The 144,179-nt window shown below is 40.8% G+C and overlaps 2 protein-coding genes across 3 annotated transcripts; one reads left to right on the forward strand and one right to left on the reverse strand.

Moving 5' to 3' along the window:
• Positions 1-425: 425 nt before the first annotated feature.
• Positions 426-36,312, forward strand: ITPKA (inositol-trisphosphate 3-kinase A). 2 transcript variants are annotated; one of them, XM_015864257.2, is made up of 7 exons: positions 426-1,089; positions 22,119-22,215; positions 24,050-24,263; positions 25,876-26,080; positions 29,683-29,784; positions 30,901-30,979; positions 31,836-36,312. In XM_015864257.2, exons 1-7 carry the CDS (start codon positions 586-588, stop codon positions 31,865-31,867), a joined length of 1,233 nt encoding a protein of 410 aa, XP_015719743.1. In that variant the 5' UTR covers positions 426-585; the 3' UTR covers positions 31,868-36,312. The 2 variants fall into 2 exon arrangements, with proteins under 2 accessions (XP_015719743.1, XP_015719742.1); XM_015864256.2 differs by having other exon boundaries at positions 430-1,089; positions 30,901-30,972.
• A 3,378-nt stretch (positions 36,313-39,690) lies between these two features.
• LTK (leukocyte receptor tyrosine kinase) lies at positions 39,691-83,027 on the reverse strand. The gene is made up of 27 exons (XM_015864253.2): positions 82,915-83,027; positions 82,018-82,241; positions 75,759-75,898; positions 73,947-74,084; positions 72,973-73,125; positions 71,778-71,878; positions 69,864-70,030; positions 66,507-66,601; positions 61,616-61,717; positions 60,333-60,510; positions 59,664-59,814; positions 58,635-58,766; positions 57,949-58,105; positions 56,976-57,158; positions 56,355-56,453; positions 55,724-55,876; positions 54,942-55,052; positions 54,134-54,320; positions 53,371-53,461; positions 51,736-51,800; positions 49,988-50,117; positions 48,303-48,400; positions 45,563-45,655; positions 44,863-44,964; positions 42,896-43,030; positions 42,480-42,570; positions 39,691-41,772 (listed from the first exon to the last, which is right to left on the reverse strand). Exons 3-27 carry the CDS (start codon positions 75,880-75,882, stop codon positions 40,999-41,001), a joined length of 3,810 nt encoding a protein of 1,269 aa, XP_015719739.1. The 5' UTR covers positions 75,883-75,898; positions 82,018-82,241; positions 82,915-83,027; the 3' UTR covers positions 39,691-40,998.
• Positions 83,028-144,179: the final 61,152 nt, after the last annotated feature.

The raw sequence follows: 144,179 nt of genomic DNA on the forward strand, positions 1-144,179 counted from the left end.
GCGGGACGTGCCACGCGGCCTCGGAGCTGTCCAGGTGCGCTGCGCCACGTGCCGCGTGGGGCTCACACCGCCCGTGTCGGCTCAGAGCTCGGCAGGGCGATCACAGCCGCCCGCCCCCGGTAGGGGGCTCGGGCCGGGGATCGTCCGCGCTGCGCAGCCGCCGTGCCCGGGGAGCAGGAGGCCGCTGGGGGCGGCTGGAGCGAGCGGCGGCTCGTGCCGAGGTAAGTGCGGGAAGGCGGCCCCAGAGAAGCGGAGGCCGCCCGAGGGGAAAAGCGAAACCAAAAGGGCGGAGGAGGCGGTGGCAGGGAAGGGGCGGGCGGGCCGGGGCTCCCCGTGGCGGGGCTCGGCTCGCTCCTCCCCTCGGCGCCGAGGCGGAGCGGGGCGGCGGCGGCGGCTGGCGGGCGGGTTCGGCGAGCCCCCATGGCCCCGGAGCCGGAGCGGCGGGCGCGGTAGCCGGCTGCGGGTGAGTCAGAGCCGCCCGGGGAGGCCGGGCCGGACATGAGCCGCGCCGCCGGGCTGCGAGCGGCGGCCGGAGGCTGAGCCACAAAAGAAGTTTCCCCGTTGGCGCGGCGCAGGAGCTCCCTGATGCACGCTCCCGGCCGCCGGCCGTGGGGCTCTGCCCGGCAGCCGCCCGCCGCCGAGCCCGGCGCGGAGCCCCGAGCGGCGCTGCACAGCAGCCCGGACCTCAGCCGGGCCACGCGGCTCAGCGTGGGCGAGCTGCGCTCCCTGTTCGAGGCGCGCTGTGCCGCGGTCGCCGCCGCCGCCGCCCGGCAGCTGCCCGACCCGGCGAAGCGGGGCTGCCGGCCCCCCAACGGCGTGATGCCGCCCGTCATCCCGCGCCTCACCGTCACCGCCGAGGAGAGCGAGGAGTCGCAGGGCGGCCCCAAGGCGCCGCCGGCGCACCCGGAGGGCGGCTGGCTGAGGACGGACAGCTCGCTGCACCTGCAGTCCCGTAGGCTGTCCACCTCCTCGCTCTCCTCCACGGGCTCCTCGTCCCTCCTGGAGGACTCGGAGGACGATGTGCTGAGCGACACGGAGGGCAGGAGCCAGGGCATCGTGCACCTGGAGCGCGGAGAGGAATCCAGCCAGGTAGGGGGCGGCCGGTGAGCTGGGAGCTCCGTAACTGGGACCGGCGGGGAAACAATAACGGCAGCGAGAAAGAGAAAGGGGGGAGGGGGGGAAGTAGACTTGTGCTGAGCGGGGCTCAGCGTGCGGGGCTCGCCCACGAGTGCCGAGAGCCTGCTTGGGTTTCGTCGAGCGCCCTCGTTTGAAAAGGCTGGTCGCCCGGCTGGGAGGGGGAACTGTGCCAGCCTCCTTCCATGCAAACTCCGGGAAAGTCCTGCCGTGGGTCGGTGGCGGAGCTGTTTTCAAAAGCACTTCTTGCTGTTGGCCCTTGTTAAACCCCATCAGGTGTTCTTGATTTCCTGTGGAACTGGGTTTGCTGTCCCAATAATTTTGAGGGGTGTTAGTTTTTTTCTGCTCGTTGCTCCGGTCTTTTTGGTTGTTTTGTTTCCCAGCCTCTTTTGTTAGATCTTCAAAATAACATTTTTCCTGTCATTAACCAGCGGGGTTATTATTTTTCTTTTTGTCTCCTCCAGTCCCGGAGTTCTGAGGCTGTCAGTTTTTGAGCTGCTTCTTGCTGTGAGCATGACAGGAGATGGGGAGGAGCTTGGAGTGGGTAGAAAGCGTGCTTTTGTCCATCCTGGCAGTAGCACATTCTTCTCAGTAAATCCTCTCTGTAATTTGGCAGCTTTCATCCATGAAGTGCACTTTTAAAAGCACTTAGTTAGGGTTTGGTTGTGTTTTTTCTTCCGTGGCCATTAACATATGCCTGACTGTCTGTAATGGGCTTCTTGGGGGATTATAAGTGTAATACGTTGCTGTAGCGAATTCTTCCTCCTACCTTTAGTGAGACCATAACTTAAATTGTTTTTCTGCTGCCAGCCCACTGGCACTCTATTGTTCTCAAGCAGAACATATGTTTTGAAAGAAATACATATGCAAGAAGTAATGCTGGTTGTTCTGATACCTCCAGCTGGACCTTTCTCATGCTAATTGCGGGTTTACTACTTTAGAGGACACATAGTACAGGAACTAAAATGTTGTGCGCAATATTGGCTTTGTTTGCATCAACTTGGGGGGGAAAGAGAAAAGTTCTGTACTTTGTCATGTTGTTTTCCAAGAAACCAGTAATGACGCTACTTAATTTGTACCTTCTATCCTGAGATATAAACTGGTGTGTGGAGGGAAACAATTACTGCTCTATCACCATATGCCTTTCTTTTCTGAGCTATGTGCTGTGCTAGCAGGGATTCTGTGCAAGTAGCATAAGAACAGAAATTAAAGATGGAAAAGAGCTGTTGGATCCTTTGACTCAACAACGCTGCTATTACAGTGGGCGAGTGGGTGTGATAATGAGCTGCGTGGAGGTAATCCTGAGCTGTACGTGTGGCAAACATAGAGTGAGAGTTTACTGGGATTGCTTAAGTTATACAGAGAGCTCTGGGATGGCATCATAGCATCTGTTAACTTGTCTATGCACATAAATTAAAGCAGAAACTGGTATTCAGGTGAGAAACTGAGCTGCTTTGAGGTTGCTTTTGCAAGTTGGAAGTACTGATGTGGCATATAATACCGAGTCCTGAATCATTCTGTATCTTTCTCTGTAGTTATACATGTGTGCATCTAAAGCATGCAATTTGAGTGCATGTGAATGGCATTAATTTAACCTGAATCATAGGGGGCTTCTGGGCACTGTGTGAAATTGAAAAAGGCTCTTTTCATCTTTAAATGGCAAGAAAAGGAAACTCTAAAAGTGACAAAGGCTTTATGGATGATAGGAGGATAAAAATTGCCATATGACAAATATTTTAAGCTGGAAGAATGTCCTGTTCATCTCGGTGTATGAGAAATCAAGACCTCCAATGGTATTGTGAGAATTCAGTCTCATGAAAAAGCTTTTTGCAAGTTTCTGAAGTTCAGTGCAGCTTCAGTGTTCTTTAAAGTCTCAGTGCTGAAGTATTCACACCTGGTCAAATGCCCTCAAGGGTCAGATTACTTTTCCCCACCTGTAGGGTTGATGGGATAAACTGCCCACCATCAGCCTGGGTTCTGATGGACACCTGTGTCCGTTACCATTTGTGCAGCAGGTTGGCAAGCTGGGTCTTGTACCTCAGACTCTAGAACTGCAGCACTATCAAAAACTTTATGATGCTGCGTAATAAATTAAGTGAGCTGAATCTTTGATCTGCTCTGTATGTGCTGGTGTAGTTCATCCCTCCCTTCCTTGCCACAGTACCCTCTTGGATCCCAAGAATCTGCCCTTTTTCTTTTGGTAACACACATTGCTGTTAGTTTCAAGTGGCTGCCCTGTAGGCTGAACATCCCAGCAGGTGACCAGAACACACTGGTTTGTGTGGCTGTTGTCTTTTGCTATTGGGCAATATTCTAAAACTTCCAGCCCTGTGCTCAGTTGTCCGGTCTCTAGAGGTACCGTTTCAGTAAAGAAACAGTAATTAACAAGGCAAGTGGAGTAGTACCTGCTTAGAACCTCTGTGGCTTTGGCTTCACAGGATGCATCTTTTCTACTGTTAGTATCGAGGAAGGATGAGTAGATCTGGTTTGTTGTTTGCTTTTTTAAAATGAAAGGCTTTGGACTCACAGCAGTCGTATCCATATGAGAATAACTAGAAATTCTGGGATAGCAAGGGATGTTTTTGTATTTTAAAGGTAAGCTTGTGTGTTTTATTTATGTCTGTTGATTTAGTATCATGTATTTTAACAGCTGAAGGTTCATTTTCAGGGAGGACACAGATCAGAGACGTTCTGCAGGGAATTGCAGTGGAAATGAGCCATACTTGGTGTTCTCTGATCCATGGAAAACTGTGACGTTTTGAATTTTTCCTTCTATTAGAATTTCCTCCGATGTTTCTTTGGAAATGACGCAGAGCCTGACGCCCTTTGATGCAGCTCAGACCAGGGCTCCCAGGACTGCTGCTGGGCTATTGAGCCTACCAGAGTCCTCAGTGCTTCATAGGAACCTTGGAAACTTGCCCAGGTCTTTCAGCTGCAGGAGCAGAAGTTCTGATAGCGTTCTAGTTATCAGGGCTTCAAGGCTTCCATCTGCAGATGCAGAAACTTGAGACCTGAAGAAAGCCCTCCCAGGAAGGCCTCTCTACTGTTGACCTGGAAGTTAATACTCAGGTGTGTCAAAATGTAGTGGGCCCTTGAGCTACCTGTACAGACCCATGGGAAACACAGAAAACTCTGCAGGCTCTTGGTGTGCGTGTAGGGCTTGCTGCCCGCAAGTTGCCAGGCCTTGAATCTTGGGACAGTAAGCTTGGCAGTGCTATGCCTGACTATGCCTTGGAAGAATCTCTTCCTGAAAGCTTGCTGGGTAGACAAGGAGCTTTCTGAGAGCATCAGTGACTCAGTTAAGCATTTCACAGAGTGTTCTGGCATGGACCAATTGACACTTTGTGACAGCATTACATCTTGCATATTACTGAGAGCCATATGAGGGTATATCCCTGGAATGCTATGGCCCTTGATGGAACAGTGAGTTCCTTGGGAATGATAGCTGACCGTTACAGTGCAGTTCCATCTTGGTTCTGAAGGGTCTAAACATTGTTTTGTATATAGAAGGCTGATGTTTGAGGTTAAGTCAGCAGATTAGGTAGATGTTTTGCCTCCTCCTCACCAATTCCACACTTCATTTTGCAGTAGTAGTGGCTTTGGGAAGTAAACTGCTCTGGCTTTCCTGGAGGACGGCTTCTCTGGCAGCAAATGGTTAGAACAGTGGGAGAAGCTGGTACTGCTGCTATTGCGTGAGCTGAAGTTGCTATTGCATGAGCTGAAGTTAGTATTCCTGCCTTCCTTTAAATTTAAATGGAAAGCATGCTTTTTCTACTCCTGCTGCCCACAATCTGGAAAGTTTGTGTATGTAGTTGAATTTTTCAGAGAAAGCTCCATTGGTCCATTTATAGTAATGAAGACAATACAAGAGATGTATTTCTGTCTTTATTGTGTGAACAAGCAATTTTAAGAACTGGGTTAAGTCTGTTTAGCACCTTCTTTGTTGGGACAAAGGCTTTAAAGTGGCTTCCTCAGAGACTGAGTAGCGTGATGATGTGCAGCAGTCTCTTCTCCTTTTCATTAGGGTAGTGTTATTTCCTAGATAGAAGCATGCCAAACAAATCTGCTCGTTCTCATAACTGTGACCTGTCATTGCAAATTCCTGCATCAGTAACCATGAGAACGGCTGACAGCTCACTAGAGAAAAAGCAATGCGGTTCTTGCCTGCAGTGATGCCGGTCCAGAAACTTTGGGCAGTAGCTGTTACGTGGTTTCATCCATCTCCCTACTATTACTTTTGATAATGGTGAGCACCTTAAAATGAACAAACAGAGACACATATGCTTAATAAATACAGCCTGGAAGTTTCAAGTGTTTCAGCTCAGGGGTGGGTTATGTAAGCTAATGCAGAAGAACAGTATTGTTATTTTTAAATGAAGAATGAGAATGAAGGGATGACATAAGTAAGGCTGTTAATGGGTTTTTAGCCTGCTTTCAAAGGAAAGAAAGATTGTGTAATCACTGTATCAATTTAATTTTAACAACTTCAGTAGAACTCAGCTGACTTTGACAGTGGGGTGAGCATCCCAAAGTTTGCTTCATAAGTTCTGTGAAGTTCCATGAACATCAGCCTCTGGGTGGAGTAGGCAAGCACCAGATGAGAGATGTGCAGCTGTGAGGTGGGATGGAAGGTTTACCATGCTTATGGAGCACAGTGACAAGCTGTTGTTAATTGAGGAAGGGTGCAGGGCAGTAGGCTAATAGTTCAGTAGAAACCAGCCTCCATTAGTTTGCTAGTTGTGGAGCAACTAATTTTAACAGAATTTCAAGATACTTAAAAAAAATGATAAAAAAATAATGATATATAATGACTTGCTACTGACATCTTCCTGTTACATACTAAACAAATACCAGTGAATAGTTCTGTATTGCTCTGTTATTGGGCTGCAGCTCTGAACTGGGAGACCTCTTGATTTCAGGACAGCTTGTTCTCCACTGTACTCTGAAATGGTGGAATATATCCAAACATCAGCAGTATCAGTTTTAGCAGCAACTGTTCATTAGTAATGTAGTGATGTAGGAAGTGACTGGGATCTTAGTCAAATCAGTTGGAAGGCAACTAAATGTCTTATGAGTTAAAGCTTTCTCACCCTACATACATCTGATACACTGGCTTAGAGGTTATAAAATTCTTTTCTTTTGAATGAAATCCAGTGTTTTCATTTTTTAAGTTACATTTTAAATGACCTGGCTTGAGTATGCAGTTTAAAATTGGAAGAGCCGTGTTGTAATTTTTTTCTCAATGGACCTGTTGGATTAATTATGCTATAGAAGGTTCTCTGCATGTACTCTTCTCAAGTTCGGACCTCCTTGTAATGCTTATTGCTCCCAGGAAGAGGGAGCGGAAGTAGTGTTGGCTCCTCATCATCAGGCGATGTGTTTATAGTTAAAGAAGTCATTTTTCAATTAGAATTTTCTCAGCTTACCATCAACTCAGCAGAGTTGAAGCCCGTGCTGGTTGGACAAGGGATAAAAGCAGCAGCTGGCAGTGGTTTAGGAATTTAGCATGCCTGTGTGTATTGTTGCTGTTAGCCCATTAAAATGGTTTGAGGCTGAATTGTTTCTGTTGAACAGGCGGTAGGCAAAACAGGTATCGCAGACATAAAATAACCTCTCCACTCAGGTCTAAGATTTATTATCAATAGAACGTGTTAAAGTGAAACAATTTGACTAAATTGACTGTGGTGTTTGTTTTAGGATTGAGAGAAGAGCTGAGGCTTACCAGCTATGCTTCACTTCGTGATTATCTGTAAGTGTGATGGCAGAAAAGGCAATGTTGTCCTTTTACATTTACAAGCAAAGAATAATCTTGTCCCGTGTATATCCCCAGTATAATCCTAGTTATTAATTCTTTCTGTCAGTGTAGTTTCTGCAGTGGCAGAAAGAACTAACTTGTCAGTTCTTGTTAATTTGAATCTTGCATAGTGTGAGTTTAGATTTCATTTTTAAGCTGCTTTTCTCAGCCTTCTCTATTAGCAGAGCTTCCTCTTAAAGAGGTGCTCTCTCTCCCTCTCCTTCCAGCGTCAGAGTAGCATTCAGCTGGAATGTTATTATTTCCAGTGCTTGACTGATTTATACTTGATAGTAATGAAGAATGCTTTAGGGAATAGCACATGGCAGCGTTTGCTCTGTGTTTTTATATCTGTAAACTCTGAACTTCCCATGAGGAATGGAATTTTCCTTTCCTTTATAAAACACGGGCTGGTGAGACTGACAGAAAACTACGCTGAACCCATCATGCCTGGCTACTGTTGTCTGTTGCCAAACTTTCCATTCCTTGGCAAGCTTGGGAAAACATTAACCAAGGTCTGCTTAGCAGCTCTTTTGAAGCAATATCATAGACCTGGCACAATCCAAATTCAGAGCCTGGGACAGAATCTCCAAGCCAGTTGGTGACTGTAGGAAGCATAACACAGACGCTGCTTTGTGGGAGCTTGGCTTATTCCCAGAATCCAGGAACGCTCCTTATCTATGGGCTGAAATAAAAAGTGAGGTGGCACAGTGAACACAAACTCTTTAAGCTGTTTACCCAAGCTCGCTGATGCTGCCTCTATTTCACTCATATTCAGTTTTAGTCTACTTCATCAGCCTTCATCATCCATGTTTGAGCCACCTTGATAAGAAAGGTGTGGTCACAGGTGATAAGAGCAGGTATAGATACATGGATGTCTCTGTGTAATTGGTACTGATATCCACATGATTCATCATCAGTCCACTGAATGAGTTACCTGTTTAATCGGAACCTGGGATATTGCAGAACTGTGTGAGTAGGAAAGTTGGTGGTGATGGCATAACTCAGGCTGTGAGGCATCGAAGGTAAATACAAGCAATATAGTCTCAGTACCGGTTTCATATGCTAAATGATATTTCCTGTTAAATTATACTGAGCATTTGTACAGAATGCTTTTGTTTACTAGTTGATAGGAAATCATGTAGTTGATAGGAAATCATGAGGGGTCTGGAGCACAGGTCTTATGAGGAGTGGCTGAGGGAGCTGGGATTGTTCAGCCTGGAGAAGAGGAGGCTCAGGGAAGACCTTATAGCTCTCTATAACTTCCTGAAGGGGGGTTGTAGTGAGCTGGGGGTTGGCCTCTTCTCTCATGTAATCAGCAATAGAACTAGAGGGAATGGTTTTAAGCTGCACCAGGGGAGGTTACTTCTCAGAAAGGGTAGTCAGGCAATGGAATGCACTGCCCAGGGAGGTGGTGGAGTCACCGACCATGGGAGTGTTCAAGAAACATTTGGATGTTGTGTTGAGGGATATGATTTAGCTGGGAAGTATTGGTAATGGTTGGACTAGATGATCTAGGTCTTTTCCAACCTTGATAATTCTGTGATTCTGTGAAATCAACTTTTGTCAGTAAAGCTGATTCTGTCCTCTGCTTTCTTCCACATCCTAACATGCAGTGTCCCAGCCTTAGCTATAGCTGCCCTTATTACTCTGAGCTTCAACAGAGAACACAGATTTTTGTTGTGTTTTTTCAAGGAGCTCTGTGTAGTAGTGAACACTGCAGTGGCTCTTCAGTGATGCTCACAGTGGACAGTATATCTGTGCTGTACTTGGTGCTCATTTCCTGCAGTGGAGTGCTGAACTGAATATAGGTGTCTAATTCTCCCCTTTGATCATAGAATCACTCAGGTTGGAGAAGACCCCAACGATCATCAAGTCCAACCACAACTGGTGCTCCTCCAAGTCTGGAGCTCAGCTGTGAGCTGTGGTTGGCCACCCCAGTCTTTGGAGGAGCTTGAAGAGGCTCAGCCGTGCGTGAGGCAGCTTTGTCCTAGCTTTGCCCAGACCAGGAGGGCCATCTCCCACAGGTCCTTTCCAAGCATAGCACTCCTACAGGCATTCTCTTCAGCACAAGCATGTTAAACGCAGCAGTCATCTCTAGTGCGCTGTGTGGAAAGGCAGTGAGGATGAAAACTAGTCATGTGTCAGCGCCTTCCATTTCTCAAACATGTTCAGATGCAGAATTACATTTGCACTAGAACATCGATGGCTTTTCAAATCAAAACTGAGCACTCCAAATAGCTGCATGTATATATATGGAATGTATCTTGATGTTAACTTTCATCCTTCAATGCACCGCTTACAATACAGTCTCTAATTATATAATAATGTACTGTAATTGCAATACCTTCAGTGTAAATGCATGATGCCTGGTTCTATAACAAGTAGGTTTTGCTAACTCTGACCTCATTGGCATTACCATTTTTACTTAATATACTGAAAATCTACTGTAAAAGCAGTTAATGTGTTTTATGTGGTACTTCTATTGTGTAACTTCATCGCTGCGGTAACAGCACTTTTGAAATTTTAATGAATTTATTTTCACAATCTGTTGCGCAAACTACTTTAGTCATCTCTTTTAGGGAGAATACTGAAGGAAGGCTGGGCTAATGCAAAGAAATCTGCTAAATGTGAAGTGTCAGAATTTAGCTTTCCACATTGTTATTGAATGCTGTTAAAAGATGTTCAAGCTGTGGAAGGTGCTGACACGTGACTGGTGTTTCATCCTTGCTTCCTTTCCACAGTATGTGCTGCTCAGTGCACTAGAGATGACTGCTGCTTGATGCCCTCAGGAGCACTGTACTTGGAGAGGACCTTCAGCCTCTGGGGAGATGGCCCTCTTGTCCTGGGCAGAGCTAGGACACAGCTACCTGGTGCATAGTTGAGCTTCACTGTTTCTGAGCAGTCTTCACAGTTGAGCTCCATCAGTCCCTTCTGTGTGCTGTACCCACAGCTTTCACAGATATAATTTCCCAAGTCTAACAGGTAACTAGTGCAAATAAAGCTGAGGTTTTACACTTTGTTAGATTTAGGCAAGTTGGCATTTGCTTTTCCAGTGGCTTGCTCTTGCTTGGAATGCTCTCCTCTTGCTGGACTTTAAGTCTCTTCCTCAAGATTCAAGGTTAACAAACTTCTCACAGGGTTCATCAATAGTGTGATCTGAAAGTATCTTCGTTTTGGCGTTGGAAACAACTGAACTTTTTTTTGGTGGGAAATGTTCATGCTGAAGCAAACTGGTGATGTGTTACTTTTCTTTTTTCCTTTGATGCATATAAATTAGAGCAATTCTCAGGAGAATAAGGCACACTGAAGCAGAGTCTTGTGCTTTAGATACACAGGAAATCTGGGTTTTGAGACCCTTCTGAAAGAGGCAGAGTTAGAGCAAAAGTTAAAAGGTGGTCTTTGTGTGTTTCGCTATCGCTGTATGCTCACATGGTGCAGTGGTAGGATAAAATCTGTGTGAACGGTGTTGGTGTATGCGGATTGGCTGTTTGTTATCTTTTTGTGGGGGTTTGAGTGGGTTGTTGGCTAAGTGCACTTGACCTGAATGTTCTAATCATGATAAGCTCTGCTTGCTGTGAGCTCCTTCCTCAGCCCTTCCCACCCATGCATGTTCTGTAGGAACAGCAATGCTGGCTCCACAAAGGGTCAGCGTTGCACAGAGGAGAATGTAATCTGAAGAAACTAGGAAACCTTCCTACGCTCCAGCTTTCACTTCTTGTAGCACAGAATGCTGAGTGTCACAATTTTGGACTGATAACTGAATATGGTCTGTAAAGTCTTGTTCCATGGAATTCAGATAAGCAGTGTTTTTTGCCTTCCTTGTACTGATCTAGATAGACAAAACAATTAAATCACAAGGCCCTTGTGGCCAGATCCTGCCAATTTTGAAGTCCTATGAGGGATTTTTAAGGTGAGACTTCTGACTTCTAGGGGCTTATGTCTGTCATGTGCTTTTCATACCACCACGACTACCAAAAGCACTCAGCAGAAACCGTTAGGAAGCTGTGTTTTAAATATGTTATGGGGAGCTGGCACTCTGGAGACTTTTGCCCTGATGATCTGTGTGAATTTCAGCAATAATCTCAGGCTCGTGTAACAGCTTCATGTCTTATTTTCCCTGAAGTCTATAGTAAGACCAAAGAGAATATGCATCTGACTTCCTCCAGCAGTAGGATCAGGGAGAGAGGACGTCCCGTGCTAATAGCATTGTGCTGTTTGTGCTGATGTTGGTTATTCTCAGGTTCTGCACACACCTGTGTTCAGTCTGGCACAGAAGCTGCTGCTGCTTCCAGACTTCCCGAGGCCATTGCAGGTGGCTGTGCATTATAGAGGACCATAGCTCGCAGTTCTGTTTCTAGGGACCAACTGTATGGAATTCTTAAGGTTTATGGCTTGGATTTTTGTGCCTCTTAAATTCTCAGTAGATAAATGGTCTATATATAAACTAGGCTGTTTATTTTATTGTTAGCTCCTCAATAATTGGCAGTTCATGTCTGTGCTTCTAAAGTAGGTGGGCTCTCCGGGATCTTCATTGTGAATGCGTTTGTTTACCTTCAGGGCAGAGGAAACGTACTGTGTACAACACTATTGTTCAGACACCCACAGGTCTTCAGTACTCAGATGCCTTGTTTCAGTCCTGAGTCACTGCTGCTTATGTAAGGTCTGAATTCAACTTCTTTTCTTAAGGCTACGCTATGGAAATTAAAATTTTAAATAATCCCTTGTCTGCTGGGACTTCCCGCTACTGCTACGGAGGAGGAATTCAACTTGCCTTGTGCTCTTTTGTTAACAGAAGTTCTTTTGATCCTGTAGTTTTTCTCAAGGTAAAGTTATCCTCTTCACCAGATTCTTTACATATTTCCAGTGCTGACTGGGGGCAATAAGAGTTTTGCTAGTCTTATGTTTGCTTCAAAAACAAGTAATATCTTGTGACCCAGAAGGCCTTCTTGCTCCCCACCTTCACCAAATTCCATGTTCTCGTGTGGACTCCTATCTTTTCTAAAACACTGGACTCGTGTTTTCATGCAAACCCAAATAGGAATGTGGCTTTTTTTTGTTTGTTTGTTTATTCAAAAACTTATTTCAACTCAGTGGTTTGGAATAATCTCACAGTTACTGTGATTAAGCTCAGTTACTGAAGTAGTCACTGAAAGATGTAGTTTTCTCCTAGGTAAACACCGCACCCAGCTGAGTAACAGTGTCCTATCGCATGTTGACAGTTGCATTCCATTCCAAAGGGTGGGCCTGTTTGAACAGTGGAGTATATGATAGGAGAAGCAGCGACTGTTTATGACTCTTTAGAGGAAAATGGAAGTGTGAGTTTGAAGGCAGCAAAGGAGGAGAGGAAGGAGTACTGGACTTTGTCTTGTGATTAGAAGAGCAGATGGTAAACTGTTACCAGTGCGTCTGATCTGTTTTAACATGACGTATTTTTAGGCTCTGATAATACTTTTCACTTAACACTGTGCAGCTTCTTACTTGAGTCTCGCATGCCTTATTTGAGTGCCTATAATACAGTTTACAAGCATTAATTACATCATTCAGCAGTGTTCTGAAATACAGCTATTGTAGTTGTTGGGGCTGCAGCAGAGGGAGGGCATGTCTCTGCACTAAGATGCTGTAGTGAAATGGCAGTTTTATCTCATGCAAATGAGTGTTTGACACTTCAGGATACTGTAAGCTGAATTACTGTGGTAGGAAAGCAAGAAGTTGGATTTAAAACACTTGAAAAAATAAATCTCTCTCAGAAATGCCTTTCTGTTTAGGGTAAAGAAGGGAGTAGTCTTTGACCAGTTGTTAGAAGGCAAATCGTTACTATCAGACCAACTGCAGAATTGTGGCCAGTGTGTTTAGTGATGAATGAGAAGTTGTAATAAAGGATTCCTATCTTTTCTGTTTATTCAAACTAGATTTTCTTCTGTGGATAGTGAATTTCTGAGGTGATAAACTGATGGTGAGCCTAGGCTGGATGTGCAGGCTAGAGCTGTGTGTCTAAGTTAGCCTACATCACCATAGCAGATGGGATGAAATGTGTGCTCAGTTTCCTTCCCAAGTGCCTGGAGCTCAGCTGGGGGAGATTAGCTTCTTGAAGTTATTTCCCGGCTTCTTGCTTGAATGCAGTCTGTCTTGATGTTATACAGAAACCATACCTGATTGGTACTTGTAGTACCTTGGGATTTGAGGTTGTACGCAGTTCACAAATGACAGTTTTCTATGCCTTGACAAATTGTGCTTATGTTTTAAGCTGGATGTCTTGGTCTGTGTATAAAGATGTGTGGATGTATTTGGGTTTAAAGAATTCCAAACAGATGAATATTTAGGAACTGATAATTAAGTGTCCTCTATAATAGGATGTTAAGCTCCTTCTTTTTTTCTTTTAATCTAAAGAGTGTGGTTTTTCAAATGTCCTTGTCTCATGACTGATGTCAGTAAGTGGCCCATAACTAGAAGAGGATTAATGGAGGATGGTCAAAGAATTCTCAAGTTGCCTAACAGGCGTAGAAAGCTTCCGAGGAATCAAACCTACAGTTGTTTTGGAGGTTAAGAAAGATTTCTTTCCTTCTGCCACACCATCTGTCAAAGTGATATTTGATTTACCACAAAATTATTCTGGGTGATGGACAGCTTAGATAAATTGCAAATGTCTGCTCTGAAAGCAAATGAACTTTCCTATAGCAAGGAAATTTCCATGTACTTCTTGAATAATAACATTTCGGTTTCCAGGAAAACTGATGTTCTAACAGAATGTCTCTCATTCGGTTTTGCCCAGCAGGGAGAGGTGGCAGAGCTCTGTCCTGTTGGAGGGAGAACCAATGTCTTTCAGAGCAAAGCACAGACTGTGGAGGTGGAGATAATGGCCGTGGTAATCTCATCCCTCAGAACAGCAAATGTTTACGTTTTATTATTTCAGCTAATGATATTGCCCCTTAAGAATAGGCTTCTACAAAGTGCCTGTGATAAAGTAAACAAAACCCATCTAATTCCTTTGGCTTTTGGCCTGGGAGTGGCACACAGACAGTAGATAACTTAGTTAATGAAGAGAAACAAAATACAATTGCTGTGGAATAATCAGCTGACTGTGGCTCCTGGTGCTGTTTGCAGAATGACAAGCAATGCTTTCACTGTGTTGCACTGCTTTCTGATTTGGAGGGGGCCTCTCCTGGATTTAGAAGCAGAATCCAGCTGTGAAGTGGGTTGTATGTAATTTTGCACTCCAGGTAATTCAGTGATATGGTACTGTCCAATAAGTTCTCTTGCTTTCACTTTTTCCTTTAGTCCAGAGATAACAAATATCAAACAAGCTTACCAAGTATCCTGCAGGGTAGCAAGCCAGAGAACATACGCACCTCACTGCATAATACATGGTAAGGCATGACAGAGGAGAAAATGCAGGAACCTGAGGCTTCTGTCTTGCAGCTTTGTTTCTGCTTATTGCGTTAACTGTTTCTCATGACTCTGAAGAATTAGCTCAGCCCATCTTGCCTGTGGTACAAACAGGAAACGAAAACCTTGCAGTTGGAGGATACACCTGCCAAGTGCTGCTTTGAGCAGCTGTGGCCATTACCCATGGTTGAGTGCAAAACCAGAAGTGTCAAGGGCTGCATACAGGCTGAGCGTTGCTTTTCAGAGCTTTGGAGGCTGGGTGGTGAAAGAGGCAGAGATGAAGGTGTAGTCACACTTTGCCTGGCAGCCTGTCTAGAAGTGGTAATCAGGAAGCTGCTCATGTAGCGTGCAGACTGCCGTTCTTCTTCAGGATTGTGTGTTCTCCCTTGCTGTTGATCATCGGTCTCCCAGCTCCAGTTGGCACTCAGATGCTGCGGGAAGCTCCGCTGTGTGAGAAGGAGCACGTGTTAGTTTCTTGTGGGCTGTGCTGACTAAAAGGGATACGAGGGTGGTCAAGGCTCCCGAGGAGTTTGGTGTGTGGAGATTGTTCTGTAATTTCCTTAAGAAGAGTAACAGCATCCTAGATGATGTTCCTTAAGTGTATGTTGGCAGCATTTGAAGTAACACGGCTGCTGTGACAGAAGGCCAACTGCAGTGATTTGGACAAATTATCGGTTGATGTTGGTTTGCATCATGCATCTGACAGTCTGAAGAACAGATGACGCTGTTGCTTATCAGCTCAGGGCATGGACTTTTCCAAGTCTGTACTTAGAGCTCTGGACTCTGAGCCGGGCAAGCTGTGGTATGTGTTACCACTGAGCAACTTTTTGTATTCAGACCTAAATACCCATCAGCCTGGTGAAGAACGTTTGCATCTGGGGGTACTGTGCAGAGTAGTGTTTACTGTGTGCATCAGAAACCTGATCATAGCGCAGTGACAAGAAAAAGTGAACCATGGTAAATGCAGGGCTAAGTCATCTGCTGTAAAAGCCTAATGCCATCCTGGGAGCTAAATCAAGTGCTGCACTCAAACTTAGTTTTAATGGTTTGTGTGAGTGTTTACTTATACCTTCCTGTCTGGACTTGCTTGGGAAGCATTCTTCTTGTTGGCTTGCTCTTTCACCTCCCACCCATTGAGATCTTTGTCTTGATTCGTGATTCATGTCTGATTCAGACAAGTGGGTAGTAGACTTGGCAGCAAGAATCTCCTTAGTTTGAGGACTCCAGAAACCTTTAATAGGGGGCCAAAGCATAGAAACTAGCTGCTGAACATAGAAACCAAGTGTCGCATATGGTTGAGCCAGCTTTATTGATTGGTGACATTGTTTTGTTTAAGTTATGGGCAAATCTTGCACCTGAATTCCCTGCACAGAGTTTGGATATTGAATTGGTGTTCTTCCAGCAAATAAGGAAAAATTACAGATATTTCTCAATCTGTCTGTTGCAGTGTGATGCCTTGTTAGGTCTTCTAATTTTTTTCTTCAAGTGCTGCCTGATCCCAAGCCTGGGAGTTTCTATGGACTAGATGATAACAGCAAGTAGTAATGAAATTCTGATTGACTGCAGTGAAATGCTTTCGCTAAATGCTTTAGGTATTTTCAAGTGTGAATACCTGTACATAGTATTAAAAAACAAACAAACAAACAAAAAAAAAAAGCCAGGATAGTTATTAGTTGCTTCTGTTAGGCATGAAAGCATTCATTGCTTCAGGATCTGAATCTGACTGAGTCAGCTGCCTACCTCTTCAGGTTTGCAAATACAATTATACCAAGCCTTGAACTGGAAGAAATCAAAACCAGGATCCCTCAGGAGACAAGTTCTGCAGTTGTAATGGTCTCCTGTTGCTCAGTTGCTTTCATTACTTACTTTTTTTTAGATAACTTATCATTCAAACCCACCGATCTCCATGAAATGAAACCACACAGTTGGCTGCCCCAGAGCCTCACACTTGTAGCAGTGGAGTCCCTCAACCTTTGATGTTGGCAGCTGTGAAGCTGCACCTGGGGCAGTCTCATTGGTTTGTGGGGGATTATGCTGCCGATGACTTGTCTTGGTAGAATATTGTGATTCGTTGTTAAAGTGTAATCCTTTTTAGGTTGTTATTATGGAACTGTAGTTATTGATTACATTCTCACAGGAAGCATGTCTAAGGAAAGGGTAATTAATTAGACTAGTAACTATCTTGATTGTTGTCCACTGAGAATGATTTCATAAGGAAGTGTTTTATGGCAATAGCTGGTAGTGCTGCAGTGAGTCAGGTAATAACTGCATTTGTCAGGCTAGCTTTAGTTTATTGAAATAATATGTCTAGTAGCATTGGACCTATTTCAAGCTCTTTGTATACAAGCTACTCCAATGTATCAGGTGGAAGCCACTGCAGATAGTGGCAAACCATACGGGAAACAAAGCGGAATGCATTAATTTCATTTTCCAAATTGAATGAAATAGTTGGGGGAAGCAGCATGAAAAATTAAGCAAACAAAACAAACTACATTTGAGCAAACTTCAGTTTTAATAAACTAAGGGGAGCAGAACAGTAAAGGATTTTGTAGATCATTAACTCCAGTTTTAAAAGCTTTAAACCCCTAAGTTTTTAAGTAAATATGTATAGTTACGTAAGTGAAACCATTTCTGAAACACACTGAGCTCAGAGGGAACAGATCTTTAACAGGAGATTTTTGCGGGACTAGTCTATCAGTTGTTCACATGGGTACTTCTGAGAGCTCTGTGTAGTCATATTGACTTTGTGATGATTTGTTATGTGACTCAGAGTAATAGGGTCCTAACATGTGACTCGGGAAGGAAGAAGTATTGGAAAAGAAAGTCATGGAGGAAAGGTGAGCCACTGGGAATGAATAACACGGTACACGGGGAACTCAGGGCTGACACCCTGCTTAGCAGCACTTCCTTTCGGCATAGGGCCCACTGTCTAGAAGGTGGTTTCGGCTGATGCATTCTCAGGTGTTGCTTTTTCCAGTCTATTTTGGTTACTCTTTCCTTTAAGAGACCAGCGCCCATCAGTTACCTCACACGCTTGTCAAGCTTGCTGGTTTGCACTGAGTTGTCTGGGACTGCCAGGCAACATCTTGCTTAGTGGTTTTGTGATTTCAATGCATGGAGCTTAGAGGATTACTTGGAAATATGTGGCAGCCTTCTGAAGATTATAGTTTTTTTTATATTCCTTCGAAGTCCCTGTGGATGATCCTTTTTCCATCTAGGTGTTGGTGAGACACTGTGTAGGCAGTGGCACCCACAATACAGATCACATTTCAGCCCCCATGTCCCAGAGCTGCAGAATTTAAGTTAAATGATGTGACGACTTTAAGGGAATGGTAGAGGATGATAAGTGACGATTAAGTACTCTGTCTTTATAGCCTTTTAAGAAAAATTATAAGGAAATTTCTCACTATCCTTTTGTTTCTTGCTGTCATAATAGCTCTTTGTAGGCTTGCGTAGGCTTTGTACTAGAGCAGACAAAAAAGGCAGCAGGATCTTAGGTAAAGAAACTACTGAAATTGTCCTAGAAAAAGGTTGCAGAGGTTGTTGTTAACTACTGTTAAGCAGAATTTCCATGAAAATCTACCAGCTCAGGCAAGAAACTACTACTCTGCCTTGCTGATGATAGAAAAATGAACTTAGGGACCCTGTTAATGCTGTGTTTTAGTTTACTTCTGTTCTTTAACTCACTGTAGCTTCAAATAATGTGCTAAGATTATTACAGCTGATGGATTTTATTTCTTAAATCTCCCCCCCTACCCTCCCATCCCCATTATTTTAGATGTAATTGGTATTTATACATTTTATTTGTTTCAATTAGGACTCTGTTGACTGCAAATTCCTGTTTACCTGCCTGTCAGTGCCTCAGGGTAGTTACATGTGTGGTAGCTGTTGGCAGAACCGAGGCATTTATTTTTGTTTTCCCTTTAAGTAAGGGAGATTTGAACGTGTTTGATGGAAAAGTCTCTGTCACCCTTGGATCAGAACACATCTGTCCCTGGGATATTTGGTATATACTCAGTGAGAGATTTGAGTTGTTCTATACAGCCCCTGAAACAGCATCAAAAAAAGAACAAGACACTCCCTATACAGTTAAAGGAATACCCTCAGCAGACTCCACTTCCCTGTTCAATGAGCTTAGCTATTAGGATGTTATAGCCCTTCTCCTGAAATAGTGGGAGGATTTCAGGGAAGCAGATTAACTTTTGTGGGTGCTCAGACCTGATCCAGAATCCCTCAGAATGAAATGAGCCTGCTCCCAGGAAGCGTAGTGGGTTTTGCTCAGCCATGTCCTACTGGTGTACTGAGGCAGAATCGCGATGGCTGTGCTTCTGCATAGCAGTAATGTATGAAGCTATGCTCTCATCGTAACAAGAATCAGTGGCTCAGAGTTGCTGTTCATCTTTGATTCTTAATGGGATGGGTGAGATGGCAACAGTGAACTCTAGTTTTGAATGGTCTGGAAAACTTCATCAGCCCAGTGTATACATATACACTTCAGTGCTGTGCTTCAGATTCAGTGATTCAAAAGAGCAGTCTGCATAATAGCACAAATCACTGTCAGGCACAAAGCCACAGTCCTTTGAATGCCTTGTGGTTTTGTTACAGGGATTGGTTCTTCCATTCTCTTCCACAGCATTTTTTCTCTTTTGCTACTTAGCTACTGTTCTAGTGGCACAGCCTGTCACATGCTCCTTAGCAGAATACTAGATGTTGTCCTCTTCAGCATCCCACATCTTTCATTGTAGCATCTTTTATTGTGTGTGTACATGTAACTAACACTTTCATATACAGTTCACACTGAGTAACTTAAGTGCTCAATCTAAGAATGTTAACGTTTTGCACCTTTGCCTTTTGGAATGCTTTTTTTTCTTATTGGAAAAATCTTAATTACATTGATCTTGAGGCATTCAGATTATCCTCATATATAGATCTAAATTTTCCCTGTACATGTGTATGTGCCATAGAACACTGTCTGGGAATCTAGAAAAAATAAGGCCTAGAGAAATCCAGCCAAAGTAGAAGATCAAGGAAAACTGAGCAGAAATGTAGAAGAAAGGGGGCTGAGGGAGATAAGGACTGCAAATACACCACATGGGCAATGGCATCGGTCCTTGCTGCTATTGCAGCATGAGGCAGTGATTCGAAAAACACATATCATCACTAACAAAGAGGATGATCTTGCTTTAGAAATAGATGTGAGAAAGATTCCTCCTACAGCAGGCACACAAAGTTTTCATCTTCCCACTCACGCCACTGCTCCAACAGCCTGCAGCCCTGTTTGCATCCTTCAGTTTGCATCTTCACTTGAGTGGGGTTGGAGACTGAAAGTTGCAGTGGGGGAAAAGTACATTTGCTGAAACACTGCCTGGGACAGTGTGCCCCACTGATATGGAGCTGAAAGGGATCTTTTCCCACTTATCTCCAGTCTCCTGCTTTCCTTGTTTTAGGGGAAAAGGGGTTATCAGTAGATATGAAATAAATAATAAAAAATTGTCAGCACTTTGTATTGCATGAGTACCTTAAACATATTCATCCCAGGCAGCTATAACCTAAGCAGTCAAATTTCACTTGAGCTGAAGTTGGATTTGGCCCATTGTCTCTCCTTCACACCCACAGCACAAATAAAAGCTGCAGCTTTTGAGGGCTGGGTGGGAGGGAGGAGGTGGGAAAACCACTAGAGTGTGGTGTTGCATTGACAGCTGACATGCATTCCTTGGAAACCTGTGCTTCTCATCACTTCTGGATATAGCAGTATGACACATCATTGGGAGACATGATACAGTGTGTTAGGAGTGGGACATCATGATGAGCATAGGATCCTTATAGAAGGGATAGAGAACGCTACTGACTTGTGGTTGTGGGATGGGGAGCCAGCAGTACAAACCTGAAAACTAGCTTGGAATCTTCAAAGACTTCAGTTTAGGCAGAAGTTGCATTCAGAGGGATTATTTCAACTCAGAATGGTGTTTACTTCTGGTTGTTCAGTGAATGGCTTTGGATCCTGTTTGTCTGCAGCAGAAACTGGGGAAGACAGAAGGGCTTCTCCTATCTGCTAAACAGGCTACACAGAAATCATTTTTAATCTCTTCTGCTTGAATAACAATATTTACATTACTCTTTCCCCCAGAAGGAGGCTTGGGCCACTTACAGGTGCTGTGCAAGTATCTTTCATTGTCACTACACTGCAGTTAGCCCTGTGCTACAGCAGTGCTGCTGCCTAGCAGTGCACAGTAGTGATCTGGAATGATCTAAGGCAAATAATACAGAGTATGATACTGCAGGGGCGTATAAACCTGCTGTAGGGGTTTATTAAGCTGTATCTTAGCTGGAACTAGTGACATCTGTGGAGTTTCAGCATGTACATCCGAGTCTTCATAATTCTCTAACATCCACAACTTTCTTTGAACGTTTCCTCTTGCTAGCACAGTATGTTTATGAAAGTATTGCTGCTGCATGGGAAGCTTGGCTCAAACCAAGAGTGACTTCAGCTCGAGCTGCTCTCAAATCCAAGATAAGCTAAATAGGAAAGCAATCATATTTCAGAACAAGTGCTCCTGTATGGAGATTATATTTTGTTAGTTCAAGTTGCAGCATAACTTAAAACTTCCCTGAGGAAAAATAAATCCCAAGAAGTGATACTACTTGTATCTGTGAGTTCACACATCCTCCTAGTACGTGGTAAGGCAGCCACCCAATTTTGCGCCCACACAATGACCAATAGTGCTATCACTGAACAAATCTGGGAAGGGCGGCCAGGTCAGAGTGTGATCTGGAGAGCTACACTTTGCCTGTGTTTCTTTACTTGCAGTTTTACTTTATGCTTTGCACTTCTGTTGTGCATAGCCAGTACATGCTGTTACAAGCTTCGTTTTTTTCCTCCAGCATGGTGTCACATCCTAGTGATGGAAGAAATGAGCCTGCCTTCCTTGTTTGTGGTGCACTTTAGGATTCCTCAGCATGTAATGTGCTAGCTAGAGGGTTGTGGTTCTGACTTGCCAGGGTTTTAGTCCCAAAGCATGAAACTCTATTCCACTCTGTGTTGGTTTTTTTTATTCCTCCACCTTTCCACCTTTGTGATGGAGCACTCAGCTGCTGTTTGTGACCAGCTGCTCTGTTTCCCTGCCTGCCTGGCGCAGGATCCAGACAGCGGCCCTGGGGCACAGCCAAGGTGGCCTGAGCAGTGACCAGCTTTGTTAAAAAGTAACGAGATAGGGAAAGAGAGGAGCCAGTGGGAAAATCCGTGACCTGGAATAAGTTGTACAGCACCCTGCCAATGTGTGCTACGGGGGCACTGAGTGAACTGTGAACCTGATTAGTGATGCGTGTTCTGTGCACCTAATACGATGAGACTCACTTGTTGACTTGGTGAAAGCTGTTAATCGTGACGTGATGTTGAAAGCCTCTGGGAAAGGAAATATTGCTGACAGTGGCAAACAGCTCGTATTCGCGTCTCATGGAAACTTAAACATGCGTAAGTGTAGTTTCAGCGTCTGCTCTCTGCATGACTCAGATACAGAGAGAGAGGGCCAGGTGTGGCTCAGAACAGGCCTGTGGTGCGGCTTGACTCTTATTTTTTACAGACAGCTTTCTTGTGGATGATGGAGCATTATATTTGACTATGTATGTCTGCTATTTTACAAGTGTATTTTTCCAGAGATGGCTGCAGTGTTTGTTTTATGTTCCTACCTTTGAGTGCTTACAAATCAGGGAGGATCAATTCAGTGTGCTTGAAGCTGTATGGTAGGTTTATGATATGTCAGGATATCGTATTTTGCCTGATTTAATATTTCTTTTCTTTGCATTTCAGAAAAAGGCATGGCACACAATTAAAACCATGGTTAACTTACCAGTGATTAGCCCCTTCAAGAAACGCTACTCATGGGTGCAGCTGGCTGGGCATACAGGTGAGATGAGTATCTTCAATGGTTTTGTCTCTGGAATGTGGTGTGGGATCATTTTTACTGACTGAGTAGCCAATATGTTACTTCCCCTAGCTGGAAGCATTACTGTCCTTGCCCTTGTGCACCCCAGCCTTGACAAGGGCAGGTTTTCTGGTGCCAACCCCAGACTCTTGGCATGAAGTAAGCCCTTGAGAGGAAAGCAAATATGGTGACAGTTGATTTGGTGGCCAGGTGTTTGCATAGTGGGGATTGTCGTTATTCATTATATGCATACAATGCATATAGCAGCTCAATCAGCTAATTCTAATTTTGTGTCAGTAGAAGTTAGTTGGTGTGCCCCCAATATAGGATTACTTTCATTTATAAGCTTAAAACAAACAAACAAACAGAAAAAAAAGCACCATTAAGGAGAAGTCAACAGGTTTGCTTCTCTTACGCTTCATTTAATTTTTATGCAGCCCTTGTTCCCTATGTGCTAGTGTGGGGTTTATTAGTATACACGTGGGCAGGCGCCTACACTGCATCGTGCTTTAATGCAGTTCTCAAACCAGTGCTTTGTATGTTAATGCATTAGTGTAGTGCACTTCAAGGCTGTGCAGAGAGATTTATTTAGTCCTCGAAATGGAGTAGCTGCATTTGCGTAGTGGAGTACTGACGTATATCACACAGTGCCAAGATGACCCTGTCTTACTGTGGTTTCTGTCACAGTGTGTCTGGGGTTGGCTTGATCTCTGTGAAGTGCTGCACTGAACTTTGTGTAATCATAACCCTTCTGAGTGCTTTTGTAGGGTAGAAGAAGAAGGTTGAGAGTTTACCAAAGTTAACTGGGAGAGATACCGTTTCTGTTTGCTTTTGATAGTTTTCTGTGATTGCATTTAGTCCATCATTTTTTGCAGCTGTTCTGTAACAGGACAAGTTTTTTCTAAACTAAAACTTGTGCCATCGTCGCTCTAGCCCTTGTAATGAGCCAGTGCTGGTGTCAGAATTTGTCAGCAAGAAACCAGGTTGCAATGGATGAAAGATCCATCTGCAATAAAAATATAGTGCACAGGTTTAATGAGGCTCCTACTTTGGGGCCTGTTTTCTGTTGTGAAGATTAAATAAAGAGTACTTGTGAATGAAACATGTACTTTTCTCAGATGTTATTGACAGGCTGCAAATTCCACAGCTGGAGTGTAATAACTGCTTATCTTGGCCTATGCACACTCTTTCATTTGTACTGGATACCGTTCAGACCCGTGGCTGTGAAAACAATTGTGCTGCAGGTTGTACCTGCAGATTAGAAGGGCTCCCCAGGGCAGGCACAGTACTTGGGTGTATGTGCATGTGCAGTCACAGGCTGCGCGTGTAGAAAGGGCCGTGCTCAGCTTCCTGATCACTGATGGACTGTGCTGCTTTGGAATGTACACACTCAGCAGGTATACCTTATGTGGGGATTAAGGACAAAGCCAATGCTGACAGTGTTATGCAGCTTTAAAAGAGGCCGTCAGAGAATTGAGGCAGTATGGCTTGTGGTTTCTTGTACATTTTAGTAAGTATAGTAATGTTTAATATCCTAACAAAGAGTTTAGTATGGATAAAACAAAAATGGTTTGGAGCAGCTGCATTCCTTAAAGCTATAAATTCTGATGTGGGAATGCATCCAAATGGATTTTCACCGCCAACAACCATGTTTGCTCTGGGCGTTTAACTTTTATGAGTGGCATGTTATCTTTTCTCATTTGGGAACAGTCTTTTGGTGTCATGCTGATGAGGTAGATGAGGCTGGAGTAGTGGGGGAAGGTGGTTTTCCCTTTTGCAGGTCAGGCAAACAACATGTGTTTGATTTTCTTTTTAGGGAGTTTCAAGGCAGCTGATAGTGGTAAGATTCTCAAACGCTTCTCAGAGAATGAAAAGGAATGTTTTGAGCGATTAATGAAAGACCCTCTACGATCCTGCGTCCCTTGCTTCCATGGTGTAGTGGAGAGAGATGGAGAGACCTACATTCAGCTGGATGACTTGCTTACTGATTTTGAAGGGCCGTGTGTAATGGACTGTAAGATGGGAATCAGGTGAGACACTATAGAGAATGTGTTTTCTAACCTAAATGCATTTGCGGGAGGCAAGAGGAGGGATAATGTACTGGTGCTTTGTGTTGGAGGTGCTTGGTAACAGTTCTGAAGTCTTGGGATTCGGTCCAGACAACCTGTTGTTGGTTTGACAGTTGCCTTGGGCAGCCTAAGGAGTCCATGTCCCATTGGTGCCTGATTGCACATGGGTTCTGGAAACTGAATGATCTGTAGACTAAGCGTGACCCACACCAAGATCTTTTTCAGTGGTGATATGGAGCAAAATTTCTCTGCGATGGCCTGACATCATTCACTCTCTTCCAGTTCATTTAATCTTCGCCTATGCACTGATTAAAAAAAAAACCCTATGAAGTGTAAAATTCCCATCTCCAGGCGTGAATGACTGAGTACCAATTCAAAAGTCCATTTCTAAAGCTTGAATGAGTCTTCAGTGATATAGATCTTCTCTGTGGAGAAGTGTTGACTTTCTGCCCAGGACTGACTTTTCCCCACTCTGACATCTGTGTGATGTTATCACCTTGTTCTTCAGATTCTCACTTTCTTTTCTTTTTCTGTTTTCCTTGACTTGTGTATGATTTAGGAGAAAACCTCAAATAAGTTATCTAAGTGTAACAAATAGATACAGAACCTGTTGAAGGCCTCAAGTAACAATACAGAGAGGCAGAAACTGTTATAGTAATCTTTTTGGTGCCAACTCAGATGCTTGGTTATGTGACCAATGAAATATGCAGATAGAGAATCTTAAGTGAACTATCTGCTAAATCAGAGTAGAAATTTGTTGCTCTGATATGCTCAGAACAAAGCAAAGAAGGATTGGCAGCAATACGTGTGTTCATAGTAGTTGACACTCAGGTAATGAGTGACAGCATCTCTTAAACAACAGTCTAGCTTATTTTACAGTGTGATTAAGAATGTACACTCCAGGCTCCTGACACAGTGCAAGCTTGTGGAGAGGGACAAGTTTTAGGGTCCAGTGGAATGCAGAGAACATGGGATAGCACCTTTTTAGTGGCTCCCAAGAGTGAGTGATAAAAGCGTAGAAGTGTTGTCTTGCCTTTCTTAGTTACTTCTTCTGGCTTGGAGCGACAGTTCCTCAGATAATGTGCTCTAGCTCATTACTATTTGAAGAACGTGTATATCTTTTACTCTAGAAAACATTACGTAAAACCTTATTTGCTTTTTGAGGCCTGTAAAAATGCATAAGTGAAGTTTTTCTCAAGAGAGAGTAGCCAGTAAGACTTTAGCAGGCCCTTTTGCTTTTGATTTCATTACAAGTGATCTCTCTTAACTGTCCTCTGAAAATACAGTTGTATGTCATGGCAGAACAGGAATTCAGCTTTCTCGTATTCTTGTAAGCAAGACATAAGAATAACATGTAATTGTAAGGTAAAGATATGGTCAGAACAAGAAGTGAACAAGATAAATCTTGATTCATGCTGTAGTTCACTAAATAAGCATGTGTGGTCATTAGTTTATGCTTTGCTTTTGCCACATGCAAAACTGAGGTAATGATAATGCTTTCCAGGCCAACTAAAACTGTAAAAATAAAGTTGGGAAGTCCTTGCAGCTTTGTTGGGATGTGATGTCTTTGCAGGACGTACCTGGAAGAAGAGCTGACGAAAGCCCGTGAGAAACCAAAGCTGCGTAAAGACATGTACAAGAAAATGATTGAAGTGGATCCTCTTGCTCCCACAGCTGAAGAGAATGCTCAGCATGCTGTCACCAAGCCCCGATACATGCAGTGGAGGGAAACAATCAGCTCTAGTGCCAACCTGGGCTTTAGGATCGAAGGGATTAAGGTAATAGCTCTGCTACTGACTGTTCAATTTAGACTGAACTTTGATTTGTTAATTAATCAAATTAACCAGGTTTTCTAATGGATTATGTGAAAATGCATTAATTATATCCATGGAGTTCAATGTATTGTTGCTTTAAAGCATAAGTTGCAATTATAACAGTTGGGTCAAGTAAGTTAAGCACCAGATGTATAGCAGCCATGCTTGTTTCAACCACAGGGGTGTTGCAAGAGGGAGCCAAGCAGGTACACAGCAGAGATACAATGAAAATGTAAGGAGGAATTAAGAACTGATGAAATAGCTGCCTCTCCCCAACACTTTCATTTATTTATTTATTTATTTATACACAATTATATTCTATTTAAATCACAGAAAAGAGTTTTTGTTCCATTTATGCTTATTTGCAAAACAAGTTAAAAGCATTAGAATCATAGAGTCACCAAGGCTGGAAAAGACTTCTAAGATCATCCAGTCCAACCATGTACCTATCACCAGTATTTCCCACTAAACTGTGTCCCTCAGTACAACATCTACATGTTACTTGAACATCTCCAGAGTCAGTGACTCCAGCACCTCCCTGGGCAGCCCATTCCATTGCCTGGCCGCTCTTTTGGAAAAGTAGTATTTCCAGATGTCCAACCTGAATCTCCCCTGATGCAACTTGAGGCCCAGGGAGACCTTATAATGACATTCCAGTACCTAAAGGGGGACACAGGAAAGTTGGGGAGGGACCTTTTATAAGGGCATGTAGTGACAGAATGAGGGGAAATGGCTTTAAACTGGAAAAGGGTAGATTTACACTAGGTAGGAAGACATTAGGAAGAAATTCTTTATTGTGAATATGGTGAGACACTGGAACAGGTTGTCCAGTGAGGCTGTGGATGTCTCCTCCCTGGAAGCACTCAAAGCCAGGCTGGATGGGGCTTTGAGCAACTGGGAGGTGTCCCTGCCTACAGCAGGGGGTTTGGAATGAGATGGTCTTGAAAGTCCCTTCTAACCCAAACCGTTCTATAATTCTAACACTGGCTCTGTCACAGGTAGCTTTAAATTAGTTTGCTTGGGTGTTGATAATTGTGTACCTGTAGCAACATAGCGCTTGGTGAGGGCAGCTCAAACGCCCTGCACCCTGCATGTGTACTTGCTAGCTGAAGCCTGTGATGAGGGGCATGAAGAGATTAGCAGGCTTAGTTACCCTCTGTGATTTCAGGATGTTCATCAGAGCACGGTTGTGCCTTTTGTCAGCATATACATTTAACTTAACTATATTTTAATGCTTTCAGTTATTACTCGGATTTTGCATCTGTTTCATAGTTCTAGCACATAGGGAAAAGAAAGGAATGAAAGAGTGTGACTCACATGAACAGAGGCTCTTTAACCATTCCAGTCTTCTCCACTTCTACGTGTTGTCTTTTCCCTTCCTTATTCACAGATCCTCCTGCTGTGCCACAGGAACTAGTCCTTCCAGCTCATGCTGTGCTTGGCCCCCTGTATGCTCTGCCACCCACTCCTGGCTGTTAGACACAGGCACTCTCATGCAGGAACTGTCTGGGTGGTAGATGGTCTGGCTCTAATCCTGCCAGCATACTTTCTGTCTTACCTTTCAGCTGTATAATGATGTTATCCAAGTTACCTGTTTCATTCCTATGCCGCCTTAAGTCCATGAATGCTCTCTCTAATGGAATCAGAAACCCAGATGATTTCAAGACTTTTTGTGTATGTTCTTAGGAATATCTTTGGTCAGTGTAGAAGACTTACAGATGTGTGTTGAGTCCTGAAGAGTGACTGAGCTAGGGGAGTACAGGGGAGCTCCAGTAACCTCCTGGCTTGTTGTTTGTGATTTGGCTGGTTGTCAGAAGTGGGAAGGAGCAGTATGGCACACAGACTGTGTGATATTTCCCTCTGTTGAGACAGTGCTGTAGCTGTGCAAAAAAGGACACAAATCATCCTTTTTTTAAGCACAAGAAATGCCATGTAGTACTCCAGTGCATTTCCTATTCTTTGGTCTTTCTGTGCTGTTATCGGGGATGTAGATAGGCATTATTCTTCTGTTTTTTATGCGGAAAAGGGGTGGCAGAAGTTTTTCAAGCCATGCAGCTAGTCAGTATTCCCCAATCTGCTTCACTGTAGCTGAACTGTAAGTCCCATTTTGTATATTTTTAGGGGAGCAATGCCATGCTTCACAAATCCTCATTTTGAGAGGAAAGCCCATGAAGATCGATCATCAGTGATGTCAGCATGTTATTGATGGGGGAAAAAGAGTTGGTTTTTTTTCCCCTGAGTATCCTGATAACTCCAGGAATTAGGTTAGCAGATGTGTTAGGCTTGGGCATTCAAAAACATTCCTGCTTTTTGGCTGCCCGAGTAAGGAGCAGAAATAAAGAAAATGAATTAATAGAAGCTCTTTTGCTAAGGGGCTCACTACAAATGGGATTCAGTCCCTCTCCCAGAAGGACTATATGAAGTCTTGGCTTGCAAATGTCATCTCTTCAAGCTAAGCTAATCGTTCTGCAGAGTTATGTATGGGGCTGAGAATCAGGGCTTCTTATTTCCTGTTCTGTCAGTGAATCTCTCTGTGGTTTCAGAAGTTACTTTCCTTTGGTACCATTCTTTTAGCAGTCCTTTGGGATAGCTTACAGCAGAAAAAGACAGGCAGCAGTTATGCTTCCCATCAAACACTGCAAAGGAATAAAATCATTAGAGTATTTCTATATAACAAGGATGCAAGCCACTAGTACGTCCAGATTTAAAGTAAAGAAAAAAGAGAAAACAGCAGCTCTTGCAGACTTTGTTGTGGGATTTAGGGCATGGGGAGAGATTATTTCTAAATTAACTGTACTCCAGAGAAGAGAGAGAAATTTGGAGTTCATTCTGATGTCTTCCACCTGCCATTGTGTTTTATCATACCTCAGATCAGATGGCTCCTCACTGTCACTGCCTACCTGCTGCCTCTTTTACATAACTTACACATCTCCGCAGGCTGATGTACTACACTGGTATCTGGCCTGTGGCCTTGAAATAAAGTTCTGTTTCTTCTCCTAAAATGTCTGGTTGGTGAGAGGTTCTTCAGCATGGCTTTGCTGTTCAGTTACTTTGCTACACTTGTTTTGTTTCCTCAATGAAAAACAAAGCCAACAAAAAACTAAACAGGAAAAAAAAAAAAAAAAAAAGAAGAAGAAAAACTGGTAGAATTGGGTTTGAAACCATCCCCTACCATCCCCTTCTGCCCCTCCCTGTCACGGTTTGGCTGTGTCAGGCTTGTTAAGAAGACAACCAAAGAGGTCACTGTGGTTTGCCCCATTGAACCTTTGTGCTGCTACTACTGAGATGTGAGGAAAACCCTTCTGCAGGCTGGTAGTACCACAAGGTTTGGGGTTGTTTGTTTTGTTTTGCTTTTTAACTACACTCGACAGGATATGAAGTGCCATTTCAAGTTATCCTATCAGCTTTTGTTTATTTTCCACCTCTTGCTTAAAAAGAGGTTTATCTCCTCTCTTCCTGTTTGACTACTTACTTTCATCTGGTTAGTGAGAGCTGAGCTGATGGTGGTTCAAGGGCATTGGCTGATGAGAAGCGTGATGTGTGGCATAAATTGTGTTTTTGTGCAGAAAGCAGATGGAACGTGCAACACAAACTTCAAAACTACGAAGACACAGGAGCAAGTGCTCCAGGTTTTTGTGGAATTCATCGAGGGCAACACAATTATTTTGGTAAGTCTGATCTCTTAATGTTCACTGATCTTTGACCCGTTCAACTGACTCGAGGGCCACACTTCTTCTGGAAGAAGAATCACAGAATCACAGATTCTGGTACAAGAAAGATGGATTAAACTGCTGAGGAAGAACAGGATTGGGCTTCCAGTCCCACTGAGTAGATGGACTGGACATGAAGACTCATTGGGCAGTGAGTAGTGGTTGGCTGAGACCTCTTGTGGCAGCTCTTGCCATGAGTTCCTCAGGTTTCTCATGCTGGCCAAAAATCAAACTTGTGACTTGCCACCAGTCTCCGCCGTACATGTAAGATGTATCAGAAGGATGGTGATTTATAAGCAAGGGTTGTGTTGGCAGAAAGCTTGTGATGTGAGAATTTCTTCTAGAGAGAAGAAAAATGGAGCATGTGAACAGGAAGTGAGATTGGTGGCTGACTGCCTGTGTGTGACTTGCCTCAGAGAGCAATTCCTGTATGCCACTTCATGGGTTTCAGAGGAAACGCAGCAGGCATGTGGTAGATGTCATAACGTGTCTCTCTTGTCTTCAGAACTTCAAAAGCTGCCACAGCGTATTGCTGCAATGTAGAAGCCATTATGAGGAAAGAGTAGCCACCCAGGAGCAGTGTGCTTGGTAAAACGGAGCAGCATTAAAATGCATACTAGAGCTTTATGTGTGGATGTTCCTCCCCTTATATATTTTCTGCCCCTATATGTTTGGATATATATTCTTTGACTCTCTAATACCAGCTCATTCTCACACTGTGGTGAACAGAGACTCTTCATTGCTTGAAACTTCTATCTTCATTGGAAAAAAATATTTTAAAGATGGAAAAATAAAAGAAGCATTTAGTATTTGGCTGCAGAGAAGACTATGTTGCTGCATCCAAAGCAAGGCAGATAAGCATGCTTGGCTTAATGCATGTAGGAGAGGAAATCTGTTCTATTCTTTTGCAGCTGAAGCCTGTTGAAGTGTATTTTCAGATTGACTTTCAAATGACAGCTCTGTTTTGAAGGACTCATAGTCTAAAATTAACTCTTTGTTATATTGGTTCCTGTAAGCAAAATATCTTCGTTCATTCTCTGCCTGTTTCTGTTTTTTTCTGTTGTCACCTTCCAGAAAAAATACCTCAAGCGTCTGCAGGAAATTCATATCATTCTTGAATCCTCAGACTTCTTCAAGCGACATGAGGTGAGCGGTGAGTGTAATGCTGTGTGAAGGGGTAGTGCTGCTGCTTTTGGTCATTTGCATGTTCTTCAGAATTGCCTACTCTATTATTAGAAGGGAGTTTATGGTAGAAGGAATCTAACATGGTTACAGTACAGGTAACTCAAAGCCTTCATCATGAAGATACAGGGATAATAGATCTTTAAGAATAATGAATCCTCTCATCTTTTTAACATACCAGCACTTGGAGCTCTGGGCCACTGTTGAGAATAGTTTAGTAGTACCAGTTTTGTGTCATTTTCTCTAATCTCGGCGTATTGCAGAGGTAAATGTGGCTTGCATTTGGTGCGGTAGAATTGAGTTGTGTTTGGACGATCGAGTCTTTATCAGAATACTGGGTTTGCATTGCATCTGTATTACTCTGCTCTATACTTTCTCCTTTTGTGCTTTGCTGTAGAGTGGGCATCATTGGCATTTTATGTTCTGCTTATTACAGCTCAAGATTTTGAGGTCAGACATTTTATTTCGCCTTGCTGATTTCCACTTGTCACTGGAGGCAGTTTTGTTGATCATAGGTTATGTTCTTTATTTGAATATAGTTACTGGCATTTGCTCAATTGCTCGAATTGAGACCAGCTGCCAAGTGGGCTGGTGAACTGCTTTTCTTCCCTCTGTCTGCTGGGTCCCTGTTCTCCGCTCCCTGCCCATTTATGTGTTACTGATTGATTTTGTTACATAAACGATGCATCCAAATTGTAAATATGCAAGCAGGGTGGCCCTATAGACTGTTGGGTCTCAGGTGAGAAGGCAGTTGTCTTAGTGGGAGGCATAAGTGATAGAGGAAACCTAAAGATACATTTCTAACATCATCTCCATCTGCTTTCCAGGTCGTAGGAAGTTCACTACTTTTTGTACATGATGGCAATGGGAATGCCAACGTGTGGCTGATTGATTTTGGGAAGACCACCCTTCTCCCTGATGGGCAGACACTGGATCATAGGATCCCCTGGCAAGAAGGCAACAGGGAGGATGGGTACTTGTTGGGACTGGACAATTTGATTCGCATCTTGGAAAGCATCACGGAAAGATGAGTTGAAAGTGGCACAAAACTTACAGGGCTGCTTTGTAACAAACTTTCTTCTCTGCTGAGATCACTCAGAAGGAAACCGCTTTAACTAGCTCCCTTCAAACTCCTGAGGTCATCACAGTGCAGAGGGAAATGCATCCAGAACCCAGCAGCTAGTTTTTGAAATGACTTTGCATCAGCCCTCTGTGAACTAAACAGCTAACTCCAGATTGGTCTGTATTGCACCAACCTAATGTAAGACTGGTCCTCAGAGAATCAAGATCTCCATACTCAGGAATCACACCAGCATGAGTCAAGAGGTCTGTATGGTAAACCAGAAAGACTGTGATTTCTGGTAAACTGATGGGTTTATCTCTCAGTGATCCAGAGCAAGTGCTTGGGAATTCAAGGGGGGAGTAACAACGTTTCAGGGAACTGGATAGTTTTGAAACCAGCAGGAGTGTTTTTTTCCTTTCGCCCTTATTCCAAGTCTTCTTGCTCCTGTGTATATTATAGGTTGGACTAACAACAGCTGCTGCCTTATGTTATAGGTGTACTCAAGGTGGAAGTTGGTGATAATCAGAAGAATCCTGGAGCAAAGTGAGACAGCAGTTTGTAGTGGCTGTATGTGGTAACTGTTGTTGATTAGTCCTCCTCATCCCCACCCTAGCCTCAATTCACTTCTGTCCAAGAGCAGCCTCTGCTTTTTTATGTAGCCTCTCAGGAGATTACAGATAGCCCAGGGAGCGAGTAGCAGCCTGTTGTATCCAGAAACATTTGACTTTCAGACTAGGTGGGCTGTTGGAAAAGTGCCTGGCTTGGCAGGTTTGGCCTCTTGCAGCTCAACTACAGCTGTGAAAATCAGTGATAACACTCTAGCACTCAGACTGGGGAACTAAGGGGTTTTTCAAGGCATGCTCATTTTTAACATAAAACCGCTGTACACATGCACATAGATGCACACACTAGCAGCCAGTAACCAATGTGATCTTTTAAAGATCATAGTTTGACTATCTTCTGATGCACGTGAAAGAGGTGATTTCTTGGCCATGCTCCTGTTTCCTAGTACAATGCTGCCACTTAAGTGTGTAGACTTCTTATATAAGTACTTTTATATACGAGTGTATAGAGCAGAAATCAGGAGGGAAAAGTTTTTGCATTCACAGCATTACACTAATGATAATTCCTAGATGTTCCTCCTCCAGTATATCAGCTGTTAACTCAGGGCAGTTTGGGGGGAGGGAATGTCAATATATCACATCCCTTAGTCCCTGTCTGGAATCACAGGACCACTTGTGGTTGACTCTCTTCTGCTGTGGCCGAGGGACAGCCACAAAAAAACTCACAGTGATTCACAGTGTTTAGGTTAAAATGAGGAAGACTGAAGTGATAGTTCTTGTAATGGCTTCACGTACCATTTCTGTTGGTTGCCTCTTGTCACTTTATCAGTTCTATAAATATAACAGGATGTAATGACTTATCAGTATTCACCTGTTCACTTACATTCCAGGCTTTAATATAAATATATGTTGATGCAGTTTCCAAAATAAGGACAAGGCTTAGATTAGTGTTTGATTAATTCACTCCTAACATCATGAGCTGGTAATGCACATCAATCAGCGATGGCTGTCTCTTGCGAGTGTCCTCTGCTCAGAAGAGATTCCAAGAATTCTGGGATGGATAAAGGTAACTTGGTGCTTGGGGGAGCAGCTTTTTCAAGAGTAACTAACTGTGACCATGAGCAAAAGTCCCATAGAGTGTAGCCCTGGAATGAAATGCATCTGTAACATTTGTAATTTGAATCAAAGGGAAATCAGAGAGTTACTTTTGATTACAGACTCTTGTTCTACGAGATCAGATTCAAGAACTTATTCTTCACCTCTAAACAAAACAGCAGTATTAAAAATGCAATTATGCCCTAAAGGTTAGAGGACATAGAATGGGTATCCTGTGGGATATAATGAAGTGCGGAGACATTTCCTTGTCAAACAGGTTGTTTGAAGCTTTGTTAATTATTTTTGCAGTTCATTGCAAATTCAGACTTCTTCTGTGGCCTTCTTGAGTCCTTCTTAATTCATTTCCATGATAGTGTGCAAATGAATTCTCCACTGTTTTTTTTTCTTTTCCAGAGTTTTTTTTAGCTATTTCAAAGAGTTTACACTTAGTTTGTTTTTTAAGTTGAGGTGAGCTTCAGTATTGAGCATGCATGTTGTATTTTAGATGTCTCCTAACTTTGGGATTGCTGTGAGATAACAAATTAATCTGCGTTGATTTTCATACTATTAATTAAGAAAAAAGTCCTCCTTTTTTGCAGCCAACAGGTAAACTACGTGCTAGCAGTGCTTAAGGAGGAAAAAGGAGTAAATAAATCTCACAGGAGGGACCTTTAATAACGCGGCCTTTTCTGTAAGACTGCAGTTTCAGGGGTTTGGAAAAAAAAAAACAAAAAAACAGAACTGGAAAAGGTTAAATAAAGGATAAAGTATAATGAGACAGTGAGGGTGATACAATTAATGAGTGGTTTGCCTAATTAACTTTCATTAATTCTTTATTCTGTTAACACATGAGAACCTTTTGCACCAGTGCAAGTTATTTTCTGGATGGGGGGTGGGATTTAGAGGGTAAAAGTTAGCTGATACTCCAGTGTCACTTGAGAATGTGTCATGGACTTTTAGAATTGATGTCTTGTTTTAAAGTAGAAGCAACTTGGTAGTGGTAGCTTCAAAAACCTGACTGCTGCTGGCACCTCTGAGGGTGGTTTGTAGAACCTGGTCTTGGAGACAACAAGAGAACCTCTTCAGAACTGTGCAGTAGGTGAGAAGATGGAAAAGGGGAGGGGAGAAAGAGAACCTCAGCTATAGCAGTCCTTGTTCTGGAAATTCATTCTAGATGTTAAATAGATACTAAATAGTTCTAGCAAGTTTGTTTTGAAATGAAGTTTTGGCTTATCGAAGGGCTAGAAAGGAAGAAACCACAATCTAATATTCTGCTGCTGTTACAGGAAAGGTGCAAAGGAAAGGAGCTTTTCTTTAGCAAATGGCAAGTGTAGGACTACAGATGTGAGGACTGGAGCTCTCAGGGGATGGAGGCTGTGAGATCATGAGCAAATGATTGCAGGGTAAGTTAAGTTAGATAACCTTGATTCACATCAGAAGTCCCTGAGTGCCTCTTTGTGTACATTCACGTGCTGCTGTGAGGAAGCTGTATAGTTTTGTTTTGCTATGGAGTAACTTGCCTTGAACAAGCTTACATTTGTTTGAGATCAACATGCACAGGCATTTGCCATCTAAGAGCTGATGCATGGCAACCTAGGCACATGTAAGTTCAGAACACAGTTCTTTAAATGCTTCCACTGGGATAGTGCCTCACTCTGGAGACACTGAAATCACGTGTTTCCACATGGGAACATACACTTGTCCATGCTCAGAGCAGCAAACCTTTGGTTTATGCACTAAGGTCACTGAGCTCTCTAGTTAGATGCAGCAGAGTTCAGTTCTGTAGCTGCATGCATCTAGCAGAAGGACTTCTCTTCCCCAGCTTTGATAGCAACTTGCGTTTTGGCCTTGGGCAGCTCTCCTTGGCCTGTTCTGTTCCTCTTTCACCGATGGTAATAGTACCTCCTTATCTCATAGAATGGTATGAGGCTGTACTTCATTTTTGCCTGCAAGATGCCATGAGGTTCTTTGGTGGAAGGTGCAATATAAAAAGAAGTACACAAAGAAGTACATTGGATAAGTTTAAAAATGATAGGTGTTAAGATTCCCCATGGATATACATTGGGATTAAGTTTAACCAAAGTGGTGCAAATTAAATGCCTCTGTATTTTGCACGTGGAGTATTCACTGACCATCTGATTCTGATTCTGTTCGGATGATTGGGAAAGATTTCAGTGGGATTTGGACTAAACCCTGGAGTATCTCACAGGGCTCTTGCTTCCTTTTTTTTTGTTTGTTTGTTTTTGTTTTTAATTGGTGTCATTATTTTTTATTATTCTGACAGTACTGAGATCAAATGGCCTGTATCATCAACAGTGCTTCTGTTCTGAACACTACAATGCAATGCTGACTGTGGTCACTTTTGACTGTATTGGCTGAGTGTTTGTTACTCTTAAGTGTGTATGCTAATAAATACATGAGACTGAAGGAAAAAAGGGCATCCATGGTGATTTGGTCACACAAGAATAATATTTTCTTAAAGAACTTCGCTATGCAAGGAACAAAACCTTGTTATTTTAGTGTTTCTTGTGGCTTTAGGCTCTAATATCCACTATTTCCTGAAATAAAACTGGTTCTAAGACACCTGGAAGCTGACATTGCAACTTCGTTCCCAACACCATGCAAAGTCTGATGGCTTTCTTAGAGGTAGGTTCTGTCTCAAAAATCCAGTTCTTACAGCATATTACAAAAACATTAAGGCACAGAACAGTTAACTGTTTGCACAGGGCTGTCTTTCGTGGCAGCAGGGGATAAACAGTGCTCTGTTCCTGGAGTCAGTCCTCCACAACTGGCAATGTTTCTCAGCGAGGCAGTGTCCTCTTAACCTGTGTGCAAACTGTATTTAACACAGAGGGAAACAAGCAGCCAGCATTAGTGTCTTTATTTTGTGTTGCAAATATAAAGTATACATTTGTCCAATTTGAAATTGCATAGAAGCAGGCTTGTCATCTACTTATGCACAGTAGTCACCCAATAAGGTAAGTTGACAAGAAGTGCTGCCTTGTTCAGAGGTAACAAATCAAAACTGGTTCAATTAAATGAAGGTGTCATGTGATGAGACTAGCAGATGTTAAGTGATGTCATGCCTAAGGTCTCTGCATCAGATTGGAAAGGGCAGGCAGCTAGGAGCAGGAAGAGCAAGGCCACAGCTGCAGGAAAAAACTTCTCTGGCATAGCGCTGCTGCTCAACGGTTTGAAGAAGAGTCCATGGCTCACACTGCTGCAGGGATGCACGTACTTCAGGGAAAGCCATATTCCCAGCAGTAGAGTTCTGTTTCAGGTAAGGAGTGGGAGGGTATTGGAGGTGGAATAAGTTATACTTGCAAAAGCCCGTATCTGTGTAATTATATCTGTGAAGCTGTCTTGGTGTACACCAGCCCACTGAGAAGTAAGTGGAGAACTTACCTGGGGGGAAAGGGTTGATGTAAGTGGAAACCTTAAATCTGTGCAGTTAAAAATCGTCTGTTTAAAGGGAGAACAAAGATGCAAAACACTTGAAGTAGAGGAGAGAAAAGATAACAGGAATATAAGGGGAAATGGTTTTAAGTTAAAAGAGGGAAGATTTAGGTTGGATGTTAGGGGGAAGTTCTTTACTAGGAGAGTGGTTCGGCCCTGGAACAGGCTGCCCAGGGAGGTTGTGGATGCCCCGTCCTTGGAGGTGTTCAATACCAGGTTGGACGGGGCCCTGGGCAACCTGATCTAGTAAATGTGTATGTTTGATGGCCCTGCCAGGCAGGGGGGTTGGAACTACATGATCCTTAAGGTCCCTTCCAACCCGTGTCATTCTGTGATCAACGAATGTGAAAAGAAAAAAGAGAAAGACAGATTGAAACATACATTATTTCATCTTTTGTTATTACTGTCCTCTCTTTTAAAATGTAGGTGTGAGGCTGCATGAAGGAGCATAAAGTACTAATGCCAAATCCAGAGGAAACAAACCCATCTCTATATACACACAACTAAATGGAGGTGGTAGCCTTTGTTAAAATGTAGGCACCCAATGGGAAGAACAATTTATAGTATCCCTATACAGGGCTGATTCTTCACTGGGGAACTGTTGGAAGACATTCCAGATGGATTAAGTGACTAAATAATGCCAGTCTCCAGCTCAAGTCATTGATCTCATAGAGCAAAATAATTTCTTTGGGTTTTAGTTGCCCAAGTAATCCAATTTTGACAATATGAGTTCAACTCATTCATTATGCACTACATGCATCACCTTAAAAGATGATTTCAAGTAAATGCTATTTTGAAATGGTATAATTTGGATACTCTGAAATCTGTGGTTGTATTAACAGGCTAAGGATTGTAGGAATTGGTGGTTGGTTGTAGCACTCATCATTTAGAGCTATTTTTCTTTTTCAGTAACCTGGTTTGGGCAGCATATTGCACCACAGCAGGAGCAGTATTAGCATTATTTCCTCCTGTGTCGTCATTTAAAGAAATCATTACTGTGAGGTTTTTGAAAAGCATCTAAGAGATCAGATACACACAGAAAAGCTATTACAGGCCAAAGATTGATGGCATCTGCGCTGACAAAAGTTTGCTTACCTTTATTTCCACTTGAGGGAGGTAAGAGCACATATAAAAAGCATGTTGCTAATGCAGATGCTTAAAGTTCTCAGCCAGTTCTTTTAGTGCCCACTTGGTCTGTACAGATCCACGTCCTGACTTGTTAGGAGACACTGCACTGCATCTGACTGCGTACACCCTGAGCTATGTGCTGTTGTAAACTAGAAAAGAGACAATCACTACATGCTTATTCGACTCTTACTGTTGCCCTTGAATACCCTGCTGTTGGTCACTCGTAGAGATAAGACAGCGGTTTGGATAGAGGTTTACTGTAGTTCAGTGGAGCTTCTTCCCTGTCCTTCCTGTATATATAAGTACATTCACTTAACTGTTGAAAACATCTGTGTCGTGCAAAGTGCTGGACTGATTATGTTATTTGCATTGTGTGAATAAATTAAGAGAGAGCTGCATGCAAGACCAACTGTAGCACTGGTGAGTAATGGAACTTTGCTCTCACTTTATTTTTCAATGCCTTACATATGTAGTTTTATCAGTATTTGCTTCTCTAAACTTATGAATCAAGCTGAAGCAAATGCTGCGTATGTGGAAAAACAACAGAAGCTCAAAGGGAGCTCAGCAGGGATCCTTCTCACTGGAATGCTAGCATTATTGTATATAGGTGAGCTGCTGTTAATCCAGCTAGCCAAGATTAGATCTGTTTATTTTTGACAAGCAGGTTGCAGAGATGGGCTGCCTGCAACATAACCAGACATGTCAGCCTCTGCAAGGGAAAAGGATGAGTACCCTAATTTCCTGCTAACTGTACCTCATCTAACCTGGCTGTAGCAGTTCCTGGACATGAGGTAGGACAGGCAATGGGCTGAAAGCACGAATAATTCTGTGCTGACCACCTGTAACTTCACAACATGGATTTGGAATTTTTTCTATGCTGTATAGCTTACTGCTGGAAGGATCATCATCACCAGTCAGATCTGGCAGTAACAGTATATAAAACTACTCATTCTGAAGCTTAAGGTCTAAGACTATAGAAAGCTGAGAATAAGTATGAAGCCAGATAAGCAAATAATTAAACCTGAACTGAAAAAACACTTCACTGACCAACGATGGATTCAGACTCTTCACTCGGTGCTATTCTGTACCACATATCAGCAGTATCCAGTCCTCAATGACACAGAGGACATGAAGTTTGTCTTCAAAGCAACCTCTGTCCTGCTAACCCACATCTTTAGACTGTGTGTGTACAGCTAATCCCTACATGCATAGCTTGTACCAGGTCACCTCATCCCATGGAAGAGAACAAGATGGAGTTTACAGCCAACATCTTGGCATACAACTTGATTACATGTAAAGGCAGCATGAAGTTTGCTGTTGCAGGTTGGTTGTGCACAGAACAGGAGTGGGACAGGGACAAAATGCTTCTGAGACTGCTCAGGCTTAAACCAAAACATTTACTTTTCCAGGCTCCAGTCTTTAACCAGTAAACATCTGTTTAGACCCTAAATAACAGAAAAAAGCCTTAGAAATAATCTTTCTTCAAAAAACCAACTACCTTAACCAGCAACTCTGTATGCTTGAAAGGTTAAAGAGAATGACAATCTGCTCAGGTGTGGGAAGCCAAGTCATAGTTTTAGCTCTCCAGTGGCTGAGCTATTCTGCCTTGCTGTAGAAGGGGTGCTGTAAGGTGATGTCTGTACTGAGCAAATGGTCTTCACTCTGCTCCTTGCAATACTCAGTTTCTACTTCAAAGGAGTATATATGAAAATTTGAACCAGCTACAGCCTACCCAGTGCTACCGTTACCTTAGAACATCAGTAATGCTTATCAACATAGCATAGGAAATCACTGCTGCGTATCAAAGTACTTACAAAAATGAAGTCCATCCCAAATAAAGTCCATTAAAAGATGACAGCAGTCCATTTCCCATCACACCATAGCAGCTCACTCCTTGGAAAGCCACCTGCCCCTTCCACACCAGGAGCTGTGAAGAACACAACACTATGAGGCAAGCAGCACATTTTCCTTGTTATTCAAAGAGATCCCATCAGCTCCACCAGCTATTTTTCTCAAAACACAAATCTGTTTTCCTCTTCATTGCTTGTTTTCAAAATGCTCAGAGGATCCTGGAATTTTTGTCATCCTTCTTGTTGTTTCCAATTTAAGCAGCAAATTCATGTTTTCCAAGGGATCTGCTATTAAACAGATGAAAAGATGGCTGCTGTTAATTTATTTTCCCATCACTATGTGAGCATCATTAGGCAAGTCATCAGGACAGTAAAAATCTCAAGGGAACACAGCAGGTCTTCACAAGTTCTTCACTGCTGGCACAGCATGCATTTTTGGTTTCTTAGGTCAGAAAGAAGAGCAACCTGTGTTGGTCATTATTTCCATCCAAGCGCTGTGGTTGGATAATAGGTCTGTTTCTTTTCACCTGAGCAGATTGGAAAGGAGGTCTTTTGTTAGGTATTGTATGCTGACTAGGAGCAGCAGTGCTGTTCTCTACAACTAAGTTGGTCCATTGGAACACATTTGGTGAACAGAAGTAGAAATGCAACTGTCTGTAATGACTGGGGGATCTGGCAGGTAGAAGGAGGAAGCAGATCATTGCTGATGTTGAAACAAACATCACCCCTCTAAAGGAACTTACTTACATGGAGGAAGTAAGTGAAATAGGAAGCAGGTCAAGTCTGCCTTTCCAGAAACACTCACGTTCTCTGATCTTTGGATGAATCTTCTCTGTTACACTGGTGTAACACTCAGGTCATCTGACAAAGACAGACCAGAGTCCCTCTCTCTTGCTGCTTTCTCTGTTTTATAAAAAGGTTTCTCCTCTGTATGCAGACTGGAGCTCCTTAGCACAGCTGCTCTGACCCCTGTCAAAACTGATGGTGAGCGATCAGTGCCATAGCACAGATCATCATATGCATAATTTACATTACCACAGGGGAAGGTCTGAAGTTTCACCAGTTCGATCCCACCAATATCTAAGTGAGGGCAGTTGCTTCGACTTGGAGATGCTGGAGATGCCCGAGAACTGGGAGGAGAACTGCAATTTCCATCAAAGCCTGAGTCTTCTCGCTCCGGAGTTGCTTTCAGTTTGGAGGTGGGGCTTAAGTGACAGATGTTCTCTAGCACCCATGATCCATAGGTTGGATTCCAAAGGTTTTTAGTTTTATTCTTCAGTCTGTGGGTTGGTGGATTGCTGAATTCTAATTTCTGGTTCGGACTCTGGATCCAGGACGTGCTGTTGAAATCGCTGAGGCAGGGCAGGCTGGGCCCTCGAGCAGTCCGGTTGCTGAGGTTCTCCACCAGTAGCTCTTGTGGACATTGTACAAGTTTGTGCCCAGTATGGTGGGAATCCAGGGTTTTAGGTGTCATCTGAGGTGTAAGAGAAGGGCTCACCAACAGGGGCACTACCCCACTGGGAACACTTGGGCGCACAACCGTGTTTCCTTCATCCTCTGGTGTTGGGCTACACTCCACAGGCAGCTGCGTGTTGATCACATCAGGGTCCTAGAAGAAAGGATTGCACAGAAATGACACAGCCTGAGTGCCGCCAGGGTGACTGTCACACCTGCATTTTCAGAGGAAAAGCTATGAGAGCAAGAAAAGCTTTTGGCAGAGGCTGTCATTAGGTTTGGGCACCATTGCTGCACCTCGTACAAGGTGCCATAAGCCAGCTAGGTACTGCATACTGTTAGAACTTGTAAAAGTCCTCTCTCATTTATGCGCTTCCTTTGAACAGTTGCTGTGCTTTAATGAAATCAGCATCTGAGCTGGGGGTTGCCAGTATATAATTTGCCTCTCAGGCAGGTTGGTTCCATGCCTCTGACTGTATAATTCTACCAGATGGTGAACTTGCTGCGCCATCTTCCCCCACAACCAATTCAGCCATGACTTTCAACCAGCACTAGGCAAGTGTGGACCTTGACAGACACTAAATACCTTTCTATCACAAAAAGAAGTACACTTTTCTACTGAACAAGCAGTGAACTGGAAGCAGCCACTTGCACAGGAACAGCATCATCTGACTGGCTGGGCTGAAGACAGGAGAGCTAAGGTAGGCAGATGAAAGCACAAATGAAAAGAACAGTTGAGCCATACCACCACTGGGAAGTACATCAGCCTGTGAGGAGCCTTAATCTTGTTTGCACTAATAGCGCATTTGGATGGCTGGCATTCTGGGGATTACTGTCCACATAGTTCCTGTGGGCCAATACCTGCGTGCAGTACTTGATCCTTTCCAGGATGGTAGAGAAGTTTGGCCGGTATTCTGGGCTGTGCTGCCAGCACTGCGTCATGATGCGGTACCTTAAAATGAAAGAGAATCCATTAAGAAAGATACTTGTGAAAGATGTGTTTCAATGTGATGTGAGCTTGTGTCCAGAAGAACTGTACTTGGTGAATGGCTCAAAGGGGTGGAGCAAATGTAGACGTTGTTTCTGCATCCTTGGATCCCAATAGAAAGCAAATCCTGCAGTGGTCTGACTTAGGTGTGAGAGGCAGTGGCTCCACAGATGTTCAATAATTCTGGAATAATATTTAGGACAATCACCTTTCCCCAGTGGAAGGTGTCTAGATGCTTTTGCCCAACCATTCTGATAACCACAGCTTGAGAGTGTGAGGAAATACTTACACAGGCCCTGGGCAGTTCTTTGGTGGGTCCATTCTTCCTCCACTGGTGACAAATTCCAGCACTTCCTGATTAGTTTTGCAGGGATAAGGCATGTAGCCTAGAGAGAAAATCTCCCAGAGAAGAACACCAAAGGACCTGTGTCAGAAACCAGATGACAGTGCTGATTAGGTTTCATCTGTGCTCCGCAAACCTGGAACAAAGTTGGGTAGGGGAAAAAACAGCAGCGACCTTTTGAACCAACTACAGAAGTGTGTCATTAGCACGGCTGTGAGCTAACTTTGATTTAGAAAACAACAGCAACAAAACAATCAATGAAAACCCTTGTTCAAGCTCCCAAAGTAGCTTTGCAGATGCTTCAAAATATCTGAATAACTGAAATTGTTCTTTCTGCTGCATTTGTTATTTCTAGAACAGAAAATGCCAAAGCACCCTGTGCTATGCATGGTCTAACAGAAAACAAGAATTGTTACATTTGACTTGGAGATTCCTAACTTGAGATGTTTGAGTCAGTGTTTGGTGAAAGGATGCTCAGGAATGAGCGTGTTCAAAGAAGGGCAACAAAGCTGGTGAGGGGTCTGGAGCACAGGCCTTATGAGGAGCAGCTGAGGGAGCTGGGATTGTTCAGTCTGGAGAAGAGGAGGCTCAGGGGAGACCTTATTGCTCTCTATAGCTACCTGAAGGGGGGTTGTTGTGAGCTGGGGGTTGGCCTCTTCTCTCATGTAACTGGTGATAGGACTAGAGAGAATGGCTTCAAGCTGCACCAGGGGAGGTTCAGACTGGACATTAGGAAATACTACTTCTTGTCAGGCAGTGGAATGGGCTGCCCAGGGAGGTGGTGGAGTCAACGACCCTGGAGGTGTTCAAGGAACGATTAGATGTTGTGTTGAGGGACATGGTTTAGTGAGAACTGTTGGTGATGGGTGGATGGTTGGACTGGGTGGTCTTGTAGGTCTTTTCCAACCTTGATGATTCTGTGAACATAACAAGTTAGAGACCTTCAGGGAAAGTGAAAAAGAAAACTTTGTTGCCTTAGTCATTATATGGTTGATCTTTTCTCTTTACATCTACAGGTCAGTTAGGCAGTGACACCAAGAACTAATTACAATATAGACCCAGGGAAATCAAGAGGGATCTGCAAAGTCTTCAGTAGGGTCAGAATTTTAAGAGTCACTATTTTATGCACAGGTGGATGAGATTTCCAGTACATACACATTATGTACAATAGCCTGTTACAGGAACTGTAGCACTTCCCTTCAAAATATTTACTACTGGCTGCTTACAGTTATGCTTTGATACACAATCCCCTGTCTTCTAGCATTAACAACTTCAGGAAACTGGGTCAGTGTAATATTTCAGTTTGCTTATTGAAGAGTACTGCATAGGAAGAGAGGAGTTCTTAAGCAACTGGAAGGCTTCCATTCCCCAGCACCTTTGCATGAATGTGTCATTGTTGAAAGGGTGCTTATTTTAAGGAAAAATCAGGCTACACGAAGAATCAGTATATAAATATTGTTTCCTCAGCAACAAGGAAGGGCTTCTTCTTAAATCTGCTGTCATTTTATATACAAAAGAAAGGGGGAAAAAGGGTAGAATAGTAAATCCTGAGCTGTACAGAGACAGTCATTTACAACATATGTGAGCAGGCCTTGTCACCAGTAAGTACTGTGGTAGATACTAAGAGCTGAAGGAAGGGTCTGCATTTTTGACTGAGATTTAGGATTCTAAATGGTCTTCTCTCTGCATTTCTTGATTACCCTTGTATGAGACTCTGCATTTATCTATGGCTATTTGTTCTGCCCTCCCCTCCATTTGCACTACATTTTTAAGTTTTCACTCAGTTTCTTACTCACACTTTGGACAGGGAAGTTTGATACCTTTAGGGCTTCCTGCTGAGTAGACTTTTTTCCCTGGAGCAGTAAATGAGGTTTATTAGTGAGTAGCAGAGGTTATTAATAGACATTTATTACCAGGTATCAGTTTTGGAGGTAAAGATGCCTTCTAGAAAAGCTTCTGGCGGCATCCACTTGACAGGAAGCATGGCTCTTCCTCCCTTGCGATAGTAACTTGCTCTGGGAAAGATTAAATATATGCAGAATGTCACACAGCCTCAAAGGGCTAAGATGCATAAAAGATCCAATCACCACAGCAACGGGAACTGGAGAGAGTGCATGCAGTATTGGGGGCCAAATAAGAGAAAATCATCAATGTGAGTTGTACCATCTGAGCAGTATCTTATACCATGTTTGCAACTGAGATGGAAAATGGCGATGTTGGAGGTGCATAGCTAAAGAGATCAAATGTGCTAAGTTGTGCATGAGGCACTGATACAGAAAGTCATCTTGACCTCGTACATTTACAATTACAAATATTTTTTACATTTGATTTTATTTGTGGTCAACTAGCTAATAAATTTGCCTGAGTTTGGTTTACCATCCATATGTGTTGTAGTGTCCTCTAGGGCCCAGTCCAGAATGACACAAGTGTATTTGCTGCTAGGCATAGTTGTGTTAACTTACAGTCTGTTTACCCCAGTTAGTTAACTGGAAATCAGATTCAGAACTGTAAATATACAGTTCAGTTGCCTCAAATTAGATGAGGCTGTTCAAACCATTTAAATGGGTACAGGTTACTGAGTAATTCATAGGACTGAAATGGCCTTTCACTTACCTGTAGATATCTCTGGCCATCCCAAAGTCACCAATTTTGGCTACTCGACCTGCTCCAGTGCAGGTCAAAAGGCAATTCCTTGCAGCTATATCTCTTTAAATAAAGATAAAAAGGAAGAAAGGAAAAAAAAAAAAAAAAAAAGAAAGCACATGAGAGAAAACTTCTTCATTATGAACAGAACACTGGATCAGCTGCCCAGAGAGGCTGTGGAGTCTCCTCTGGATGCATTCAGAACCTGCCTGGATGATCCTGGGCAATGTGCTGTAGGTGACCCTGTTTGAAGCAGGAGGATTGGACTACATGATCCCTTGTGGTCCCTTCCAACCTCAGCCACTTTGTGAATGTGTAATTCTGTCTAATTCTGAGCTCTTAACTAACTAAAGGAATAAAGAAAGAATGTTACATCTGTCCCTGCAAGACTTAGCTGAGTCATCTTAACACAAATGAGGATAACTTTAGTGAACGCAAGAACTGTGCTAATTACACAGTCATTTTCATTAGCTGTAATTATTACACTGCATTTACATTTTCTACCATTTCTACTCAGTGTACTCTGAGCATGACCTGCTAACAGCTTTTACTAAAGCAGAAAACAGGGTCAGTCTCAGACAAGGTACAGATCCAACCTCTTCTGCTTCAGCCACATTAAGACACTATGTTTCTTTCTAAAAAACAAAAATAAGCAAACAAACAACAACAACAACAACAACAAAGGTGTTTTTTCAAAGGTATCAGCATCTCTATCAGCAACACAGATGTGATGCTATTGCAAAGTCTTAGTAAAATGCTTGAAAAGTCAGCATAGAACCAGATATGGTAAATGGTTCCTTTGTGGCTTCTGGCAACCTCTATGGAACCATGCAAAGCTACATGTGGGAGCAGCCATTTGCTGGATGCAGGTTTATATTGTGATAAAATAGGGGTGACTGTGTGGCCAGTTCTGAGGGGTTTGTAATCATTCTAAATATGTGTTCTGAAAAAGGACTCGTTAAAAATCACAGCTGTGTGGGGGTCCTGTTGACTGCCAAGAAAAAACAGAATCACAAGGCTGGAAATGACCTACAAGATCATCTAGTCCAACCATCCACCCATTACTGTAGCTACAGCAAGCCACTAAGGCATATTTCATAGCTCCTCATCCAGACACCTCTTGAACACTGCCAGGGATGGCGACTCCAGCACCTCCCTGGGCAGCCACTCTAGCGCCCGACCACTCTCTCAGAGGAAAAGTTCCTTCTTATGTCCAGTCTAAACCTCCTCTGATACAACTTGTGGCCATTTTCTCAGGTCCTGTTTGTTACCTGGGAGCAGAGGCCAAACCCCTCCTCATTATAACCTCCCTGTAGGAAGTTGTTGAGTGCAATGAGGTCTCCCCTGAGCCTCCTGATCTCCAAATGAGCTCCTTGAACAACTCAGGTGTTCCCACTGCCAGCCCTGAAAAATTCTCACAGATTTGGAATCCTGCCATCACCTCTTCAGTTCCCCATCCAGACACAGCCCTTACACAATGCATTTTTCTTCACTTACAAGAATTACTAATTAGCACTTGTTCTTCAGGGGTTCTAAATCTTTGTCTGCTAAGCCTCAAATTTACCATATTCTTAGGGCCACTTAAATTGAAATTTACCATATGCTTTTAGTCTATGTGGAAAAAGAACTGAGGCACGTGGAGAGGAAGAGACTTCACTTGAGGCCACATCCCAAGCCTGTGGCTGACATGGCAAAAGATTTTACATGCTGCTGTCACAGATGCTCTAATCATAGAGCCATAACATGTCCCCTATCTCAACCTCATGGCTTTTTGCCACTTGTTTCCCTCAGTCTCCCCAGTTTGTACACACCCTTGCCTAGCTCTGCTCCTCTGCCCAGTACAACATCACATTTAAGTACGTGTGTTTGTTGGGGGTGGGGGTAAATTGGCTGACAACTTGCATAACTTCATGCTGCACACAGGCTTGGAGCCTGTGTCACCCCCTGGAGCAAAGGACTCTCCTTTCCTCTACAGACACCCACTGAACTCAGCATGGAGTTCATACTTAGGAACAAATTCAGTTCATGCTGTGCCTGGGAACTTTATGAGAAGAAAAAATTCTTAACCAGAAATAAAGGAGTCCAGCATTCAACTGGCAATCTCAGAAGGCTCCCTTTAATAACCTGTACCTCCTTCTACAGTATTTCATTCACATTTGAAGCCTACCAACATTTTCTTGCTGAACAAAGGAGAAGAAAGAGGATTGAACAGACCGATGATGTTCTCCTCTGGATCACGCAGCAGCTCAGCTACTCGGGAGAAAGCCCTGAGTTCTGGTATTTTGCTTCCTATTAACCCTGCTCTGCCCCACTGGAGACAGTGGCTGAAATACGGGCTGTCCTGTGCGATGGGACGCGGGGATCGGAAAAGAGCGCGGACTGTTTACTAGCAAACACAGCGTGACACTACCATCTAGTGGACTACAGGGCTAACTTCAAATGTATCTGTCTACATTGTAATCACCTGGTGATTGAAAACGCTTGAAACCATTCACTGCAAACAGGCAGATTCCTTTCTCTTCAGCAAAGCCCACCTCCTGCCAGTGAGCAGAGGGATTAGCCTGGACCCCTGACCACCCGCCTGTGTCGGTAGAGGAAATCTCTGGCTGCCCTCTGGAGGCAGCTCCGTTTAATGCGCTGCAAATAGAGTCCGGGTGAGCTTAGCACGCTTTCAAGGAAACCCACGTCAGAAGGGACTGTTTCTCCTCACCTGTGTATGAAATGATTCTCCTCCAGATATTTACAGCCACAGGCGATATCCCTCGCTATGTTCAGCAGGTCCTGCATTGTGAGCGTGGATGGCTGGTTCTGGAAAAGGATGCACAGAAAGTGCTGAGGGCAGAACAATGGACAGAAGAGGCAGAGGGTAATTAGCAGCAGAAGGGAAAGGGTGAGGCATGCACCAGGTGGGGGAAAGGTTGTAACAGTCAGGAGCAGAGAGGGACACAAGCAGCTCAAGAAAAATTTAGAAAAGGAGATAAATTTTATTTAAGCTATTTTCTTTTTTTTTTTTTTTTTCCCCTGGAGATTTTAGTACTCCTGAGCACAGTGCTTGAGTGTCAGTTGCTTAGTTGTGTCCTGACCTGAATAGCCTAGAAAAGGGGTGGGAGAAAACTGCTCCCTACCAGTACTGGACAAAGAACAGCAAAAACAAAAAAACAAACCATCCAAACCTTGCTTTTATAGAGTCGATCTATTAACAAAAGAGATTAGCAAATTAATTAGAGAGAAGGGAAGAGGAGCAAGGATGCATGAGTGCGCCTCTCTGCTCCAGTGCTCAGCATTCATCAACTCCTCTGTTCTTGTGGGAGGGCAGAGAATACCCTGAGTGTGCAGAAGAGGGACACTGTATTGCAGGGCTCTGGGACCAGCACTCGCCCAACACAGTCTGCATTTCCCTAAGAACAATAAGGAAATCTCTCTCCAAGAGCCCTGATTATTTTCATACAGTCATTTATTTCTCTGTAGGGAAATCTCCTTGGTGTTTCTCCAAGAACTTCGGTTTTGCTCTTGGGAAGGGTGGGGAGAAATTACTACATTGCTCATCAAAAGCTCAAGAGATATCAAATAAATTGTTCTTTTCAATCTGCTTTTGTTCCTGGATGCTGTTATCTCTGTGGTTTCTCCCGTTCAAACCACACAGCGTACATTGCAGCCATTCAGCACTATTTTTATTGGCTAGGCAAGTTATTGTACAAAGCCCTTGGACACCTGCCAGGGAGAATTATTGAAGTTATAAAACAGGCATTTCTGGTGAAGAAATGAAGAGGGAATGAAGAAGATGACAGAGAATCACACTTGGAGACCTTATCTCTTTCACTGGGATCCCTCTGTCTGAGATGGGCGGGCATGTCCCTGCAGCCACAGAAGATGGGGCCAGTTGTTTTCAGCGAGGTGAGCAGGGACGTTTCTTTGAGTACACTAAGGGGAAATCAGCTCTTGTATTTGCTGTCTACTGCCATTCCAGCTAACAGAGTGGCAGATTTGCTTACACATGATATTTTCAAAATAACTGTTCCTCACATTACAACTAACTTGATTCACAAGGATTATATTTTTATTCTCTGTTTTCCACAGGATTTTTCTACTTGCAGAATTTGTAGCACTTCCACTCAAAACGGCACAAACAAAATTACAGACTCCTCCACGCGGGTGCTGTTATACCACTCTAAGTGCCCCTAATTAGTATATTTACTGCTCTGTGAAGAAGGAATTAAGCTAGATCTTCTAAGAACACCTTAGTACTGGCATAGGATTATGCACATGTAAAACTACAGTATGTGTGTTGAGAGGAGAAGCTGTGAACTGCACCAAGTCATGTAGGAGTGCATAAGGCCCCAGCCAACCTCATTCATGCTCAAACCAACCACAAGCTGAGCAGGGAAGGTTTCTCACCACTCTGGGTCGATTCTGTCGAAGAAAACTCTTCATATCTCCTCCAGCCATGAGCTCAAGCAGAATGAAGCGAGGCAGCGTCTGCAAGCTAACACCAATGCACTGCACGATATTTTGATGATTGAACTTACTGAAAGACAAGGTCACAGCAACACAAAGAGAAACAACGTTAGTACTTGGCCGACATCTGCCACTTTCCCTGCCTTGAGCTTTGATGACCTGAATCAAAACAAGTTACTGAACAAATTCTAACTTCACACACATCCAAATGCCTTTCTAGTTATGAAGACTCCCAGGATCAGGGTTCCCCAAACATCCAAGCAGTACTGGCATGTGTAAAACAAAATCTTGTTATGTGGTGATTTTATTTCAGCATTGATTATTTCAGATATACTGCTACCCAGTCTGGTGGATTCAGTTCCGTATCTAGTGTGCAAAAGGGAGGCCAATTTAATACCCACAACAGCAGCTGATCTGGGGGTGGCTTTCTACCCCACTACAGCAGAAAAAAAGGCAGTCAGGACGCAAGACTCAATTTCAGAAAGCAGGGTCTGTCTTTGGACAGCAATGACCTGGAAAATACAGGAACTAATGACGTGAAGGAGGTTGGGGAAGATCATGTGCTACGAAGTGAATCAAAGCATTCTATAATTGGCTGAAATTGCCCTTTAAAAACCCCATCAGTGTTACCCTCGGTTCATCTGCCACTCAGACTTCTTGCAGACTTTATGAAGCAGTAATACACCATGAAATTTATGCTTGAATCGTGCTTCAGCAGCAAAAAAAGAGCATCTAGGCATAAACTGGGCCAGGTAGTGAGAGGTGGAGGAACTTGCCCAAAATTATAAAAGATAAATTCCATCTGTGCAAGGTACTGGCACAGTGCAGAGCCGTGTTCACTACCTTATCCACACTGAAGCTTTGAAGCATCTCACTCAGCTTTTTTTTTTTTAATTTTTTTTTTTTTGGGGGGGGGGGGGGAGGGGGGGAAGGCAAAACAAGGATTTTTCCCAGAGAAAGCACTTACAGCAAGTAGTTCTACAGATAAGAAAAGCAAAAAGGCTGCACATAATAGCGTACCGCCTGAAAAAGCCTCCATTTGAAATGCTTTTCTTACCTTCTTCAGCTGCCCAAACTACTCTTCTAGAAATCCTTACTTCTATTTGCAAGAGATAATACTGTTGCAGCCCAAGCACCCAAGACCAAAAACTCACCTCCCCTCACACAGCCTGTGTTGTACCCTCCCTGGTAGTCATCTTGCAGAGGCTGAACTTCTGATTCTCTGCACAAGTGGCTCTAATATTTAGCTTTCCTGTTGCACAGTCTGCTTCCATTTCACCACTGATAATTTATTTTTGCAAGAACTTCAACGTGTGATTACTTGATACATGAATACTTGGTTAAAAAAAAAAAAAAGCAATTTTTCTTTGCAAAGGAAGCCATTTCAAATGCAGAACAAGCTTGTACAAAAATGTTGTGCCTGAACATGACCAGCAGAACCAATCAGGAGAAATTTGTGTTCAGATGTGCAACAAAAAAAGCCCCGCAGATACAGTGTTCAGGATAAACACAAACACAAGTGGCCAAAACCAGTATCTCGTACACTACCAGAACACTATCTGGTGAAAAAAAGAGACTGTATATTATTTTTTTTTCCTCCAAATCCAAGCAACAGAGCTAATATTTCTCATACCTGCATTACTCCTTTTCCCCCCACTCACCATCAGTTTTAAACACTTGAGCTATACCTGATAATCAGTGCTTCCATCAGGAAATCCATTTCATCTTGCTCGGAGCAGACTTCTGGCAGTGTCTGTTGAGAGTTTAAGAAAGCGAGGGCCGTCCCAACAAATAATTGAGAATGTTTAGGAGTGCACCAAAGAATAAAGAAACAAAAAGAAGCACATAACAGGAATGTGAGTGACTTCAGGATGCTATGAGGAGGGTCTCACCTCTTCAGTGCCAGTCAGTTGAACTGCCTGCATCCCACTCAGCAGTTAGAGGTACAGGAATATGGTGATCTACTTGGAGGCTCTGTTTTGTGTGCATTTAACTATGTGCAGTGTTCTAAAACAGCATTATTTCAGATTCACATTAAGAAATGCACTGACTCAGGAAATGGAGATGTAGTTTGCACTTTAAAACCACAGGTGTGAACTTATTCTCCCTTTGCTATTAAGTCCACACTGCAGCACCTGCTTCCATGTCATGTAGCACACACAGCCACTTGATTCATACCATTACATGATACAGCCTTACAGCTTTCTCTTCTGCCAGCAGATCTGGGCAGTATCTGTCACTGCTAGATGTGAACTGAAAGCGCAGGCAGCAGGAGCTGCAGTGCCTGCTCCTGTGTCAGTTGGAGGATTATAGATGAATTAGCCACAGCTGGGTGTAGCCCTTGCTGCAGTTTCAAAGTGCACACAGAAATGGGTGGTGGTCATTGCTCAGTGTGGCAAGGGCTGGCATGGAAACCCAGTTCTGGTTATTGGCAGTGTGGGATACAGGAGACATTTTGCTATCTGAAATAAGTGACTGCTTCACACAGGACAGTGCAAAGTCTTCACACTGAAAAACCACAACACACTGATCTGCTTCTGTTTGGCACTGTGCTACTGTGCTTCCTATGAGATGTAATTTTTTAAGGAGAATTTTGAAAGACAGAGCAAATAACAACAAAAGACAACAGGATTTATTTCTATTAATGAAATCTATGTTTTGAGCTGAACCCATAGGAGTAGACTTAATCCTGTGAGTCACAAGCTTGTAAAAGAACAGAAGGAGGCAATGAGCATCTTGTACTTCAGGGCTGAGTAACTGACAACTCCTGAGGCAACAGCAGTAATTTTACCAAGAATCAGCCTGCTCTCTCTTGTCATTAATGACATGGCAAATTATGATATTACAACATAAGTTCACAGCAGCGTATTTAATGCCACACAGCACTATGAAATATAGTAAAGTCACATGAAAAACTTACAAGAGAGTACTTAAAAATTGAAATGTAGAAGTAAAAATAGACAAGCATTCCTCTAAATATTTGCTGTTTCCTGTCACATAAATACTTCATACTAACATTAGCCAGGATTTTTTGTATTATGCACAGGATAAAGAAATCTCTTATCCTAGGTTATATCACAACTCATGGGCATGCAGCAAACAAGGCAGATGATACTTTACTTTCAGCCCTCTGCTGGTGCCACATAACTTAAAAACCAAAGTTTATAACTCCCAGATGCAGCAGCATGAGGAAACATGAATCATACACACACCTCTGTCATTATGCATGTGATCTGTATCAATCTGCTGGAATGACAGTAAGATAATAGAACTCTTACTGATAATTATTGTTGTATATGAAAAAAACAACTGTGGGTACTGACCTTAATAGCCACTTGGAGAGGACTGGGATCCCCTGCAATGCCTACCACTGTTCCTTCATAAACCTCACCAAATGCACCATGTCCTAATGCCCTGGGAGAAAGAGAAAGAGGGCAGCTGTTACTGTGCCTCTGAACCAAGCACTGGCTAAGTGCTTCTTATCATCCAGCCCAAGAACAGGCAGAAAACCTGTTGTAAAAGGTGAACTGATAGCAGAGTTTTGCTTTCATCTCAAAGCCTCTGAAAATAACTTCTCAGTATCTTCTAATGCCATCACTGAACTAGGGAGGTTGGATCATTAATGGTTCTGAATGTATCCCTTCCAACTCAAACCATTCTATGAAACCAAACAGCCTGCTCAGTCCTATGGCACTGTCAGAATGTGTGGCTGTAGCAAGGCGAGAAAGAACTGGGGAGGGGGTGGAGGAATAAACAAGCGACACATATAAAGGCAGCTGCAAGATGATCCCTTCAGGAGATGGTGTAACACAACACAAAGATGATAAAGTTTTAAGAGCAATTTAGCGTGTATTTCCTTGTGTCAGGAAATGCAAAAAATGTATTTAATGAGTTTTATGGCATCCAAGTATTTTAGAAAACATATAAAGCGTCATAGTTTTCCTTGCCTGTAGTTGGTGCTTTCCAGTTAGTCAGACAGGGAGCCCTCAGTTTCCTGTCCTGAATGCTTGTTGAATAAAACTAGCATGTAAGCCCCACCTCTGCCTTTGCTTCAGGCTGCCTTTCCCCTCCCGCGCCAAGCCTTACCGAAGCAGAGAGATGTTCTTCCGTGGGATCTCCTTCAGCTCGCTCAGAGTGGCGGCCTTCCCAGCGAAGCAGTAGTTGGGGTTGTAATCTGTCATGATGGCTGATGTGCGGATTTTACTCAGTTTATATTCTGGGCTCTGCAGTTGTGCTCTGGCTCCTTCCAGTTGCTGCTTCTTAAGGTGATAAACTGGGCATGGGGAAAATAAAAATGCACAGTGTAAGAAAGAAAACAAAATACTGGGCATACAGAACAGAAAGGAGAAACCAAGATGGGAATTACAAATTCACAAGAAGTGTCACTAGCTTTCCTGCATCTCTCTTCTGTAGTGATTTAATGCTGAATATGCAAATGGTTTTGTCCCTACAGAGTCCTGGTTACCTGGAAGAAACTTAAGTTGCCTCTGCTTCTTTATAAATCGGCAGAGGAAACACTGTCTCACAAGACACCTTGCTGGCATTGAGGCAGCAAAAAGGCACACTGTCTCTCTGAAGGAATTATGTGTTCAATTACAGAGACAGCGACTTCATATAGCAATGGCTGCAAAAGAAGTGTCAGCCTACAGGGTTGTCCAAGGTTTTTTCTGCAGTAAACACAAGGGCTTAGCAGGCGTTGGCTTTGGGGAATTATGCTTGTGCTTATCTGTGGGATGGTGATGTTTTCTATCATTTCTTTCTCCCTGTTGCCTCTCTGATCCACTTGGGAGACCAAAACACTCTGGCTTCAGGTAGTAAAAGTAGCTGAATGTGGTTGGGTGGTCCCTTTTTGTCTAATCTAACTGAGAAGAAGACAAGACAGAGTGTTTCTTACTGATAGATAGGCTGCCACCAGTGAGGATCATCCCAAGCATCACAATCACAGCCACCACAGCTAGGAGGAGTGGGAGAGGCAGATGTCCCTCTGGGATATGACCCTGTGGCACTGGAAAATGAACAACAGAGGTGCATTAATTGGGAAACAAGCCAAACAGTGAGAAAGAACCCCTGTCACAGTTGCTGTTTCAGAAAACAGTACAAAGATCACGGCTAAGCCATCCTATGGAAAATACAGAAAATCCCTTTACAGCCTTGGAATTTGGAAAAAAAAACAATAAAAATCATTTTAAAAATATTGTTAAGACAGAAATCTAATGAGTAAAATACAGATTGCTTATGCATTGCTCAGTCTTTTCTTAATGGGTAGCATTACTGCTAACAAGTTGAAACTACAGTCTTGATGCTTTGGGATTCTAAGAGACCAGGTCAGTAAATAGAGAATACTAGGCATCAGCTGAACAGACACAGTAGGAAACTTCTGTGGAAGGAAGTAATCTGTGGCTTAAATTAGGTGGTACAATATATAGGTAAGGTATTTATGCTTAACTATGTGATACACTGCATCCATTCAATAAATTTACAGCAGCTCTTCACATTTAATTTATCTCCCACCTAGTCCAAACCTGGATTTTTTATATGGTGGCAGACATGCAGCTTAGCATACAATGACATTGGGAATTTTCAGTACTGAGTAATTGTCTATAAATACAAAAGCCAGGGAAAAAGACACTACAAAGGATATATTCATTATCCAGTTAGGATAAAACCATATCTTACCAGTGCAGGTGACATTGTCATTGGCTAACACAGCCCCCATCTCACATTGGCAGACTGGCAGATTGGTGTCAGGGTCTCTCTTACAGTTGTCTGAGTGGCAGTGGCTACAGTTAAGATAGATCTGAACCTCCACCTCACCATCATTCTCCACGGCTGAATGAGGAATCAGACAGAACAAGCAGGTTTAGTTTAGTTTGACTTTTCCCATCTTCTCCCAGTACGAGGAAAAAAATAAATAAAAATAAATAAAAATAAATAAAAATAAGGACAGTAGAAGGAGTAGGCAGGTACAACTTCCTTCTCTGCATGGTCCAAAGGGGAAGAAGGAATTGAATTCTAAGCAAACAGAGAAGTCCTAAGTTAACTGATTTGAATGAGTCTGGGACTGATGATGTGCAGTTTAACTGGATGACCGATGCCTCTCCTGGCTTAACTGTTTGAGAGGAAGAAGGTCCCAGAGCATTACAGATGATTTTAAAGCAGTAATCCCAGCTGAGGAACTGGTCTGCAGAGTGAAATATCCCTGAATCAAAGCTAGAAAAAAAAAAAGGCAAGAGGAAAGGCAGCAGGAAAAAAGAAAGAGAGAGAAGGAAGAGGAGAATGAAGAGGAAGAAGAAAAAGTGCCTTGTACCTGCGAGGGGATGCAAGAAGATCTCTCCAATGGGATTCACAAATGAGATGCCATACTGCCCACCAGCTGTGATATCATCATTGTTAGAGGCGTGCCCCCCTGGAGAAAGAAGAGTATGGCCAGTTGTCAGCACCGCGTGCTGCAAAAGCGTGATGCCTCTGAAGTGCCACATTTTGTTCCTGGCTCTAAACACCTGCAGTCACTCTCCAGTCTCTAAGTGATATTACTGTGTATAACATCCTTAATGAATGAGGCTCACTCATCCCAGCCAGTACCAAGGCTGGTGAAGCGGCTTATTCAAGTGTAAGTTTCTCAGTTCATCTCGGTAAAAATACATTTGCTTTAAACAGAAAAAATAAACTAAACAGTTCCTTGAGCAATTTGAGGACAAATAAAGGGATTGTTCAGCACATCTGAAATATACTAACTTAGAAAAGCTTCTATAACCTTGATTTTCCCAATTAAATAGAGATGGAGGGGAGTGCTCATGCCATTCATGTTGAAGTGTCTGTGAATCACTTTCTGCAGCAGGGTACTTCTGCACTGAGCTCTAGTTCATAGTTGCATTAGCTCTGAATTGCATAAAATGAGACAGTACAACTATTTCTTCAGTAGACCTACCTCTGTAACCACCACCTCCTCCACCAGAAGTACAAGCTCCTCCTCCACCACCAAAACCACCAGATGTAGCCCACTGGAGCTTGGCTAATGCTTGATGACAAGCTTGACCCCCTTCTCCACCTTCCAAGAGGGACTTGCCAGCTTGAGGAAGCAATGTCACATCTTGCCAGCCACCACCTCCACCTTCACAATCACAACAAAATGAGAGCAGGTGAATAAAGCACAATTAATGAAAATTCAATTAATTTCTTAATAAGTGCCTGCATTCAAGTTAACTCTTTGTTAAAGGGTAAGAGAATATACAGACAAGCTTCTTGTTGCTACAGTTAACAACAAAGTGGAAAGCTAGTGTATGACCTGTAGTACCTGCTGCATAGCCAATAATTCAGCACTGATTTGTATTGGTACAGAGGAAATAAGGAGCCCACCAGTCTCCTTTAGGATAACTGCTTAGGGCTTTCAGCCCTGTTAGATGCCGAATTCATTGGGGAAATAAAAACTAAACTGGATTTCTTTATCTCACTAGAGCGGCCCCTTCTATAAGGATATTACACAGCAGGATCTGCAGAGCCGCTGGCACACACTTGTTACAAGACTCTAAGTAAGCTTCCATTTCTAGGATACTTCCAGAAGTGCACTTTTTGTTAGAGTTTCAGAGCAGTAATAGGGAAAAAGTCTTCTCTTCTAAAGCCACTGTTACAGTTTAGAGGAGCGTGCTCCAAATCCCAAATATCATTTTCACTCAGTGTCTTTTCAGAGAAGGGCACTCCAATGGAACAGACACTCATCATCTGTCCTGTGCATTCTCTTTATCTAGTGATAGACCATATGAAAAGACATCCTTTATAAAACAGAAGCATATTTCTAACTACTACTACCATAGAATTCTGAAAGATCAAGAAGCCCCTCACTGACAGGACAGCTTGTGCATTCAGCCATTTGATTCAGACTTTGTGTAGTTTTAGGATCTCACCTGCTGCCCCTGTTCTTCCACTGACTCCTGGTACTGCAGTGCTGTTCTCAAATTGCTCCAGGGGTACGCTGTCCAGGGAGTTGTCCTGAGCCTTCAGATAGGCTTTTCCTCCTCCTCCTGCTGCGATGAGCAAAGGTTCGAAAATCCCATCCTTCTGCTGGAAAACCCCCCATCAAACATCAGAAAAACTTCACATCCCTTCAATATGTGAACTCGCAACAAACTCATCAAAAAGCACAAAAGCAATCCAAAGAAGAGAGGCCCAGCACCAGGGCAATGGTATTGATTGTTTCCTGGCTACATTATAAAACTGTTTTACGCTGTGTTTCTGGGTACAAAAGTAACTATTCAAATGAATATCAGTGGTTTGTTTTTGTTTTGTTACGACTGCTGCTAGTATTAAAACAAGACCCAGGTGTGGAGTATCAAGAACTGATGAAGCAGTTCAGCTAGCTTAGCGACAGTGATGAACATGATTGAGAATATGAAAAGACATAAAGAACTCAATAAAACATACAAAAAGACAGAGCAACACAATGAGAGGCAGAGGGGGGAGGTGGAGGAGAGAGACAATCCTTTCTCATCATTTTCATTTAAGAACTAAGCTTCATATGCCGTGACAGATGGTGAAAGATAGCCGCTTTGCAGGACACTACTCAGGTTGGAGGGAAAGAGGCAATACTTACTCTAAAGATGTAGGTTGCTCCTCCTCCACCCCCACCTCCTCCAGCCCATTCCTTCAGGTCCTTTTTTCTTTTGTAATCTTCTTCAATGACAGATGACTCCCCTAAGCAGATCTTCTGGGTCTGAGGATTGGCCTGAAAGGAGACAAGAGGCAGACTCAAATTACTGGAGATGTATCTATCTCAGTATGATAATATCATTTGTGATACATATCAGGCATACATAATATGCATGTGTATATACATACTTGGAGGGGGAGCTCCTCCACAAGGGATAGAACTGCCTGCTCCCCTGATTTGCACGCAAGTGAAAATACAAATGGTCTGCATGGGCTGGCAGATCACATTTCTTAAAAAGATGTAGGAACAAAGAATTTTTGCTGATAAGGTAACTTTTGAGCCTAAGTGACAAAGACTTTCACATCGCTGGGTCTAGTATTAGAGGACATCTGTATAATCACTCACATTAGCAGTTTCTGCTCATCACAAGTGTTTTTTTAATTGTCATTACACATGGCAATTCAGGGGCCACTGTAGTTAGTGGGAAGATTCCCACCATTTGGCTTCGGATTTAGACATTAGTCTCTAAGCTTAGAGAGTACCTAGGAACGTACAGCCACAGTGCAGCTTTGGATTTGTAGATGCTTCTATAAGTTACAGAAAATAATCCAAAATCCTTGCAGGCAGAAAGAAATCCAGGCTGTGGAAAAATAAGAGTGGGAATACACAACCCCTGCCTAGTAGCTTCTTCTTAAAATAAGCAGAAGAAAGGCAATGATGAATTCAAACACCAGGAGCTCAAAGCAAAGTTCCTGTGGGTTTTGTACTTGTTTGCACATTTTGGGGTCAATTTTCTTTTCAGAGCTCTTCATATTTGTTTTGAGATTCTTTCTAACTTGGTTTATTCGTTCTTACCATACTGACTGGATCTTGGGATTTCTACCTTTCATCACCAGTCCAGGCAAACCCCAAGCCACCCACTGAATCTCAGTGAATTGTATCTGCAAAGTCTCTGCCCGTTTGTACCCTCACCCCAGGGCAGGCATCCTCCCCCTGCTGCCCCACTAAGATGTACAGCAGCTCATCTTTCTCCAGCTGGAAGGTGGCCGAGATGAAGACCCCGTGGGACCTCTCATTGTGGTTTTTGGCTCCCTTCCCTCCAGCTGCTCCATAGGCAGAAATTCTGGAAGAAAAAGGTGTAATTAAAGAGACAAATCTTGCACTTTTCATCCTCAAAAGCGGCTCCATCTGTGAGTTCTCCCCAGCCTGCACTCCTAATCAGACACTGCTCCAGAGCAGGCTCTTGCTGCAGCATCTCATGGCCATTCTTTTTCTGAGACATACACAGCAGAAGCTGCTCAAGAGGATCAATCAGCTACATTGGAGCACTAGAGATAGATTTCAGAGGCAAACAGAGTGAACTGGTACGGGCAAATCTAAATTACCAAGGCTCTGGGTCCAAAACGATGGCAGCACTCATATTTGATTACATGTCTGCAGTCACTCCTGTTCTAATCTCCTCTAAGTCACTGCTCCACCTTCCCATGCTTCAACAGTAGCTCAGACACAGAACCTAAGAGCTAGCTCTCCTATTTCTTTCCTACTTTTCTATCTCTTCACCTGCTCAGCTAAGATGGTCCCACACTTATATTTACAGAAAGTAGTTTAACGGTTGCCTCACTGACATGCTCTGATACATACCTGTATCGGTTTGTGGCTGGCACTCTCCAGACTTGGACTCCTCGGAGCCTGCCTTCCTTCTCCACAGTCACTGACACATTGCTGCCCCTGTAGGCATTGTCACACTGAGCTTGAGTTGGCCCGTGTGGACCACTGGCACCACATGTTGAGAACCACCAGAGAACAACAGAGGTGTCCCCTGTGACCAGAACAGACACAGGGTAGATATGAGCTTCCCTTTACTTCTCAGGTATGTACAGTTAACTCACAGACCTCTTTAACTACAGGACACGTGTCATCAGAATGAACAACTGCTCCTGGTGCTACGTGTTCTTTGTGACTCTTTGATGACAAAACGATTGCTGTTCACAAAACACTAATGATATTTTTTTAGTTAGATTATTATGAGAAAGATCACAGTGCACTAGTGTTTGCTATGTACAGATCTTTTCAACTGAATATGTCAATTTATCATATGCTCATCATTATAATTAAAAAAAAATAAGTTTAAACTTGCATGACAGTTCTCTCCAGGAGCTCTCCCAGTCTGTACACATATCTGGGGCTGACCCATGCATACACACAGAAATAAAAGTTGAAAATGTTTAACATTGCAACTAGTGATCATTGATGAGAGGTGATTACAGTTTTAAAGACCATGTGATACAATGCACACACAGAGGCAGAGTTAAGCGATATAGGAATTCAACCTTCTTGAAAGGAGAAGACAAGCAAAACTATCCTCTACAGATGTTATCCTGCCAGCACGCAGAGTGGTAGCTCCACTACAGAAGTCTCTGCCATTTAAGCTAATGGAGGAACTGACAGCAATATGGATTGTCAGATCTCAGGTGAACAGAGTTCAGGAGGTTTGTGCACACAGCTCTTTATTAGCAGCAAAGCAACCTCAAGACACAGGGATCTTGCATTTTACCAAAGGCTCTTGGGTGTATCTATCCCCAGCTTTCTGTACTAATCTATACCTTTCTTTCCTGCACCGGCCTTAGTGCACTTTCCATTTCAGTCAGGCAGCCTCTGCCTTTACTTAAAGCTTCTTTACTTATGGGCTCCACTTTTCTTTACAAACATCCTGCTCTTAAGAGACTGGTGATTCGGACCTCAGGAAACTGCAGCTCCACAGCCAAGCAGGCTTGACATGGTCTCCACAACTTTGGGAAAGATTATACTTCATTGCTCTGTTGCTATAGGTTGTGCAGACCACACTCAGGCAGATCACACACAGAGATAAAAAGGAAGCCACGTCCTACAGGCAAGAGACACGTTTTTGGTATAAAATCATGTACCTGGGAGGGAAGGCTCTTCCAGGGGATTCAGAAGACGCTCATCAGGACTACTAATCTCACGTGGGTACTGATGCTTTCCCCTAAAATGAATTGGTTGTCTTCCTGTAATAGTTTGTAGAATGGATACGAAAATGATAGAGAAAAAGAGATGCAAAATTTAAAAGTCAGCATGAATCAATGCAGCATTAAACCATTTGTTTAAGGTAAGTATATAATACCTTTGACAGAAAAAGCATTTTAAACAATCAGCATTTTTTTTAACTGATTTTCATATGCCTGTATCTTGGCTTATCTACCTGTACCTGTGCTGAAATCAGTGTTATCCCATGGAGGCTTCTGCAAGATAAGCTCCTTGGCAGCAAACCGTACTGGCTATGGTTACAAGAATCTTTGAGAAAAACATGGTATGGGAAAAGAGACACCAGTACTGATGCTCTGCTGGTCAAAGGCATAAAGGACATGATAAATGTTATCTCTGGGTTTTAACAGTGTCATGGTAGGTAAACCAGCTTCAGATCACTCTTCTCTCACCAATGAACATCATAGCCCTCCACCCCCACCCTTGTTGAAGGAATAATATGCTAAATAAAATAACATCATGCTGACAGACACAGTAGAGAAGCAGCAGCATACTCTTGGCAATTTCTGTAAATTTTTGGACAAATCTTTCTGATAAACATGGAACAAAAGGCAACATTTATGCACAGTGAAATAAGCTTTTAAAAATCAGCCCTTTCTCAGGGAAGAGGGACTTCAAAGCAGGGGCTGAGCCAAAGCATCTAAACACACCGAAAGCACCATGTGTAACCAAAGCTGCCTTAGAACAGGAAAAAGTAATAACTCTTGATTTATAATCTGCAGGCATCCTGTTTCCATAGTTAAATTACCCATTTGTATGCAGATCTTTGTAACAAAATCTCCGTAAGAAAAAGGAGACACTTCATGAGCCCTCAGTTAATTTAATACTGAACATTTTTCATTAGTTGAAAAACATTACAAATATTTCCATTTGTTCCAGTTGTGAGAATCTAACAGCTGTTTGATGCACTATTCAAAAGAGACTCACTCAGTTCCAGCTGGACAATTATCTCTGCTGCAAAGCCACTGCTCTAAATAGTGATAATTAACACACTTGTTAGCTGTGTCAGAAAGGCCAAATAACTAATTGAAGCATGGAGACCTTGCTGTGCTTTTACTCCTGAGAATATTCCCTCCAGGTCTGTGTGAAAGCTCATTGATGGATGGAAGTAAAAGGAAGCTTTGTACTGACACACTCTGTTCATACTGAGATAGAGAACTTCAATGGATGGAGTTGTCAAGCAAGTGAAAAATGAAATTAACCCGAAACAAATGATCTGGATCAAAGGCAAAAAGGAAAAACAAATGAAAAAGGCAACTCATAGCCAGAAAATATGCTTGGTCTCCTTAGGCCTGCAGTGAATTATGAATCCCAAAGGTCAAAACAGTTTCAGATAGTTAGAGATGTACAAGAAGTCTGGTTATGTTTGCCAGATTGATGGAATGTAAATCAATCCCTGAAATATAGACTTGGTCTGTGTGTCTGCATGGATTTTTTTATTTTATCTTCTTTTCAGCATCCCAACTGGCTATCCTAAGGCAATGCTCTGTTTCCAAACAAACAACCTCTCCTCCTTCTCCAAACAGTCTCAAACTTTCACACACTAGAAGAAAGCTTCTGTCTCCTCTGTTTTCAGTATGAGAGCTGCACGACAGGCTAAGCATCAGCCTGTCCACATGAGCCATTAAGTCTTAGGAAGCTGATTCTTTATGTGCCACAAGAAACAAATTTGGAAGGTAGCAATTATTACAAATATGGTGTAGCCCTGGCATGCAGAGGCTGCTACTCTAGTCTTTTTTGGCTTCTTTTTTGGCTCTTCTGATAGCCAAAACATTGGCTGCAAGTGAACAGAAGGGAAGAAGAATTATTCATGTTTAGGTGTACTTATATCAGAAAAACATGAAGAACAACTACATCGCTCCAGGACTCATGCTGTTGATTTTCACACTGAAGATGGACAGCAGAAATCATAAAAGGAAAAGGAATCTTCTGCAGAGACAGAGCTACAGTAAATAGTTCCTATTTCCCTGTTTCTGGGACTGTGATGAAGAAGGATTTAGTAATTTTGGGTCAGGGATTAACCAGAATAAAGCCCTTTGGCTTCATTTCCCAGCCCTTTGGCTGATACAGTTGCATTTCTAGTCAGAACCTTCCTAACTCAACCAAACGGGGCTGTGCTGAGCAGCTTGAACCTCCCCACACCACTGGCCTCAAGCACTGACACTGGCAGGCCAAGCTTTGATAACCTGGGGATTCCAAAGTAAAAAACAAGCGATATGACATACAAAGGCTCTCTTCAGACAGTCTTGTCATTTAACAACCAGTCTTTTTAGAAAGTATAAATGATATACAGATTGAAAAGTAATCCCTTGGCCAGGACAGTAGAGCACACTTTGATGGACCACAAACCTGTTCTCTTAACTGGAACAACACCATCCTCAGAGCACTAAAAGCTAATGGTAAAAGCAGTGGCCATGAAAGCCTTGAGGAAGACAGCCAATCATGACAGCCCACATTTTCCTATTTAGACACTCAAAACTCTGATCTCTTTCTACAGAAGCACTAGTTAACTAAGAGGATAAAATACTTGTATCTTTATGGCTGTCCCTTAAAAGTTCCCACAATTAATCAGATCCCCATGCCATCTGATCTGTGACACTGCCTTAACACAAGGTGATTTTATTAACCAGAAGATGGTTTTGCTTAGCCTTTCTCACAGGGAAATCATCTGTCCCTGCCCAGGAGCTGCCACCCAAAGAATGCGCTGCTTGTTCTTTGTCCTTACTGATGTCTCTTGAGCTGCCCTCACTACCCTTCCCCTCCTCTCCCCTACCTCCTCCCCCACCCCCTGCCTTCCAAACGTTACAAATTCTTTCTTCTCAGTGCTGAGAGATACAGAAAATTCCATCTAGTTTCCCAGCTTGCACACATACAAGCAGTGCTTTCAAGGTCTGCACTAGATTTTGAAGAAAATTGAAATAAAGGATTGAAATAGATGGAGAGATTAATATTTACATCATAGCAAACAGTGAATTTTTCCTTCCTGCTGTATGTCCTTCCTGTTGCCCTCATGCAAATAATTCACTGTTTGGATCTTAATTGGCTCTCTCTCTGACATCTGAAACCTCTCCTTGCTTGGGAGAAATAATTTCATTACTGAAAACACAGCAGAGCTGCTGGGCTTCTCTGCAACCTAACTGAATTAAAATCATGAGAAGATAAATGCAAGGGAGTTACTTTCAGAGGCGAGAAAACGTCAATTTGCAAAGAAGATTCAAGGAACAATGGCAAGCGCAGGGCTTCCGAGAAACATTTCCTTCGTGATATCTGTCTTCTGCATGAGTCATGCAACTCTGGGTCACACTTTCTGATGGGGTAAGTGGCTGCTTCTCCTGAACATCAGTGAGATTTATAGTAATTGAAAGTGAGGAGAAACCTGGGTGGAGTCTACTAGACAAGCCCTGAAAACATTCTTGCAGTGTCTTTTATGCCCCACCCATTTATCAAAAAATATATCTCTACTAGAGCCAACAAAATTCCCACAGGTATCTGGAGTCTGCATTTGCTCTCAGGAGAGCAGTAAAGTCCAGAAGTTGGGTGCACAGCAGTTGGCACAAAGAGCACCTGGAACCACTCTCTTCAGTTTCCTTAAAAACTTAACTCACATTTCAAAACAAAAACGTTTGTAAGCACAACACAGTGTATTTGGGAGCCAGGGGTGTTAAGGAGCTGGAAGAAATGGCTTTGTCCTAAAGAACACCTCTTCCTTTTAATTTCAAATGAATATAAGCATTCTCAACATATTATTGAAGGGTTTACTCAGTGCCCATGTAACTAAGAGGCAAAGAATGTGAGACCTAATTGGACAAAGGTGGGAGAACAAAAGGGCAGTAGATGGTGGGAAGTTCTTAATACATACCAGTTTTAACATAGGCCTTCTCGCATTAGGCTAACAGCTAGTCTCTGCAAGGACCTGCCACTACACTCAAGTGCTGACATACTGGAGTGGGTACTTTTAAGGGTAGCACAGAACATTCACTTTGCAACAGAAGCCATGACTGAAGTGCCTAATGTTCTCTTCCTGTTTAAACAACAGAAAATATCAGTCTTTTCTGCAGAGACTAAGAGATGGTCGTTTCTAATATTCCCAAGTATGCATCCTTTTTCCATTTGAAGAAACTCAACTCTTTTGCTAGCATGTTTTGGAGATCAGCTCTGGCTTCATCTTCAATGGAGTACATTGTCATCAGTAGCGTTAGCAGTAATGAAGCCAAGAGAAGTAGGTATGTACCTGCCAGTGACATCTGATGCACCTCCTACAGGGCAAAACAAACTTGTTGTAATAACCTAAACTTTACTGCCAGAGAGACATTTTATTCTTCTGTTTTCCTCCTTCCAACCCCTAAAATATAGTCGTTTTTCCCTTTGTTTTCAACAAGTTTCTTTCAGCTATCAATTGCCAGGGTGCACAGGTCAGAGAGGACTGCTAAAAAGCAATGTGATGTAATCCTTCCACTTAAAGCTCAGGAATAAGTCAAGAGTTTCTTGCCAAGACACACAGGCAGCTTTCAACTATGTGATAGAGATTGGGCAAAAGAAAGAGCAGTACTAAACTGACATGCTGCAAAATTTCCTCTATTTGCAATCTTCAGGAGATGTGACAAAATTGGCATTGTGATGTAAAAGCTAACATAACTGATTCATGTGAACCCTTGGTGAAGGGGAGAAACACAGCAAGTATGTTCCTGGTCAGCTGGATCCTGATTACACTACCCAAATTCTTTAAGGGATTCTGTAACATGCAGGGCTCACCATCAGCAAAGCACTCCGTTCCAAAAGTAATATTGTCGATAGCGATGTCGGCTTGGGAATTCCAGCCCCAGTTTGCAAGGAGTTGCAGTTGAAACCTTTGCATAAAAACAGAAGATTTTGAGAAGATGGACAAAGAGTCAAAGGGGAAAAAAAAATAGCAACAACAACAACAAAAAAACAAGTAAAAATATAATGTTCTCTTACCAACCAACAGTGATAATCATAATTTAGAATCTTTCCTTTGCACAAGCTGCTGAACAGCCATAAGAGCTTGCTAGAAATCTGATTCACACACCAACAGTTAGTAGGACCAACCAGTACTCATATAATGTCACACTTCATGCGGAACAAAGATGAGAACCCTGTTCCCCCTGCTATCTGAACACACACAGATGCTCTCCCTCACAAATATTTATACACACACAACCATCCTTATCAATCACCACTGGTGGTGGTGGCAATTTGGCACATGCAAAAGGAAAGGGAAAATTAATCTTTTTTTCTATCCCCAGGTGACACAAATTTATTTCAGCTGATATCAGGCCATTTTAAATTTCAGCCACAAATCATCAAAGTGCTTGCACTCTGCACTACCTCACTTTTCCCACTATGATCAGATGTTAACTACTCATCTAGGAAGCCTGCCATGCCCCATGAGCATTGCTGCATTCTGAATTCAGAAGGAAGGAAAATGAACTGAAGGACCTTCTTCTAATAGATAGGACTAAATTGTTTTTCACTGAACTTCAGAAATGAACAGATGCCTGATGTCCAGTCTATTTACAGCTTATTAAAGACACATGGAGAAGACCTCTACTGCTGTTACTGACAACGCTTAATCATGATTTATGATGAAGTGCTGACCTGCCTATCAGTACCTTCTTGACCCAAATTACTGGCAGTAAGGTATATGTGCATATTCCGTCCACCTACCGAATGTTGATCCTTATCACAAAATGGTTGAGATTGGAAGGGGCTTCTGTGTCTGTATGGCCCAAACCCTGTCAAGCAGAGACACTCTGAGCACAGTGCCCAGGAGGTTTCTGGGTATCACTAAGGAGGAGACCCACAGCCTCTGCGGGCAGACTGGCACCTGCATAACCCACAAACTGACATCCACAGTTAATATAATGTTGCAAAGTTGAGTAAGAATCTTTAAGATTCTAATTCTCAAGAACAGTCCTTTATGCTTCAAATAAAAGCTTTCATACCTACAGGATCTGAGCCCTCTGGGAATGTGTTGGCACAGCAAATTCAAATAACGCGTTCCTTGGATGATCACTCTCTTAGCTATGGGGCTAGCAGGCAAGTTTACCATCGAATCACCTTCCTATAGAAGCCTTTCTATTTAGCAGCACCTCTGCATTTTCAGACCTTGCACATCAGTTCAAAGCAGCAACTTTCCAGAGCATTTGATGGATGACAAAACTCACAGTAACCTGAGGCCAAGATTAGGAACTTCTAGGATCCACGGCCAAAGATACAGCATCACAGCCTAATCCATACTGAAAGCATTTATGTCAGCATACCCTTGGTCAGGATAAGATATTGCATCTGGTCCATAGAGTCAGAACAGAAGGGCCATGATGTGCTACAAGATAGATTTCTGTTCTAGCTGACTACAAGTGTGTGCCTGGAGAATGACTCTTATCTCCCAGTACATAAGAACAGACATCTCACAAATGCTGGGCTCTGTATGCCTTCCATTCCAACTTCAGAAAAAGAGGAGGTATTTGTCTTTTGAACTCTGTGCTTGTTAGCTAGAGGGGTTTCCAGTGTCCCTTCTCATTGAATTCATTTTATTGGCTCTAAAATACAGCCCTCTCAATTTCTCTGCTGTCTGGTCTCCTGTCTGCCTGATTTTCTTCTGATAGCAGCATTTTTTCCTTCTGTATGTGAACCAAGTGAGAGAAACTGCCAGCTGATCACCAAACTGTGTAGCTTTTCCTCTCCTAGCAAGTGAGTTCATTTATAGAAGACAGTGCTAAAAACCGCACATTTCCCCTTCTTTTGTACCCACTTCTTGTTTTACTGAATCTGGATAAACAGGAGAAAAGTTAGCTAAACTGATTTCCAGAGCTTGGACATAAACATACAGGGTTTGGGCCTGAGATTTAAAGAAAGGAGCAAGTAGATAATGGAGTAGAAAAACTGAGAATAAACTTTGACGATAGGCCTGGGGCCATCTAAATAAAATAGCATGAGATATGACTAGGAGAAGTAGGGAACAGCAGGGCAGTCACAGAATTGTTTGAGCTAGAAGGGAACTCCCCTCATTCCGTTTGAAACATGCACACATCAGCAACCTTTTTGTTTTGCCTGGGTGCTCAGCTATCTCAAGTTTAACTGTACTGGAATTTCTCTCCCCCCCCCCACCCCCTCCTCAGAGAGTGCTGGTTAGTGCTCCCTAAAGCCATTTGGTATCCTTTCCATTCTGCCACATCCATTTCCTCTCAGATCAATTTCCCTTCAGAACTGAGGTCTGACACAAAAATGGGAAGCTTTGCAGACAAAAAATAGGGGACCATTTATTAGAAGCAGAAGCCCTTTAACAACTTTGAAAAGCCCAAAAGACTCTGCTCTGGCTAGGTGCGGATGAAAATGCCCAAGGGAAAGAGCTATTCTGGACAAATTCACTGGTCATAGTTTAAATACACAGGTCTAAACATTTGCTTATCCACAGGGCTCCAGACTGCCAGACAAGAATACATACTACACTGCCAGTTTGCACACCTATCATATTCTGAAGGAGCACACAATAATGCTGTAACCAAAGGTTATCATGAAATTAAAGTAGGAAAAAGGATGGGATAACATTCTCCCTCCCGCTTTCCTGTTTTGCTGCTGCTTGGATCTGAATTGCTACCACTTCCGAACCCAAAGCCCTTAACTTTTTACAAAAAGATGCCGAGAATATTTGAAGTTAAAAGCAATAGCCTTAAACCTTCTAACCCATGAAGTTTTAAGACAATACTTATTGCTGACAGTAGTAGATCTTCTTACATTTATAATATTACATAGATTTTGAGATTGATTTTCTTTTTGTTTAAAGAGTGATGTGAGACAGGCCTTCTTGAGGAAAATGCAAGAAACAGATTGGAGCAATTTAAAAATGATTTGTATTGTGCAGAATAACTTGCTGTCAACACCATTTCATAGCTTGAAACTGACTGACACAGAATGGAGGAGGAAGACAGAAGACTACCTCAGCAAGCAGAATTGATATACTCCTCTAATTTTGTCAGTAGAAATGGGCCTGGAAGAAGGCAGAAATGAATGTGATACTTCTCAGTGAAGACACTAATAATTTACAAAATCCATAGGGATATCTCTGGGTGCTGCTGATAGTGTTCTTACCTGTTCTGAAGCACTGGCATTGGTAAAGTGATGAGAAACCAACGGTCGCTCCAGCTTCCTGCTCTTTCCCATATTGGCAAGGTAATTGGAACTCCATTTCTCTCTTCCCTGACAGAGAAGGAGATGGTACCATTGTAGTTGCCAAAAACATGCACTGAGAATTGGATCTGTAACAGAGTGAGAGCAATAAAAGAACGGTATTCTCTGGTAAATAGGAGATAGTACTTACTACCTCCTCCTTCAGGATATGAGACTGTGGGTCAAACTTTAATCACACACATCACTAATAGCCCCAGTGCTTTAGTGTGATTCATCGTTTTTCCTAGCACAAAATTTTCTTGTTGGAGACCTTGACTGACACTCATGTTCTCAGATACTAACAACTATATCAGTGGCCTCAGATATCATCTGGGTGATTGTTACCTCCTTCAGGAGCAACAAGTAATAAAGCAAAGGAACAAAAGCTTAAACTCAAGATAAACTTTATCATTAAATGTTTCTACTAGAGTTGGAATACTGCAGAAAAGAGGTGCTAAATACGTTATTTCCCAGAGTTCTCATCAGCCAAAAGATTATTGTCAAAAGGTTTGAAAGAGTTTAAATCTTCTAAGGTTTCTCATTGTAATCGCTTATATTAATTGCGTTGCTGTGGCTCAATCCATACAAAGGCACTATATAGCCCAAAACTGCTACAAGGAGAGGACTGCTCTGCCACTAATACCAGGAAATGAACAAACAGGCTGCCTCCACAGCCAGAATCTCCAGTCTATATACTTGCTCCAAGTCACAGATACCACCTGAATCATAGCACTGATGTGGCAGGTAAGCAATCTGATCACCAGATCAAATATTTTGAAGCAGGACTCCTTCCTCTCCCTGTGGGTATCATTGACAGTTTACCACAGATCAAGAGAAAACTGCCATTTCTACTGATGCCTGGAGCACTCAGCTGCTCTTTGTATTACAGGGTGCTCAAGCAGGAGATGGAATACATGCACAAATATATGCAACAACAGGAAGTTCCTTGTTTTTGAAATGGATATTCAAATCTGTGTCAGTGAAGGAGAGTCTGGGTCTGGATCTCCTGTATGATGCCCAACAGTTACTTCTCCTGGTTTTGCAAACCTAGCTTCGGGCACATTTTATTTTGTTGGAACTATTCAGCAAACTTGACCTGAATTTATAAATAAACAGTGAAGATATATTTTTGGCACCTGCACTGTATTTCTTTTGCCAGCTCTAATTAGGAGGCATCAAAGCTTTCTGTTTTCCCCTGGCAGAGCTGGACTTCAGCTCAAGCTTGCAACTTAATTTTCCTAAGTGATATGAGTGCAATATTATTTAAATATTTTTTGGTTCAGCATCTTGAAGCTCCCCATACATTTAGTATCTAGGCTGAAGGCAGGATATGTGATTTTATCCACGCCATGTTCTGAAGAAAAAGGACAGCCTATTATCCTCACCTATTCCTTGAAGGTCTAACGCCCCACAGATTTCATGCTCCTGTTGTCAGTGAAGCTGCCAAGTTTGTTAATTCATAACAGCATAATGCAGAATTTAAGAAGAAAAGTCTCTGCAGCATGCATACTCAGACAGCCAACTCTCTCCTGCAGTCTAATACTACCCAATACAATTCAGGTGCTGGGTACTCTTCAGAGGAATGGTCTATGCACCCAAGCTGGGGAGTTTTTCTGTATCCAAGAGCTGATTCATCACTCCTGCTCTTATTTACTGGGAATGACCCTTGTCTCTCCTTTCTGGTGTTCAGCCATCTGCTAGCTAGGCAGTACACTTATAGTACTGTAAAGCGCTTTGTAGTGTTTCATACACTGCACAGAGAAAATGGGCACATTGCAAAATGAGTGCACAGACTGGGACTTAGCTCCACAAATGTGCTTAGGCAGAGGGAGATACCTGGTAATCTTCAGTGGCAATGCTAGCTGGCAAGCTGGCACTGACAGCCTTGGCCATACCACTTGTGTGATTGCTATCTGCTCGCAGATAGAGGAAGTGTCCTGTGAACAGAAAAGTTAATTAGAAAAAAGATTTTTTTTTTTTTTTGTTAAATATCATTGTTCTGAAGCACAGTGTAAGTAGGAGGACATGGTAGAAACATGGCTTGAGAGTACATTTATTACTGAATTACAGTGAACACCCTAGTAGATTTCAGCAGCACTGAAGTCAATATCCTAAATCTTTCCCTGCAACACAAGTAGAGTGTACGAACACCAGAAGCCACTCAAGTACATTTTCATACAGCAGTTCACAGCAGTTTGCTCTGAGTTCTTTGATCAGCCCTAATACTTACACCATGCACATCAACAATTGCTAAGACAAATACAGTGCTAGAAGCGCTTATTTGTAGTCTTTGTTCCTAGTAAGAGTTTGTATGAGCTCTCAAGAGACAAACAGGACTTCACATGAGCACTCTCTACTTTGATAGGGAACCATGAATCAAAACTCAGCTTCTGACTTCAAACATGATCACACCAATATTTGGCTTCCCTCCTTATTTAAAAAGCAGACAGTTCTGAGAATTATCTGACCTTTTATTATTTTCTTTTTTTCCTGTGGTATTGTACAGCACAAAACATTTATTATCACCACATCTTGGGATGGACTTAGATATGACTCTCTTTATAACCCACTGTCAGAGTCTGACAAGAGTCTCCAAAAGATTTGTGTTTTACAGTATGCTTAGTTCTGTAGGGCAATTTTAACTTTGTGATGCTGCTGAAGTTCTCTGCAATTGCCTATCTCATAAGAGCAAGGAGGGCAGAGGTATATAGAGAAAGGAAAGAACTCATATATTTCTTTTTAAAGGTGAAGACATCCTGGACTCCTAGAGTTTCAAGTAGAATTTCCCACAGAACACTTCATATCAAGTTTTGTTTTGTGATCAATAGTTACTTTTTGCTACATTTAAAATTATTCTAGATAATACTGATGCTAAATTTGTTTTGGAAAGAAGAATGCCAAACATTTTAAAGTAATTTAAAAAAAAACACATCCCTAAATTCAAGGCTTCTTCACATGCATGCTGACACACACATACATGCACACATAAAATATGCACTCACAGACAAAGAAATAACATTGAAGAACCTACCTCCAGTGGCTTGCAAGGTAGATCCTACAAATGAGCCATTGTGAATCATTTCATGGAAGCCCCTGATAGTCCAAGGAGAAACTGCAGTTTCATTCAGTGTCCAGCCACATGGACCCTCTTCAAAAGAGCAGTGTGAACCCTCTGGGAGAGTACCTACAAAGGACCATAAGAAAATGCAGGAAAATAGAAGAAAGCTGAATATGGAAGAAGGCAAGCAGCAGAAAAAGTAAAGATTACTGTAGTTCTTGAAACTACCCCACTTATACTGTCTTTCAATGTCAGAATATTCATAGGTCTCATTTGTTTATTTCCACAGTCATTAGAAAAGTCAACACATTTTGCTATTGGAACTGTTAGACACTTTGCAGACACTGAAAACAGCAGCTCCTAAAGTCTAGAGTGATAAATCATTCCATACATTGTACGAAATTGCAGACGTCCTAAGGATTTTTGTGAAAGGCAGTGAACAGATTATTCTAGACCTCTGTCACCATAACTGCAAAAAGAAAAAACCACAAACAAATAATGTTTCTCAGCACTGTGTGTATTTGTTTAGAGTCTTTCTTTGTTAGGAAAGAGGAGAACTCGTACATCTTGGAGGGACAGATTTGTGACTGATCACGTTGATAGTTGGCACAAAAACAGCGAGCAGCATTTTCCACTGAAGGGAGGTTCAGACATTGAGTCCATAGGAAACTTCTCACCCACCAACCATAGATGCATAAATAAGATTTTGCTTTCCTCTGAAGCAGTACTGACTATGAAACACAGGTCACTGAATGCGTTATTGCAGTATTAAAAATAATAATAAATCAATTTTATCCTATATGGAGTGAATTTTCAAGAAGAATCCTGATAATAAAATAATAAAAATAGGCTAAATTATTATGGGAGGCTTAATAATGAATTAATCTAGAAACAGAATCAATTTAACCTGTACTTTATTCTAAACTGATTATTCTAATGGGACTCACCACATCTTACTCCTTCCACTTCTTTGGTAGGGCAATCACTGATGAATTCACAGATTTGTAAGTGGCTAACACAGCCCCCGTGAAGGCAGGGGGAGGAAGAGCCTTTGTTATACATAGAAAGATCTGGATTTTCTTTATCTAAAGGGGGTGGAAAGAAAAAAAAAAAAAGAGAGAGAGAGAGAAAGAAGTTCAGAGATGAATCAACAGAATTTATATATCCCTGCATGTGCATCAGCCTTCACACATATGACATCAGAAAGCGTCGTCTGGGTGATAAATGATACTTAGCTGTCCTCTTCGTCATGCAGGCTTTTATCCAGCATGAGATTCCAAGATTGTCACAGCCCTCACACAGACCAAATTCATTGCTCCTTTCCCCTTCCTGCACACAGTATCTTCTGCTGTGTTTTGCGTTATCTTCAGGCAATCAGATTTTTAGTTTGTTTTTATTGAGGATCCTACAGTTTTCTACCATGTTGAGTTCTTTGGTTCTGCACATGTGATCACGTATCTGTCACACAGCAGCAGCATGCTGCACGACACTGCTGCTGGAGGCAGCAATATGCACTTATGTCCGGGCCTGATGGACACATTCTTATGTCCAGTTGAGAATCAGCCTTAACTAATACTTGTGCTGTTGACATATTGTTATGCCATCTTTGTGGCACCTAGACCACGAAGAAAGATGTTTCCTCTGCAGGCTGGCTCACTCACACACCCCAACTAGCCAACCCAGCTACACTCCAGGAATACTGAACTAACCACACAAGTACTCAGCAACAGGCTGCATACGATTTTAAAGTGTGATATTTTCTGAAATTATGACTACGTGTAAAAAATATTGCATTAAAAGTATATTATTTGTTAAACAGAAAAATTGACCGCAATAAAATTAAATATCTAGTATGATTAAAAACAGTCTCATGAGATATGACAAAACAGCTCCATGAAATAAGGATTCTTACATTTGAAACTTTTTAGATCTTACATTTCTATTCAAAGCTAATTCTACAGTGCCTGCAAAACAGAAGCAATAGCATTATATTAATGGATGAAAACCAGGAAGTGAAGTTGATTATGTCTCCAACTTACAGGCTGCCTGCACCAGCAGACTCATACGCTTCCCAGAAGCCTGAATGACATTAGCAGGGTTCTGCACACGTACTGAGGATCACTTGCATGACACTGGCAACAGGACTGAAAATGCTAGGTAAAACTGATCATCTCTGAGCTGGGCACTCAGTACTTTGGATAAATTACATTCAAATCATTTTCATTTTGGACACAAGTTCTCAGCCTGGCAGTAGAAAATAGACACCACGAAGTTGTTTTTCTTCACAAATTTGCAAGATAGAGCCCCTGCGTGGAAAAGGCTTTGGTGACACAGGGCAGCCTTCTGCTACTATTTGAGAAAGAAAAACACTAAATGCTAAAATAACCTAGACAGAGACTTCTTTCCATCCTGCTGCTGGATCCAGCCTCATGCTCTGTTACTTTTTCATACATTTGTATGAGCGTCAGTGCAAAGCAAATGCAATGAAAAGTACAGAACAGTACTGAAATTTTGTGCTCCAACTCTGCTTTCTGAGAACATGTGCGCACAACATACATACAAATATGAACCTTGACAGGTAAGCACTGCCAAAAATCATAGAGGACACTCAGCTTTCATGTCCTTTCTGACCTTTCATGTCCTTTCTTCCATATCCTATCTGACCAAATCTTTATTTACATTCACCAGTTTTTGTGAGGATGCTGCTCTCTTTCATTACAGCATTTGATTATTCCAAACCTGACTATATTAGAACATACCATGAAAGCAGCTTCTGAGCTGCAAGGAGCCCACTGCCAGTAGTCCAGACTCTTGTGCTCCACAGTTTGAGTACAGCAAGGTGATTTTAAAAGGTCTTTCCATTCGGCCAATCTGAGCCATCATGGATTTCCATTTCACCCTAGAATACAACAAGGAGCCATCAGATATACAAAGAGCATGCTGGAGTCCACAGAATATCTAGCACAGATTCTGTACTGCACTAAATAGAAATGATGGTATTTACATGGGGAAGGAATTAATGAATACATAGTACAACATAGCAGGTATTCATTTAAAACAAATGACATTCTACCTAAAAAGTACGTATTCAGTTATCCTTGCTTCAGCTCTTATTGTTGTAACTTACGTGTCCTCACACATAAACAGTGCAACTCCAAGACATCAAGGTTATCTCAACTGTAGAGCCCTTGTGGCAGTTCAGAGAAAGATGGATGATGGCATGTGCTCTAATTTTAAGGATAGTTGCTGGGCACTGAAAGCTAAACTGTGACAACCGATGGGAATTTTCAAAGTACCTCACTCAAATCAGTCTACCTGGAGTCAGGGTAAACAGGTGTAGATAAAAAACATAATAAAATCCTGCAAGATTCCTAACAATCTTTTTAAAAACAAATAAACAAAAAAAACCCTCTGCCCTTCCACCTCATGATGAGAAAACGAGAAAGTACATTTAAAACTACATGTTACAGTTATCTAAAGAGGTTATAGAAAGGATAGGTACCGAGGAATTCCTGCTATTCTTGAAAAAAGTACCAGAGATACATTTATCTGTAATCCACCCACTCGCTGATGTTGTTTTGGCACCCTCAGTGAGTAACTCTAAGCCAGTGGGGGAAGAAGAAAACACTAGTAGCTGGAAGGAGGCCTCACCACAGTGTCAAGATGTGTTGATAAGGCTCTGTTCCTATTTCTTGTTCAAGCAGGAAATGCTTCAGCTGCCATGGAGTGATCACCTGCCCCCAGCCTGCATCAGAAACTGTTTCGAAGGCAACTCTTAGATGACAAACACATGCTTACTGGACACAATGTGAAAATTACACACTACCTAACTGGCAACTTGAAAATGTCAAAGTTATTTTAATTGTTTTTAATCTTCTCCACTTTTGCTTGCTGTTGTTTAGTTTTTCATTTTGCATTAAAGTGCAGCTTCAGGTATATCCAGTACTAAGATATGCAGATGTATTCCCTCAGCCAAGCTGCGAGACAACATCCAAGAGCATTCATCTCTGACCCAGAACTGTATCACTTCTGCTACATGACAAAGTTTTGTTCATCATTCCATTGTATCCACTTGGCCTCAAAAGAAAATAATCAGTGGGCCTTAAACTAATTGGTTCAGCAAGCCATTGCAGATAAGGACAGTCCCTACATATTTTCCATTTACCTATTAAGAACACAAGACCATCTAACTACAGAGTTCCACTACCTCCACCAAGCTACAATACAGCCCCCAAGCATCACCACTGTTAAAATCCTTAGCAGAGGAACCCACAGCAGCCAGCCCATGATTCACAGCTGGTGTTACGTTTATTTTAGCAACTAAAGAGATTGCTGCCCACAGCTGAAAACAATGACTTGTTTCACTTCTGCAGCTTAACTGTATATGGTTTACAAGCCACACACTCTGAATCTTGCGGTTTACAGCCCAGTGTTTCAAAATGAAGTACAACCACTGCCCAAGTCAATAAACCAATTTGTGAACATCACATCTGAGAAAGACACACCATCTTCTCTGCCATCTCAGCTGGGAGAACAGTGGCCTCTGATAGAAGAGGAAGACTAGCATCTTAGACCACTGTTTGTGTGAAGTGGCAGCAGTTTTGAGTCAGAGCCCTAAGACTCCATAAAACATTCCAGTTCTGCAATGAAAGATCCCTAACACTGAATTTTAGTCCATTTACATAACACCACTGGAAAAGCTTACAAGCATCCAGAGACAGCAACAACAGGAAGCAACTTTCCATCACCCAGAATACTTAGACATACAGAGTCTCACTATCATCAAGGCATTCAAACTCAGACAAACCCTCCACCTCAACATACAAAAGCAACAAGGTTTCTAATACTATAAATATTTGCTTGGTCCCAGCATCCAAGCAAGAGATACCAGAACCAACTTAATTTTCTTAATGGAATCAGGAACAAAGCCCATTGTTGAGCAACTAAGAAGATGGATCATTATAGCAGGCTTTCAGATAAGCCAAGCTTGGCAATATCTTTACTATCGATTTTATGTCAAGCCAGAACTCAACTAATGAGGTAATATTCTTATTCCAAATACAGATGTTAAAACTGCTCTGTACGTATAGAAGGGCTGTCAGAATCTGACATCATTTTAAGAAATTTGCATAGATATAAAGTTTGGAGTTGCAAGCAATCTGATGCTTCCAGCAATAGAATTCAAGACTTGTCCTGCTAACCTCTAAATTCCGTTTTTGATTTTCACCAGCCTTGGCCAAACAAAACCTTTTTCCTTTCCTTACCAATCTTTGCTGTGCCATGCCTTTCCATCTCCAACACAAGCAAGAGACCGTGCATTTTAAGAAAGATCGTTTTATTATTAAGAACAATTTCGTCATTAAGAGTGATAAATTAAAAAAAAAAAAAAAAAAAAGCCCTAACATGAAAGCTAAAACCTTTTCTGAACTGGGAGATACTACAGGTGTTACCGCAGAAAATTATGCTAGCTGCCTCAAGTAAACATACAAATCAGAAGCCTCAGTGAACATACAAATCAGAAGCTTTACATTTCCTCATATAGGAAGCTAGTCATTGGATGCAAGAAGAAATAGATGACAGAACAGAACATACACCTGCAGCTCCTGCCCTTACTAACAAGCTACTTTCTTTCTTGGCCCAGAATATTTTTGGGTGCAATTTCAACAGAAGCATGAGAGGCAGTAAACCATACTCCTAGGTAAGTGTTCAAAATCAGTCTTACATAACAGCAGTGCAGTCTCTCCTTTCATAGCTTTATTTTTTAATTTAAATAGCTGTGCTCATTGCTGTCAGTATGTATTAGGCATTTTCTAAGGACACTTACCAGACAATTCCCTTTCAAAGGCTTATGGAGTTGGACACCTAATCTATTAATTCCAAATGACTTTAGGTGTTTCCAGACATTAAGATCAGCTATATGGCAATACCTCTACATACCAGAGCAGAAGTTAAAGAACTTCTGTTGACAATAAAACCCAGACTGTGTGAACAAGATTCTCAAAGATGGTAAGTTTCTATAGGTGCCTCAGAAGATGGTAGGGCATTTTAGCAACTCTGCTCCACAAAAGGAAAGAAAAAGAAAAGGAAAAACACAGTAAAGGTAGGGAAAAATAAGCAATAATTCTTTTGCAAGGCTGGCTAACTGATGACCATTTGTGCACGTGGCCTTGAACTCATTCTTTCTTGGACTACCAAGAGTACCATGGCCAGTGCTTCATGTTTTAGAAAGAAAACAGAAAACAATAAGCCCAGCTTACTGAGCACACTCTACCACAGAAAGGGAAAAGATTGTCACAAGTTCTGTCACTGAGAATTTTGTCACACAACACTGAAACAATTGTGGTTAACAGCAAACATAAGCAAATGAAATCATTCAAAACAGAACAACATAGGACTTTTCACAGAATTTTCAGGCATGATTCGTTTTTTGCTCTATATGATAAGGAGGAAAAAGGTGCGGTAAGCAAAGTTGACAGAAAGACACTATCAGTGATCTGAACAAGCAGCAGGACTGCAACCACAAGAAAGCAAAGTCAACTTTGAGCCAAGGGCCAGATGAAGAAATCTTGGACCTGCAAGCAAAAATGCAGGCTCTTAATGTTAGAATTTCAAACACCTCACTCCCATAGCAGCTCTTCCCCTAACTGAGAAGCTCAGAATACTCATTTATTCTAGGTGTGTCATAAAATAACAACAAAAAATCTGAGTTTGCCCTACTTATCTGAGAACTCAGTGCCTGAAAGTTTGTTTCTTTTCTCTTTTGCTACAGTGCATTTGCAAAAAAATGGGTGGCAGCTTCAATACTACAGATAAAACCTAACAGTGAGGTGGTTGGGGCAGCTTTTTCTTATGAGTGACATACCTCTAAGCCTCAGTGAACTGTGTAGCTGATGGACCTTGAAGGAAGAAACAGCAATCAGCAGATGACTGCCAGGACCAGAAAGAGGGCAGTTCACAGAAGTGATTTAGAATTGCTGGAATTCATGATGAAGCACAGCTTGATTTTGGAATTAAAGGATGACAGAGACAACCGAAGCAGGATTTTCTGGACAATTTATCTGAAAAAGTGATACCTACCCTTCTTTCTATTTCTTGTTTCACTATGACTTCAAGATAATCTCTCAGTCGCAACTGGAGATTAAAATATGTATTACACACAGGCATTTATCTCTAGGTCACTTTCTCATTATCTTCCTTTTATTCTACAAATTGTGCAGCTGTGATTGGGGAGCTCATGAACGTGTGTATAACTTCTACTCCCTCTGGTAAGTGGGAATGTGTCAAGATGGTCTCTGTTCTTAGCAACCAATACTGTTTAAAACTTAATTACCAAAAGACTGCTTATTTCAGTGTATCTGCCTAATAAGAAGCAGCTAAAATACTGTAGAAATAAATTTTGTTCTGCCTGCACACACAGATTTTTCTGGAACTGTGCAGAGATTTTAAAGACTTGCTCCATAGTAATGGGGTAAATTTAGGATATTTGACTTAAAATAGTTCCTAACTATTTTGTATTTCTTCCTTCTCCTCCTTTCTATTTTGATTTAGAAGTCAATCACTTGCCACCTTTAAATTCTTAAAACTAAAGCCTCAGTGCTTACCAGTGTTTAATTTCAGTAAGTAATATCAACAGTCATACCAATTTTCAGTGACGCTAATTCCATTTCAAGGTATGTAAATAACATCACTTTCAGACAATAATTTTATGTAAAATTGTTTTGTAGTGCTCAAATAAGCTCTTAAACAATGACTATGGTTCATTTAAGAAATGCTGCACTGTGTGATCAAAGTCTGATCTGGGCAGGTAGGTATCTCAAAGGGTATTTTACGAGTTAATTCTGGGGAACTGTGGCTGCAGTTGCTTAGGCAAGTAGAAACTTGTCAAGTACTTAAAGAAGATGGAAAAGGAGGTTAGAAATTTATCCCACAAAATGTTACAGATTCCTGGTGAAACTGGCAAAAATAAGAGGAAGGAGTAGCCAGAAAGGAAGTGAGCAACAGCTAAAAGTAGGAGTGAGAGATGGATCTGAAGTAAAGTAAGTTTTCTTAGTCAAACTCTGCTGTCTTTGGCTGACCAAAAGTCTTGGCTGAAGATCTCCATGGCAGCCTGAGAAGTGCCAAAGAATTCAAAGAAAACAAGCACTGGGATCTATTGCTTAAGTTCTCCGTGGGAGTCAGTCAGGTGATGGAAATAAAAAACTCTGTTGTGTGCCTGACCCAGGTTCTTACAAGGCAGAGTGCAGTGAAAGAAAAAGCACAGACATGGAAAATGGCAAAATCAGATGACATGCGGACCTTTCTCCTTCTTTTCCTGTTGTGATTCATTCCCTTTACCCATTTCTTCTCCTCACTGCATTCTACTTTATGCAGGAATGAAAAAATAAATGTGAGAAAGATCAAAGAGTAGAAAATGCAGGACAAGATCCAGGGTTGCTGCAATTCCTTTTTTTTTTTTTTTTTGTTTTTGTCTTTGTTTCTTTTTTCCCTTCATCTCTTCGCACCTCCTGCCTTTGCTTTTCCACTGTCTGAACTCTACAGATAAAACAAAAGAGGATGCTCCTGAACTTAGCAGACAGAAGGAAGAAATTACAAAAGGACTAGCCGTATCTCAAAATCTGACTATAAAAGGACCCCTTGAATACTTAGAGATATCAGACATTTCATCAACACAGCCTTTGAATTGAGTGCATTTTAAATTCTGTACTCCTAGAATCACTGAGGGAGTCAGCCACTCTTGACTCTCCTGAATTGGAGGGAGAAAGAATGACTCCTAATTAGACGTGTTCTCTGCAAAGGGGGCAAACGTAAGCTGTGTCTATTACAGACATCCTGTCAGGAAGCTGCACAACTCAGTCCCGACAGTTCTACTTTTATTTTCTGCTCTGACAGAAGCAATAACCTCAAGAAGAGAGAAGACACTGGAAAACACCTACATGCTCTTGCCCCGAGGCTCACCCTACCCTGCCAACATATCACGTTCTGATAAGCATGAGCTAGCGCTAAAATTGATCGTCTTACCCAGCATCCTCTTCTTGGCCAACTTTCAGAGAAATTATTATATTTCTGTTTGTGTCCACATATCTGATTTCAACTGTGAACCTCTGTAGAAGAGGAACAGCATCCTGTGAATATACGGCTAGTTCCAGCAAACAAAGAGTCCATGCTCCCAGGCAGGATTGGGCTGTGCAGGCTGAACTTGCATCTATCTGGCCACCGACTCGTGTTCAGAAGGAAAATGTCTCCTGTGAGAAGGAAAAAAAAAAAACAAAAGAAAGAAAGAAAGAAAAAAAAGGACACGTTGTGGATGGAAGAGCTATAATAATACGAGAATAGATAAAGAGTTTGGAGAAAGATCTCATAAAGAAAGCAGAGGACTATGCACAAAGTACAAATAACAGAAAGAAAAGAAAGAAGAATAAAGTAAAGGAGGGGGGAAAAAAATTACGCAAAAAAACGAAGCAAAACAGAAGGATGAGAAGAAACTAAACAAAGCAGAGTGAATATGTCAGCAAAACAAAAGCCAAAGATTTCTCATCAGCCAGCAGACATTGAGGAGCAGACCTGGCTTGTAAAGGATTGAGTTTTGTAACAAAAATCCATGTGTAAGCAGAAGCAGCTAATGCTAAAACATGGAAAAACAAAAGGAGTATATAAATGAGCTGGCTAGATACAGGGTACATGCATACACAAAAGCAGGCAGTACATATAGAGGATGATATAAATTATAAAGGCTCTCAGTGACAGATTATCTTAGGCAATGATAACGTACCTAATAGTTGCACACCAGAACCAGCATATGGCAGTAGTTTTAAAGATACGTGACTGAGGTCTGTCAACTCCTGCTGCTGCCCACAGCTATTACCAGAGCTGGGGTAAAGCAAAAGTCCACTGGGGGGAAACTGTAACTCTGCCTACCTTCAACACCTCCTTGGAAGGAGCTGTTTTCCAGAAGCAGCTGCTGACTCTCCTGAGACACCAGGACACTGACTGAAGATAATACCCAGTCTGGTTTTCCAAAACTGTCTGTAGACACGTCCATCCAATGAGCAGGCTGGTGGAGGCGCGAGTATACAAGAGGAGTTGTCTGTGCGAGGGTGGAGGAAGCAAAAGTCTCATCAGTTGAGGCGTTCTGCTCCCCGGGAGGTTTCAAGTGAGCAGGGCGCGGAGGGGTATAGGGACATAAATGAGCAGATCTATAGCATATGGGGGTATCTCTCAAGAAATGAAAGACTGGAGGGGAAAAGAGAAAGCTGTCCTGTGCAATAACAACAAAGAATCTCTTCCAGAGCAGGTGAAGGGAACATACCTGAGAGAAAAACAACTCTGCAAATTCTTGGCAGATGTAAATCAGCATCTTCCCACCAGTATCAACAATTGAATTTATATTATCTCAATTATTTACAAGTGCTGCTAATAGCAGGACACGGTGGAAATGTTAAGTTGAAGGAGAAGATTTTAGGTGGATGTATAGGGGAAAGTTCTTTACTAGAATGTTAGGTCCTGGAACAGGCTGCCCAGTGAGGTTGTGGATGCCCCGTCCTTGGAAGGTGTTCATAGACCAGGTGACGGGGCCCTGGGCAACCTGATCTAGTAAAGGTGTATGTTTGGTGGCCCTGCTAGGCAGGGGGGTTGGAACTACATGATCCTTGAGGTCCCTTCCAACCCGGGTCATTCTGTGATTCTGTGATTATTGGGTGGTCAACCCATAAAGAAAAAATCGCACCCGCTGACATTCACTGATACTTGCTGAACCGTTATGCAGGCCAAACAATGGATGTGAGCACAGTGAGTCAGTGGGTAATGTGCTTCAGCAGTGGCAACAGCAACTGTACATCAGCTCCATTGGTACAGACTGTTACAAGTGCAGCATGCCAGCTCTGGCAACAGAGCATAGTTAGTGGTGTTGAATAAGTTGAAAAATAGCATTTTGTAGCTAAGAATTTGCTCTATCAAACAGCATTACTGTGCTCTTTGTATATGTTGTAGTTTCCATGGAAATAAACTGGGGGCACTATTTTGGAGCAACCTAAGTACATAACATTCTGAATAATACCTACTGCAGCAGGTATACTGGAACTGTAAGGATTTAACATTTTAACAGAGAGGAACAAAGGAAGCCCTAAGGTCTTAAGCAGAATAGCTGAGCAAAGCAAGCTTTATATATATTTTTTTCTTTTTTTTTCTTTTCTTTATTTTCCCCCAGCATTTTTGCTTTTCTCCGGCAACACAGACAAGAATGCCCTCCTAACAACTCCAGAGTCCATTCGCAGCACTAAGAACACTAGATCATCCTGGCCAGAATTTTTCATAATAAACATATTATAAACCAGACAAGTAATTCACTGTTCTCTCATCAATCTAATACAAACTCCCTGAAGAGACGTTAGCTGTACAAAGCTCTCCCACACAGAATGGAACTGAATAGATACAGTAAGCTGATATTAACTTGCACAATATTTATTTTCAGTAATAATAATAATATTACAGTAATAACTTGAGAACACCCAGACCATAAGAAACTGCAAGAGTGAACATTCATATTTGGGATCCTATCATTCAGAGGGCATTCAGACCTTGTACTCATAAATGACACAATTTTATCTCTGTGGTAGTCCTCCTACTTGGAAGAAGAGAAGGCAGGAATTAAGAACAGAATTAAGGTCAAGAATGTAACAATGATAGTCTGCTGCACAGGCAACACAAATGGGACAGAAGAAAATATAAAGAGCCTCCCGAGGATTTGTAATACTTTAACTTTTAGAAAAAACAAACAAACAAACAAAAAATGTAAGGAAAACTGACATGGGAAAAAAAGCACCTTCTGAGTACAGCAGATAAAGTAGGCAAGTTTGTCTAATCTTTACATTTAACTGTAACTATGCTTACACACACCACCGAGCATGCAGGACTGAGAGAAATATGAATGTTATGTCACTGAAGTTTGGAATAGACTGTGATCTCCCACCTCCACTGTATCAAGAAAGATAAAGACTTGCTGTAATGAGTCCAACACAGGCCCACAAATATTGCTGCGGGACTGGACCATATGTGGAGAGGGACTGAGTGGAACTGTTCAACATGGAGAAGGCTCATGGGAGCTTTTTGTCAATGTATATAAACACCTAATGTGAGTGAACGAAGAGGAAGCCAGACAACTGTCACTATTGCCCAGTGCAGAAAAAAAAAAAAGGCAATTGGCTCAAAGTAAAAAAAAACAACAGGAAATTCAATCTGAACATAAGAAAACACTTGAGAGTAGTAAAACACTGGAAATGTGCTGCACATTTTAGTTATGGGGTCATGGGCAACTTGCTTTCAGTGACCCTTCCCCCTGAGCAAGTGGATTGGACTAGGTGATCTGAAGAGACCTCTTCCAACCTAAGTGATTACATGATTATTTCACTAAGTGGAAAGGCATCCCTTCAATCCTCACATTTACATCCCACCGATGACAACTGGCTCCTTTCTCTTGAGGGCTTATGAAACGTGACATTTACCCTGGCAACGCAGTAAGACCAAATACATCCTATCTATCTCACAAGCATTTTTTTCAGCTCACTGTTCTTTAAAAATTCCTAGAAAACTGAAAACTCCAATTGGAAAAAAACCTTCATTTGGTATAAAGAAAGCTACTTTATTTTATGGCTGCTATAGTTCCACTGAATAGTTTTTGTTTAAAAAACTCCCTAAACTAAATCTGGTGTATTTTCACTGTGTTGATGGAGAATTTTTTTATTTTATTTTAATAATGATATGAAGAATTCCCTTAAGGTTACACTGGTCTTTCTGAGTCATTGTGCTACTTCCAGCCAGTAACTTAGTGGCACAACATCTCACTTGCACCTAGATTTTGAAGTAGAAATAAGGTGAATTTAAAGAAAGGGACTCATGGTACCTGGTTCAGAAGGCTGAAGAAATGACACCATCCTATTTCTTATCAGGGAGAACTTCTCAGGTGGACTTGGTGTAGGAGAGTTTACTTCATGTGATCCAGAACAGGAAACAACTATAACAAAACAAAAACAACAGGAGAATTTGATGTTTCTACACAAAACTATATTCCCATATTGTTAAACATGAACAGAGATTTAACAGAACCTCACAGTATCAATCCACCCTCATTACAGTGTACAGAAGTAATACTGTCCTGATAATGCTTCAAAATAGTCTGCCACTTCTACAACAAAATATTTTATTTACTATCATGTTCTTTGCTATTCTTTATCTATCCTTATTTTTATCAGTATAAAACTCCTAAACAGACACTGTGTTCCAATAGTGCCTGCGTTGTAACAACCGTACAGCTGAACAGCAGGCCAATGGCTGCCCTGCCTGCCAGCAACTACAACTTTTATTCTGGAAACACATTAACTAACATTAACAAAACCTTTGCATTAGTCATACATCCAGAAAAAAAATCTTCCTTAGTTCCTTGTATGAAGGCTGGGACTTGCAAAGGAATCAGGTAACTTCCCTGAATCTGATATCTAGTAACATGTAGCCTCTTCAATACAGTTCTTATTTATTTACTTCCATTGCACTATCTCACAAATCCCTTTGTCATATAAATAAAAAAAACCCTTCACTGATAATTGTGACATTTGATCATGTTATGGCATTGATACCTATGTATTTGTGCATTCTTATTCCTACAACAGCTAAGCTATTCAAAACAGGATTAAGTGGTACAGTGGTTTTATGAAAACACACAGTGGTATCTGGAAAAATACGTTAAATTTTCATTAACTTATCACTGCTTTTAGGGTTGTTGGGTTGTCTTTCTTTCCCCCAGCAATATCTGATCTGATTTCAAACTGCTACAACTATTTTCATTTTAGTATGTATGACAACATGCATCCCACGGTGAGTAAAGTCCTACAAAATGTTTCATATTATGAGAATTACATCTTTTATTATAGTACTAAAGACAGCTGCTTGTCAGTCTTCTCATGCTACTGAGGAAAGGAAATTAGAACAGCTATCAAGCAACAGCAAATCAGTAGAAGGACAGAACATCCTAAGCTGGAAGAGACACACGAAGACCATCTAGTCTGATTTCTGACTCTACACAGGATCAACCAAATTCAAATTTTATGTCCGAGAGTGATGTCCAAACACTCCTTGAACTCTAGCAGCTCAGTGCCATGATCATTGCCCCAGGGAGCCTATGTCAGCACCTCACCATCCTCTGGTGAGAAGTCTTTTCCAGTCCCATTACCCAGCTCTCCCTGATGTAGCTCCACGCTGTTCTCCCAGGTCTTATTGCTATTACTGGAGAGCAGGGATCAGTGCCTGCCCTTCCACTCCTCTCACAAGGAAGCTGCTCACAGAAATATGTACCCATCCATTTATTTTCTCATAGCAAAAGATTTCTGGCTTCTAGGAAGAAGAGGGCTCAGTGATGAACACATGCATAAATGAGATCTTGAAAGCAGTTTTGTAATATTCTAGGCTATTTACATTTCAATTACTTCTGTGCCCATCCAGCCTCACTATACTGAAGATCTAGCAGATACAGTCACTAATAGAAACTTTACTTCACTTTTCTGTGAAATTAAGAGTTTCAGAGGTGCTTCCGATCGTATCCTCTCATACATGCTTGTCTGAAATTCTTGTATGGCATGAATGTCAACATTAAACAAACAATAAGGACTTTTGTATAACTAGCTGATTTCTCTGTCTTCATCAGCAAAATGATTTAAGTGATAGGAAGTAAAAGATGGAGAGGGAATTTGTGATTATAGGTTAACCCTGGAATTAAGGAACATAAAACAATCAGGAGGAAACAGTAAATGTAACAATACTCAACTGTCACCACAAAAATATGGGATCTCTTAACAGCGTAGCACAAAGCCATTGCTTTTTCCGTAATAGAACACCAGAAAACCAGAAGCCTGCAGCACTCAGAAAGTAATTCCATTTCTTTAAGTATCTTACAGAAAACGCATTCAGTCACCTGCTGGGCTGAAATTTTTCCTGAATCCTGATACTACTTTGCAGAATGAAAGAAAACCACAGAAAATTCTTCTGGAACTCATGATGGGAAGCCAACTCCAGTTCAGCCATGCCATCTTCCCAACAAAACAGGAACTTCATTTAGAGCATTTTGTTGCATTTTGTCCCTTGCAGTATCAAAATAGCAACTCAATATTTCTCACTACTTCTCTTAGGAAACAAGTTAATGTAGAGACTAATAGATCTGACTGTCAGGAAGCCAGTCTAGACAATGAGAAGACTCACGTCTACTACCTATACTTGTGTTTTTCAATTACTCCTAAACCTTCCACTTTCTGTTCAATAAATATTCATCCTCCTTTATGAGTATTTATAACTTTAAGCTGTTAACCTTTCACCTTGAAAACGTCACTGTGGTCTCCTGCTGCCTGCTGTTAAACTCCTTATTCTTTGCTCATCAGTTGGTCCATGTGCCTTGCTCACCTCATCACTCTCTATATTCTGCTCAGATACACTGTGGTAGTAACCAAGAAGAGGAGCAATATGACAAAACACAGTTTCACCAAAGCTGATTATAAGAAGCAATATCTTGGGATCTTCTTACAGCCCTCTCAGTTTTTCAAGGTTTTTGCTCAAAGGCAAACATCAGCGTGCACTAATCTCATGTGATACCGGATGGCCATTCTGCTCTCTCCTGAGATCTCCTTACTTATCTGTGATATAATCTGATCAGTCATTTTGGTCAAAAAAATTCTTCTTAGCTGATTATCCAATGTCACATCAAATCTCTCCTTGGCATATTTCATTTCAGAAAAGGCATTTTCACCCTTTCTATCTTCATTCTTTGCCTGTCAGATACACAGTTTACTGTATTGGCAAGTTGCACTCTGATTTACCACTTCATATCTTAGTCTTTATGTTATCAGCAGATTATCAATACAGTTTTCAATATCAAGTGTTATCAGTAATAGTAATAGTAATAGTCTCATGCGGGTTGTATGTAAGTGACTGAAAATAGAATGTCTTACATTCACACCATGACTTCTCTCAAACTTGAACTCATTTAAAAATGATGTTGCAACAAAACATCCTTTTTAATAAGCTGTTATAAACTTTTTTCTAGTTCTTTGTCTCATATCAAATGTTCTCATTTGGATTATAAAAGATCATCTTCAGTTTCCATAACATACAGAATAATTAGGCATTTACAAAGTGTAAAATTCCTGTAGTCCGCCTTCCTACTGTTCACAGTATGCCCGCTTCCTGCCTGCCCCTCGTTACACAGAATATTGCTTTGTGTCTCATTTCCTTGCTTTCTCTATCCAGTCACTCATGTGGCCATTTCCGATGTATTCTGAATTATGTCCTCCAGTTCTCTCCAGTGCTTTGCAGAGCATGGACTCATCCTTCCAAACCCCAGAATTTTGTTTCTAATAAAACCACTAAGCTGCACTAAAAAATAAAGTAATAAATGTTACAATAATTAAAGAAGAATCATTTAAGCTCAAGCACACAGTAGCACACTGCAGGTTGCCACCATTGCACAACAGCCACCAGACAGAACACAGAAAATTTTTGCCCATATCACCTGCATTTTTAATGTAAGATCTACCTGTTAGATGCACTCAAGATAGATGCCTTGGTCCTCCTCTCAATACTGCTGCCCTTACTTGGCACATTGCTCTTGAATAGTGACTTGCCAGTTATGATTTATTATGCCATTTTCAGCATACATATACATCTACTGAAATAGATCTCAATGACTGTTTTAATTACAGTTGAGAAATAGCATGCCAAAAATGTTTCCTGAAATCCAAAAATAGGCCATCTACCGAGTCCTTCTAATCTACTAATTGTGCACTGTATATATGTGCATACTCATGCCTGCATATATTGTCACATTAACTTAGAAAGATTTCTCTTTTTATAGCATAGCTGTTCATTACGCGTATGTCTATATTTATAATAGTATCTCCTTATTACTCACAGACAATAAGGGTGAGGTTTTGCACTGAGTTTCACCTCTGTTAACACTGCCAGGAAGCACATATGTACTACCTAAAGCATCCAAAAGTTTTTCAAGGACCTATATGATATCTGTATAGAGCAGCTCCATTTTGCTTTACCATTTCTATTACTTATTTTTTCTTCTCTCTTCAGAGTGGGGTGATTGCTAGTAGAAAAGGCATCCATTCCATTTCTGCTTGTGAACAGACATGATACTGAGAGTTAACAGATTGTACCAACAGTTGTAATAAGAGATCTGTCTGTATAATCTAAAGCTTCTGTTGTTCTTGGTAGAATTAAATTGGTCTGAGCTATAGCCTTACATTTGAACATTGACCATTCCTGGGGCAATGGCTCATTTTCTTCTCTTGCTTCTCCATATACATTAATGGGAAAAAAAGACATTTAAAATAAATTAAGAGAGCCATATGTTTTTCTCATTGGGAATAGAGATCTCCTCAGGTTTAGAAAAACTGTCCAAAATAAAGGAAAAAAAAATAAAAAATCACAGAATCCTTTGAGTTAGAAGGGACCTTTAAAGGCCATCTAGTCCATCTGCCCTGCAATGAACAGGAACATCCACAGCTAGATCAGGTTGCCCAGGGCCTGATCCAGCCTCACCTTAAAAGTTTCCAGGGATGGGGCATTCACATCCTACGTTTTCAATGAATCAGAAAGTAAAACAAAACAAAACAAAACAAAACAAACATTTCTGATCCTCTTAAACATTTCATTTCCTTTTCAAACCTTTAAAATGTTGTGGGTTTTTTTTTTTTTTTTTCATTCCAGCTTTAAAACTACTGTATATAAATTCTTAACGAAAATTTTCTCATTGAAAATGCTGAAAGACTAACCTAGAAAATGTCACCAATCAAGTTTATAGCTTGGCCACATACACATTTTCATTATCAAAACCAGAGCTATGACAAGCTGTGGGAAAAGGATGCAAACTTTTCAGGATGATTTTGTCATTATAGGAAAGAAGCATGAAAATGAACCTAAAGATCCTTATTTTAAAACAAACTGCTGAAGAAGCAGTCTCCATCACAAAAGTAGCTTAGTTTGGATGATTGGTTTATATTAGATACACATCTGAGGAGGATAAAGTTGAAGTGTCCAACTCTAATAATTTTCTGCAGTCCAGAAAATAACCTGGAAGGAATACCCAACATATTTGCTTTCCAAGGGAACAGCACTTTGAAATTGTTGTGCCTTGGGCATAAATTTAGAGGAAGAAATATTATTGTCATATTCCTTCAGAACAGCACTTGTAGATATTTTCAGTTGCAGCTTAAAAGGAGATATACATATGAATTCACATGTACATATGTGACACACATAGTCACAAGAGAAGGTGAAGGAAGATGTAAAGTCTATTGATACAGAGTGAGGTAGAAAGAGGAAGCAAGGAATACCTTAAAAGACTAACAGTAGCCTCACTCTCTCATGATGACCATAAAATCCTAAGCAGTAACTACTTTCTTATGCTTCAGTTTCATGTGAGAATGCCAGTTCCACTCATTAAGAGAAAATACTAATATATTCCGGGTATTTACATGGAAACAGTTAGAGTAACATTAAGTTAGATTTAAGGTTAGAATGTGCCTTATTTACTCAATAATCTGCACCAAGCTCTAAGTTTTTAACCTTAACAGTAAAATGGTTTAATACTTAGCTGAAGGAAAGTATTTCAGTGCTATCAAAACAGACTTGCTATTCCAAATGACTCATTTGGATTAAGTCAAAGCATAAACTTGGAGGAATTCAGTTTGTGAAAAATGTTAAGGTTTTGTGTCTTCAACATGATTATAAGCAAAACAAAATTTCTAAAGTCACTATTTCCTATGAGACAGAATACTTAGTTTTCAATGAACTCACACTAAAAGACCAAAAAAAGATCCCCCTGTGAACTGCCCAGAGGTACCAATTAAACTACACAAAAGAGAAATGGGAGACATAATTGCTGGAGTTGCCCCCTAGCAGATGCTCAGAATGCCTCTGCCTTTTGCTGGCTGTGGCAGGTCTGTAGCCCTACCCTTCAGCTTCCTTGGCATGGCACTGCAGCAATTGACAGGAAATGAGAAACTGCGTGCAAGCAAGAAAGTAATGGAAATATAATTTTTAGATCCAGATTTTGATTGAATTATTACAATGAATGTGGAATTGATCTCATTGAATTCAATTTCATAAAATTATTTTCAATTGCTTGATTTTACAAAACACAGCTAAAGCAGCAAGGACAAAAATTACTCTGAGCTGCCCCTGAAGTCCCTTGATCTTAGAGGCTACTAACATTCCTTTCCTTCCTTGTTTTACTAGGAAGAGCCTTAGGAATGCTCTAAATGTATATGCACTGCTCCAAGAATCCCTCGGGGGTTGCTCTGCTCAAGGAGGCTTTTCAGGCACAAAGGCACATTTCCGGCACCTCTTTCTCTTTGATCTACTTTTGACACAAGGATGACTGCCAACAGCTCCTTATTATCTAAGGATTCCCCTTTGAGAATTTAACCCCTACAGAACAGTGTAATTCACCCAGCTCTAAATATACTCCATACAGCATTTGAGGCAGTTTTGTGAGACACACTCCTTCCTCTGTTAACTTTTCCCAGAGTGAGCTGCGCAAGAGGCATCAGAACAGAGGAGTAACACGTCTGTTGTGCATCCAGCAGACACACTGCTCAGGAGCTGGACCCTCATGCCCACTCTGCCATTAGCCAGCTGACTCACATGAATAAAAACACACGTGATGGGATCAACTTCCTGTGGAAACTGCTTTAAGCAAAATGAAAGGAAAGCGTGATGCAAAGGCAAGCCTAGTTACTGTTGTTCTTGCCCCTCCTGGCTCACATGCAGGAGTAGCAGGAGCTCTCAGAGCCAACACTGACTTCCTTCTCCAAGACTCTTGGCTGTAGAATCCTACAGGCTTTTCTCCAATATTCAGTTTCTGAATGAATCTCCTGAGAGATTTATTGAGGGATTGAAAACTAATCCATGTGTGGCAGGTAATTCCACGCTTTTGTGGTTTCACGTCATAAACAATGTCACCTCCTACCTTCACTACAAGCTGCCCAAATCCACTTTGCTGAAGAGCTCAACTACCATGGATTCTGCAACACTGAGGGGATACTTAGAAGCAAAATTCCTAAAATCTTATATGCTCTCAAGACTGTTGCCATCTCAGTTACCAAAGCTCAACTGCATGCAAAATGCTTCTCAACACAGTTTTGCCCAGGAGAGAGTTGTGCACTGCGTTCTCAAGCAAACAAAATCATTTGCACAACAGTCTGCCCAGACATCAAATAAATGTATGTATTTTCCACATATAGTACTGAGAAAATGCTCATATATTAAATTAAATACAGGACATATAAAACAACCAGCTCAATACATACAATTGTCACAATTTCATCATTTAATGAAAAGAAGTCCAGAAGAAACTACACCCACCCCCAAAAAAAACTTTTAAAAACAACAACAGCAAAACAAACAAATAAATAAAACCACCCTCAACTCAAGCAGAGGAGGATAGGGAAGATGGAGACGTATCGAATACTTCATTTTTTCCTAAGAGACTTAATGGAAAATGCTGTTACACTACTACTTGCGTAAGAACATACAGAGCTAATTAGTCATTCATAATGTTGTGCTGCTACATGAGAAGTCCCTGTCAAGAAGTCAAAAATTCTTGCAACATGAAAAGTTTACTGCCATTGTACTCCTGTTGAATGTTGCACTAATTGTACTAATAGTTGAAATAGGCTGGCATCAGAAGTGCCAGGTGTGATTTAAGTACTCATCTGAGCATGGAAGTGTAAGAATGTGGCCAAGTCTCTTACTCTAACACAGTACGAATACTTTCACAATAGGAAAAAGCATCCAGAGAAAAAGTAGGTAACAAGTTTGTAGTGTCAGCTACTCAGTAAAACCGTGATGCTCCTGATGTTCTTGCTCTGATGCTAATATATAGATGGAACCTATTATAAGCAAGCTACTACTATTACTACTGTTTCAGTACTATACCGTAGCAAAACATTGTAAACTACATTTATGGCTATACCTTTCATTGCAAAACATCCAAAAATATCCAAATGATAATTTCAAATGTACTGTGTTTAGCAAATACATTTGGAAAAATAGCAAGTAGTCTGATGGGACAGTTGTTGCAACATACCATTCACCACTTACCAGTTCAGTCTAACAGAGAAGAATACAATCATTTCTGCCTGTGCTTAATGTCTTTACATCTATGGATAAATGAACTGGGGAGGAGTTAAAATATTAACTCGCTGGCAAACCACAACAGCAAAATTTTACCAAGAATATCAGCCAATTACTCAGCTGGAAGAAGCAAACATCCAAAATTCATGGATATGGTCAACAGCAACCTTTAGCAGGTAGAAACTGCACAATATGCATGAAAAGCAGGTGTCTGGAATCCCTTAAAAGAAAACACAGAGCCAAGAAATCCCAAGTAAGGTCAAGAAGGAAGCAGATTTTTGTTTTTGATGTAGCATCTAGAATGCAAAATACATTGTGATATGTGGTGAGAGAGGCAGCCAGTCAGCAACTGCCAAAGAAAATCCCTGTCAGCAGGGGATAAAACCCCCAGCTGAGCTGGAAGGGGTTAGGACACAAGGATCTGTGTGAACACAAAATCCGCAGATAGTTGTTGGCACAAACTTTGACTAAGGCAGACTGCTGCATGCTGCTTTGTCAGGTCCCTTTCCTGATGTCCTATCTTGATGACCCCATTCTGCATTCTACAAAAGTGACTGTTGTAGTCTGAGTGATAACATATTTGCATTGTTTTAAAGAGAAAGAAATAAAAACACAAATCAGTAGGACTAGTTGTTGGACTCTTTCATCTCAGAGGCTTTCTATCTAGGACTGGGACAAACTTTGGCCTTTTCTCAGCTCTTTCATGAAATTTTCTCCTTCATCTCAGCTAGATTCGCTGGCAAGCTTCCTGCTCTTTCTTATAACAGCACCATCAGGAACTTGAGTACAACACCTGACTTAAAAATGTTTCACAAAGGTACAGCAGCAATATTAGCCCTTTTTGTCAATATGGAGAGACAGATGGAAAGATAAAATACACTGAGAATATATTAAAGCTCAGGGAAAGAAAGAAGTGGCTAAGGAGATACTTGTTATCCAAATGTTTGTTTTCATAACTAGGAGAGGAATGTGAAAAACAACCAGTGTTTCTGTTTTATTTATTTTTTCCCTTTCTCCTCCTCGGTCAACCTCATGTGAAAATCAATCTGGATTTTATGATTTCAAAGAATAATATCTGGTACAAAAGGAAAGACGCCTTCCCCACTTGAGTTGTAATTTAATATTATGATAATGTTTTCTTTTAATGAAAGAGACGAAAGTGTTTATTTGAAAGTTGGCTGTGGGCCACCTCTTTTAAAGCTATATGAGGCTGTGATTTCTTCAAGTCATGTCAAACATCTTCTATGAAATTCAAGCAGGGAAGACAACGTGCCCAACAGGCAGGCCTTTGAACGTACAAGAGAAAAAGCTTTTTCCTCTGAAGAATATACACAGGATACATCCTTCCTATATCATATGAGAGCATCTTTCAATTTTACATCTGATTGTGAAAGTTTGGTTTTGGCCATAAGTAGATAAGACACTAAAGCTACTTGACTTGAAGAATGCAGTTATTTTTGATAAAGGATATACAATTTACCACATTCTTCAATAGATGAGTTCATTCTTTCTTTGGGGCACTGCCTGTAATTTTTGCTGCTAATATCCATCACATGTCAACAAGCCAAAAACATATTTACCCCTCCCAATAAAGACAGCACTTGTTCTGCTTACATTCCCTGAAGGCATAATACTTTTGACTGATTGCTCTTCCTTTATTTCTGCATGTATTTAAAGTGACTCTGCAATCTTTGTATGCACCAAGCAACCACTTTAGTTACATTTCCCAACACATGTGCATGAAAAGCCAATGCTTTATGCATTAGGCTGAGAAAACCCTTAATCAAGCTGGCAAAACCTTATAAGGTTTACTTCTTAATTAGTTGTTTGTTTTTCGCAAAAGACAGGGGAAAGATAGCAGTTAGCTATTTTGTCCAGATGACAGGGAAAGGAAGAAGATGTGGCCAAAGAAAGGAAGAGACTCAACTCCTTATCCTGTATCTTCTCAAAAAGATATCCTCTCCCACCTACCTGGCAAGCTCTGTTCTTGTGAATCAGCAGAGAGACAACACAGTGACCATAAAAATGACCTGGAGCTTGTGATGAAGCACTTCCTGCACATCTATTTAATGCATGAATTATGTGAGAACATTAGACAGACTAGAAACAAAGGAGACCCTTGCCTTGACACAAAACATGGAAAGTCACAACCTGTAAGTATCAGTAAGAATTCACTGACAATAACAATGAGTTGCCTTGTTGGTATTTGTAGTTCAACACAAAGGCTGAGACTGAGCAGATTGTATTCTGCCCAGAGCTCTTCTGTCATTCCCAGTGGTATGGTTACTTGTGTGTGAGGAGGAAAAAGGCAGATAACTGAATGGACAATTGAACTTACAGCTTATGATAAGGGAATCAGCAAATACCATAATAAATAAATAAATAAATAAATTTAAAAGCACATCTCATCTTTTCACTGTTATGCCATTAGATGAAACATCTATGGAAAATATCATTTATTAGAATCTAACTCATCTCTTTGTTTAGAAGTCTTTTTAATACTTGAACTACACGCTACTTTGACTTACTTCACTTCCTCACCAGCAACACAGACACCAGGACAATTTGCTTGGAAAATTCATAAACAGCATTTTCAAAACCAAGCTAAATGATTTCTTTTCAGTATAGTCCATTAAAGAGGAAAAAGCTTAGCACAGAGGATACTGTTTTTTGAGCCATTCAAAAAAGATTTCAGGGATTTAAAAAGACCAAGCTAGTGAGAGGGACAGTGGTTATTAAATTTTGCTGCTCCCGTAAGCATTTGAGCATGTGTTAAGTTATCCATTTTGGTTTGATGCTCATGCAACACTGCAGCAGTATTCATGATGCAGCTCAAATTGAGTCATCATTCAATGATGCAACCACATATTTAGGCAGAATGATGTAACTGGCACAGATAAAAGAGACCAAACAATCCTTGGCTCCTACACTTGATTTCAGTCAGAAAAACCCATAAGATAGTTCAATTGCCACAGATTTGAAAGTTTCTTGTCACAGACAGCTCTTGCATTTTTTTTTTTGCCTTTCCAACACTGGAAGCACAGGGTGAATGTTCTATGGTGACTTCCCATTGAAACGCTCATGGCAGAAATGTCTGGGACTGTCAGCCTGTGCTCAAAAACACAAAGGATCCGATTGGTCCTGTAGCCCTATTTCTTGCAGCATTCTGAGATGCTCAAGTGAATATGCTGTCATCTGTAAGTCATACATTGGATTACTCCAGGCCTTAGCAGGCTACAGCATCATTACTCAAGTTCAAGTAGTCTTGCATGAACACCAAATCATCTGAAAAGCCCTGAGGAAATGAGGCTGCAAGCATGCTTCACCATCAGTGACACAGCAACATTTTTCAACAGTGTTCTGGATATTCTCAGTGAGATATATTGTGTCAATGAGTGATACACTGTGAGTCAAACATTAAGATGCATTGAGACACAAGTGTCAAGGTAGCCTCCCTTGACTCCCCTCCTCCTCCCCCAGTTGTGTTTAGATACTTCATACACTTCCTGAAGAATTTTCATGTATATAATCCTTCCAACCCTCTACTGAAGTATAGGCAACACTCTGGTGTTGTTTCCCCGTCTGCAGTCTGACTCTACTGCAACATTCTCTCTGTTCTAGCTCCAAGGTACTCTCTACTGACTCACAATCATTTTAGGAGTAACCAACTTTCACTGAATAAGCTTGTTAAATATAAAAGCATTTGAGCTCCAGGCAGGTCTCTGAATACTTGAATTTGATGCATCATTTCAAACTCTCTCGTCATGTTTCAGTGGATCTGGGTGCTGGTTCTTTAGATGTTTCTGCTTTTTGTATCTCTATGGACATTTCTGTTAACTCAGCTCATAGAATAGTAAGGACCTGGTTTTGTGGGAATGACCTGATGTATAAAGAGACTTGCTGAAATAAACCAATAGCAGTTTGTGGATTATTACCTGTTATTAGTTCATTTTGGATCCCATGATGAGCAAATTGTGTTTTACAGGTTGATATTTCACTGCTGCTTGAAGTGTTGAGCAACATGTGATAACAAATGTTGTAGTTAAAAGAGAGTGAAATATCTTTCAAATACAAAAGCTAAGGGTTTCTGGATTTGAAAGAACCAGGCATATGTATATGTATGTGGCATATGAACCATGAAATGAATACATCAGCTCATCACATCAAATCATGAGTTTAATGCAGAGGGAATTACTTTTCATCAATCCTCTACCAAAAGATTTAAAGTGATGGCTATTTGTCTTTGATCTGAAGCTGCACTTCAGTTTATTGCATGCCTGCCAGTCATGGATTAACAACAGAACTGCATCCTCTTTGGCCAACCTAGCTGAGATGAAACCACACAGTAAGTTCTATATGAACATGGTTGTGGACACTCCTTTTTTTGGAGATATTCAAACCTGCCTGAACTCCTTCCTATGTACTCTACTCTTGGGAACCTGCTGGAGCAGGAATGTTGGTCTAGATGATTTCCAACTCCTATGATTCTGTGTTGCATGTGTTGCAGAACTGAACTATTATACTGTCTATTATTAGTGCCTTCAATTCCCAGCCACTCCAAAGTGAACTGGAGATACTTTCCTGTTCAACAGGACTGACAAACCATGAGAATGAGTCTCTTAAAAATGGACTCAGTAGGCCTGAACAGCAGATAAGCTTTGAGGATGCTCTTTTCTCCTTTCTTTCGTTAATAGTTAGACATTATTGGCAGCATTAACTTCATTCTAAATGATCCCCAAATCTTTGAAGCTGTAAGTCACAGATGACCCACTGTTTTCCATTCTCAACACAAACAGCACCATAGCAACTCTTAAAAAAAGTGAGAAACAACAACAACAAATACTAATTTTCACAAATCGCTTAACTACTGTCTGATCACTGCACCCTAAGAAGATTTGTGAGGTACATCTGAACTACCTGAGAAGGAAGCCTTGTCTTCTAGACTGCCTTAGAATAGATGTTGCCCTCAATTTTTTCAGTAAGTGTAATTTAATTTATGAAAATGTAAGTTTATCCAGATGCATTTGGATAGGAATTATTTTGATTCAACTGCACATAAACTGGAATAACACCTAATAAAAGGAAATCTTTCCTGCCTATTTCAAGTAAACGAACACTCACTGGCTAACACAAATAGGAATTTAATGTAGTTTCCTGAATTGGCTACATATTTCTTAACTTCAATATTTGCCTACAATAGCAACAGCTATAGTGACAAAAGTTAGAAGCTTTGGCTTTTAATGTTGTTGTTTTTTGTTTTTTTCAGTAATAAGCTGCACAACGAAGCAGAGATGTGAGATTTCTAACTGCATACTATTATGTCTTCATATCAGTTGGCAAGTTACATCGAATATCCTCCTAAACCTCTACATCAGATCATGATGCCATTTTAGTACAGAGTTTAGTACTGCTGGAAACAACTTTATTTCCAAGTCTTCTATATAGACTCTTTGTTTCCATCATTCAGACATTTTTTTTCTGGGAGAGAGGTAGGCTTATGGCGGGAGAAGGGTATGAAAGGGTACTCCCCATACATGATGCTACTGGAGCTAGAGGGCAGCGCAATCCCTTTCAACCACTACAATTCAAACTCGTGTTAACCCCTTCATTATTTAATAGTGTATTCATCTTCAAGCACCCCTACTGAGAAAATGTATCATCTCTGTTCTTAGCAAGTACTTTCACAACACATACAGAGCCTTTCTGCGCTGTCTAAGGCCCTTATTTTATAGAACTTCATATTGTGCCCATCTAAGAATGAATTTACTTACATACCTTAACATTCACTGCATTTGTCTCCTCATTTTATGGTTTCTTTTTCTTGCTAATATAACTGCTTTCTAAAACACTGCTTCCATGTCAATCCAGTTTTTGTGACAATGCTAGCACAAAGAATAGCAGGTGTTGTTTAGCTACTCCAAGTCAATTAATTTTTGCTGGCATGCTGCAGAACATCATTCCATATTTGTCTACTTCACATCAGACAAGAATCAACATCAATGTTCACACTTTGCAGTGATCTGGCTCTCAGCATTTTGGTGCACCTTAATGGCTGACACAATTCCAATATGAACTACAGAATATACCTACAGAATAGTTGTAAGCACAGAAACACTAACTGTTAAATCTACCAACATTTTGGATTAATCCCTCAGTCCTTTACCTGGCCAACACATGCACAAAACTTCAACCAATTCTAAGGAGTCACAGTTGATATTTTTATTCTCAAATGACAGTGATATATATCAGATAACCACAAGGGTATAGATGAGCAATAAAATAACCACAATGCAGAAATAAAAGAAGTGAATGGCTGTTCTCTAACACAGAGAAGAAAGAGAATCTGAGGTCATTCAGCTAGGTTAGAAGTATCAAATTATTAACAGATATCCAGTGAACCAGTGACTGGTGTACCTGTCTCTGTAATTAGCTCCTGGGGTACCCACTTCCCAGAGCACTCCAGGTCTGAGATAATCCACTGTGAGATTGTAAATCTGCTTGGGAAGGGTAGGATGTGTAAGAGAAAAGGGGGTGAATGAGTGGCATGCTATGTTACACCATTCCTACCTCAGTCCTGCAGGATTCGAAGGCACACAGATTAGAATATTAAACAGCATATAACAAGGGAATCAACACACAGCCATTTACTAGACAGAGATCGTAAGGTTCTCAATAATTATAGTGAAAAGTTAAATTGTTCCATTAACAGTAAATTCTGTATTGAGGAGGAAAAAAAAGACTACAGTACTCGTATGCCATATAAAAATTAAAGAGCATTACCTTCTCAGGCATAATAAGAAATTTAAAATCAGGAGCACTGGACAAATGGAGCCCAAAAATCCTTTATAAACTGGGTGGTGGCACCTCTGCCCTAACATCCATTTTAGAAAGCACTGAAACACAAAAAGCCTCTGAGGATGAAAAGACAGTGAGCATTCTATGGATGTCACACTGAATCCTGATTGCAATCTTGAGCAAATAATGCAAAACTGCACTTAATTTAACTAAGTACAGAAATACAGTTTAAAAGACTACTTTTCATGGTGTAAAACTATGAACCCACCTAATTCTTTGGAGACAATAATGGTTTTATCTATGTAAAAATCCCCTACAATTGTTGACCTCTTTAAAAACCAACTGTAAAACACACCTGCAGCAGGTGATTTTCCAATGACAAGGGCATACTCTATCAGCTTTCCAAAACATAGTAGAAAGTTTATTTAAAGGTCTTTCTTTTTGCTAAGCCTTGCTAAATGCATCCTTCCCATAGACTTTTCTTTTTAATCATTTATTAGTTTATTTGTTGGTACTGCATACTCCACTGCATGACATAGATATTAAAGAACACAGGAGGTCTCCAGGGAACAGACCAGGAAATGTTAGTTCAGCAAGCTCCTGGTTTTTTCAGGGACATTCAGCTGATGCTGAATAAAAAAGAACAATAAACTTCAATTTTGTCAGGGATCTTGTAAGTCTGTCTATGGATTACTAAACACAATCTTTGCACTTTCTGTTTCTTCTCTGAAAGAACTGTTTCCACATTTACATTTACAACAAACTGTCCCTATGACTGATGTTTACATATTATTGTTTACAGCCTGTATATATATATAGGTATAACTTCTTAATAGATGTGCCACTGACTTTGTTGTTAGTGAAACACAACCCATACCTACCCCACAGACTCCCTTCTGGCACCACCACAAAGATGTGCTTCATTCTACTTTTCACATAAACCGTCACTATTTCAATTTTTATTCAGCTTTTCAGCTAATGGATCAGATTTACATAGTGGAATTAGGGCTTGTAATCTTGACGCTTTCTCTTGTCAGAGAAACCATCTCTCTCAAATTATATTTTCATATGAGACCATGAATACGGGAATTTTTTGCTCAACTTCATCTAGCAGTATGCCTACCACCAAGTGCCTTGGCAGCAGCAATGTGCAGCAGCACAGAAGATTCCATCTCCTATAATTTCTCTTCAATACCGCCAGGAAAATATGGAAGTACAGCCACAAGTCTCCTCTCAATAGCTGCCAAATTACTTTCCAGAAGGAGAGATTCCAATTTTTTCATGCCAAAACTTAATTTTCATAGGCAGAAGTTGTGAAAAAGTAGAGTGCACAAGAGTACTGTTAGAAGATTAAACTATTCCTTGCCATAAAGTGTCTGGTAAATAAAGTGGGATTTATGATTTCAGCCACCTAAGACTTGGGTGTTAGAGAGAGAAAAGCATGATAGGAGGAGCCTAGAAGACAAACTTAAGGTGCTCCCCTACTAAATGATGCAAATTGGCCAAGAGGAATCCAATCACAAGTGCCACTATTTGAATTATTTTGCCACTAGCTTATTTCATACCTTGGAACACTTGCCAAAAAAACTCTGACACTGTAGTAATAGAGTGCTGCATGCATCGACACTTTTGACTAAAACAGAATGGAGCAAAATGTAAGATAAACCTTCTGGCATTATTCCTTTCATTCTTGATGACCAAGAACTTCAGCTAAATTCCACACTGTATTATAAACACACACTTTGATACCGAGGGTTTACAATGCCAGTGCCCAAGCTGCTCTCTCAAAAAAGAGTGCATTGGAAGTGACAGCAAAGGGGAAATTAACAAATCTGGGGGAGTTCCCATAGCATCCACTGAACTATGATAGGGTTGATCAACAGGTTAACTGCAGCAAAAAGTGTTTCCAGGTAATCTGCTTTGTCCCCTAACTACTGCCCACAACACTCCCACTTACTGCATGAAGAAAAGGAGGTGGAAATGATGTCAAGGAAGAGACAAGCCCAAATCACAAAAACCAGTTATAATAATCAACTGAGAAGTCAAAATGCAAATGCTAACCACATAAGCATAAGCTCAAAATCAGTAGAATATGGATTCTTCAGATCAGATATATATGATGATTAAGTGCACATACTTGCAAGTTTGCAGACGACACTAAGATGCGTGGTGTGGTTGACACGTCCAAGGGTCTGAATGCCAACTAGAGAGACCTAGACAGGCTCTAGCAGTGGGCCCAGAAGAACTTCATGAGGTCAAACTAATCCAAGCACAAAGTTTTGCACCTGGGTCAAGCCAACCCCCACTAACAATACAAGTTGAGAGATGAAAGAACAGAGCATTGTCCTGCCAAAAAGGACTTGGGGGTACTGCTGGGAGGTAAGTTGAACATGAGCCTGCAATGTGCCCTTGAAGCCCAGAAAGCCAATCATATCCCTGGCTGTATCAAAATAAGCATTGCAAGCAGGTCAAGGAAGGTGATCCTGCCTCTCTACTCTGCTCTGATGAGACCTCACCTGGAGTACCTACATCCAGATAAGGAGTCCTTGGCACATGAGAGATGCAGACCTGTGAGAGCATGTCCAGAGGAGGACTGCAAAAATTATCCAAGGGATGGAACACCCCATCCATGAGGACAGGCTGGGAAAGCTGGTGCTGTTCAGCCTGGAAAAGAGAAGGTTTCAGAGAGACCTGAGAGCATCCTTTAAATATATAAAGTGGGGCTATAAGAAAGAACTGGACAGATTCTTTAGCAGGCCTGTGATGACAGGACATAGGGAAATGTTTTCAAACTAAAAGAAGGGAGATTTAGATTAAATATAAGGAAGAAGGGTATAAAGTAAGGATAGTGAAGCAAAGGAACAGGTGGCCTGGAGAGGTAATGGATGCATCACTACAGGAGACACTCAAGGACCGGCTGGATGGGGCTCTGAGCAATTTGATCTAGCTGTACATGTCCCTGTTCATTGCAATGAGATAGACTAGATGACCTTTAAAGGTCCCTTACAACTAAATAATTCTATGAGTCTGTAAGATGACAAGAACTGTTAGAAAAAAAAAAAAAAGTGAAATAGTGGGGACTTTGAGAAGAAAAAGAAAAGAAGACTGGAGTATTTATCAGGAAATCAAACCATGCAGTGTTAGGATGCTAACTCCAATCACTGCATCAATATAAACAGTCTTCTTAATAACAAGACAGTAAGTAGAGACCTCCAATGATATGCTGAACAGGAAAGAGTGATATTTTCATTGCTTACTACTTCAGATGATCATGAGAGCCAAGCATTTGGCAGGAGACAAATCCGGGCAGCCTCCTAAGATCTGCAGGTTCTCTTATGGAAAGGATTATGACTACACTTATTGACACTGTACTGAATAGTTGCCACCTGCAAGATGACTCTCCAGAATGAATACTTTCACTTGCAGCCAGCACAGTGTAAGAGGTGCAAACTACAGTTGCAAGGAATGAAATTGGTGTAAGAGATTCTCAGTGGGTGGGAGAGCCCTGGTATTGAGCACTTCCTGAATGGACTAACTGCCAGGGATAAGTTAGGCATCCTTATGGCTATTTGGCAAATTGTTTCCTTCTTCTCAAATACACTTCTGTCATTTGTGCCAACATTTGAACTTTACTTTTGAATCCAAAAACATCATCTCTGGGTTGAAAAAAACATGACATAGATTTTGCTCATGGCCTGGAACAGCATAAGCATGATTTAAGAAAAGTTCCAATCCACTTTTGGTAGGAAATAGACCTTGTGAACAGAAGAATGGTCACTTCAATATTTATTTTTTATTTGCTTCCTTACCGGTAAGGAAACATAAAAGAAAGTGGGAATGATATCTGGATAATCCCATTGCTATCTGAAAACACAAGACAGAAGACAGTCAGTTATGTTGTAATTAATGATTATATTTAGAAGGATAGTTCCTGATCTTGACTTTTATTTTACAATTGTTTTGGGCCTTCCAAAGAGCAAGTGCAGTTGAGAGACAAGGTCCACATTTCCCAGCTAGAAAGCAGATAAAAGGACACATACTTCCACAGGAAGAACTTAAATATAACAATCCTTTTCTTTCCCTTGAAGGACCACTTCAGGCTCAATGCCAAATTGGTAAGGATGACATTAGAATTTGTTTCCCACCAGGGAAGAAAGTCTCTCATTACAGTAAGGGTAAGCTTCAAGGTTTAACAACTCTGAATACCCAAAAAACTGTACTTTCAAAATACTCCTCAACTCTCATAACCAAAAACATTATAGACAGAAATAAGTAGCACAAAACTTAAATATCTGATTGCTAGATTATACGAGCACTGATCTGATCATGGATAAATTGATTTAACATAATGAACAAAATGGTGCCTGAAAGAAAATGACTGAGAACAGTTTCTCTCACCAGTTCTGAGTTCCTGAAAAACAGTGGTTGCTGGAGTCCAGACCTGCTCCACCACCTAAGTGATTGTGGTGATACCTTCTTAAGTACTACAGTCTTTTGGAATCATGAGAAGAACACCTCCTTTCTGGAAGTGATTGGTGGGAAACTTATGGGAGACCTTTCAACAATAACTCACTTCAACTAGGCCTTTATCAGACAGCTATGAATGATGCTATGTATGTCCCAGGAGTTTCTTCAGTGGCAATGAGATACTCCAGATCAGTCTGCACACAGGAGAAAAATGAGGTTTCTCCTCCTCAACCCCCAAATGAGCTAGCCAAGATGAACAGCAGACAGAGACCTAGCTCTCTTCTCCCAGGACAGCAGCCAGCAAATATAAGCCAACACAATGAGGAAAACAAACACCACGATGTCAAAAGCTCATGCCTTTTTCTTTTCTGTTGGCCCCCAGTAACTGCCTGAATCACAGCAAGTCCTAAATGAAGCCTGGCTTTATGTGCAATATATCATTGTGGAGTCCCTTACATAAGGCAGCTTGCAAAGTGATTAAATACATAAAATGCCTCACAGTGGCACATACCTTTCAACAGTTAATGTGATTCTACATAATCCCTACACTTTTAGCATGTACTTTTTCAAGATAGAAGTGTGTTACCAGGCCATACATTGGTTACTTGATTCATGATTCTCGCTAAATATGGAACCATCTGCCAGACTATCATCCATACAATGCAGAGCCCTGGTCTGTGGCTCTGAAGAAGGGCTGCAGATGCCATGCCAGTGAAAGTGGACAAACACCTACACCTACCAGGATCTCCCCAGCATTGTCCTATCAACTCTAGGCAAGAGTCAAACAACTTTCAGACATATTCTTCATAGCCTCAGCTAGAAATTATTGTCAGCAACATCAGCTTTGCCAGTAAGCATGGGGAACCTGCCAGTGCCAGCTGCGCTTCCCATATAGGATTCCTCACAGCTGAGCCTCTCAGCACCAGCTGGACTCCAGGAGAGAAAAGTGGTCAAACAAGTACAGTGAGGAGGCTAAGAAGGTGGAATGTGACACCAAGCACAATTTTCAGTAGGATATTTAGTTTGGTAGTCAAGATTTCAAATGTCTTATTTGTATCATAGCTACCAATCTCAGCTGCTGTAAGCAGTGCTCACCTCCAAATTGCATTCACTGAGTAATGGTTGCTCTATTCTTTGCTAACACTTGTTCCCTCTTCTTTATGCATATGAAAATCTGTGCTTTGGATCTAAAGGCATAAAGATATCATGCCACATGTAAGAGAAGGAGAAAGACAAGAGCTATACACTTCCTAGAAGACTTCAAGATCACAGCGCATCCTTTCACTGACTTCAGCCCGCCAGGTGCCCCTGCTGTCTGTGTGGCAGAGATACCAAGCCACAGGAGGAAGAGCCATGTGTAGCAGTAGGGCCAGCAATGTGCAGGGCATTCATGGCAGGCAAAGGAGTCAGAAAGGTTCTAGGACTCACAAAAAGCAAATTTAACTCAAAAGAATTGACGATCTTCAATATACAGATCTGTCAAAAAAAATGGAGATGGAGAAAGAGAACCTGATTACTGTACTTCAGTTAGCATTCACAAAATGTGTCACTTTTTAACAGTATCAGTGTTTAATTGTATCTAGAAACACAACAGGAGCTATAGCTCTTTTCTCACCCTTCCCCAAGTGAAAATATAGTCATATACTCTTACCCAAATGAAAAAGTTGACACCATATCACAAATGACCAAGCTGTCATGCAGAATATCAATCAACTCGCAAGAAAAACAAGATATTTCACATCTATTCATCAGTGCTGTGCCTTCTCAGGAACAGATAAGGATACATTATAGAAAAGCAATAAAAATGTACACCTTCAAGGAGAAAGCTTTTATTTCCTCCACCAATACTGTCCAAAAGCTCTTATCAGTAACTAACATTCACCGTGAAAGAATAAATATGATTTTTTTTTTCCAAAACAACACATTTAAATTTCCACTGAAAGTGAGTTATAGATTCTCTTTTGTTACACTTCATTAAAAAAGGTCTAATAAATAAAAATAATTCTGTACACTTAAATGAATCTCAAGGAACTAGAACATACTGTTGTATGTCTCATCACATCTGAATAAGGGAGATAAAACAGGCAAAGCAAGACAAGGATTAAGGCACCAAGACTACGTCATCTTCCCTAGACCATACAGAAAGCTGCTGGCAGAACCAAAAATTAACCCTAGGAAAGCTGAGTCCCTTGCCACCCTGAATAATGACTTAGATAGCAGAAGCTCCCAGCCCACTCTGTCTAACATAAAGTCACAATTTAAAATAAATAATTAAAAAATAAATATATATTTTTAATTAAAGAAAAAGATTTATTCTGTACATTTGCTTTTAGTAGTACATTAGGACAATTGAAAGAATGACAAATGTATCCAGCACTGCCAGTGCTTAAAATTCTATTCTGAATTATTTTCTTTACAGTGTTTTTCTTAAACATGTAGTTTCTGGAGCCATATAATGACATGAAAATTACAGCAACAAAAATTGCTTAATAGTTACCCAGGATAGGAAACACGAACTGGAAAGACTCAGAAACCAGATGGCTCATAAATATGTTTGTTTTAATTTGATGATTTTTAACCCTGTCTTGTGATGTGAGACATGAGTTTGTAGACTTTAGGTACCAGAAAACCTGCTCATGCTATACATTTACCCTTTGCCAAACTCAAAAAGGCTAAAGGCAAAGCAGTTTCAGCTGTTGCTTTATCAGCTTTATTCTTTGTTCCTTTGTGAGGACGCACTTAAGAGTGTTCTTAACAGTTAAGCACCCCCCCACACCCCCCCCCCTTTTTTTTTTTAAACCAAGGGGTGTATTTCTGTGCATATTAAAGTATATTAAACATACTGTGCATTCAATTTAAGCCAGGGCCCCAAACTTTCTTGCTGCCTTCCTTTTCGATTACAAATGTAAACCCCAGCTCCACATTTCAGAGCAGGGTCAGTCTTATCCCCATTTGTTTCAACATAGTTCTTTTGTTGACAGTCTGAACGTGGCTTTAGTCAGAGGTTATTTCATTTGAAAGGCTAAGGGGTGACATGAACACCGCATGATAACATGATGCACCTTGCGTTCTTCATCATTATTCCCATAGCATTGGTGATTGGATCCAGACTACACAACTGAATGGTGTGTCCCATAAAATCATTAAAATTTTTGATAACTGAAAAGCTAACAAGGTTGAACATAAGAATTTCTCATTAACAGAACGAGAGAGTTGATAACAATGCTTTCATATTTAGTAAAACAAGACTATGCATTTTTATAGTGGTAGCAATTCACAAAGGGATTGTCACCTCAATGGCACATATGCAACAAGGCTGAGTCTAACACTTGCTTCCTTGCAACAGAATGGAAAGCTGGCGTCATTAAACAAAGTCTGTATTCATATTGTCTAATTTCAGGTACCTAACCTGAATTGGTTTCTTTTACAAGAAACTTACTAAAATGACTGGGGGGATAAATTCTGGAGAGAAAACAAAGAAAAACAGAAAACCAGCCTAAGTTTCCCAAAGCAATCTCATTTTGGATGACTCTTATCAGTGTGGAAGAGAGATTGTTCACAGCAAATCCCCTTTTTTTTTTTAAATTTATTTATTTAGCACAGACTTTCAAGTCCTAAAATAGGTAAAGAACTCTCCATCAGGAAAAAAAAAATGCTGCTTTTTCCTTTTCATTAATTTTCATGAGTACATATATGCAAAGAAGGTACAAAAGACTAGAAAAAATGTCAGGAAATTAGAAAGGTAGAGGGAGAAATAAAAAAAAAAAAAAAGCTGTGCCTTACCAGAAACTTATCAGCATATCAAAAATGAAAATAGCTTTTAGAGGAGAAGCAAAGTGCTTGTGTCTAATCAGAGCAAATAAACTATAGTTTCAGATGAGGTGAAAATAGCCGGATTTGCAGAAGTCTCTTGCTTTTCTGTTCTGAATAGCCAGAATTCAAGCTCTTCTGAAGCAAGAAAATAAAAGCCAACTTAGTTTATTCGCCACCCTTTGCTTATCATTAATTCACAAGGCTATTTTTGTAGATTTTACTGACTTTCAAATTTCTTCTCTGAAACCGCAACAGAGTGAAAAACACAATCTGTCAAACTCTGTAAAAGTTTAAACTCTGCTAATAGCTTGACAGATCTTGAAAGGGCAGAAGGCATGTGGGACTTCAGGAAATTTAAAAGGAAATAAAAAGGCAATAGTTGGTATTCTCTGATCAATATACTTAAACTCCAATCTTAGAGATTGTAAGAATTAGAAAGTTTACTGTCTCATTAAAACCCAGGATGAAACTGCTAGCTTGTATGGGGTTAAAGAAAGCTTCTTTCTGAGATTTTAAATGCTATTCAGGCTCCTGTAGTGACTGTAAACACAGAAAACGCTCCTGTTGTGAATTACAGACTTTAAAAGTGTTGCTAACGTAAAGAAATCTGGATTCCAGCATATATCCAGTACACACCAAAAGTCATAGAGCAAACTCCAAAAAGATGTTCAAGGCCAAGGAAATTTCACAGCAGTGTACCCTTAGCTGAAGTGAAATTGGTAAATCTGTATTAATGACTTAGAGCCCAGTAGGAAAAATATGAAAGCAAACCACAAATACTTAGAAAATGAAAATTATAGTTAAATGTAACAACAGAAAACTCCAAAAGATCATGACATGTAAAGTATTAGAAGTGCCCAAGAATAATCATTTATGCTCCTTACATTACCTACAACATTAGTCAAGGGCATCAGGTTCTGCAAGATCATCAAATGAACTATACAATGAGGCAAATGATTCTTTAGTTCAGTTCCACTCTGAATTCAGATTTGCTTGAGACTACTTAGTTCAGGCTGACAGCTGCTAACCAATTTGTTTTGGTAATGCCAGACCACACTGGTTAGGCTCATCGTCTCCTCCAGAAGAGAGCTCTTACCTTCTGCTCCCTGCCTGCCCTGAACATTTCCTGTCCTCTACCCACAGCTTCCTCCTGCCTCCCCAGGGCCAGCAGCTACAAGGGGAACAAAGAATTACTGCACTGAATAAAGGAGCAGGAGTTAAGGTCCTCAAGTCTTCCCTTTTCTGCACACATAACACTGCAGAAATACATAAGCAAATCTACACAAGCAGGGGTATTGGCACAACTGCAAAAGCCAGCTGAGGAGTCCAGCAGATATTTACAGCGCACTCTTGGGACAGCTTGAATCCAAAGTACTGCCCATTGTCTCTCAGCAGTGCACTCAGAGTTCACCCTCAGCACATAGGGAAAGGTTTAGGTCACATCTGCAGAGTGGTCTGAACCAAGTCTGCATTGCTTATATAGGAGATTGTGAGAGCCTTCTGGCAAGGCAGGGAGGAAGAAGCTGAATGCAAGTCGGTCCAGAACCTCATTGAGTTTGAGGCTGCACCTGTGCTGACAGCATCTCTGCTGTAGGAAGCAAGGTTTCAGTGAATTGTGAATCTGAACCAGGAACCTGTTTGATTCATTTCATATTTAGGTTCTAATAAGAATTCAGCTACTGAGTTGGCTCTGATTCAAGGGGAAAAAGTTCCAGTTTGGGTTTTGTTTGGCTCCTGGATAGTACAAAAACTTATTATGACAGTGCAGGAATAGAAGCTTCTTGCCCCTGTACTTTCTTCTGTTCTCCGAATCACAATCAAATCCCTCCATTTCACTGCCTAGGATGTCTGTCAATCAATTGCTTTATCATTCCTGTATTTTGAATATATAAATGTATACCCTTATAAACACAGACACAGTGGGGAGGTGTAGATGCTTTAATGCAAGAAAATTTGGCTGTCTACGTACCCAAGCACATGCTGTAATACACACTGAATAAGAAAAGCCCTAAGTGAGCAACTGAAATGTATGAATAAATACATAATTCTTGGCTAATGTGCCAAAGCTTATGGGATTTCAGAAACCAATTAGCTGGAAATCTGTGATGTCTTATTAACAGACATGGCTCTCCTATCAGAAAGGGCAAAGTTAAAATGAGTTGCAAGGATACATCTGTGCTTTCTGGAAAGGCTTCATCTTTTTATTCTATACTTCAGTCTCTTTCTCAACTACCTTCATCTCTGAGAAGCCGCTGTGTCAATAGGTGTCTCTTTCTTCTTCTTTTAAATTCAGACAATGCTATTCTCAGGGAATTTCTTGTAAAGCCGGTTAGAAATGTTAACAAGTTTTGCATTGACAAGAGGAAGGAAATACTGTACATATGTATGTATGGTATATGTACAGTCATGTCAAATTTTACATTTTCCAAACCAGCTTTATCTTAAGGAGAACACAGTGAAAAACAAACTAAGTCCTAAAGAAATAAAGCCTGGCCTGTGGGTGAACGTCTCACTAAAATTCTGAGTTATTTCCTCAGTATATGCTGGCAGAGCTGTCTTTTCTAGTGGACTGAATGGTTTCCTTTCATGCTGTTTTGTTTTCATTATTCCTCAAAAGCCCATAATTTGTGCTGGTATCATATACACTAGAAGCAGCAGCACTGTGGAGTTACAGCACCTCAAGGAAAGCACTTAGATACAGTATATCTCAGGGATGCAAAATGCTCCAGGGAGATGCTGCCACGGCTTGGGAGCTGCAGTCTTTTAGGTCATTCAAAACCTGGGCAGGTCCTGATGCTATTTCCATTTGCTCCATTGCAAAGGGTCCGTATGTTGATTTCCCCTTCTGCACATCAGGCCAAAAAAGGAAGGAACGTGCCACCTTCCAGATACAGCCACTCTGACCTCTAAAGCTGCTGAACAAGGCACGGTCTAAACCACATAAAAGGCAAATAAGAGTTGCTGCTGTGCACACACGAAACACGGGCATGATCCGTCACCTCTTATACAAGATCTTACTTCTCCCTATTCACTCAGCGCTTTTGTCAGACCAGCTGTAACTCATCTCTCATCAAACACCTCAGCTCACCATTTCTCCAAGCTGGCTTGCTCTCATAACTGCCATGGGTGTTGTCTTTGTGTGCACAGATATGGGGGCCCTGCTGATGGCAAACCACATTGAAGCACTGGGTTTATTATACTCCAGGAGCGAAGCAGTAGAGCAATTATATTGGAATGAGGGGAAGAGGAATTGTGAGAGGAAGAACTGATGCTGAGAGACAGGAAAAGACTATAAGCTTGATCCAATTAATTAACATAATTAATGTCATTATTTTCCTCCTCTGATTTAAGCATTCAGTACAGAAATCATGCTTACTTGTAAGAGTCTCAGATAAAAGTCTCCAGACACAGAAGAAATGTTCTACTGCTGCAACTGTGCTCACATAGAGATCTATCAATTTGCATTAGCTAAGAAACCCATGAATTCCTTCCTCTCCATTTACTTCTGGAAAGAGCTCACCTGCCTCTCCTCTCAGCAGCTGCTTTGTGCACTGCTTTCACTAATGATTTGCAAAAAATACAGGTTATCTTTGTTCCTTTATATTTCTGAGGAATTTGATTCAATAACAAGCTACCAACACCATCACTAGCCCTGTGTGTATACACAGCATTGGGCACCAGCCGGAGGACAACAACCTGCACATACAAATCCAGGTACAAATCGTTAGGTGCGATCCCAAGGAAACTGAGCAGCTTTAATACTGCATGTTCCAAGTTACTGGCAAACCCAAAGATTTAAAAAAGAAATCAAAACCTTCATAGATCAATCTGAAAAAATTTCAAGTGTTTCATTAATCTACAAACTGCCCATTTCAGGAAGCACTGAACTATAGTATTTCAAGTCAAAACTAAACACGTAATATCAAATCTTGTGTTAAAAATCCATGAAAATGGTCTGACTCACTTGAATTTCCCCAACATGTACTAACTTGTGCACACGCAAAACATCCATATACAACAGCTCAAAACAGACCCAGATTTTATAAGGCATTTTAGTCTTACCACATCAGCATTTTTCACTGAAATTAACTAAAGAATAAAAATCATCTCCATTCTAGTCACATGTACACTATAGATGCACTTTTACACACTAGCACCACCAGTGCAAACCCTGCCATACAAACAGGCTGAAAACATGAGCCCTCTGTATCTTCAATATGAGCTCTGGGGGTGGGAGAGGAATCTGTTTGAACTATCACTGACATGAGGCTTCCTTTTCTCTAACTTTGATCTTATGGACTAATTAGGAACTGTGAAGTTATGGTAATTCTGACAGAAAGATGGACTTCTATTGCCAATCACAAGACATTGTCTTCATCTTTAAAGTGACAGTACACACATCTCACTACAAGATTTCTTCCTCTTTCACTTCAGTCCTTTCTGTTGACATAGTCTACAAATCTCCAGTGCTCGTCTTTATGTGCTCCCTTACTATTGGACTCTCATCTATAGCCTATCGTTTTTCACATTTTGTTTGTATTTCAAAGGGTCCTTAACACTGCAGTGTTTGTGACTTCAAAATACAACTGTATTATTTCAGTGCTTGAATTTCAGTGACAGTTCCTGGAATTACATATCCGGCCTGGGCACAGCATCTGTAGATACACTTTCATTTGCATAATAAAGAACCATAAAGTTATCTCCCAAGTTAAATTTATCATTTGATGCTATTCTTGTTGGACCTATCTTAATGAAAATACTGACAGTATGACTGTTACTGTATGCTACTTTAACGCAGCACAGACAGGCACAAGAAAGAAAGAGCTCTTCCTCAGAGAAGCAGAAGAGAATGCAGCCCCCTTCCACTCTTGCCGTGATCTTCTCTACTGAAAGGGATACTCAAATCATTAAAGGTTTACTTCAAGGTCCATAAATCTGTTCTCAGCTGGCTTATGACAAAAGGAAGTATTCCTGTATAGTACCTTCGTTCATGTGTGGATTTACTAAACTTAAACCCGCCTGTACACACTATATAAAACAGGCCAGCTCAGTTTTAAGAGGTAGAGAGACCCATAGGGAGGGGAGAGAAAACTTTCTGGGCTTCTGAAAAGAATTTGCGGGACAAATACAAGAGAAAAGTAAGAGCCGGAGTATTCACCACTGCCATGCTGTGATTACACACACTCACACCCCTTTAACTGTGCTGGCCACCTTACTCCTCAAACTACCTGTCCGCCTCTCCATAACCACAACTACTTCCCAGGCTGAAACTAAACATAAAATATCCTATCCTCTGACAGCTGTAATACAACTATTAGAAAGGGCTACACAAAGAGAAACTGGACAAAATGCCTCTACTAATATTATCTCAGGAGCTTGTGCTTATGATCCAACAGCTAAAGTTCTGAGCCAATGACATAACCTGAGTACACTTCAGTAAAGGGTTTGAGATTTGCCAGAAGTGTATTTTGTGCTGTAATTTTGCAAATAGCTTTCAATCCACACCCAGAGGCAAGAACACAATCTGGCCAAGCACGACCCTGGGTTTTTTTGTTGTTGTTTGTTTGTTTGACAGAAATGAGGACTGACCTTCCCCCTTCCATCAAGCTCAGGTAATCAAAGGAGAATCAGTCTGTATGAAGACAAAACAATTCATGTGGTGGCTTTGTTTACTTACTTCCATGCCACTTTCCAAGACCTGAGATTAGAGTCCTATCTCAGCCTCAGAATGACTGTGAAGTTGCCCTGACACTGAAGAACGCACATTGGTACACACAATCCTTTTCTGGTTGTGCTGTTGGTTGGTTCAGGTGTCTGGTTTCATTTCTGTTTTTCCTGTTTTCTCTAACTTTCTGCACATTCTTGTAGAGTCTTGATTTCTACTCATCAAAATGAGTTCTGACCTCCTCCGCTGTTACAGCATGCCTAAAATTTTCAGTGGATTTGAACTCTTCAATTACTCTAAAAGCTCATCAGAAAGATGTATGCCAGCCAGCAAAACAAAATGGAGAAAAGCAGACCTGTAAATTCCCTCATTACCAGGACTGTAGGCTTTCCAAAGAAAGTAAGGAAATATAAAGCCACTCTACAAATCTGTTCTGGGAAAACTTCCTCAGTGGAAACACAAGTGGTTTTTAAAATCATTAACTGCAGAGCCTTAGAACTGACCATAATATCCCAGTGAGATGAGCCACCCTGATGTGAAGATCAGGATAGCAGCTACACAGTTAAATACTCAAGCATTCAAGCCTCTCCTCTGGTGACTGAGATTTTTTTGGCAGAAGACTGGACAGAGATTGCAAAATGTACATTTGTTTTTATCTAGTTCTTGTACTTTTTTTTTCTCTATTTTTTTTCCTTAAAAATTAATTAATCTCTGCTCTAACACAATCGTGCTTCAAATTACTGACTTGGAGATAAAGCAAGTACAATGACTACTACTTACGCTAACCTTACTCACATGTTGAAAGTCACTACACTAAAAACACATGGATGACACTTAGCAGCTCTTGATGAAAAAGCAAGGCATACGAGCAGAAAATGTGGGGGGACACAGCTTTGCTTGAATGGAATGTACTTCCCCTGGGCCCTTTTGATGGTAAAGCTCTCTCCTCCCCATGGAAGTAACAGGACAGAAAAAGCCTGAAATCAAAGACTCTAAGCTATGTCTTGACACTCAATTAAAACTAGAACTAAATGGTGAAACCTGCTTAAAAAATGACGTACTAGCATATCTTCATGTTAAAAACAAATAAAAATAAAACAATATACATAGGTGCTTAGCTTTTAGCACAAAATAGAGAAATAGAGAAATCCTTACTGCATTAGCAAGAGGAAGCTGTAGCTGCAAACAACCTGTTTGTTTCACCTTGTCCACTGCCTGGAAGTAATATGATTTGTTGCACTGAAATATACTGAAGTATCCCCTGACCCTCATCCAGAGATCAAAATGATGTTCCTCTCTCTGACTGGGCTTACTATTGTAACCACAGTTCCCTGGGAAGTTCAGTATGTTCCGGTAAAGATCTGCAGATTTTTCTCTCCTAGTTTTCATACTACTTTTTTTTTTTTTTTTTCTTTTTTTACTACAGTGCACATACAGTAAACACGTCCCACTCCTGCCTTCTTTCTTCCCAACTTCCCTCCTGTTACTGCTGCTTCCCTCCTGCTATCTCTCCCCTCTTTTCCTACAGTGATTTCACTCCTCTTGCTGTGTTTCAGAACCAAAGCTGACCGACAAACTGAGCAGCACAAAGATTCCTTTCAAAACTCAGCCTGAGCCCCACTGTTTAGGTAGGAGCTCATAACTCTTTTAAAGTCTAGATAGCCTCTTTTCCCTTTATTCATCCTCATCTCTTCTCCTTGGACAAAACATCTTTTCCAAGTAAACCTTTTCCTTTAAGCAACCTTTACTATTCCAGGAGTATTATTTTCCCCCATCTTTAGAGCGCAGTACTAAAGAAAGCAATCCTGTAGTCACAGAACCAAAATGGTACTGGGGGATAGCTGTTAATGTTATGCCGAACCTTTATACAATGACAGAACCTCTCTCCAGTGTAACAGCCTCAGTCAGCTCAAGCCCTTATTAAACTACAGATCGCCCATTCATTTCAGTGAACAACATTTACTTAGAATCAATAACCACCAAGATTTATCTTCCCACATCACACACTTCATATATGTTTGACACATTATTTTCTTCCCTACCTCTGACTTCCACAGTGCTCTGAAAATAACGCTTTACTGTTTTAAAAGGTAGAAGAGAATGGGCAAAGAAATAAGTCAGAGTCCCCAGTGGGGAGAAGAAGGAGCTGGTACCACAGGTCGCGGGGGCAAAAAGAGCAAGTTACTCACCCACAGCGGTGACCCAGAGCCGCAGCGGTGCTGGAGCAGCAGGGCTCATGGCTGAGCGGAGCCGGGCGCTCGGGGCTGGGATGGGCAGGGGCCGTGCCCGGCTTGCAGCGGGCTCCGCAGGAGCTCTGAGGTTGGGCTCGGACTGCCTCGGAGGAGAACTCCCACCTCCTGCTCATGAAGGCTCGCATGGGTCCTAGAGCCCTCGCTTTCTTCCACCCTCCCTTTCACTCCTCCTCCCTTCTTTGCATGCCGCTCCTGCACGATCAGCAAATCCATAAGGAGGTTGCTTTAGACAGGCATTAGTATTCACTAGGAAAAGCTGAATTCAGCATCTCATTGGGCTGTTACCTTTTCTTAGTCTTGAAGTTGCCTCGACAAAGGTCCACACTGGGACAGAACTCAGTTGTACTTAAGATCACAGAAAGACATAAAATCACAGAAAGATAACCAAAATTCTCCCTAGACCAGAAAGTCCTGTCAGTGACTGCTGTGAAAAAGAAATGGGACTTCACTGCCCACAGCTGATATATCCACCTTTCCATCCTTACAGCCACTCATTCCTGAGTGAGGCAGCCTCACCTGGTGAGAAAAGTCACAGGGACCTGTGCCTCAGGAAAGTACCAGTGCCCTGCCTTCAAGCTTTCTGCATTCATTAAACTCCTTTTTCCTCTGGCCCTTTAAGCATCCCAATCACATTATTTTACCTTCATTGTGTCCACCTGTTGGTTTTGTTGTTGTTTTTCCTTCACAGTGAAGTTTATTTTAAAACCTATTCTTTTTATTATCAGAATACATTGTTTCTGACTTAATTCTCCATGCATGTACTCTTCCTCTGGGTGAGGAGTGCCTTAGTCCAAATTAGCACAACTTAATGTGGATGTAGGCTAAAACAATTCAGACTGAAAACTTGCAAATTTTACAAGGAATATCCAAGACTCAATAAAATACCATCTCACTGCATGTGATGGAGAGATTTTGGAGCTTACGAGTATTAAATCCCTGACAGGATAGGCATGTCTGGTACATTCAAGGATCTGCTTTCCATTTTTAGTAATGGTTTTTAGAATAAAAGACTAATTTTGTGTATTTACTTAACCTGTGGAACTTTTTGGTGACCTATAAGAAGTATGCACCATTCAAGGGTAGAATTTGCACACTTGTGCAATAATTTATTTACTTGGATCTTTGCATTTGCTCCTTGTTCATCAGTGTGTTATTTCAACAGATTTAAGGAGACATATTTTTTAATACAACTTGGATTTAGAAGAAATAGTCGTTCTGAGGCTCTCCTCTACTGCTACATCAATTATAAAAGTGTAGAAACAAGACAGACATTAATGGTTGCTTGTAAACTGAGTTGGCATAAACTGCTCCCCAAGCAAAGTAATAGAGCAAGAACAGTGTATGTTCCTACATCAGGAAAAAAAGAATTAAAAAATAAAAAATAAAAATACAGCTACGTCTGCCAGCTTTCCATCCCTTCATAAATAACTACTTTGGCTGAGGCTCTGGGACTGCAAAGCAGATAATTTTTTACTCCAGTTTTTACACAAGTCAGGGATTCCTTTGCTTGCCTAAACCCTCCTATAAACAGAAAGGTCTGTGTCCGCAAGGAACTAGTAGCAGCAGCAGATACAGACAAATAGCACTGTTTCTGACAACACTCATTTTTAAAGCAGTTCATATCTTCCATGGTTTTCAGTTAGTTTGGCCAAGATAGATGAGCTCTGAGTTTCATTACACAAATGCGGGGCATTCTATAAAAATGAAATAGATGCACATGATGCTTTTAAACAGGAAGTAAAATCAGAGAAGGGGGAAACTAATCTAAGACTGACTGTCTCATTAGCCATTTCAGAGGGTTTGAGTCCTTGCTCAGGAAAGTAAACCTTGGTCTATTGGAAGGTCTGAAGTTAATCTTTGGCAAGGTAATCTACATCTGCCAAGCAAAGGAAGCCACTCAGAGAAAAAAATTGGCATTATAGGGAATACAAAATGTTAAAGATAAAGGATGGGGCATGGAAAAAGAATACAAAAAGCTATTCAGAGTGTGACAACAACAGAAGTCAGACCACTGGCCAACACTTGGAAAAGGGGACATGAACTACAAGCAAATGGCACTTCCCAACAGCTTGCAAGTAGTCAAAAGCATGTACAGCAAGAAGCAAAAGCTATCACCAAAAAGGGAATAACAGCAACACCACTAATTCAAATGAAATCTCTGTAGAAGTAATTAGAAGCAGTGAACAATGCTGTATCAGCAGAGAACTGAACTATCAGTCTAAAAGCAACTGTGACAATAGCATGCTTTTAAATTGGGCACTGATGCACAAGCTAGAGCACTGCCAGTATCTGGATACCAGCAACTGAAAATATGAAGAAGTCTTAAATAATGATACCATTTCTGGCTCTGCAACTCTGAAAGAACAGGCCCATGAGAAAGAAGCAGATTTGCTTATCCTATTCTTAGATCCTGCAGATGCAGTACAGAGGGCAGTTCAGAACTTTGATCCAAACCATAACGGAAGGTACTGTGCTTTTAAGTTTTACTGTAACAGAGTTATCTTCACTAGCAATGGACATTAGCTAAATTCATCAATACTGGAGAAGATACTTTTGCACAAAAAAAAAACCAAGTAATCAACCTGTTTGTCTGTGCTGAATTATACTGGGTCTTAAGAGACATCAAAGTACTCATTTTCTTGCCAATCAAGTGTCTAAAGCAACTAAAAACTACAGAAAGCACCTCAAAAACATACAGAAGGGGATTTCAAGTTCCTCCATAGTAGGAAGAAGATAAGTTCCTGCCACATTACCAAGAAAAATTCACAGAACTGCGCAGAGGAGAAGTGGAAGAACTTACCTGGAGAGCAAGCCAGGCTCCAGCATTGGCATCAGTCACTACCAGAACAAAAAATGGACTTTTCACATCTATGTACACACAGAAGACAAGTCTTAAAGAGTGAAAAATACTCCCCCACATACAAGAAGAAAGCACTGGAGAGGTGATCAATACCAAGTGTATTTCTGCATGGGATGCAAAGCAAAACAGATGTTCCTATAATTTTCAACTATTTATTCAGAAGATACTGTTCCCATGTGGGCTGATTTGTTGCCAGATGCACTTTGTAGGAAGATACAGCACATATCTGATAGCATACATAGTGCAAAAGTCCATATCATGACATTTTGGTCAAGGATATGAGAAAATGAGAGAAACGCAAAGACTTCATGAACCTTGTACGGAAAACAAGCTGTAGGGCAAAAGCTAAAAAATACCATGTAAATTCCTTATGATGGAAATAATATCCAGCATAGCAAAGCCAGTGTGACAACATGATATAGACTAACCACACTAAGGTAAAAGAGTACAGACTCATGTGAATGATGGAGTGTGCAAAGAGATACATGCTTGACCAACTTGCCTCAGCATCCTGAATGTTATTCTACAGAACTGTCTAACAGATTTACATTTTAGCTGTTACAAAAACATCTGGAAAACTTAAGGCATTAATCAAAGATGGTCCAACCTAGAGATACAATATCTAAGTGCAAAATAAAGTTGTCCTCGGATGATTCTGCTGAGAATATTGGTAATTCTTCAAAATTGCATAGTCAGACTTGGAGAGCAGACATGTAAAAAAAAAATTGGGTGTTAGTGTACATAAATAAAAAAAGAAGCTTTGGCTTTACTCCACATACATTAAAAGCTCCACGTCTTCATGCATGGAGGAACTGTGTGAGCTGAAAATGATCATAAAACTCTTTACAGCCTAAGGGACCTGGAAATTCTCACCCTAACCTTCCCCACAAACAAAAGGACTACAGAAATATTTTTATTTCAGATACACGATTGCAACGTTGCATAAAAAAGAAGTGAGATATGATGATGGTTAGTCTCTCTGGGATACTTGAGAAAAGAACAATGAAATAAAAATATGCAGAACTACATTTTATATGTTACAAAAACAAGCTCTTCCAAAAATATATTATTTGGTGTCAGACAGAAAGTGGACTTAGATTTTTGGATGTATCACTGAGGGTAAAAACCTGCATAAAGGAGCTATGGTCACTGCCACATATAATGTTCTTTGCTCCAAATGATAACAGCTAATAGTGTGGCTTTAACCCTTAAAATGATTAATGACAATAAAGGGATAAATGTAGTTGTTAAATGGGTTTTTCTTGCACTGCATCAGAAATCCTCCAACATCAGAAAGAAAATGTTAGAAAGGACATGCGTGGAATCATTTACAGATTTAAAATATAAGAGGACCAATGATATTTTATGTACACTAGCTTCAAATAAGGAGCAGTTACAAGGAAAATGTTATGGCTTGTTGCACGGGCCAGAAGCATAGGTAAAGATGTGGGTGGTAAAAGAAGTAATCCCATAGATCAAAGCAGGCAAAATTTTGCCACTGAAGGCTGGCAGAGAACAAACCCGTGTCCCAGACTACTAAATTCATTCCCACGTAGAAGATAACGTATCAAAACAGTCATTTGTGCATGTCAGTAATATCCTTGCTCCATTTTACAGTGCCTCAGCTTTAGAAATGCCTGACAACAGGATTCATGAGTTTTAGCACTTTGCAGTGAAGTACGTACTAGGCATGTCACTACAAGTCCCCATTACTTCCAGTACAAGAGGTCAGTAGAAAGCAGTGTCAAAATAATAAAGCACCTTCTAATGAATAATGGCAGAATCCATATTCAGCACTGCTAAATCAGAGTGTGGCACCAGCAAAAAACAGTTTGTCATATGCTGACATTTCATTCAATGGAAAACTGAAATAAAAAGTGTGTCTATCCTACAAGAAATGTTTGTCAAGAGCCACTGGGGACTTGAAGGTACCTAAGGAAACAGATGAGGAAAAACAGTCATCCAAAATGACTTAGAGTACTTGGAACTGCCAGCATTTGCTCAAGACAGAGAGCTCAAAACCGTGACAACAAAGAAGCAGAAAGTCAGCTGAGGAAGTTCCACACTCAGAGGAGTGTGTTGCACAGGGAAACCAATGAAGAAAAAGGCCACCCATGTCTAGCCATGTAACAATGCTAGGAAACTGCACTTTCTGAATTGTGTACAGTTTTTTCACAGATTGTACAGTTACAATTAATGAGTACAGCAGTATTTGACAACATATATGACCACAACTTCCTAAGAGCCTGTAGATGCAAAAGCACCCTTTCAATAGCACCAATGATACAAAGTTTAAATCACAGATCACCTCCCACTGCAGTGGCCCGACCATCTGCGAACTTGGTGTTCCCTGTATAGAAACACTTGCGCTGGTTGTTCTACCAGCACACAGCTGAAACAGAGTAATCCGCCATCTCCTTAAGTGTTTTTAAGACAGCAAGAGGATTGCATTAAGAACTTCAAAATAAAAATGTAAGGAATTAACTATAATTAAATGATATTAATGTTGCCAATGAGTGTTTATTCAGATAGATTTAAATTCTATCTGTGAAAAATTTGACACCATCTACAAATTAATGGAAAATGAGAATGAATAATTACTTCAAGTTTACTGCCTAGGGCATGTATGCAAAGCAAGCAATAGATAGATATGCCATCATTGAAGGCGATGCAGCAGAAAATATGTGTCATATTTCTTCATTCACCACAAGACTGTCAGAGTTAGAGATTTCAATTTGCCATCTTTACATATACAAAGGTGTTGAGGTCCATTTCTGAAGGCTGTTATCTTTGCATCCTACAACTTAAAAGGTGCTGAAATACTTCTCAACAATTCAGGTGTATTTTCTTAATGTTGGATGAATATGATTTAGTTGCAACTCTTAAGCTGTTTACAAACAGCGAAGGTGAGGAACAACAGAGACTTTTACCAGTGAATGCTGGTTGCAAGTGCTTACACTGCAAGACAGACAAGACCTGCTACAAAACTACTTAAATGAGCAAACAGTGACTATACACTATGAACAAATCTGGCATTTCATTTGCAGCATTGTCAAAGTGACCTTTTTGACTGATGGTTTGCATCATGCAATTTAAATGAGTTCAAAGGAATTTTTATTACATCTTTCTTCTCTATGATACAATCACAAAATTTCATGCAAATGTACGGTAATATTCAGTCTATAATCAGTCCTATTACTGTTCAGGTATTTCACACGCTTCTTTGGCAGTTGCACATGATGTAGTTTCATCTCCCTTCCAGTGTTAATAATTTATTGGTGTGGATGGGGGGCCTGCGGGTGGGTTTGCATATTTCCAACATTCCAATGTGCTTATCTTATCTATTGTTCCAGCTTTGGGCATTCTTGAATTGAATCCATATGTTACCACTTAAGCAGGTAAGCATCATTACTTTCAGCTAAATTCCAGACTGGCAAAGGTTAGCACTGTGCTGACTTAAGCATTGTTTTATGCTTTTTTCACAGTGTGCTAAAAACATTCTTAAAGTTAATCCTAAAATTAGAAATTATTGTATTCACACCTTGCTTTTCTGACTCTCAACACACAGCCCAAGTGAAAACATTAAGGACGGGAACTGGTTCAGCCCTTTCCAGCTCCTTGTCACTCCTATTTCTAGGGTAAGATGTCTAGCGGTGATGTTGGCCTGTTACAATCTTTACTTCTGAGGGTGGCTTTTGTTGTGACACCTGACGATTTTTAGAACATCCTGCCACAAACAAGCTGTTGCAGCAGCTTTGGCAGTGTGCATACATCCTTCTGGGCCCTTCCAAGCTTTTCCCTCTACAGACTGTTAATGCACCTCTTAATATATGAAGCGGATATCATATCAATGGCTATTACTAAGACTGTTCTTTAGTCATCTCCTAATGACATTTCAAAGCCAATTCTACACATAAGCATGAAAATATGCATTTTTAAAGATTTCACTTCTGTACTTGAGTCCTTTAAATGCTTTTATTTCCTCCTTCGTTTCTCTTCCTCCTAATTTTGGGACTATGGCTGTCCTCCTACTGACAAGGTACTTAAATATTTAAATGTGAGATGGGAAAATGCTGTTTATCTTTCTTGTCCCTTAAAAGAAAGGGGAAACTGAAGCAAGCAGATTTGCAACAGTGAATAAAATAAATTTGCAATATTTTATGATTGTTTTTTATTTCTAACTGTTAGAAGCACAATCACATAATGTCACTGTGAAAGATTAATTGAAACATAATTAATGCAAACAAAACTGCTCTTATCCTGCTGACATGTAAAGTACCACATTTTCTGGAGGACAAAGGAAAGAGGTAATCTTCATTGTGTTTTTGAAAAGAAAAAATAAAAAGCAAAATGAGCTCAGAGGCAGACATTTGCTAAGGATTTATCTGGTCCAATCTTTCCTATTTCATTTAACATGCTTTTAGTTAATTAGCTTAGAATGTCTAGTAACCTAATGGAAACTATTGAACCAGTCAGCATGAAATGAGTTGTGAATGGTCTACACCAGAACAAAGGGAATCCTACAGATTCCAGTTGCTGCTGTTTTTTCTGTCATTGTCATTTTTAATTCACTGTACCTCTTCTGTTTATCACTTCTATTTCTATTTTATTAATTCTTATCACAATCTTATGAATTGGTGTTAGTGAATACAGATCGGCAGGCTCTACTTTTCACTTTGGAAGATCCCAATCCTTTGCATTCAAAACACGGTCACATTAACTATCTTCAAAGTAAAAAGAGGCCTAATGATCATAGTTCTGTTTCAGGTGTTATAGTCCTGGGCAAGTCCCAAGACACTTTAATAATCAGAACTACCTTCCCACAGTTTCTAATTTGAAGAATTAATGCTTGCAATATTTTTGCAGTTCCATTTCAGTCAGAGATTCATAAACCCCTTATGATTTGTTTCTGGAAGTTTTACAGTGAAAAAGTTATAGTTTTAGCTCATGACTAGACAGATCAAAGGAAATCCCACAGAACCATATACATAAAGAAGAGCTGGTTCACGTTTTACACAAATTCAACTATTTTCAGATAGTGCACAATGTCAAGATACAAACAAAAAATGCTGTGTTTCAGAAGCCTACCTATGCGTAAGATTGCACATGAGCTGGATATAAAGGTCCCTAAGCTGGGTGATGGATAGTGAGGTACCTCTTCTACTTGACCAGTTTTAAAGCTATAAAAATAATTTTTATTTCTCATGGATATGGAGGTTTTACATCTCCATGAGTTTGGGACTGAATCAAAGGCCTTCCTGCAGCCTATGTGAGCAACTCCTAGCTTCTTTTTCTGCACTCAGAATTCCTCTAAAACAGCCTAAAGAAATTATGCTAGGCTAGCTTGCAGAGCAAATAATGATCAACTCACTCAATTCTGTTCCTTGCTATTTTTGTTGTTGCTGTTGTTGTTTCCTGTTCTCTCTCCCTGATTCTTTTAACTTGCTAAGGAGCCCTAGACTCCTTCTGCTCTAACTGTTATACAGTCTGCTTTTTCCTACTTCTTTCCTTTGGAGATTTTTTATGTGGCTATATTTTCACTCCATCTCCTTGCTCTACTTAAGTCTTTATCACAGGTTATTTCCGATATTTGTTTCCTAACCTTTGCATTACCCTTATATTTATTTATATATTTAACAGTTTTTTCCAGTATTAATTACAAAGTAGCTTTCTATCATCTATCTCATTTGTGATGCTTCCCACTCAGGCCGCATAAAATGAAGACCAACCTCATCTACCAATTATATGGTGTAGCTTGACATGGATGTTTCCACAACACTGATTTACACCCGTTTGCTGGTGGTTACTTTTTACAGAGCTATCTGTATACCACTGATATTACAGTGAATGACAGAGAACTCCAGCCTGATTTAGCATAGCTGTTTTAAGTATGATGAGGACATTCATGTTCCCTTCAGTGAGTAACAACAAATAGCAACAGGCTCTACACACAGAGCCAGTAAACTACAGGCTGCATCCCATGACTTTCTGCTGAATACGCTGTTAAGAAAACTATTGGGATTGGCTGTTAGGATGGATTACAATTACATAGTCCTAGGGCAAGTCATTACAACAGAAAGGTGTTCAGTTTCAAGACTGAAACTCTGCTGTTACTTACTTTAGTGTTCTCAAAGCTTTCCCAAAGCCTTATTTACAAGTCCCCATCACAATACCGTTTCTTATCTGGGAGAAACTGCCCTACCTGAGCACACGCTCCCTGTGGATCCTGACTCGAGTTTGAGTAGCATAACAAAAGATAGGCTTTCTTGAAAATAAATGGAAAAATGAAGCTTGGAATTGAATATAAATAACTGAAAGTTGATGTATCTGTCTTTGTCTACACACACAATTTATTCAGCAGAAATTTTTAGGCACCAACCACCAACCTCCTTTTCTGTGATGGCTCTGTAATTTTCAGCATTCTTCCAGTAAGCTGCAGTCACTGACTACTGTCATCCCCCACCACAGGCCTCCAGCTTTCAAAGGATGTCATTATCTGTGTAACTTTCCTAAACCAGTGGAGAAACCTGAAAATCTGTGGAAAATTGGCTATTAGGATGTATTACATGTTCCTGGGGTAAGTCATTACAAACAACCTGGCATTCCTCCTGAATTATAAGAGACACCTGTAGTTACATTTCAAGTGCTTGAAATACAACATACATATTACCAAAATGAGATGCACAAGCTCATTAAATAAACTTCAGAATTTTCCATCACGCCAGAAAAAGACATAAGTGTCAAAAAGAAAATGTAGCTGGCCATAAGGCCAACTTCTGTTGTAACTTCTGTTTTTTCATGATTTTCTATTCAACTTCATTTTCTGATATATTGTAGAAAATGGGTGTTAAGGCTGGTTTATGCTTTGCACAGAATAATCAGTCAAAGTCTTTCTCAAAAGCTGTGAATGTAAAGCAAGGAACCACTTGGCCAAGAGTCAAATACTCAACAGGTCTATCTCCTCAGAGAACAAGATGCCTTGCACAAGACATGCTTTGGCATAGATCCTATCTATAGTCTACAAAAATAATTTTTCAAATTTGCATAATTACACCTGTAATCCCTTAAAACTGAAGGATACCAGAGTAGATAATGTTTATGGCATTATAAAAGTTAATTACTGATTCAGCATGTCAACACCAGGTTCTCTGTTACTGCAGATGAATACTTTCATTCAGACAGGTGTGTAAATGCATGTTCAGGATGTTTCTCATTTTGTATGGGCTGCTCTTACTCTGTAAGTTTACTCATATCAGAGGTCTCTATTCTGGAACTGACTTTGGTATACAGTTTCTGGCCCTGTAAACCCCATTACTGCATGGTCCCAAAAACCTGGATTCAGAAGTTTGCCACATTTCCTCCCCAGATCTTACTACAGCTTCTACATCAGCTCTTAATACAGCTTTTCTTTTTGCATGTCATGGTCTCCCATCTTTTGCAACGACCCTTGCAGGAACCCATCCAAGTCTCACCACGTGGAACTAAGTTCCAGAATTTTAGACTCATTGTACCTACTATCATCTCAGACTGGTGAGGTACTCAGAGGTGTACCAAATCTGCCTTCTGTTTCCTCACGAGAGGACTTTGTCAGAACTGACAGAAGTACCATTATTAGCAGTTATATTGTTTCACATCAACAGGGGCAATACCAATCAATAGAACTTCACTGAACACTCACATCAACTACAATTCAAAGTCAGACTACATTCTTTGAAATTATTAAACATCACCCCTTCAACCATTCAAAAATTAAGATGAATACACTGGTCTAGCATATTTATACAGACATGCACAAGGTCTCACAGAATTCATAAGCAAGTTTTCTCAGATCACATAACAGCTAGCAAAAGGACAGCAAAGGACACGCAATTACAGTGACTTTCAGTATCCATTTCTTGTTTAGCACCATTGCCATGGACCCTGTGCAATAGTAACCAGATAATAACAGGAAAGTTGCTGTCAAATATTTATTCATTCAGAATCTGCTAATAGGAAATAAAATGAAGTTGAAGGAAACATTCTGAGTTGTCTCTGTCCTTTTTCTTGTTGGCTTTGTGGTTTTTTGGGTTTTTTTTTGTTTTGTTTTGTTTTTTTTTTCTAATTAGACATAAAGGAGTGTTGATTTTATAATTATTGGTTTTAGGTGAGAAAGATAATTCAGTCATTTATTGTTCATTACCCACTTGCTAACAAAATTATAAACACATGTTCTGAAAGTTTAGCAAATGACAGATGGCTCCACTTTAGCTGAATCCAACTAACTCTTATCCAGAAAGGAATGAAAAAAATACTGCCTTCTCTTCTACTCTGTTGGCCTCAACTTTCTCTTAACTTCTCATTGTCAAACAGCAACAACACAACAACTCCAGCAAATCAACCAAATTCTAAGTGAAACATTTGTATTGGTTTTGATAACTTTCATGAATTCTTTGCAAGTAAAATAATTATATTTTCACATACTTCTGCACTTGGAAGCAAAAATACCAAAATACTGTGAGAAATGCTCTATTTGCAATATTTCCTGTTTTATCTGCTTCAAGACATTCTGGATTCCTCCCTGGAAAACTTGTTTTTGCCATCAGGGCAGCCTACTTTATGTCTAATGCACTTGTGACAGAAATGCTTCCAGTACCACTGGAGTCTAACAAGACAGAAGCACGTGAAATAACTTTCCTGGCAAAGAGTACAACCAGACTCTCAGGTGTAACTGGTCTATAACTGCATCCTGCTTGTAGTCAAGGGCTTCTCCTTGCTACCTACAGCTTTCAGATACAGCTATCTGAATTTTTCTGGGATAGAGAAGCAACTGGGTTTGGTGCCAGATCCTTTTGGAAGGTTCCAGATCTGAGGTTCCAGCCTAGTGCCAAGCTTTCCCAGACATCACTGGGAGCCAAAGAGAGCACTAAGCACAGTCCCAGACATTAGAGGAGAGCAGTAACACAGACATACAGACACAGGATGGTTGTTCTAAGGGTGCATCATAGTGAACTGTCTTTGGCCAGAAGAACATCACTCCCCTCCTTCTTACTTTGCTTCAGAGAATACTTTGGTTCTAGATAACACTGAAATTAAACAATTTTTTGGTTTATGAAAAATAAAACATTTTATAAAACTATGCCCAAAAGTGGCTGGATTTGATCCTGGGAAACCCTTAACAATTCTTGTGCTTACTGATATCTTCAGCAACAACCATAGTACCCATGAGGAGAAAGAAACAGCTTATTTCCTCCCAGAGCATCAGAGAGACAATGAGAGAAATGAAGTCAAATGTTTTGCAGAATGATTTTTGCAGTACTCTTGTGGGAAATGGAACAACACTTTCAAATGTAAAGTTAGGATTTGAACTCAGGACTCTAACATCTCAAAAGCTAGTAGAGGCAACACTGTAGCCATCAGCAATTCTTTGCTCTCCCACCCTATTGGCTCAATTCTTTATGAACGGACCTTCATTTCTTAATTTCCCTTTTCAGATAAAAGATAATTAGTGAGTTGAGATGAAATTTATGGAAACCTAAGCCATATTCACAACTGAATAAAATACTTGATGAAGAATAAAATTACTCCAAATGATGAAACAAGGAAATGATCTAGGGAGAATTAGAAAAAATATGGTGGGAAAAAAGAACAGGCATAAGAAAGGAAATGGAAAATCTTCATCCTTAGACATTACATTACTTGTCAGCATAATTTCAAAAGTAATTTAAATTCAAGTGCAGATGTATTTAGAAAATAATATTGTGCATTTTTATTAGTATATACACAAAGTGCATTTACTAATAAAGTGTGACAGTGAAGAAAAATTTCAGTAGTGAATCAGTGTGAGTTTCTAGTATTTATTTTTTAAAAAACAACTCTTAAATTCTTAACACTAAATGTACAAAGAGTTAAGAACTGTTTTTTTCATGAGAAGTGTCAAGACATTCTGAAGGTAACAGTGTAAAGGCTGACCAGTTCTCCTAGGAATAATCTCTTGACAACATCCCCACTTTTTCCCCCCTCTAGATTCCCCTTCTGTAACATTGAGAGCACTGCTGATTAAGCATGTTAGTGCATCTGTCCCACAAAAAACATTAATTGCTCTGAAATACACTTAAAATAAACATTAAAAATAGTAGCATGATGGAAAGGACAGGAGAAATCTGTTTAGAGACAGCTAAACAAAGGTTTTTCTGTTGTTGTTGGGTTTTTTTTGGGGGGGGTTGTGTGTTTTTTTTTTAAGTTTCACATTTGAGAACACAAGAGGAACAAGTACAATTATCCAATACTTAAGCAGGATATTGATAAGTCACAAAGAGGAGCCCAAGAAAAAGAGGACAATAGTAACTGTAAGCAATGGTGGGTTTAAAAGACCAATTCAGTGCCAATGGGCATCAAAAAACATGCTTGAAACACAGAGTAGATTTCTGTCCCTGTGGGCTTAAAATGGATTATTTATGAATGTGTGAAATATCACTCAAATTTTTTTTGCATTTTTCTTACCTTCTTTCTTAATTTCATATCACTGTTGGCACTTGAAGCCATAACTGAGAAATCCTGATTCTAGCACCTGCAGTTAGAGCAGAACACCTGAGGGCTAAGAGTTCAAACAAGCAGCTCCTAGGCTTTCAGCTAAAAAAAGGCTGTAAGCAAAGTGATGTGCAAAAAACATTAGTCCAAATCAGGGATCCCAGAAATCTGCGGTGTACAAATGCTGATGAGCCACATACACTGAGGCTAGGAATTTCTTAAGTTGTTTTCTCTGTCTGTTAACACGATACAGTGAAAGAGCTACAGTCAGTTCACATGACAGAGCTAAGGGCACTCAAACCCAGATTCTCTATCAACTTGCCAAGAAATCAAGCAGATCTATGATCTGCCTATTCGATTAAGAAACACTTACATTTTTTGTAAAGTTCCACAAAATCCAAATGAGAATGAATGTTTAGAGAGCTTGTTCTCAACTGTGACAATTCTATCCCTACCAAAGCAAAGATGCAGGTAAAATAAAATAGCAATACTCTGTGACAAGTACACACCAGAACCCTCAATGTCTTGGAAATCCACATTAAAGTTATATATACAGAGGGCTATAGATTTTTAGCATCTAAGTAACACCTTGCCAGTGACTTTAGGTGTGTTGTCTTAAAATGTCAGAACGTGCTTTGTAGATATAAGGACACCCACAGGTGGAAAGCACAAGACTAATGTTGTCATTCACAGTGATCAGGAAACAAGCTGAAAATTTAATAGGTTGTTCTAAATAAGTCTCTCACTTTTTTTCATTCAATGAATACATTTTTCATTTGCTTTTGCCATACATTTGGTATTTGCATATGAAGCATGTAATTTTGAGCTCAGAAAACTGAAACCAGCTACCAATGCTGCGGAATTACTGAAAGCATAGCACTCAAAAACAGATGATTATTATAAGGTATAACCAGATTGTCCAACACCATTATACAGCAATTCCTATCACTGAACATCAGCCTTTTAAAGAAGTGTCAAATTGCAAAGAATTTGTGCAGTTGGTGTTATTGCTATCCCACTAGTCCTCAATGTAGTAGGAATTTGTCTTGAAAGCAGAGATGATGCAGCTCTAGTTGTTTCATTGCTCTGAAGAAACGTAACAGATCCTGAACTACATACTGACACACTGCTTTCCATGCAAAAGTCTTCCTCTTTTACCCTAGTATCATTATTGCATTAAGTTGCATCTCCTGAAACTTCATTCCCATTTCAGTACCTAAAAGGGTGCCTGCAAGAAAGGCAGGGACAGACTCTTTAGTAGGTTCTGTTGTGATAGGACAAGGGGGAAATCTTTCAAACCAAAAGAGATGAGATTTAAATTGGATATAAAGAAGAAGATTTTTACAATAAGAGTGATGAGGCACTGGAGCAGGTTACCCAGAGAGGTGGTGGATGCTCCAGGGGTGCAGGTCAGGCTGGCAGGGTGCTGAGCAACCTGATCTAGCTGTAGGTGTCCCTGTTCATTGCAGGGGAGTTGGATTAGAGAAAGGAAGACAGCTGTTTTTCTGCCGTTTACGTGTGACTTCATCAGAATCTATGAAATTTCAACATCAAACAAAACTAAGTTTGTGAGGTGAAAGGCAACATTTCTACCCGAGGACACCTTTTCAGACAGATCTCTTAGACATGACTACAAAGGCAGCCCTAATGAAATCAGGTTATTTCATTGGAACAACTGTAGGGAATTTGAACTTAGAATGCCTTTAATTTAAAATCCATTGTTGTCTTCAGGACAGTTGTCAATACTGGACTCCATGTTCACTTTGCTTAACTACTGAAATCAATAGACCTATTTCTTACTACAAGTATTTAAGAAAACAGTTAACCACATTTAATCAAAGCCAGGTGCTTTCTTTACTGAAATATGGCTATCAAATTTTGAAACTGATGCACTGCTTCTGTTTTTTTACTCATGCAAAGAGCTAATGTTTTTTTAATGTGTTGTTTATATCAACATTTTATAATTTTTGTTTATTTCTTACTTTTTTAAAAGGTGGTTCATGCCAATGATAGAAGGAAAGCTACCATATGTAGCAATGACTACAATGGCAGATACTCCAAATCCAGAAATCAGTTAACACTCAAAATACATACAAATGGGTGGGGAGGGGGTACCCTAAATATTTCCCCAATTATGTTTGTGCATCTTGTGCACAACTTAAATACAGGCAATGCTACAGAACTTTGAAAAATTTGCCAGAAGTGCATTACATATAGCAGAGATGGCATTTATACCTCAAACGCACTTCTAGAAGGGCAAAATCTACCAGCCCTATTCTAAATGAGGAATTTATTAGTTTTTTACCTGTTTAGTATTTTGAGGCAAAAGCAGTTAGCTTTCTTTGCTCCCACTCCATACCTAGCTAAATCTGATATATTGTCTTTGAATATGCATATTCAGTACTTTTAAATCATCATATAAATGTACCAGGGCTTTTTACGGTGTTTTTTACCTATTATGGAATATCAGACATGACCTGACAATGGAGATGAATATACAAAAAATAAAATAAAATAAAAAATTTAAAAAAAAAAAGAAAAAAGAAACCAAACAATTTTGTAAAAGACTGGCACTCTCTAAAATTGGATTTCTAAGATGATACTGTGCTCAATTAGCTTCTTACTTGAAAGGTTATGCATGCTGTTATTTAGCTCTTAACAGTAAAAGGCTGTCTCCTGTGGGCTTGAAATGTCAACTCTTCCAAAATATTATTTCTGTCATATGCTCATTTAAGACTTTCTCTTTAACAAGATTTGAAATTAACCAGTTGCTATACACTGCAATAAAACTGCCTTCAGAGAAACATACTCTCATAGGCACGTGTGTGACTTCACCCTTTAGAAGATCTATCTGCTATTTGTCCAAATCCCTGAAGGCATCTACATGACAAATAGAAATGAGCAGTGACATTTCTCAGAGGTTTTATTTAATTATAAGGAATGGAGTTTTCCTCAAGCATGTGTTTTATTTAATATTGGACGTATCAATTGTTAAATTCTTCACAGAAATCTTTAACCCATTAAGTAAGAGCTCAAACTGCACATAAATTACTCAACAATTTTATTTATCCAGACACAAACCAGCTCCCTTCATTTTCTTGGCAGATTAGCAGTTTTAAGAAACTAGAATTGAAAATAAAAATTTGAGAGACTAAATCAACCCTCAGCCCAGCCTACCCTACTGACCCTACGTCTGTCCATACAGACCTCCCTGCAAAAAGTAATCAAGCTAAAATTAGAGTTGAAAGCACACAAAGAACCACAGTGGAGATGAGTAGAAGGAAATCATAGTATCTGATGAGCTTTTGGAAATCAAATAAAATTCAATAAAATTATAATTGATGCAATCTCTATAAAAACTCTGTGAAAGATTTTTTTTGTAAATCAGGGAATATTCTTGATGATCACATTAAAGAGACATTGATTTTAAAGTCGACAATTTTATCATCTGTAGGCTTTAGCTATAACTGGCCTTCATTCTGTACCACAATTATCACATCCTGTAAAGAAAGGAGCTTAGTGCATAGTAGATAACAGACAAGTTGTTGAGGTAAATATTTAGCTCTTAATCTGAACTGTAACAGCTTCCAGAGAAGGTGGAGGTAGTTGCTGAGATGTAGGGATGAGCCTTACATGTGCTGTATCGTTTTTCAGATTCCCTTGAGCTCAGAATTAAACCCATAGTGGATGCTAATGAGGATGTAAATTAGCACTGCTATTAAGAAACAGCTCTTCCTGATGTTTTCTCACCTGCAGAATACTGTCCTGTTCTGTCATGCATTCCCTGCTATGCAAGTGAAAAAAAATCAGCATTATACAGCTTGCTCATAATAAATATTTTGAAAACAAGTTATCAGGATCAGTACCGTCAATCTTGGGATTTAATGAAATAGAATTTACCAGCATAAATTGAAATGGATGACCATACACTGTCTCTTATGCCTGTGTAATGGCTCTAATCTTGCCTGATCAAGTTCTGTTCATAACATATTATGTTGGAGCTCAAGCTGGTTTATTGCTGGACTTGGTCAGCAGAAGAATTCCCATGGCAGCCTATGGGAAGTAAAGAAGCACGTCCTGAATTCAGTCCCCTAGCAACACAGCATGTACAGAACCAGTGAATCAAAGAGCAAGGTTAGCCTAGAGGGCCCCCCTAACCTGCAGGAGGTACAAAGTGGCTCAGACACACAGTTTAGCAACCATGTGAAATCCCGCTGATCCCTGTAGTCCCCCTGGCTAGCAGCACTTCAGTTCACGCTCTCAGCCATAGCTTGCACAATGTCCTGGGCTTCGTTCACACAAACAACACCACAAACAACACCAGAGCAGAATTTAATATGCTGATAGTCCACAAGCGAGCCAAGAACTAGATGCATTTTGTGATTTATCAAGAAGGAGCAGAGCAGAAACAACGAACTACAGGTGCTAGCTCTACAGCAACAAGCCACAAAGTTCGGTCAGGAAGGTGGGCCTTTTGCCACCTTCTGGACAATGACAGTGGTACAGTTAAAAAGGAGACGCCTTTCTAAAAATCTTTTTATTTTCTGGTGAGTAGGCGCTAAAACTGATTTCTCATTGCCCAGGGAAAGCTGAAAGCATAACTGCACATTTTCCTGCAATTGAAAATGAATATTCTAAGATTTCAGCTCTTAGTCTGAATGCTGTAAGAGGCTGAGAAAAACATAGACAAATAGAAACCTTGTCAGCTAAAGATACACCTCCCTGTTTTCTTCTTTACTTTCTCATTGCAGAAAGGATACCAAGACTGACAGATACTTTATGACTTCTCACCCTTTTACACCACTGAGGGGAACAATAAACACAGAGGTCACCTCAAAATTCAGTAGCATATTTCAAAATCCTTCTTTATATTAAGTATCTCCATTAAATGCATTGCTAATAAATAAAGTATGGATCAGGTTAAATCACTTTTCTACCACGTACGAATGTAAAGGTAACTCTTAGCAACTGGGACATTTTCCACACACTGCTGCTCCACAGGGCACTAGAGCTCACAATAATCGGTCCCGCATGAGCAGATAAGCATACCAAAAGGATGAGAAATAAAATCTGTTGCACATTTCAGCATTCTGGTCGTGTCCCCCAAGCCTTTGGCTACACTGCTTCTTGCCTTCTCTCTTGGCCATCCATGGAGCACTGAGAGAACATAAGCTGGTTGATCAGCAGAACACAGGGCAGCCAGCTTTATTTTCTCTCTGTGTCTCTCCCAGATTCCTGCTGCCTCCACTCTATTTATCATTCTTCCCTTCCTGTCATTTTTCATGCTAAGAGCTCTCTCTTCTGCATCTCCAGCCTTAGGAAACAGTTCTGATATGCATCCATGCTTCACCACGATTGCCCCATTCACTGATAATCACAGTGGGAAATCACTCTCTCCTTGTCCTAACCTCTTCCTTTTGTAATTTGAAGCCTTTATCTAAATCAAAAACTATTATTGATGTAAATAATTCCACTGATGCAAATCAAATTACCTTGTCAGAGTTAACCTCTGAAAACTGGGAGATATTTCCTAATCATGTAACATTTATTTTAACAGATTTTATGATTTTCCTCTGTTTTGATAATGCATCAAATGCTGTAGTGTGCTCTAGCAAAAGAAAACAAAAAGCCAACTGAACTACTTGTAGCATTCTCTCAAAACTGTAACAAACTTTAAGCTGTTAGAAAAGCAGCTGTAAAGAGTTAGGGTACAGAACCCCATTACATAACAATCTCTAGTGTTTGCAAGAGATTTTCCACAGCTTTTAATTCATTGTGTGTAAGGACATTAAATACAACTAAATGGATTTAAAGGAATCTAAATCTGAGGCTACTGTCTGAATCTTGCAGAAGACTTTGCTCAAGGATATAGAACAGTTTCATCTACAACTGGGACACAGGATTACATTGAGTTAGAATGGTCAAAATGACATATGAGGGACCTACACTAGCTCCAGCTCAGCCTAATGCCATGTCCAGCTCAGTACTAGAGTTCACAGCATGCACGCAGCCCTGGTGTTCTCTATTCAGTTCTTGGAATTATTGATAGAATTTTATTCCAAGACCTGTGCTCTAGAAAGTATTTTTCATGTTAATGGGAAGTCACGTAAAATCTCCTATTTATGAAAATTAGCACAGCCAAATAGACTCCAACAGAATGCTGCCTTCGGATAGACAACTTCTAGGCTGTCCTGTGCTAACCAAATTGTAATAAGTTAGTAGTAATAATAGCATACCCCTTTAAAACTGTCTGTGCACATCTGCCTTCGAGGAAAGCAGTCTTGTTTCCACATATTAACGTAATGAAAGTATTCTTTCTTAATTCCTGACCACTCGTTTAAGAGAAGTGGAGATCTGACATGAGGAATATTAAATAGAAATGGCACATACTAGGACAGAAGTTTTAATCAGTTCCAGGCTGATCACAGCAAGGTGTATTAAGTAGTATTAAATTCTTTAATATTAGTTTTTGATTACATTCTTCTGGCTGTAATTATATACTCTGAGGCATGGATCCCTTGCAGTCTCTGTTGTGGTCATCTTCAAAACTCTTCTTCAGTGTAAGCAAGAGGAACAGGGCTTGCAGGGGAGTGTATGAGCTCCAGGTCGCTGGACTCATCATTAGAACACCTGCCCCCTCCATCTATTACATATAAAGCAAGTCACTAGTCTGTATGATGTTCCTGAGAAACACGGGCTGTTAGCTGTACTTAAACATGGGCTTCATGTTAAAGCACCTCAACACTCTCCAGGGGAAAGAGCTGCAGAAACTGAAGGGGAAACTGCAGATTGAGAGCTCCCTGGACACAGGGCTGTCACAAAGCTAAGCTGAACCTCCAGACTATTTTCACACAGGCAAGTTTTATTAGCCAAGAAATAATATATTTCTGCTTGCTCAGTCACTGAACTACTCTCTTCTACCTGCTTCTCTGATCAAAGCATAGCTCTCCTCTTGCCTTGAACGGAGCAGATCCTTAAAATCTGACCTCATAAATACACATAGAAAAAGAGAGCCTTTTTCTCACAGAGATCTGTAGGATTCTGCCTTTCATTTTCTTTAATCTACTCTCCTTTTGTCTGTTCGAAAAGATGTCCAAACTGCTTTTGCCCTCTGCTCCGAGCCACACGTCTAGTACTACAAACATTAACTTCTCTCACATCATTATACACCTTGGTTTTAGCTTATTTATTTTTTTCCAAACATTAAATGCAACACTGATGATTAACCAGCTTTTTGTATTTGCTACAATTTGTACCGTGGTGAGAGATTTAACAAAGCAGGAAAAGAAAAAAAAACAGCAATGGTTCATTAAAGAAAAACAACCTTTGGGACTTTGATATAATTTTCACATTTTATGATCCTATGCAGCAGGAATTCTGTCCTTCTAATGCAGTGAAATTTTTTAACAAATGGAAGCCATTGCTATCTTGCCAGCAAAAGTGAACTGTTCTTGATCAAGGCACAAGCAGCAGCAACTCTACCCTCAATATCCTCTTCTGCTTGACATCTTTGCAGTAGAAAGTAAACACATTGTACATAAAAGTAGAAACTAAGACCAACAGGTCAATCATTTTTTGTTTTTGTAAGTATAATTTGAAGAATATCATTGAGCTATGTTGCTGCACTTGGCGGATATAATGATAGAACAGACCAGGATGGTAAGAACTCAAACCTCAGATGACATCTCCATTACAATGATTCATGTTATTGTAGGATTAGGTCACAATAACAGGGCTGGAAATGCCACTGCACTTGTCAGAAACATCTCCTGCTGCCCCCTCGCCAAGTGGAAGCAGTGACACATTCAGTACTTGCTCTGTGAGACTCCAAGTGTTTAAGGACTAGAAAATGACACACTGAATAAATGGACATCCCAGGGGACCATTAATAGCCTATCAGGCTTCCATTTCTTTGCTTTGAGCTGCCATTCAGCACAGGTCTGTAACAAGCATAAGCTGTTTCCATCTAGCTCTTTGGGAACAGTCAGGCAGTTCTGATTGCTTACCCAACATACAAGAAGCCATAACACAAAAAGGCATTTGAAATGGCAACTACGGCAGCACCCAAACCTTAAGTAAGCTTGTTCATGCTCCAGAGTTTTACCTGTGAAAACTTCTCTATGCACTGCATGCTGCCAACAGTGAAGAATGCTAAGAGTGGGGGTGACAACTGAAGAGGAGGAATAGCACTCACCAAAAGAGATCAAGCATCTCTGATTCCATCTTATCCTGGTCCAACCTTGCACATGCTCTCCTAGATACTCTTTATCTTTTAGAGTAAATACCACACTCCCTAACAAAGTACAAGTTCCTCCTCCACAGGCTTAGACAACCCACAGTATAGATGTGTTGCACCTTAATTTGCATCTGCCGCATGATGAATTAGTAAGTGTAAGAAGACAAAGAAGCCTTCAGAGATACCTGTAGTATGAATCTAAATCACTTTAAAGGAATGTAGATGAAAGTGGGAGAGAAGCACAGAGGTACCAAGCTCCTATCCCTTTCCTGATGCACATATGACTTGGAAGCAGAACATGTACTTTGCTGTGGTGGTTGTGCCACTTTCTTTATCAGTCTATGGATTATTTCAATTCTTTGAATCAGGCATACATAATACATGCATTAGCAGAGAAGAGATCATGTTGTGCAGAAAAAGTTAACATCTTTCAGGTTAAACTGACAGGAAATGAAACTGACTGGAGACTGTGAAATAGTAGCAGGCATGAATTAAGCAATCAAAACATAACCCCCAAAGGGAGGAACAGTAAAATCATCTCTTGAGGATGAAGCTACTTGATCTCTTTCTTCATGACCTGCAGGAGAAGCTGTTATTACATCTCCATAAGGTGAGCTGTCGATGGCAAGGTCAAGCGTTAATAATTCACTGAGTTTGTCCACAAGAAGAAAATTAAGATCATTACAGAACAGTTTTATTCTACTGGCATTCCCTGTAAGGTGCCCATGTACCTGTACTGTTGATGGCCTAAAGAAGTAAGTTCTTCTATCCAAATATGTAGAGTTACATATATGGCTATGCAGCCTATGTATGTTTTAGTGCAGTTTCATACTTGTGAGGACATTTAACCCCCGAGTATGGTTTCTCTCTGGAAATCATTATTCTAGTGATGGCCAGAGATGCCTGCAGAGTTCCCTCCCCCAAGCCAGTAGAGCTCATTTCTTGTTCATTTCACTTAAGCAACTTGACACTGTGTATCTGAGCCAGCTTATGTGACAGGTACCCTACCAGATCTATTGGGAAAAATATTGATTTAGGCAGCAAAAGGAAGCAGCAATATATGTAGATAACATGCAGTAAGAGAAGAAACAACCACTTCCAGGACTTTTCCCTTTTAACATGAAGCAAGCAAAGCTAGAATCAAAGGACTGCAGAGAAAGCTGGGTGATAAGTAGCTGTCGGAATAGCTGCAATGAGGCTGTGTAGGAAGATTATTTTTTAGGACAGATTAACAAATGTAGTATATTCCATTCCACTCTTTAACATTCCTCTGATTTTAGCTTCAAGTCACTGAGGAAACTGTTCCTGATTTACTAATCTGTAAGGAACAGGAAAAACAGCACACAAGGAAGGCAGAGCACCTCAGCTTTAAAAGCCATTAGAATTGTGTCAGCCTTTTCACAGCACACATCACATTCAAATGAAGATGAAACTCCAAAAACAAACAAACAAAAAACAAAAAAAAACAACCAACCAACCAAACAAAAGCTTTGAAATGCACCAGCAATAATTCAGAGGCACCTAGAAACACAGCTCTGGGGATAGTGCATAATTTGGATCCTGATTTCCTTGATCCAGAAGTGCAAGCTAAACCTCTCTCTCTCAAAATCTCTACAAATACCTGAACAATTCAGGCACTTGATACCAAATAATCCTGTAACAAGCAATTCTATGGCACTCTAAGCTTCAACTGGCTTTTATAGAAATTACCTGAAAACAAAACAAAATTTTCTTGTAAATGAAACTTTCCACTGTGGACAAATAAAAATTCTTCTGTTGCTTGTTTTGGTCGAGGAAATGGAATTAAAAAAACAAAACAAAACAAAACAAACTAAAAAACATTACTTCAATTTGGTGTTTAGTTTCACAAGCCTTGAGATTGGAAAACGGCATTAATCAACAGGTTTGTTTCTGTATAATCCTTCATAGAAACCAAAGGACTGTAGAGGGTTGATAGCAAAGAAGCACAGACACCAACATCCTACTGCACTATACAAGAGACAGGCTCATTACACTGCATTGGCCTCTTGTGAGCTCCATAGCTCCATAATTACATAGGCATCACCTAACAGAAGCTAACCAGATGAGCAGAAGTAAGTTGGAAGAAAAGGATATTAGGTCTAGTATTTCTTGTTAATGCTGCAACTCAACATTGCCAGGTCAGGGATTACACTTCAGTCAGCATGCATATTCAGTGCCCCGCATGTTCATTATTTATGGACAAGCTAGCTGCTGTCAGCATAGAAGATGGGTGGATGGTTAGTGCTGCAAATGTACTTGCTGTAAGAAACAAAGAAGCTGATATTTCTGCTAACTTATATCTGTTATCAATCAGGAATGTGATTTATAATCACTCTTGGCTGGTAACAGTGGCATCACCATCATTTTTAGAAACTTCTGATGGTTAACCACAGAGAAGCAAAAGTTGCTCAGAGAGAAGCTTGGGTCAAAGGTACATTGAGTTGCCAAAAGCTCTACAGAAGAAGAGATGCAGCAGCAGCATCCTGCTGTGGCATAAACAAGGACATGGTCCACCTCAAAGCAAGTGTCCCCTTTTGCCACAGGCTCTGCAAGAGGCCATGAAACACCATATGTTGTGGAAGGACCTAAAGGCCATCTTTGGTTATTTCAATATGACCCATCTCTCATCTCTGTGCCAGAATACAATGGGAAAGTAAAAATGAAGAAGCACAAAGGTTCAGGAACATGCTAATCTTTGGCAAGAGCAGAATTTGGCTTCCACTCTGCTGCCACCTGGAACGATGAGAAATTGCTTCCACTTCACCTCAGGCTTTTCCATAAACAAGGCACAATTATCTATGAAACAGACTAAAGAAAACAAAGGCAGCTCTAATGGGGCTCTAAAAGGGTTTTGTTAAAGTGAAGAGCATGAGCTTAGCTGTTAATGGCAAAGCCACTGGAAAAAAATGTCAGCAGATTCTCAACTGTCATTTGCTCTCCCATCCAGTACCTCCCCAAACCAGAGTCAGCAAAACTCACACGGGCATTGGGCTTAATTCACTCGGGCAGCTGGGACCAGGCACTTTCACCAGTTCTCCCTCACTTTACCGTTCTCCCTGCTCAGCAGCAATGTCTGACGGTGAATGCTGTGCACATCCGCAGGAGAAAAGCTCTTCTCTACTTGCTCTCCCAGTGCAAAGGGGAGAGCCTGAACAGTGAGAGCTGTCGGTTCCTATCTTTCTTTGCCACTCAGCTTATTTCCTGATTCCTAAAATGAAGCTGCAGCTGCACTGGATGGATGTGCTTAAATGCAAGCCTCCGGAGATGAGGAAGTGCTGACTGGTGAATTGCCTTCTTTCACCTTGTTGTGATGCCATCCTCCACTCTCTCAACTTCTCCCTCTCTTTCCAAAGTAGAATCAGCAACCTGTTAACTATTTTTTTCTTTTCTTTTTTCTTTTTTTGTACAAGCTCTCCCTGATGTATGCTCCCCAACATGCTTCTCTACACTGACAACTTTTCCAGCTTCCTTAAGCTACGTGATTTGGAAGTCCAAAATATGAGACATTGTAGGTATATAGTTAACAGTTTCAACCACTAGCACCCCATAACAAATTTGATCAAATCCACAATCTTTAAATGAAAACATATCTGATTTTGTGGTTTTACACCATCTCCTTTCCTGTCACTTTCCTCCATGATTAAAATCATTCATTTAAACAATCTGTTCTTCTCTCTTCCCTCCCCTGTGCCAGACAACATAATTTAAAGGCTCTGACTCCCGGCTATCCAAACAAAATGTTGCACAGCAACAGCCCCTACTGCCATCACAGGATCAAAATAGACCTGGGGCATGGTATCTCAAATCTGAGTTTTTCCTGTTTTCACATAATATGGATGAGAAAATCACAGGTCAGAAACAGTTTCCCACTTCATTTCAGACAGACCCGGTACCAACATAGTAAAAGTGAGCCCCAATGCTTCTAGGATTTTAATGAGAAGGGCACAGTCTGTTACTTGTGTTATGCCTTGGGTATCTGAAAGGCCGGTTGGGACTTCAGTGAGAAGCAGACTACTGTCCTTAGTAAATAATCAGTCCCTCGTTCTTATTAAACACATACACCAAATCAGCACATACAGTTTGCCAGTTCTACAGCCAAATAGTTCAACACCCACAAACCAAGTTCTATTTACAGCACCAAGCTATCCTATCCCAAGGAAACAAAGGCTATCCTATTAACATAAGTGAGTGCCAGCAAAACGGTTAATGTAACTAATGGATGTGCATGTAAGCAAATAAATGGCTTGTCCAGGGTTTTAAGTGGAAGACTATATGGAGCCAGACCATCCCCAGTCAGCCCGTGTTCTCTGAAATGCACCATGAAGTCACATCCTATTAGCTCTGTGCCAAGGAGCTGTGGGTGCTGGTCTCCCTTACTAAGAGCACAACAAGATACACTAATTCTGTGAGTCACGCTAGTGAATTTATGACAGCCCAAGCTCAAAAATGAGTTTAATTAGTGTGTAGAAGAAATAAATAGGTGAGAGAAACACAGGTTACAGTAAAATTGAGCTTTGCTATTATGAAGGTGTACTGGGACATGAGGGGCGCTCCCAGCACTGTGTGCTGGGTTCCATTCAGCTTCAGAAGGCAAAGCTCCCCAGCGTCTCCACTCCTGTTCTTGAGGGTTTTGGAGGGAGCAGACCCATGCAGAGACATCCTAGAACATTTCTCCTCCAATCTACCATCAAAAGCTCCTATTCTGCTTCCAGCTAAATCAGTCCCCAGCCACACACAGAGCTTTGCTCCTACAGGAGTATAAATTTAGCTCCAACCTATAAAGCAGAATTTACTGTGAAAGGGCAAAGTATTCTGTTTTCCCTCTCTTCCTACCCAGATTTTCCCACTGTAAGATTAAACAAGGATTTTCAAAATAACTCAAAAAAAGTCATTTTACTCTCAGTGTAAGTCTGAAATTTTGTAAACATTTTAAAATCTGCATAGCTGAAAAAAACCTTTATTTTCATCTTCACATTAAAGAAAAAAATGTGATGAAAGAAGCACAAAGCCACAGTCATTCAATTTCCTTCAGTTTTCCTTCATTTCATAGTAAAACTGAAGATTCTGGCTTGGCAAAAACAACACATGTAGAAGCATTAAAAAATATGTGATAAGAAGCTTTACGTATTCCAGATTCTTACATACTCTCAACAGAGGAAAAAAGCCACACCTGCCATATAAAGTGCCCTCATTGACCTTCTGAGGAGGAAGACCCCCCAACCTTTAGCTATGTGCACCCAACCATAGTGAAACAAAATGGAACAGGTTTGCTTCAGGGTCTTCATATCTCTATAATGGTTTGGTTGCACTGACTGAATCCAAGAGCTTGGAAAACCACTTTGAAGTCTGTATTTGTGCTGATAGAACTGGCAAAAGTACATGACT

Source organism: Coturnix japonica, chromosome 5 (genome assembly GCF_001577835.2).
Source record: "Coturnix japonica isolate 7356 chromosome 5, Coturnix japonica 2.1, whole genome shotgun sequence".
In the NCBI taxonomy this organism is placed as follows: domain Eukaryota; kingdom Metazoa; phylum Chordata; class Aves; order Galliformes; family Phasianidae; genus Coturnix; species Coturnix japonica.

Bases quoted from the DNA above. Each gene is read 5' to 3' on its own strand.
- LTK (XM_015864253.2), bottom strand. From the start codon at position 75,882: ATGATGGCTCAGATTGGCCGAATGGAAAGACCTTTTAAAATCACCTTG. The intron at 42,571-42,895 runs GTAAGTATTTCC...TTTCATTTTAAG, and splicing joins AAGAACTGCCCAGGGCCTGT to GTACCGCATCATGACGCAGT. The intron at 41,773-42,479 runs GTATTGGCCCAC...CCTTTCTTCTAG, and splicing joins GGATCAAGTACTGCACGCAG to GACCCTGATGTGATCAACAC.
- ITPKA (XM_015864256.2), top strand. From the start codon at position 586: ATGCACGCTCCCGGCCGCCGGCCGTGGGGCTCTGCCCGGCAGCCGCCC. The intron at 26,081-29,682 runs GTAATAGCTCTG...GTTTTTGTGCAG, and splicing joins TTAGGATCGAAGGGATTAAG to AAAGCAGATGGAACGTGCAA. The intron at 29,785-30,900 runs GTAAGTCTGATC...GTCACCTTCCAG, and splicing joins AGGGCAACACAATTATTTTG to AAAAAATACCTCAAGCGTCT.